This window comes from Mchenga conophoros, linkage group LG10 (assembly GCF_057382185.1).
Source record: "Mchenga conophoros isolate Kocher_MC1m ecotype Shallow Benthic linkage group LG10, M_conophoros_male_GT1.1, whole genome shotgun sequence".
NCBI lineage: Eukaryota > Metazoa > Chordata > Actinopteri > Cichliformes > Cichlidae > Mchenga > Mchenga conophoros.
Genome location: NC_140535.1, coordinates 3501966 through 3642018, shown reverse-complemented (window position 1 = coordinate 3642018; position 140053 = coordinate 3501966). Strand labels below are relative to the sequence as shown.

Below are 140053 nucleotides of genomic sequence, written 5' to 3'. Positions count from 1 at the left end.
TGCTCTCAGTCGTTGAATTTTGCTACTAGGTCACTCAGTGCCCCCCCCCCCCCCCCCCATCCCGTCTCTCTGCCTAACTCTCTTTCCAGTGATCTTCTCAGATCAGTGGAGGAGGAAGAAAAATCAATGGAGTAAAGTAATCACTTGGCGGAAGATACAGCGAAGGCCCGAGGCCCGCCCAGCTACCTGAGTTCCATTTCACGCATCAGCAGCTGCAACACAAACACACAGTACTAGCCTGTACTCCCATCTTAAACAACATGAGCAGCCTGAAGCTCTGTACCCCATGTGACCTATTCCTCCCCAGAGGAAACTCCCAGATTGCACCACAGTGCACTGCCACTGTCTACCCAATAGCTGTGCTATTGATCCGCAGTCCCACGCACTCGGGCCGTGACAGCATTAGCCGTACGGCGTTTCCAAAATGCCAAGTGGCAAAAACACGTTTCCCTGTCCGTGACATCATCGCCCAATGTGTCATGTCAAACCCACACGGCCCCTGCTCGATACTGCAATAGTTTAACAGGTCCATGTCTGCAGTGCTGCAGTGAGCTCTTTAATAAATGAAACAACATGACTCCATGTCATTTGAGTCATTTGCTGTCAAGTTGAGGACTCTGGCAGGTTGGTGATGCTGGATAGCTTCTTCAACTCTTCCCTTATGTTGAGTATTTCTTTCTTTTACCGGTACTCATACAAATTATTCAGCCGCTGACTCCACTCCCTCTGACTAACATTTGGAGCAGCCCTCCCTCATCTCACAGCACCATATGACTGCATTACCTTTGGCCGGCTTGAGAAGAGTGTGGGTGGAGGGTCACAGTGGGTGACAGGGAGAAGGAGCCATGGGTGGGTATTTGTTTAACAACTCTAAAATGCAAATGACTGTATACACTCAAGAGCTGCTGTACTAACAAAGGACCTAAGGGAGAGGTCAGCAGTGTTTCAGAGAGGTCAGGCAAAGGAGGGATGGCCGCCGCATTAAATCCTAACTAGACAGATTTCAGCATGTCCCCAGGTCTCAGCACCCATGTTGTTTATGTATCAGGTCAGTATGGGCCAGTCATTTCTGCTGGGGTTATCCGTTTTAAGCCGCCCTTGTTTGGCTTTAGCAGCTTTATTAGTTTGCATAGGAGCAGAGGGAGGGTACTGCAGAGGTGAACTATGAAGTATATGAGATTATGTTTTGGAAGACAGTCAGCTTTTAATCCATTTATCAGACATTGTGTAAAAAAAAACTTTAAAGAGCAGCATAAATATGCAACAGTTCGAAGAAGTGGGCTAAAAGAGCATTTCAAATAATCAGATGCAACTTCAAATACTGAATTTAAATTAAAAGAGATCTGACAGGGAGAGGTAAGGACTATGGGATGTTCACAATGCAGTGGAAAGGATAGACAGCTGGATGCTTTATAGCTTAAAACAGCATGCCAAGATTCCAGTTTCAATCTTAGATATGCTTCTATTTATAGAAAACAAAATGTCCAATCCAACATCGACTGTATATATAACAGACTTGTGTAGTGACGGAGGGCATGGAACCTAATTAGGATTACGTCATCAGATTAGAAAAATACAAGTAACTATAATCATCATTTACAATCAGGTTAGAGCTGAAAAGACTGTATTTAATAACACCCAGTGGTATTAACTCATGAAAATCACTTATTGGAATGATTTTTTAAAATGTGTGATTTATAGAAGTCTTTTTTTAGTATAATCTTCAATCATTTCAGCTCTTTAAAAACACAGTGGAGGAAATCCAAATGTATCAGGATGAAAGTACATATTTAAAAAATGTTGTCAGTAACTATAGGTGACTGAATGATCGACTGATTTGATTACTGTGCCATGCATAAAACATCACCTTACAAAACATCATTAAAAAGAAACAAGTTTTAAATTATAATACTGAAGAATCCAACCTGAAGTCCTTTAAGCTTTGAAAAACAAAGGCAGCTCATCAAAATCACTAAAACGGTTTGGAATTTTTAAAAGACATTTTAGAAAATATTCTTATTTCATCACAATAAGGAAAATAAAAGAAAATCTGACTATTTTTCTCCTTTTTTTGTTCACATAATTCACACAACCTGATGTCCTTGATGTTTGCAAGTCTGCCTGTTTCCAGGGCATCAGGAAGGGTTTCACATTTATTCAACTCCTCGATACAATTTGGCTCTAACAAGGTTCAAGATTAAAGACTCGATTTGATTATGTGTTCATAATATTGGTTTTATTAAAACATGTTTCAAACACTTTTCTTTGTAATCTTCTTGTAATTCTGTCCATCTTGCATAATGTCGTAGTTCAGCTTCCTCCAGAGCAGCATGAAGGTCTGCACCCCTGAAGAATTTTAGATTTTGCTTTACAGACAAATCATCATATTTAACCTGTTTTCTTACATTAAGCAAATGATTCCAGTCTTGTCATGTCAAATTTTCACCTTCGTCTTTAGGCCATGAATCCATCCCATAACAGCCAAAGTATGTCTTTTTTCTCTGTGTTATAGAGATCCGTCGTGGTCCAAACACAATTCCAGACTTTTTAAATTTTATTTTAATATAGCCATACAGTCTCTCCTTATGTGGTTAATCGTGAAACTAAAGGTAGCACCTATAAAAATGATACAAAATCAAACAAACCACAGCGTTTGCAAAATGGGAAAGGATGAACCCATCATCTGAAACATGTAAACATCACTCAAAGTGAACTCTGAATGTTACTTTAGGCTGAATTTCTTCATAATTTGTTAACACTGCTATTGTGACCATATACAGCTCCCTCCCTGTAGATCTTGGTGAGGTATATTCAACCTGGCAGATAGACTTTATTAAACCTGACACACCTATATACAAGCAAACATTGTTTGCAGTGATGTTGTGTAGGCTTCTTAATCTCCCTGTGCTCTGACACCACCATAGAAATATTAGTTTTGAGATATCGTCAGCCTGTGGTGACTTTAATAACACCCTTATGTATGTGTGTCTAGTCTCTCCTGTCAGGTCACAGAGACGTGACTAAACATTTCTGCCAAAACATGCTTCACTCATGGCAGGAAGAGTTTTGAGAGGAGTGTGGCCCTGTGCTGCTGGGACACTGTCAAGGCCGAATCTCCGGGACACTGACAGTGGAGAGATTACTCGGTGGCAAACGTCGGGCCTCTCCCTTAGCTTATAGGCAGAACATGTTCCTGAGTGGCGCAGGGTCACCCTGATCTCTGATGACTCTCCTCCTCCTCCTCCTGCTCTTGCCTGCGTTCTCCCTCTTCTTGTCTGTATTTTTTTTTTTTTTTGTGATGTTATCTTGTCACTCTCCTCCCACTCACTGCTGTTCCCTGAAGCTGTCTCGGGGATGAACGCCTCATTGTTTTTGTCCTTGCACCGCTTTCCAAAAGTGCGTTCCTGGATGTGAACTTTGAGCAGCTTTGCACTCTGTTTGACCTTTTTGTTTTCAAGGGAGGGGAGGTCGTGTCTAGGCCAATTACACTTTATGCAATTATATATTTGCCTGTAAACATGGATAAATTCACTTACAGTCATGAGGCTTATTACTGGAGACTGGTTGTCCCATGTTCCCAGTTGTTTTTCCTTCTTTTTTTAACCAGCTGTCCAAATGTAATTATACAGAATTTTAAATGGTGTCAAAAACTCACTTTTTTTACTTAAAGTTTAGCTTTACGCAGTGCAGCTGGGGACTGGCTTATCTGTGTTTCCCCCTCAGGGCTTCCTGTAGCTGTACGAGCTGCCTGCTTGTACTGCAAACCCTTACAAACAAGTGTACTTGACTTGACACAGCTGATGCTGATACAAGCTCGTACTACACCAAAACCCACTGCAAATATTAAAAGTAATTTAATTAGTTTTGACTCAGTCATTATATATAACACCCTGGCAGTGCTCAACAAACCTTTTTGCTGTTTTGCCGTCTTTTTGTCTCGATGACATAAAGACTTAAACACGCTTTTGTTCTGATAACTGAACTATCGCTCAGTGGGAGTATCTGGCAGAGAAAAGTTCAACTGTTCAGCTACATCCCTTGCTGACTTTTAAACACACGTATATGCAGCTGTCTCCACACGTATTATATTTTGCAAGTACGAAAGGTCCATATTGCTTTTGACAACTGCCAAGTTGCTAATCAGCCACCATCCAGTTGTTGCAAGCCGTGTAGCACCGGATGTTGGGGTGTATCCATCTGTTTACCTCGGTTGTGCCTGTTTATTCTTCATTCTGATCATGCACGCTTCTGGGATCCACACAAATCAAGTGCACCTTCAGATGTCGTTTCTCCACGGGGGGCTGAGTGATCGAGGAGGAGACGCGGTGCCTCCTCGTGAGGGCTCTAAAATTGATGTGCCCTTTTGGCTTTAGTGAGGGTGACCTTAAAAAATCTGAGACACTCAGCGAGCGGCACAACCACTGTCTCAATGCTGATCAATCTCAGTCCTCCATTCAGCTCTCCTCCAGCCTATTCAGACTCCAGAGCAGTCAAATACCAAGCGCTCATATGCTTAAATTCTTATTATGTTCTGGGGCGGGCAGGTTGAGAGAATGCCACACAGTGTTTTGTTGAATATTGAGTGGGCGTCTTCTGTAAAACTACACTGTGTCAGATAGTGAGACAGCCCTGATGGAAAAGGGAAAGCTATTAGTGGGGATGTATGAATTAGCAGATGGTCTCAGAATTCCAATGTGGCGAGCCATAACAAGCTGCGAGTGTGTGACATCCACGCAGACTTGGTTGAGAAAGAATTTGGGGGGGAAAGTGGGGATACAATAGATCTTTTTCAAGGGTAAACTCGGGAATAATTATCACAATTTGACTGGCTTAGCACTTCGTTATTTGATAATTACAGGCGTCCTTAGAGATTTCTCATTAGGGTGGTGACCTTGGGGAGGTGCACGCACCACTGACATCTTAACTAAAGAGCGGAACATGCTTACACAATGCACACGCAGGGACACTCTGATCGCATTGTCCGCTGAGAGCCAACTGGAGCGGAAAAAGGCAGTGGAAGTTCAGAAAGCGTGGCTAAAAAACTGAATGTGATGAAGTGCTGCAAGGGCAAGACGTCTTCTACGACCCCCTCCACCACCGTCACCACCCATCCGCGCCTAACCTCCGAGTAGAGCTCACGCGCACAGTGGAATTTCAAAACATCAGGACACACATACACACTTCTTATAGCCCATTACCTCAGCCTGCCTCCCTACCTCCTCCTGACCCTGTCATCCCCCCCCCACCCCGACTCATTACTCCCTCACCACCTATCTGCTGCCGCGCTCCGGCCCTCCACCTGTTCTCTCCTCCTCTCATTCTCACTCGCTCCCTGCAGGTCAGCTCTCTGTCGATGTCAAGGTAGGCAGCGTGGTGAGTAATTCTCCCAGTGATACCGGGCTTCTGACCTTTTGTTGCACCTTAAGGAAAGAGGGATTTTTCTCCCTCCTCACGGACATCACTCCTCATCGGTCATGACGGCTCACGGTGCATTCTGGGGGCTGCGGCCTTGCCCTGGACTGCGAGAAGACGGGTGGGGGAGGGATGACGCTTGTGCTGTCATGGTGCAGAGTGTCAGGACTGACCTCCTAGGTGGCCTACAGGCTGACAGCAGACAGACCTGCTATTTGTTGCCTGAAACACCTCTGAGGAAGATGTCAGGTGGCATCACAGTGGCACATCACCTGCCCCTGAGGCCTCTCTATGTAGTTGCTTTTTTATGAACAACCTCTATCCAAAGACTTCCCAAGTGACATACATCACATGCATTGTGTCCATACTGTCTCCACCAGGCTTTGAGCGATGGCCTTATTTGGAGTGTGATCGAACACCTTTTCTAAACCCTGACTGCAGCATCATCACTTTAAAGAAATCAGTTTGTAACTCCTGTACAGAAAGCCAAATCGTGACGCGATCAGAAATCTGTGCATTGCTCTTCAGCAGTTAGCAGCGGGGGAGGTGGGGCTCCAGTTTTCTGTGGTTTGCCAGGAGAGAAAGGTGTTTGATTTCCCCCTTGCCAGCAGCATAACCGCCTAAAAAAAAGAAAAAGAAAAAACACAAAGCCAGCAAACACATTTGATAACAAGCAATCACATGGAACTAGGCGATGACTCGAGACCCGAAACCTGGCGGTGTTTAGGGAGCACAGGACGCTGCAGCACAGCTCACACAGGAGTTAGGGGGACTCGATGGAGCTCGAGTGTAAGCCACAGTAATAATAAAATGAACCAGGATTTAATTTGAGATCCTGTCTATGTCTTCCCCTCCTTCTTCTAGCCTTCAAAGCCTCTTTTCTGGAGCTTTTCCTAATTTACACTGAGCTAGAAGAATGGCTAATTGCTGACCAGAAAACAGGTTTATTTTGCTATCCTATTAAAAACACACATGGTGACAATGTCCTTCCTGTGCCAGTGCACAATCAGAGAAGCAGCACTAATGCTCTCGGCTTCACACTCTTGGATGCACACGTAGGGGTGGGAATCTCAAAATTAGAAGTGGGATCACACTGGTGGTATAATAAGTGACAGTTCTTCTCTTTTATCTTTTTTTATGAGGGGTGTTGGTTGCTGAACAAGCCTCTCGCGCAGGAGTCCTCATTTCCACACAGTCCCACAGTGGCAAACTCTTTGTCTGCTCTGAGGGCTTTGTACATATTTAGGTGCCTGGGGAAGGAAATTTTTTAATTTTTAATTTTTATGATTCCAAACAATGGCGCTCACACAGGGACAGAAATAGGTCACAAATGGATTATCTATTTTGTGTTTGTTTGTTTTTTGACACCACTTTCATTGCGTTCTATATTTAGATGTAAGGATGCATTTCATTATTGCGCCTTTGATAAAGCGCTAGCTGAGCTGAGCGGCCCAGTTGCTTTAAGTGGTGAAACAAAAACACAGACACTCTTATGACATGAATTTTACAGTAAAACGTAAACACCCTTAAGTCACATCGCTCTGCTTGGGGAAAAGTATTGATTGATTATTTTGTGCTACGAAAAGTTATCTGCTCCAGCCGATGCCTTCAATTATGCATTAGTTCTGAAAATTGCATGCATGCATTATTCATCATACATGATACATGAGCCGTTGGCTTTGTTAGGTTAAACTGTCTGTATTTTGGGCTTTAAATCATATTTATACATTTGGTACAGATATCTGCTTACTTAAACTTGCAGCAGGTAACTTTGTTATGAAGCAAAATTAGCATTCTCCAATCGTATTTGTGGTCACATGATCAAGAAAAATCACTCTTTAGAATTGTACTCTTACACTATTTTTTGGTTGAGGGGTCTAAACAACCGCTTGAGGTTGTAGCCAAATAGTTGCATATAATGGTTACCTGCTAATTGCTAACTTTATGCCTTCGTGCTCCTTTGTTCTGATCAGAGCATTGCTAGCTAGCTGCCTGCTAGCAATACAAAGTGTTCTTACCAGCTCTGACAGCCATCACTCTCTCGCACTCTCCCTGGGAGAAAATGAAGACCACCTTGTTATGTTGTGCTAATCGTTGTTGTTTTGTATAGCTTTTGAAATATTTTGTACTGATCCTCATCTTCTTAATCTTTGTATTTTCAGTCTTAAAATGCATTTTCATTTTCTATTTGAAAATTAATTTGACTACGAGAAGTGTGTGATGTCCCACCCAGATTTATTGTGTCAGTCTGCCCTGGTTACTTATTACACAAATTTAACTGCTGACTTCATTAGGGTTACAAGAGTCTTTTAGGATGAGTGAACCACATTTTTAATATTTATATTTATATGACTTAAAGCCTTAATACAGTTTATGTCTATCTATACTATCTATCTATCTAGTTTGTAGTTTTGCGTAGAGTGTGTTTGTGAGCAGACAGCTCTTACTGTTTTAAACATAACAATTTTTCCAGCTTTGATTCAGGCTGTACTGTCACACACTACACAGTGGAAAGAGTGTGGAGCCTGATGATGGCTCTTGTGTTCAAAATCTAAAGAAAACACATTTCCTGTGTGCAAACCTTTACCATACTTCTCTTTCTTAACCATACCCCATATCTTAACCATATCTTTACCTAACCCCAACCCTAATCCAAACCTTTAACACGTTCTCAACATAACATTTCTCATGTCATGGGGATTTTTTGTTTTTGGTCTCATAGGGTGGACATGCCACATTCATGAGGCTACACCTTCATGTGCAGTCTGCTCATTTGTAATATTACAGTTCCTCACACTGTGATCATTCTTATAGGTCCTACATATAGCACATCAATGTGTTCAGGAGTTGCACACTATAAATTCAGTCAAACGTCCTTTCTTTACTAAAAAAAAAAGAAAGAAAAAAAGCCAAGGACAGTGCATATCAAGATCATCATCAAGCATCATTTCTGCAGACAATGAAAATAGGTCCATCAGAGCCCAACAGCCAGCCTGCAGGGTTAAACAATGATACAAGTCACCAAATTCTGTTTTCACGACAGTCGACCTGAACCACATTTACAAAGACAGTTGTACAGAGAGCCTCGTGCTTCTGCATATTGAAAACCATATCTGTTATGAATAACACACACAAATAGCTAGGAAATATCCATCCAATCACAGCCAACTTACAACAGGAGGGAATATTGATAAATTGATCACTGGTGTTATTCAGGAATTGATGCAATGTGAATGTAGGAGCAGCCCTTTGTAGAGGACAAATAAAAGTGTGAATGTGGAACGGACTGCTTAACTAACGTGAAAGCTCATAGTTCTGAATGTTTAGGGATTTACATAATGTTTTACATCTTCTTTTTTAGATTGCCATAACAAGCTGTAAAATAATTATAATTTGATGTATTATCGTGAGCTAGCAAACAGCTGTGTTAAGTTTGATACAGATCAATGTGATGCTCATATAAAACTACATTCTCAAAAATAAGGGGACAGTAAAATTCACTTTCCATGCACACAGCTTCAATCTATATGAATGCACCTCAAAGGGCATATTATTGGACCTAGAGGTAACTTTTCAAGTGTCTATCTAAAAGTATAAAAGGTACTTATACTATATGCTCACACTTAGCGTGCTTTCATGTTTATTATCTTCACATTGGAGTCTTATTTTGGCGAGCTTGTGTAAAGTGTAGGTTTAGTTTAAATCACGTTACCTCCTCATTCTTGACCACGTCTACATGTCTAAATCCATCGAGTTAGAGTGTGTAAAACATCGAACAGCACCACATCCCAAGCCTGGATACATCGCATTGCGTCATCCGGAGTAATCTGTGTGAAATCATAAATGCAAATCCATCTGCTGTGGTGACATCCTGACAAGTTTCACTGTATTTCTGCCCCGTGTGCTGACGGGTGCTGCAAAGTTCTGCACTTTTGTCTGCAAGCAGGAAGGTTCCGGGTTCAAGGTCCTTTGTTCTCTCTGGTGGGTTTTCTCTGCGTGTTCCAGTTCTAAGAGGTGCATGTAAGGATTTTGGGCAGAAAGTGACCATCTGTTACCAAGTACGCCATTACATTAAAGTGAAAAATTGTCACACGAGATTCCACACATATAACCAGAAACATGTAATCATGGACCTTAGAAACATGTAATCAGCTGTTCTTTGCAGTATCACCCATATTAGAAGCTGTCTATTGTTATGGCTACAAGTTTGTGTTATATAACAGTCAACTCTACATGCCAGGAATGTGAGCATATATGAAGAATTTTATTTCTCAATGAATTTAGACGCCTCAAAGTCCTCATGAGATACAGCACATTTAATGAGATGTGCGTAGATTTAAACTACAACTTGGTTTCTTCATAAAAGCATAAACATGTAAAAGGTTCCTGTTTGTCTTCTACTGGTTCTTTAGCTAGGCAGCATGGTGGCACGGTGGTTAGCACTGTTGCCGCACAGCAAGAAGGTCCTGAGTTCAATTCCACCATCAGGCCGGGGTCTTTCTGTGTGGAGTTTGCATGTTCTCCCCGTGTTTGCGTGGGTTCCCTCCCACGCAAACACCTTTGTCATCTTACAGCCATAACTGCTTTTATGGCTCTCACAGACGCACAGTGTAGGTAATTAGCCCTGCTGTCACCATATAAAGGCCCTGCATGACCCCTGGGTCACTCTGGATCAAGGGTCACTTTAGGGCTAACAGTATGAGTGGTGAGCAAACATCAAGTGTCCACCTAATTTCACACTGTATGGATGTCTTAGGTCTGCTGTACCTCATTATATTTTTCTCAGTGTATCTCTCAGTTTACTGTCCTACAGTGACACGATGAATTATGTAAAAGAGCAGTAAACAGCGATCTTAAGAGAGCCGGAGAGGAGTTCTGGCTGCCCTCTCCTCTGCTCGAATACTGTAAGGTTGATGGGTGAACGTGGCCCCAGGGACGCGAGCCAATAGATGGTGATGGGCTTACTGAGAGTGACATTTAAGATAGAAATGACATCAAGTACGGTACTGCTGTGCCCTGCGGCAAGCCACCACATGGAGACAATGTCAGCGTGATCTGACTTAGCCCCAAAATGCTATGGACTCCCACCCCCTGTGATGCCGTGAACACACCCACACACACACACACACATTTCTCTTACACATGTCAGCTGCTTCTCATGTCAAGTGACACTTAACAAGATGTGCCACCTTCCAGATGTGTATGTGCCGCTCTCCCCTTGAGGCGGATTTAGCTGCATGATATTTACATGAAGTATGCTTTTTGGGCTTTTTTCTTATATTTGTTATTTTTTAAATATTTGGAGCATTAAAGTAAAGCTCAGACTGTTGTGTTTAACAGCACATACGCGACCGCTGTATTCAGCTAAACTTAAGCTAAATAGGCTGAGTATGAGCAGAGGTGTTACTGTAACAGCCGTGCTCAGGAAAACAGATTTTATATCATGTGAGATCAAAACGGCAGGAAATGAGTTACAGTTGTCGGGGTGAATAGCTGCATCACCGGGTAAGCTTGGAGTATCAGCAAACCACAAAATCCAATTATCTTATTCATACGTGACACAACGACCTTTGACCTAACATTCAAATGGTCCATTTCTGCAGAACTCGCAGCGCCACGGGAGGCGGGAGAAATTGTTTTGCCTTGTGCCGAAAGCTTATCTTGAACAAGGGTTATATTTTGTAAGAGATCTGTTTTGTGTCCTATATAAGTCATCAGAACTACAACTCCCAAGGAGAATAGAGATCAGATAGGGAGGTCCGGCATCAAGGACAGGGAAGCCATTTAAAGGTGACATTTCAGTCAACCCAGCAGATGCTGCCAATCTGTCATAGCTGGGCTCTATCTCCTGCTCTCATTTTGCATCCCTATCTCGTCCTCTCTGCCTCTCGCTGTCTCTGCATTACTTTTTCTTTTTTTTGCCACTGTTCTTCTGCTTTCCTCCTCTTTCTCATTTTGCTCCCCCTCCACCTCTCCCTCCTTCCGCCATCCCCCGCTCTGCTGATGAGGCAGCAGGGAGGAAGCGGCGTAATAAAAGGAAGCGCTAATGAAAGGTTGAGCGAGGTCAGCAAACTCGCATACCTTTGCCAGGCAAAGGGATGAGAGGTCATTTATTCCAAGGGGAACAGAGTGTTTCGCTTTTTGGCTGTGGGGTGTTGAAAGTTCAAAAGGTCACAATAAAGAGCACAAGGTCGTAGCCTCTGGGCTGCGATTCTATGCGTCCTGGGGTCAGAGGTCGGCACAGGAATGCCGGGAAAACCAGAAGCTGTGAGCCGGGTCAGAGCTGTGGTCTCCATTCCCCGTTTGGATGAACATGTCTGAGTGAGTGAGAACTGAACTCGGTGTTATTCTTGCAAGTGGAGATCAAACTTTACCTACAGCAGCAGGTTTAGGCTGAAGGTGTAACTGGGATTTAATCTTTAATAATTACACACAGTGGAAGGTATATTATGGGAATTGATGGATCACATTATATTTAATCTGTCAAAAGAAGAATTACAGTGTTTAATTAAACCTTTCAGGATTAACTGTTGCTGCATTGGATAAAATTTATGCAGTTAATATAAGATCCCTCGACAGCCATTCTTACAAGATTCTAGTGGGTTGCATAACTTATTGCAAGACCAAGGCTATTCAATAATTCAGAAAACATGTAAAAGGTTTAAGATAGTGGACAATAAAGTAGATAGATACACTCCTCAGATGTTCTCTGAACATCACTTATAACAGCAGAAGGCTGTGAGATCCATCTCGCTGAGACAGGCTCAAAGCTGCAGTGGAATGAGTAGGTGTGATACTGCCACCTGCAGGAGCAACATGAAACAGCCAGGGTGGTGCCAGCTTTGTTACACACTGTACCAGTGAGCTCTACAGAACATTACTTTTCTAGGAGAGTTTAATGTGGTGACACAAAACAAGAAGGCTGCAGCAGAGTGACTGAAAATGTGAATCGCGGTGATTTAACGTGTTAATTAGACCCTGCTTTCAGATGTAGATCTCTCTGTTCTCGCTATAAGAAAACCCAGACACCAAACTGCTCCTTATTCACTCAGCTACAGTCAATAATGGCTAAAATGTTACATTTAACACTTATAACTGCTGATAGATTGTGCTCTAAAACCCAGAGGCTGATCTCAAATCTGTGCTCGAGCCTCATCCGGACAGAAAAAAACAACAAAGGCTATTTTTGTCATTGCTGATTATTAGGTTGGAAGATTCAAGGATTAAAGCTACTGAGGTTGGGAATTTTTGAAGTTGCATTCCCAACTTGTTCCACTAGAGGGCAATACACAAATATTCAACATGAGATGAAAATGGCTAAAAGCTGCATTTTGATGTGTTTAGGCTTTAATATTCATATAAGAGTCCATATAAAACAACATCAAAGCATTACAAATCATAGCTCACACCATTGTGCAAAAATAGTAACACTATACAAGAACAGCTTAAAAAAAGTTGTTGTTTCTCACTCTCTGGGCAGTATTTCTGTTTATGGGAAGAATATTGTATTCAGTAAACTTGATTTTGTTTTCTTTGTTCTTTATAAATGTACTTTAATAAGTTTATAGTGCCGTACAAATCAGATAAGTGTAGCATGACAGATGTTTGCTTTGAATACACAAACTTTATGCAGGAGTAGGTAATGGATAATAGCTTTGTAAATACCTGAACATGAATAACTTCAAGCTCATTATATAATATTATACTACGGTATCTTTCTAACTAACCAGGCAGCTCATTCTCTTTTTCTTGACAATACTTTTTTAAAGACAGAACACATTTTGTGTCAGCTTGAAAAGAAAGGCAGATGAGATCAGAGGTCAAATGTGATATTTAAAATTCCCACATATACCAGCATCATTTTCTAAATGTTGCCAATACAAACAAAAGCAGTAGAATTTTAAACATAGTTTTAAAGATAAAAGACATTTTATGAAAGTTTGACCTTTTTCAACCTCAAAGAAGAGGTCAGAGGTCCAAAGTAAGGCGATATTTAGAATCCCCATATATCATCCCTTATATGTTGTCAATACAAACAATGGCTATAAGAGACATAGTTTTAACATAGCTGTATATAGGATTATTAAATCAGATCAATCTATTGGCCCTGAAGGAGAGGTCAGAGGTCAAATGTTACATGATATTTTAAATCTTTATAAGCTACTATACGCCAGATTTTAATTGATTGTTAACATGATCCCACTCTACACCCTTACGAGGTTTTCTCGGAATTTATTCTAAACTTTTTACGTTATCATTTTTACAGACAGAAAGAATAACATGTGTACAAACATAACCTCCTTTCTGGAGGTAATAAATCTGATATAAAGGTCAAATGAAAAAGTCATGAAGATTAAAAAAATGTTTGTTTGTAAATACAGATTTTTAGCAATCAGATAGAAAATCTCTATTATGCAGTAATATTTGGTTTTGATACGATACAATTTAATTTCAGTTACACCAACAATTCATCAGACATTTGGAGAGGTGCTCATTTACGTCGCTGTACTCAGTAAACTTTGTGATTCTATTTTGTTTACTGACTCAATTCCAAAACTTTGGGACACTGAAAAAACAAACAAACAAAAAGAAAAAAAACAGAATGTAATGATTTGCAAATCTTATAACTTTTTTTTTTTTTGTAATAGAACACAGAAAACACATCCGATGTCAAAACTAGCAAGTTTTAAAACTTTGAATTTGATGGCAGCAGCTCACCTCAGAAAACTGTGTTTACCACTGTGGCCATAAACATCTGGGAACTGGTTAGTTGCTGGAGTTTGGGGACAGTCTTCTCTGATAGAGGATTCTTGCAGTCCTGCGACTTTTATGTCATCTATTTTATTTCATGACACAGCAAATGTTTCACCTGGTCACAGGTCAGAGAGGTAAAGTACAAAGTTCAACACGGCTTATCTGATCTGATCTCAGAGTGCTGAGACTCTGCAACATCACCAAGAGAACTTCAACATTAGATGAGCCCCTTTGAACAAACACTTGGTGACAATGGAGAGGAAGAAATTCCAGACTTCTTTTTAACAGGAGCTCTAGCAGAATCTGAGAGGGGCAGTCATCTGCCTCAGCTGGCTGGTAAGTCAGGAGAAAGAGAAGAGAATAAAAAAGCAAGGCAAGTTTATTTGTATAGCACAATTCAACAACAAGGTGATTCAAAGTGCTTTACAGAGACATTAGAAACAAAAACAAATAAAAGGCATGATTTAAAATTGATTAAAACAAGCAAACAAACAAACAAACAAACAAACAAACAAACATACAAAACAGTTTATAAAATCAAAAATCAAAACAGATAAAATCAGAACAGTAGATAAAATCAGTAGTTAAATGTAAGTTTTGAAATTTAAGCTTAAAGTGTGGATTTGGTGCTTTATTCAAATGCAGCTGAGAACAGGTGAGTCTTCAACCTGGATTTAAATAAACTGAGTGTTTCAGCTGATCTGAGGCTTTCTGGGAGTTTGTTCCAGATATAAGGAGCATAAAAGCTGAATGCAGCAAAATAGATCAGTGACACAGTTTAAATTCAAGACTCTAAACCACGATTTCTACACCAAATGTCCTTCTGCCTGTGGCAGGTGTTCTGTAGCAAGCATCCAAATCCAGGTGCAAGGCACATGTTGTAATCTGCGCATGCTACAGAAACCAGATTGTTGCTGAATGGGTGCTCCCAGGTGTGAGTGTGTTCAACTGGGTGAGTGTGAAGTAGGATGGAAAACAGCTTTCATGCTCACTGAGCTGACCCTTACAACAGCAAGGAAAAAGTGAGGAATATATGTGTGTGTGTGTGTGTGTGTGTGTGTGTGTGTGTGTGTGTGTGTGTGTACATGTTTAGACATCTTTGTGAGGACAGAAAATTGGCATGGTATTATACTTATGGGGACAAAATGCCGTCCCCATAAGTTTGAAGGCTTTTTTGAGGCTCAAAATGTGATTTTAGTTTTAGGGGTATAACTAGGTTATGGTTAGGTTATGGTAGATAATATGGTTAGGATTAGGCATTCATTTTTGATGGTTTCTAACCAGGCTTTCATTAACGTGATCCAGCGAGGAGTACCGTGCTTCTTCCCTTTAAATAGTGGCAGGCAAATGAGGTACAGGTGAACATCATCCTTCTCAGGTGTGTAGGCCAAAGGCAGGAACCCGTAATGAGTTCCGCCCAGGCGACAGGGGGAGAGAGAAAAACACAAACAAACCCTGCTGCCAGTGTGGGCCAGCCAGAGAGACACGGGACCGTGATATTATAAACAGTTTGCGAGAGCCTGAGTGGCAGAATGAGGAAAGAGCACTGAGATTTAAACCATGCAGAATGGATGCTGATTGGCTTGGAGAAGGTGGGCAAGGCAATTATTGCACTAGACTAGAGCAATGAGTGTGGGAAAGTTGAAGTAATGTGAAGAATACACTAACAGAAAAAAATCCAGGAACACCCAGCTTACACATAAGCTTCATTAAAAGCAGGACACAATACAGGTGTGTAAATAAGAGGGAAACAGTTATACAGTTAAACAGCAGTAACAATAAAGATGTAGTGAGGGCAGACGATTTTAACCCTGGTGAAGGAGAAGGTTTGGAGACGGTGGTGCTGACAAAAAAGACAGGACGCTGACCTGAACATGTTCTGCTCTTCATTGAGAGTGACAGAGATGGGCAAGATTAGAAACTAGTACTTCAGAGGGACAGCTCAGGTTGAGCAGTTTGGAGAAAGAGTTAGAGAGGCGAGGCTGAGGTGGTTTGGACATGTGCAGAGAAGAGAAAGTCAATATATTGGAAAAAAGATGCTGAGTATGGAGACACGAGACAGGAGGAAGACAGGAAGACTACAGAGAAGATTCATGGATGTAGTGAAGGAGGACATGCAGAAGCTTGGTGTGAAAGAAGATGATGCTGGGCATCAGGAAAAGCCATTATTGCAGTCTGTGAACTGTAACTAAAAGAATGACACTGATCTGATTTGCGTTACTATCTGTATAAAATAAATGGTTTTAAAATGTAAATGTTCTACAAGATTCTTCAGTATTCTTTCTGAAAAGAGAACAAACTGTGAGTAGCATCGTTGTTTCTTATTAGCAGAGAAATATTGTCCTCATTTTCTGACCTAATTTTCAGCCCAGCCCCGATCACAGCAACATGAAAGCTCTTCTTTATCTCTGGATGAGAGACAAAAAGACAGCAGGGTAGGAGAAGTCGCAGACAACTGTACCGTGGAGCAACGGGGGACGGGGCTTTAAATCCAGACATCAGTAGTAATTGTAACAACGTCATTGTTAGAAGCTGATTCCATGGGACAGCCACCTGCAGAGAATGAGACCAACCTCAAGATCTGAAACGATGTTTATCCTCAGAATAGATGAGAAGGAGTGACAGGAATAAGAGGTTTATATTTAAGGATTTATGGGATTTGTCAGAGTGAAGCATAGTTATTTTGCAAGTGGCACAGTTATGAAAATAGGTTCATGCCAGTGAAGCTCCCCCGTCTCATACAGTATGATAAACTACTGAAATTATGCTTTTTTCCTCCTGATTTTCTTTCTCTTCGACATTTCTAATTCATTCGTTTTCACCTTTTTTGTATTTCTGTTCTGTTAAATGGAGCCCTGTTCCATTCAAAATCACAGAAATATTTTTAGAAAAGTAAAAGTAGTAGTGTTGTAGAAAAAAATACATATTCCTGGCTGGTTGATACAGTCCTGTGAAAAACAAAGTGTATACCCAATGATTCAGTAACACGTAAAACCACCTTTACCAGCAACTTGGAGTAATCCCTTTCTGTATGACTTTATCTATTCATATTAATTTTTTTCTATGTTATTTTCAGGCATTCGTTTATTTACAGCTCTCTTAAGATCCTGCCACAGCATTTTAATTGGATTGAGGTCTGCACTGGGCCAGTGCGACACCTTCTTTCTTTTCTTTTTTTATAGATTCGGTCCTCTGCTTGGGATAATTGTCCCAAACATGAGCCAGTTTGGCTTTAGCTGTCAGACAGATGGCCTTACATTTGACTCTAAAATATTTTGGTATGAAGAGGAATTCATGGTGACTGCAAGATGCCCAGGTCCTGTGTGTCATGTGAGGGCTGTGTGCAGGCAGGAGTGGTAGAAAGGAGGACCCAATGTGCAGACTAGGGATGGGTATCGTTTAGGTTTTATCCGATACTGCTGCCAAATCGGTACTTTTGAAACGGTGCCGGTGCTCAAACGGTGCTTAAACCGGTGCTTAAAGAATGGAGAACACAAAATTGGTCCAAAAACCTCTCATGTTCAGCTGGTTTTTTGTAAAAAGATAACAATGTTAGCCTTTTCTGCAGCTATGGGGCATATATGGCATCACTCTTGGCTGGAAGCAGTGCTTAAACAATGGAAAAAACACAGACTTTGTCCAAAACCTCTCATGTTTAACTGTTTTCCACTTTTTCTTTGGTCATTTTAGCCTTTTTGGCCAGGGTGAAGGGAGTATCTGCCATCAAACAAGAAGACAGCCGCATGTAGCTATGATGATGTTTGCTAGTTCACCTTACATGCATTAATGTAATAACGTGGTTAGCCTACTCAACGTAAATTAGCTACTCACGCAGAGAAGAACGGCTGCTGCCATCATCATCCTCATCATTTCTGCTACACTGGCAGGGCTAGGGGCCAGGACTCTCCTCTTCGTGTTTTTGGGGGATGTTGCATAACAGCCAACCCACCCGCAGTAGATGAGCTGGGTGTGAGGTCTCGCAGCAAGCTATCAAATACGGCGCATTTCTGGGCTTTTAAAAAAACGCTATGCGTCGCCAGGTGTTTCATCGGATTCTTGGTGTTACCTCCTTTGACAGTATCACAGTATCAGCTTAAAGCACTTGTTGCTGCTGAGTTTGCATCTTTTGCTGTGAAGTACAGCCAGACTTTTGACCGCTTCGCCTTGGACATTTTTAATCTGTAGCTCTGCTCTAACAGAACGTACGTACCTGGCCCCGCCTACTATCCTCGGAAACGTAAAATGATTGGCTAGAATCTAAAGTGTATCACAGCTCAGGAAAAAAAAGCACCGAAATGTGCGCTGCTTTTCGGTCTGGTTACTACCGTTTATGTCAGAACCGGTGCCATCATGGCACCGGACACCGGTACCCATCCCTAGTGCAGACACTTGGAGGCAAAAACATGAACTGAAAACAACTTTAATGCTGAACTCAAATATAACCAAACTGAGAATACAAATAAACTTACACAGGCAGACAGAACATACAGCATAGGATGAGGGTAGATCGCAACACGGACAGAGGAAAACACAGGGCTTCAATACACAGAGGGAGCAGTCAGGGAATGAGAGACAGGAGGGAAACAAATGGGACAAATCAGGCCTAACAAGACAAGGGAGGCAAAACCAGATACTTTAACATAGGACACAGACTTTCAAAGTAAAACAGGAAACAGAACACAGAGACGCGGACTTGACAAGGGGATACAGCAGACAGGGGAGACAGAGCAACTAAGGAACACAGACAGAAACCAGAAGGCAGAAAAGAAACCAAAAGACTAGAAATGATAAATAATGGCCAAATCAAAGTTCAACAATAATGACAACTCGAAACTCTGGGGCGACGACCCAGGTTTCCTAACTCTGTGGCTACAAGAACACATTATTATTCCTTTACCGTTATGTTTAATACTGTATATGAGGTGTTTTTTGTTGTTGTTGTTGTTGTTGATTTTTTTTGCCAAATATCCCTCTGTACTTTATGGCCAAACATCTCCACTTTGGTCTGTCCAAAGAACACTGTTCAGAAGACAAATCAAACTTTGCACACCTTAGATATGTAATTAGTTTTACATAGGCCTGTATAGAGTCCTGTGAAAAGTGTCTTTTTCACTTGCCTGTATATGACTGTAAATATGCATCAGCACTGTTGTTTAAGGTGGCACTGTTTTGCGTGAGGCCATTCCTACAGATTTATATCTCCAAGGTCCAGGCAGTAAACACACTCTATACTGGAACAACTCTGTATTCAAACATGCTGCCAGACTGTAGTCTCTCCATCAGTCTCCATTTCTGATTGCTGCCAGCTTGCCCTGCTCCACTCTGTTATGCTGCACTTGTTCAGCATCAGCATCTCTCTCAAACTTCTGCCTTCACATTCTATCTCTGCACACACTTGCCTTTCCCAGTTCTCAGTCATCAGCCAAGTCATCACGTGTGGTTTCCTCTTGTCTGCTGGCAATCCACAGCCCTTTCAGTAGAAATCAATAATAAATCAGTTAGGTCTTTCTCCTCTGTGACGGTGTTTTCATGCACCTGGGTTCACCTGTTTGTGTGTGTAGGTGTAATCCAGGCCTGATGTGTCTGTCTATTCCATTTCTTCCAAATGTATTAAGAAAGTGAAAAAAAAAAATCTTTAATGAACCCTCACTTATATTCTGTATCATAGCTCAATTATCTGGAAAATGACTTAGTCTAGTGTCTAATTTGTGAAGACAGCAGTACCTTTGATTTATCACATACTTGTGTAATATGCTTTGCAGCTATTTAATTTGCAGTGAACAGCATTAGGCCTGTTTGGGTTTTATTGAAGTCCAAGCTGTTTTATTATAGACCGATTTCATTCAGTGACACTGTGAGAAAGAAGAAGAGCTGCAGTGATATTTGTCAGTTTTGGGGGTCTTTGAAAAAAAAGAACTGTTAGCTGAGAGCAGTGAGCGAGTGCCCACCAGATGATAGATTAGCAAAAGAAGACTGAGTGTTTTTTGATATTCAGAGGGGAAGTAGTGCATTTTCCACCAGCCTGGTAAGAAACACCACTTTCACTAATATTTCTTTTCACCACGTCACCAGGTGATGGCACAGACAGAAAGACAAACTGCAAAAGTTATACTAATACTGTTAGTTAAGGACATACAATGAAACAACAAAGTACAAAAGTAACCCGGGAAAAGAAATAAAATAATTTTAAAAAACAATCAAAATTTAAAAATCACTTTAGTGACAGGAAGCAAATGCAAGAGGAAAGAAAAGTGTCAAAGTCTGTGACCCCGTGATTTCAGTTGGTTTTGATCTCTTATGTTATATTTTGAAGATAATGTGGAGTTTGGGATTATTATTCATTGAATTTAAATTTAGTCTGTTTCACCCAGGCCTTCTGTGCTAGTTGTTATGTATTTCTCATCCGCTCGTTTTATGTTGTCAAGCCTGTGTTGTCATGTCTACGTCTCTCCATGTTTCCTGTTTTATTTTGAAAGTCTTGTGCTTCTTTGTTCAAGTTTTACTCCCATCATTTGTTTCATTTGTTTCAGCTGTTTCCCAACGTGTTTCCACTTCCCCTGTGTGTATTGAGTCTGTGTGTTTCATTCAGTCTTAGGCTACGTTCACACTGCAGGTCTTAATGCTCAACTCCGATTTTTTGATCAAATCCGATTTTTTTGTCTGCTCGTTCACACTACAAATAAAATGCGACAGCAAACGCGCTCTAGTGTGAACGCTCAAAGCGGCCGCATGCGCAAAAGAAGACGCCACACACAACGCGCTCTGTTTAGACCCAGAACAAACTATATTGTTTGACTGATGGCCTTAATATAAAGACTTCGAACTTTACGTTTCCCAATTTTTGCTTTAAGTTATTTTGTTATTTACATAATAATGTAAATAACCTAATAATGATCCTTATTGCTGTTTTAGAGGAGCGGTGCTTCAAAGGATAGTTGCAGATTTCTGTCATAATCTGCAGATTATACAGTACAAATAAAATGTTCACATTCTCCAACGTTGCCTTCCCAACATCTACACTGGATGGCCAGGAAGCGTTCACGATGTCTTCTCCGGCTCTGATAATTGGCGTCTGTCTTGTGTCAGTGACGTAAAAGACGGATTTAATGCGACTTGACCATCAAACAGCAGTCGCTTTCTAAAACATCGGATATGTATCGGATTCAGGACCACATACGAAAGTGACCCAGATCGGATTTGAAAATATTGGATTTGTGCCGTTCACACTGTCACACCATGATCGGATAGATGGGTCGCATAGGGTCAAAGAAATCGGATTTGATGCGCTTTCGCCTGCAGTGTGAACGTAGCCATTGTCAGGCTGTCTGTGTTCTTCCCTTCATATCATGTCAAGTTTCAGGTAATTCATGATTCTGTTCAGGTCATGTTCATGTTTATTCTCATAGTTTCCCGCATGCACCTGTTATGAATCATGTTCATGTTTTTGTCACAGTTATCATAGTTGAGTTTTTCCAGTTTAGGTTCTAGTTTAGTTGTCGCCCCGCTCGCCTTTGCTTTGTTTATGTACTCTTGTTATCAGCCACAACAAACGGCTCACTTTTTGTTCTAGTCACGTTTCACGCCCTGTTTTTGGTCTGCATTTGAGTCTAGTATTCTCTCCACAAAGAATCAGCTCCTGCTGATTGTGACAAAAAGCAAAGCTGTTGTTTGGTTTTACCAAAATCTGCTGTATTTATTTGCTTATTTATGTATTGTTACATAAGTAGCATATTAAAAATCTCTGATGGACAAATGACAACAAACTGGACTGAAATTTCACAGACACACACAGCTCCCAGTATTGCACATGTGCGCTTCCATAAAAAATGCCATATTTCTGATGTCTATGAGAGTAAGTAGTTTCTCATTGTCTAATAAACAGAGTACAATAAAATCAAAATAAAATTGTAGCTGCGTACTTGAGTAACACAAGGTTAAAGTATTACCTAAGTGATTATCATCTGTGTAAAGCATGCTTGACTTCAGCATGTGTGCAGACATAAAGACACATTTGATAATGCGATAAATCCTGATATTCTCCCTGAATTACATCCAAAACACTTTTTAACTGAGTAAAAAAGGTCACTGGAAGTTTAACCTCACTCAGCGATTACATAATCTCCATGAAGTCATTATCATAATCATTTTAGACACGAGCAAAACAAAGGCAGCCTGTGTGGTTTATTGTCTTCTTGCTATAGGTGTCCTGATGCTTTCTGAGGCCAGCGTTGGACAGCAACGGCTCACTGCATCTATTGGATTAGGTGAGGGATTTGACTCTAGGAATAGGCCACAGGCTGGAGACAGCACAGGGGCTGCGTGAGCCTTTGCATCACGGGGGTGTGGTAGGGTGCTTGTGTGGGTTTGAGATGGAGGATGGCGCGTGAAAGTGCGCTTACGTGACCCGGAGGCTAAGCCTGTCTCCACTTGGTTTCGTTGTCTTCGACCCAGACCATCAGCCATGAACCTGTTCTGCTTCACACTGGTAAGATTCATCTTTTGAACTGCTCTAAACTTGAGGTTAGCCTGTGAGGAGACACTTAAAGGAACTGGTGAACAGAGGAAAGTCATGGTACTCTTATGGGAGACACTGCTGATGTTATTATTGTTGACAGGTCTCTCTGCGGGATGAGACAATACAGCAAACAACTTTCCTCCAAGATTCGTTCCGATTTCTTTGATGCAGTCTTTTTCTTCTTTACTATCCTTCTATTTCCTGCATTTTGTGCATTTTGTTGGATAAATGATTCCATTATTACAACAGCGTTAGAGAATTGATTATCATATCAACAGATGAGCTTATAGTTGGTCTTGATGTTTCATATAAAATAAATATTAATATTAAGGAGCAGGGAAATCATCATGTGTCAAATTTTATTTGTTGTTGGAAGTGAGACCTTCATGAGTGGGAACATTATATGGTGTAGCTGATCTCACACACCGAGGGGGCAGTAACTCTATCTGTAGATGACTTTTTTCAAATGTTGTATTATCTTATTATAATGAATGATTAGTGCGTATATGTCTGCATATATCCTATTGTTGCCTTAACAGGTGGGTCAGTCTGAACTAAACAGACATCAGCACACAGGGAGCAGCTGTTTGATTTTCCAATATAATATTTTCATTTCATCATCTCTCTGGGAATGTAATGTCGTGTTCCCCATTTATTTATTTTTATTTTTTAAGTGAGCCCGTACATAACTTAACGGCCACCAACATTTGTATCCACGACTGAATTTTGTTTGAATTAATACGAGTGGTTTTTGCATAGCCTGTAGCAAAAATGCTACTGATTATGAACTTGTCCTGATTATTATTAAAGTTCTTAGGTGGGTCAAATACTACAGTACTTAACAACATGCGTGCTGGCTTTCTGTTTAGGAGGGCTCCACAGAAAGCATGTATGAACCAGCAAACAACCAAAAGCTCAAGGAAGTCCTGCCCAAGTACCACTGCAGTCCTGTTCTTCTGAGGCGCAATGCTGACTGGGGCGGCTCAGATCCTTCAATTACTTCCGTAAGTCTGCTGCCTCTGAGCTTTTATAGACGTAATCAAATACTCAAACGTTCACTGTTACATTTAACTTATAAACACACAATGCAAAACACATGGAATAAGTGTGTTCACAATTTTTGTGCACATTTGCTTACTAAAAGTTGTGTTCTTTGTTTTACCAAGAACCGACCCCTGGGAAAGATGAAGTTTAAAAGAGAGAGCAAAAGGTGAGTTTTACATATATTTTTATTATCATCTTGAGTTTATCTCAATTTTCAATTTCATTCAGGCAATAATTATTTACTTGTGATTTTAGATCATGCGTGCCAAAATCAGCCTTGGACAATGAAATGTTAGGTTGGTGCAAAAGGATCACGTCTCAGATGTTCACATTTCTATTTCTAATCGTAGCTGTACCTTTCTATACGGCTACAATGTGACAGCTTCTTCCCTCTCCACCCCGTGTGTTGCAGAAACAGACATTCATCATACCTGCTGGTTGTCATGTGGTGACAAGAAGGACTTGTTTCATCAAATGAAAGTCCAAGAAAAAGGTACAAAAAAAGAAACAGCTGATGCATTACAGGAGAATTTACCACTGGCAGCAATGGCTGGGGTAAAATAGCAAAGTAAGGAGAATCAGCTCCTCTTCGATATGTATGATGAAAAGCAATTTGTTAAACTGCATTACTCACTTGATTGTTGGACTTCATACAAATTAAGGTGAATAAATTATTATGCAATATGTGGATTGATCCTGCAGAGATGTGTGACAGCAGCAAACTGACAACAGAAGACAAAGTGAAGGATGTGAGGTCTGACAGGACACAGACTACTCAGGTACAACCACATCACTTTACAGCACATTTATGATGAGTATAAGACAAAAGCCATGAAAACACAACTCTGTAGTCTCTCTATAATGATTACATTTTGAAATGGAGCCAGAGCACACAGGGCAGTACGTTGTATAATAGGGACTCTCACACTCGTCTTCTGATAAGGAGGCAATCACTTTAGCACCACAAATGATAGTTATTTGCAAAGCCGTGCAGATGGCAGAGTTAAAGGTCTCGTAATCCTGTACCCACATGGATGCGAGTGCCAGACAGGCTTACAAATACCTGGCATTCCTGGATGTTTGTGCACTTGCCATGTGTGCATGTGAGCAAAACGACTGTGCATGTTTATCCTTGCTCACGATCCACGCTCTGCTTATGTAACCAAGGAAAAAGGGGGATTCGATAAAAACAGTGTCAAGTACCAATAAAGATATAAGAATATAATACATCTGTCAGATAATAATTAAATTATAACAAAAGATACGCTTCGTAGGTTCGGATGGAGGTAAGAACTCAACATCTTAAAAAAATCTCTGAGAGGTCAAATGTATGTCAACCAAATCAGATACAGAGTCCACTGTAATCTGCTCTGTAATCTTTAATCTCCTTTATAAGGACCTTTTATATCTTCCCCGAGGTCTTTAGAACACCTGAATTTGATACCGTTTACCGCATTTCATGCCAGCTGCTGATAAAGTAGTGGAGCATGGAACATTGCTAACATCACAGAAAAAACAAATACACAATGAGGCAGCATATGCATCAAAAGAGACCTGTGTACACCACGGCTACACTTTTTGAATGATATAACTGGAACGTAGGCAGGAAATGCTCGGATCTTTTACTTTAGCAGTTGTTCCAGTGGTTACCAACCTATGGAGTTTTTGTCCCTTCAGTGCTTTAAGTGACTGTAACTGCAACATGACAAAGTAGTCTTTAGATTTAATTAATCCAGAAGATTGTAACACCTTATAATAAAGATCCCCACCTATGAGCACGTACCTGGTGACAGAAGGAAGGAAACACTCCCTTTGAACAGGAAGAAACCTCCGGCAGAACCAGGCTCAGGCAGATGACCCCCAACCAGTCATCTTTATAAACCAGTTGTAAATTTACAATATCATCCAAATAATACCTTACATTTTGTGTAATTAGTACCAGTAAAAAATATACACATATTTATAACGGTTATTAAAGAGTGTCACCCCGAGGTTTAATGGGACAAAGTCTAATCGATCGTGGCTCAAGAGTTGGGAGTTCGCCTTGTAATCGGAAGGTTGCCGGTTCGAGCCCCGGCTTGGACAGTCTCGGTCGTTGTGTCCTTGGGCAAGACACTTCACCCGTTGCCTACTGGTGGTGGTCAGAGGGCCCGGTGGCGCCAGTGTCCGGCAGCCTCGCCTCTGTCAGTGCGCCCCAGGGTGGCTGTGGCTACAATGTAGCTGCCATCACCAGTGTGTGAATGTGTGTGTGAATGGGTGGATGACTGGATATGTAAAGCGCTTTGGGGTCCTTAGGGACTAGTAAAGCGCTATATAAATACAGGCCATTTACCATTTAATGAATGAGCCTCAGTTAGATCTCACTTTCACATAAGCAGTAGCGAGTCAAAATATCACATTTTGCAAAAATTGAAAACCTGGAAACGGGACATGCAGTTGGTGCAGTCACACCTGCACACTAGTCTGACCAGCTCTGACTGTTTTTTCCTTGTTTTGGGCAGATGTGAGGAAGCAGCAGTTTGGCTGCGGTATAAAATGAGCATACCAAGATCACTGGAATGATCTCAAGCCCTGTAGTTGTTTGTGGGAATGAGATGTAGCCTCAAACTGAATGTCAGGTGTACCAGCAATTCAATGCAAAAAAGGTGCTTTATGATGTCGCTTTCATTTGGAGGAACAGTAGTGGTTTATGGTACAGTAGGTTTCTAGACATATTCCACGATGCAGCTGGTAGTGTTTCTACAAACTAGAAACACTACCAGCCACGCTGTCATGTCTTATAATCATAGTGCTGGGGAACAGCTGAGAAAATCCTGAGGCTGTCAGGAAAGCCAGGCAGGTGGGATCCATTGATCCAGTGTAGAGATATGATATATATTACCTATATGTGCTATAAATATAGTTGACTAAACTGTATATAGTGGATTCAAATCAAAGCTGTACTGAAACAAATTACAATGTGGGCCACAGATTTTAATCTTCTTAGTATGATTCGAAAATTAACATGAATAGGTTCGGCAGCAGTCGTTTAGCATGAAGTAAATCATTGTTAAACATCCATCCATCCATCCATCCATCCATCTTCATCCGCTTTATCCGGGGCCGGGTCGCGGGGGCAGCAGCCTAAGCAAAGAGGCCCAGACCTCCCTCTCCCCAGCCACCTCCTCCAGCTTATCCGGGGGAATACCAAGGCGTTCCCAGGCCAGCCGAGAGATATAATCTCTCCAGCGTGTCCTGGGTCTGCCCCGGGGCCTCCTCCCGGTGGGACATGCCTGGAACACCTCACCCAGGAGGCGCCCAGGGGGCATCCTTGTCAGATGCCCGAACCACCTCAGCTGGCTCCTTTCGATGTGGAGCAGCAGCTGCTCTACTCTGAGCCCCTCCCGGATGGCCGAACTTCTCACCCTATCTCTAAGGGAGAGGCCAGCCACCCTTCGGAGGAAGCTCATTTCTGCCGCTTGTATCCGCGATCTCGTTCTTTCGGTCACTACCCACAGCTCGTGGCCATAGGTGAGGGTAGGGACGTAGATCGACCGGTAAATTGAGAGCTTCGCTTTTACACTCAGCTCCCTCTTCACCACGACGGACCGGTGCAGCGTCCGCATTACTGCAGCTGCAGCCCCAATCCGTCTGTCGATCTCCGGCTCCCTTCTCCCATCACTCGAGAACAAGACCCCGAGATACTTGAACTCCTCCACTTGGGGCAGGAACTCATCCCCGACCCGGAGTGGGCACTCCACCCTTTTCCGGCTGAGAACCATGGCCTCAGATTTGGAGGTGCTGATCCTCATTCCCGCTGCTTCACACTCGGCTGCGAACCGCTCCAGTGCGAGCTGGAGGCCCTCACCCGATGAAGCCAACAGAACCACATCGTCTGCAAAAATCAGAGATGAGATTCTGAGGCCACCAAAGCGAAAGCCCTCCGCCACTTGGCTGCACCTAGAAATCCTGTCCATAAAAATTATGAACAGAACCGGAGACAAAGGGCAGCCCTGGCGGAGCCCATCACCCACCGGGAACGAGTCCGACTTATTGCCGGCAATGCGAACCAAGCTCTTGCAACGGTTATATAGGGATCGAATGGCCCGTAGCAATGGGCCAGACACCCCATATTCCCGCAACACCTCCCACAGGACACCCCGAGGGACACGGTCGAATGCCTTCTCCAAGTCCACAAAACACATGTAGACTGGTTGGGCAAACTCCCATGCACCCTCAAGTATCCTGGAGAGGATAAAGAGCTGGTCCAGTGTTCCGCGACCAGGACGAAAACCGCATTGTTCCTCCTGTATCCGAGGTTCGACCAACGGACGAACTCTCCTTTCCAGCACCCTGGCATAGACTTTATGTTAAACATAGAAAGTATTATACTTTACTGGCAGTAAGGTGGAAGACCTCATAAAACTAAAAACCCTATTACTCTAGTATTTAGTGTTGTTCTATCTGTTCTGGAGACATGGTTGGTGTTGAATATTTGTACACTGCACTGAATGTATGCATTTGTTTTTATTTGCTTTAATCTAGGAGAGTAAGACATCAGCTGATGCATTGGAATCAATAAAAACTACAGCAAGACTAAGGAAATTACAAAATTTTGTGCAAGCAAGAAGTGGAAAGGGAAAGAGCACATCTAAGAGTAACGGTGAGCTACTCGTGAGGATGCTTTCCAGTTTTTCAATGAATCTGTTTATAATACATGCAATATCTGGTGATCTCATGTAGCAGATGCAGAAATTGTGAGCAACAACAACTCAGTCCTAACCTGCATCGGCCGGAGGAGGAAGACTGAGAGGAGGCTCTCCAAAACTGCTCCGCTGCCACAGCAGCTGTTACAGCAACACGCCAGGAATCTCCATAAAGATCCAGAGGAGGATGAAGCTTGGAGCACAAGGGTTGGAAATTACCTGTGGAGCCCTTTTGACTATCCACAGACTTTCTTCTCTCAGACTTGCTACCAACCTCGACATGGACTTTGTGAGCTGCCACAGACCACAGAATGGGATCGTTTTGAGACCCTCGTACACTGGACAGAGCTGGATAGAAAACAGTCGGGTCTGTCTCCTCCCCAAATGATCCGCTCCATCACAGATTTGCATCTCTACCAAAACACTGTAAGTTATAACCTTGTCATTATTACCATCCATCAGTGAAGCTTCTAAGCAAATGAGAGAAAACAAAGCTGTAAATCAGGAACTAACAACATTTGATTGGGAGTATCTGTGATATGGGCCAGGATATTACGGCTCGTAGTCAAATGTCATGTCCTAAATTATATACTATCATATCCAGACCATAATTTACACAATGAACATCAACTTGCATTTAATAAGACTTGAAACTTGACCAAAAGCTCTTTAGGAAAGTCTAGAGTAATTTATCCAATTCAATGCAACACTTTAGAAGGTCGGCTTATTTACCTCCTGGCAACTCGTTAGCTGAGAACATTGGTGCATCATTAACTTTATTAATAATTTGTAATAATTGTTAACTTAAAGCATAATGTTTTTTTTTTTAAATTAAATCCATAAAAATAACAACAAGTTGTGTTTTAAAGTCCTTATACCAGATTATTTGGGAGCATATGGTATAAGTCAAAGTCAAAGTCAACTTTATTTGTCGATTCTTCCACATGTACAGGACATACGGAGAATAGAAATTGCGTTACTCTTCAATCCCTAGATAAATAACAAATGAACATTTAAATATATTTAAATATAAAAGTGATTTAAAAAATGCAAGTAAAATAATTAAAAAGTAAAAATTTAAATAAATACAATTTTACATATAACAAGAAAGCTATACAATATACAATATAATGGGTAAGTGACATTGAGTGTAAACCAGGCAGAGTAGTGCAAATAGGCAAATAGTGCAAATGGAGATTTAGTAGTGTACGGTAAGAGAAAGTGTAACAACAAAGTCTTATGAGGTAATGGCAGTCCAATGCTCCACAAAGTGACTGGTAACTGGTGCAGGCCAGTGGGTGAGTCAGAGAGTGTGTGTGTTTGTGTGTGTGTGACAGAGTTCAGTGAGACCGTGGAGGAGAGAGGGGAGAGGGGGCAGAATCGGGAGGGAGTTAAGCTTCCTGACAGCCTGATGATAACAAAGCAGTTTCCCTGTTCCATTACTTTATGCTAAACTAACTAGTAGCTTACAGTGGTACAAGTATTTACCAGACTGGCAGAATTTTTTTTATCAAATGTAATTTTCCCCAAATGATTATGAATTTAAATCTCTTTTTCTTTTTTATATTTTTGGAAACCCCCCAAATCCCCATAATTGTGATGTCCTTACCTGGATGATTGAGCATGCATCAAGATACACTGATGGAGTTATGTCTTCCTGTCAGCCAATGAAGCTTTCTGTTTGAATGAGCAAACCAATCCAAGATACCTACTTCCTCCTCCCAGCTCTCCTAAGTATCATTATTCTGTGCTTTGCAGGGCTCGCCATCAGTGTTGCCAACTTAGCGACTTTGTCGCTATATTTAGCGAGTTTTCAGACCCCTTAGCGACTTTTTTTCTAAAGAAAGTCGCTAAAAAAAGACATGAAAGCTCGTATCGCTTTTACTCTCAACAAGCAGCGGGTGCTGTAACGCAGTCAGTTCTTCTTTTACTCTTATGCTGTTTTGTGGATCACAAGGTTTAAAACTACTTATAAACACACACACAAAGTAACTCCACCAGAGTGTCTATTTCGGGTCACTTGCCGGTCCAAGCCCGGGTAAAGGAGCAGGGTTGGAATTGTGACATTAAAAAAAACAATAATTGCTAAAAGAAATTTAATTTGTAGTTCTAAATAAACTCTAAATGCATTTAGGACGTTTTTTACTCACTTTATGTCTCTTCCACGATGTTATTTCTCTCTCCAAAAACAAAGGTTACAATTAGATTAGCATGATCAATTATGCAAATTAGGCGATGACGTCATTTGGCAACTTCTAGCGACTTTTAGGACAACCAATAGCGATTTTCCTTACTGAGGAGTTGGCAACACTGCTCACCGTTCTAAATGTGCTTCAGGGCTCTTTTGGGAACATTTAAGCTAACTGAACTGTAACTGAAATTAGCGCTTAGCACTTGTGTTTCATCATTGTTTTAATGAAATCAGGAGGTTTTTAAGTACTGGTTTTAATTTCCAGCCTCAGTTATCATTAATGTTTCGTTAGCTCTTCAAAACATCATAATCATAATTTTTTAAAATAAATCAATAATGGACTGTTTCTATGAAGGGATTCCACACAGTGTTGAAAGTGGCTGGTTCAGAATGTAATGTTTACACATTTAGGCTACGTCCACACGTACCCGGGTATTTTTGAAAACGCAGATTTTTCTATGCGTTTGCACCTTTCGTCCACACGTAAACGGCGTTTTTGGTCACTGAAAACTGAGATTTTTAAAAACTCCAGCCAGGGTGGATTTTTTTTTAAAACTCCGTTTTTGCATTTACGTGTGGATGAGAAAAATGCAGAATACGCAGCGTCAAAGGTGTGCGCCTTTTTTGACGTCACACAGTGCGCCACGTTATTGTTTCGGTGAAATGAATTTCTACAATACTGTTACTGTTAATTCTACTCTCTGCAGTGTTTAAATGCTTACATATACACACAGTTACTGTCCCTCCACACATACGACTCGGTTCTGCTTCTATGCCCCAGCTTTGTTTACTTTTTCCCACCGAGGCTTCTAGACTTCTGATTGGCCAACATTTCTGCACGGTTAGGAATATATCGCCACCTGTTGCTTTGGCATGTTCCTAGCAGTGTTTTCCTTCATTTCTGCCTTTATGTGTGGACGGGATTATTTTTTAAAACGAAAACAGAAAATCTCTGTTTTCAAAAATACCCGTGTACGTGTGGACATAGCCTAAGTTTGTAATCAGGAAAAAGCTGCACTGCATTGTGGGTAGGGTAGATTTGCCATTTGACTCCCACTGAAGCCTAAACCTGCAAATCTTGCTGCTATTTTGATTTCCACAATTCATTTTTGTTGTTGTTAATGTGCATGTTGTGATTGATGTGATAGTAGCATTACATACAATTTTATCAGTAGTGTACACTGAAACGCTTAATTTCACAATATCAAAGTAATATTATCACTCTGCAGTTTATACAGTCTGTTGTCATTTAAGTAAACCTAATCTATTCTAATACTGCAAGATATTAGCCTGTGCTCGTTTTAGACATCGACTATGTAGACTTAATTTGTCCGTATAATTTGGCAACTTAGTGGAGTTTTTTGAACAGCTTCAACTTGCATCCAGACTTACAAACACTCTCAGATATCTTTCAGTTCCCTCTGTGCCAACACCAAAAATCTATAATGGTAAATGACACATTCATTGAAGACTCGAGATCGTGATGCAATCAAGTAACTAGTAATGAATTATTTTTAAAGTCTACCACACAGCACGTCAGGCTGTGACAGTAACCACAAATCTTGTTCAGTGGCTTCAGCCTACATTTAAATTATCAAGTGGTTCTTTAGAATTGAGTTAGAGTGACTCTCGAGACTACAGCAATATAATTTTGCCAATGTGGCCAAATTACTGACTGAAATCAGACTCAACATCATACATCAGAGCACATAGTTCAGAGAGCAGTACTGATGAAGCAGCAGGACGGTCAGGAGAGGCAGATATTTACTTTTCAGAAACATCTGCCTTATTATACTTGTTTCCTGTATGTGGTATTAAGAGGTGCTTATCCAACCACTCAGTGCATGACAGCGAGGGCTCAGTTTACGTCCTTGTTGGGAAATTAGCCAACACACACTGTAACAGATTTCTGAGAGCAGCACCGAATTACTGCTAAGCTGATGCTAATGGGCAACCTGTATAAGAAAGGATGCTTTGCTTCATGCTTCACCAGCTTCAGTGACACTTTAGAAAATATATGCAGCTGATCAAAAATAAGCACATGTAATTAATAACTTGTAAAATGTATATTTAAGAAACTCCAACCACAACAAAAATAGCATTTCTGCAAGCTGTGTAGCTTCCAGGGTTTAGCCTAATTCAGAACACAGGTTTTATATTGTTGGTGTTCATGTTGCCCACCAGAAAACACACATTTTAATCTGTCTTTTATTCAAACAGTTGACCAGATTTGAGAGATTTGAAGCCTTAAGACAGCACTCGCCTTTAATGAAACCACAGGATAATGAAAGTTGTCTGGTAAGAGAGCCCAGCCTCCTCGTCCTGCCAGCTCGTTCGTCTACGGATTCAAACTTTCTTTCTTAAATGTTTATTTTCAGGAGCTGTGTTGGATCCTTCTGTTTACAGTGTGCTTTGTTATTCAAGCGAACGTGGGAGCAGAACGGTGAGCTGACCACATCGAGAGTGCGGAGGACAGAGCTGGAACATCTATCTCAGAGTGACAGGAAACACATCGAGGACTCACCAGAGGGAACACAAACTATCATCTCTGTAAGTCATGCATCTGCAAATGTTGTGTTAATGCAGAAATTTTTTCATGGCTTCATGTAATGAAATAACAAACAATAGTAGGAGAGGGACCAAAATGATCTAGTTATCCAGGCTCAGCTGTGAAACACATCTTCACACTCCAATATGAAAAAAATTTTTCTGTTTAAATGCATTAAATGACATCCTATCATCAGCTAGCATTACTAACATTTTCAGCTCAGTATGATTGGACAATGCTGGGCCAGGTTAGCCTTCTGAGGGAACTTAAATTCTTGTTAGCGCCCCAGAATTTTTCTTTGCATTGATCATAGACACACGATGAATGCATAGTGATCAGTACTTATAGGTAGTTTCTTTAGGATTACCTTCACAGCACTTATTTAACTGACCAAAACTCAGAACAGTGTGAAAGAGAATTGTAGATTTGCACATGTTGGGAGCCAGATACTTATAAGACGTATATTTGGAGGTGTAAAGATGAGGCTTTGTCCCCACTGTCAAGCATTATGCTGTGTTTGGCTGCCAGTAGTACAGGTATAATGCACAAAGTAAATGAAATAATAAAGGACAAGGAGTACCTCAAAATTTTTCAACTTCACCACAAATTGCAGCTACATGGTTGAAACTTGACACAACTGGGTTTTCTAACAGACAGTGATCCCAAACTCACATCAGAACTGGTTAAAGGCTAAAGTTAAGCTTCTGCAATGACTTTCCCCAAGCCCCGACCACAACCTCAAATATCCAGCCAAATTATTTCAGACGCTTGTTGAGGGCTACCAAAAGCATCTGGTGGAACTTGCTAAAGGTTACTAACTGACTATTAGTGGGGTTGTATGGATATGTATTTTTGACCATGTGTATTAAGATAAAATCCCCCAAAATGTACACTTGTGTACCCAATTCTTGTTGTTTTTTTAATCATTTTGACATGTATGCAGTACAACCATTGCACCCTGTAAAAAGTGCAGTTTAAAGAAATCACTTAAAGATGATGTGCAGTATACAGTTTAGCCAAACTCATTTAGATTTCAGACTAAGAGAAGCAGGATGTTAAAAGCTGAGCACAGGAAGTTGGGGATTAAGCTCACCGCACAGCTCCTGGACTTCTGCTATAAAAAGCAAAGCAGTGTTTGCAGGATTAGGTATTTTGCTTGCCAGAGGAGCTGACGTGTCTGGGATACTGAGCTGTTCAGTCACATGAGGAATCAAACACAGCAGCCTAGGGCCCTGACTCAGCTTTCTGCTTGGTTAGCTTTGTCTTTTATTTATCCTAAAATTCCTGTGGCACAAAATCGACAGAGAACATGACAGAGAACCAAAAGCATATACTGCATTGGAGATAACAACACGAATGAATGTTTTTACTGTGCAGAGCAGAGACATGCAGAAAGGTGAAGCAGAGAAGATGGATGCTGACCATGGGAGACCAATTACTAAAGCGCACCATAGGTCCAGTGTCTCTCTGGAAAGCTCCTCAAGTAAGCACCTCTGGGCACAGACCCAAGCACATCCTTCACACCACAACCCAATGAATTATGCAATCCTTGTGTTCTGAGTATCCTATTACCCCTCTTCTGATGCACTAATTTGTCCAGCTACACTGACCGCTGACATATCAAAAACAGAATCCCCATCTCACACTTGTGCTGCTGTGTTACTGAAATGTGGATGAGCATTTTAATTCTGCTGCCCTTTGCTGAAGCCTCTTGTGTTCTGTTTCCCAGGTGGAGTCACCAGTGGGTCAGACTATTCCAGTAACAGAAACAGTCTGAAGCTAGAGGACGATCTGCTATGCACAAGACAGTTTTGTGGCAGAGCCAGAGTCCATACAGAGTATGTGCCAAGTCCATACGACACCGAGTCCCTCAAACTCAAGGTAAACAAGTACGGCAAGCAAATGGAAAATTATTATATTACTATATTATCTTTGATATTTGTGGATTTAAGTTATGACTGATATTCAGATGCTAATTTTAGGGCAATCTCTGCTGGATTTTGAGCCATGCTGGCTACAGTTTTATCACCTTGGTCCTTTCTGAAATATCTCAACAATGATTGGCCCAAAACGTGTACTTGCTCCCTTATCTTTGAGATTAAAGTTTGAATCTTTATCAATGTTCTATACGTACTATTATCTATTAAGAAATGTAATAAAATGGAATGATTTTACTCAGGTGGGAGATGTCATTGACATCATAACCAAGCCTTCCATGGGAATATGGACAGGCATGCTGAATGGGAGAATAGGAAATTTCAAGTTCATCTACGTGGACATACTGAGGAAGGAGAACTTGGAAACACAAATCCACAGAGTGAGACACAAATCAACTGTCCAGGAAGTGCTGAAGCGTCTCAGTCTTGAGGTATTTTGCTCTTATTTGAACTGATTTCAGTGGTAACCCAACCATCCTTCCAACAGGAAGCTGTTCCTTCAGCTTTCTTCTGAACGGTACCATTTTTTCTTTTTCAGGAATATTACACATGTTTGCAGCTGGGTGGTTACCAAACTGTAGACGACTTGATGAGGCTGAGGGAGAATCATCTGATGGAGCTGAATGTGACTGATCCAGAGCACAGGCAGCGTCTGCTCGCTGCTGTCAACTCCCTGCAGCAACTGCGCTGTGAGTAATGAACCCCAGACAAGGTCATTGAAGGACAGATGTGCTATAATAGAACCACAAAGAAATATGCTGGGATGTTTGGATCCAGAAAAGAAAAAGAACAAGACACATTAATCCTTTCCTAGACGAGACTGGAAAGGTACCAAAGTTAAAGAGATTAAAGACAACAGGTCTTTGAGTAGTATCTCTAAGAATAAAGGAGACAGATAACCTGTTCGATCCTAATTCACAGAAATAAAAGTGACTGAATGATTACCGACTGCTCGTCAATTGAGCTCTGCAGCAGTACGTGCGACCAAGCAGTCTTCTCTACTTTGCAGCTGATTGTCAGTTGGAGAATGAAGCTGATCAAAAGGCCGAGAGCTCCACTGAGAACATGAAGGCAGATGTGAGTAACTGCCCCAGAGACTCTGGCTGCCCCATGCCATCTGACAGCCCTGACAGCATCACAGAGGAAGCAGACCTTCATTTTCTCTCTGACCATGCTTTACCAGCCAACGTGACGGCTTAATAAGAGAAAACTATTCCTTGACATGCTTGTTTTATTTCTTCTGTTGCTGTTGACTTGTTTTTCCCACAGCTGTGAAACATGGAAACATACAATAAAAGGCACACTCTGACCCAATACCTCCGCTATGTGTTGGCTTGATTTCTAAAGTAAGACATTTTATAAACCATTTAATTTTTTTCACCATAGTTACCATTTTTATGGAAATGACTCAGAATCAGAGAGAAACACTCCATGAAATGTGCAAATGGCAAAAACGAACAAACTGAGCGGCTATTGATCTGTGAATCAAGGTAAACAACTATGTGAAATTTAGCCTGGTAAGTGTATATATGCATGTAAAATGTGCCTTCCTCCTATACTGGTAACTCTAACCAGTAGGCAGCAGAAAACAAATCCAGAATTATCACACGATATTAACGTAATGACTATCATATAAAAATAAAAGTTGCAGTCAAGCACCCAAAACACACGAATGGAAGTTTGTTGTCTCACTCAAGAAGAATCCACAAAACAGATCATTTTTCAAGAATTTCTCACTTTTATTGAACAGTCAACTCACCTGTAGCTAAATCTGTAGTTGTCACGTCAACATTTTGCCCTATTATAAAACTAAGATGAAAATATTCTAACAAAAAGGCAGCCATGTGAAAGTTATAATACTTGATACGTCTAGAAAAAAAACCAATCATGGCGTAACAGAAGAGGCAGAGGCAGATTGGATTAGCAAGGAAACAGGTTTCCACATGTGCCTTATTCTGTCTGTCACACAAGGATAAAATATACAATTTCAAATAAGTCCGAGTCCTCTCAGAGGGGGAATTACAATAGAAACATGTAAAGACCACTCTCCAGTCTGTGTCCTCTTATAAAACCAGAGTAAGGTAAGTGTCGTGGAACAATCCAGCTGTACAGCTTTATAAGTATGAGTGAGACTAATCAGGGATTTTTTTTTCAAATCTTTTCTTTTTTTTAAAAACCAATTTTGACATAACTGGCTAAAATGAAACAAATAAATAAAATAAGAATTCCTTTCTAACTCTGGTACCATAATGTTTTGAGAGCTTTTGCCCATTAATTAACCCCACAGGCACATATCAGCCAATGATAAACTCGTGTTCTATTTTAACTTTTGTAAACAGATTTTAAATACCGTATTTTCTGCACAATAAGGCGCACTTAAAATCCTTTAATTTTCACAAAAATCCACAGTGATCTGGTGCACCTTATGTATGAATTCTGGTTGTGCTTACTAACCCTCGAACTGATTTTATGTGCTGCACAGCGCTCAAAAATCTGTCAAAAAATGTTTTAGTACGACTTTGCTAAGCTACGAAGCCGCACCGCTTGATGGATTGTTGGAACATTACAGCTACCGTAGTCAGGAGCCTCGCGGAGTAATCTGGGTCCTAAACTCCGTCCATTTCAGGTCTCAAAGTCAAATGATCACTGAGAGTTAAAAACTGTCTAAATTCTTTCATCTTTAATAAAATGATCAGCGTTGCTGCTTTACCAGGTGTAACAATTAAGTTTAACATCCAGGCAGTTAGCTTGCTAGTTTCCACCTAAACATGATATAGCATGTTCTGACTGAGAGATTTCTGAAAATTAAACGTACAGCTCTGCTATCACTTCCAACATAAATGAAGACAGAAAACTAAACAGCAGTGACGTTTGTAGGGTTACTGACGTTGGGCTAGCTTGTTTAACGAATCAATGGTACGGAAGTGGAGGAAGCAAGAAGAATGAGTAAAGTTTGACTTATCTGACTGTTTTGTTTCGCTTAATGCGCCTTATAATCCGGTGCGCCGTATGGTCCGAAAAATACGGTAATTTAAGCCAAACAAATATCTTCTTAGAACATAAATGTTAATGGCTAACCATATCAGAAGAATTTGGCTGAAACTGGTAATAGTACATAGAACAACTGAGAAAACCCCCAAATGCATGATATTAAAACACTCCCAAGTTTGTCATCATGGAGAAATCACTACCCAGTGGACAATTATGATGGAAGATTAAGAAAAGTAAGCAACAGGCCATAAATGGAAAACTTTTAATTGTCAGGACTTAAACGTGATATGTGCTCAGCAGATCAGTACCCTGATGAAAGAAGACGTGTCAGATCTCTGACGTCAAACTCAAGTTTGCAGCTGTGGCTGTTCTGGTCAGCGACTGAGGCCTCCATGAGAATATCTGACGTAGCCATTCTCGGGATACAGAGAAAGTTCCTCTGTACTGCTGAGCCCATTGTTAAGCTCTGGAAATAACAACAACAAACAGGATTCATACACACTGCAAAGTCACCTTCAGTCAGGCCACAGCATGAACACGCATTGGCAAAGCGTGTTAGCTGGATTTGTACTTAATAGGTGTACTAGGGGTGGCAAACTCCAGGCCTCAAAGGCCGCTGTCCTGCAGGTTTTAGATCTCACCCTGGGTCAACACACCTGAATCAAATGAGTAGTTCATTACCAGGCCTCTGGAGAACTTCAAGACTTGTTGAGGAGGTCATTTAGCCATTTAAATCAGCTGTGTTGGATCAAAGACACATCTAAAACCTGCAGGACACCGGCTCTTGAGGCCTGGAGTTCCTCACCCCTGGTCTAGAATTAAGTTTAGGTCATCACATATCCAAAGACTTTTGGTCAATATGGGCCAAATTAATACCAACAACAGTATCCACAAACAAAAAGTGTTTTTTTTTTAATCCACCAGGTTCAAAGGCTACGATACAAAAACTCTGAAGTTCATTCTTGGGCTTCTATGAAAATTAAACGAACAGCTTACAAAAACATAGCCCACTTAAACCCAGACAAACAGAGTTACAGCTCATTCTTTTGCTGCTGCTCTTGCCTTGCTATTGAAGGTGTGTTTTCGCATTATAAACAAATCTCTACAGGCTATAATAAAAACAGTGTGTGCCTCCCACAGGAGCTGACTCGATAAGTTGTGATGATGTGCGACTGCTATCTAAGCTTCACCTGAGAATATGAGCTTCTCCTTCATGATGTTGACGTCACGACTGGACCTTCGTGCTACAGCGCTCAGCATGATGTGTTCTGGGTTATAGTTTTGCATCCCGCTCATCCTCCACCTGTTACAGCACACACACAGATAGATTCTTACATCGCATGAAAGGCAGCAACTGCAGCTGTTATCAAGACCAGAGATGGGCAGTAACGCGTTACTGTAATCCGATTACTTTTTTCAAGTAACGAGTAAAGTATGGGATTACTATTGTAGAAACGGTAATTAGATTACCGAAAGAGTGAGTGTAAACACAAAAAAAATATTTTATTTTATGTGCTGGAATGTGCAGAAAATAAGTTAAAAGGTTAAAACTAATAAAACAAGTTTTAAAAAGAGACTTTTCCATTTGATTACATTTTCTATGATGGATTACGCAGAAAAAGTAGAATTGGGCTGAAAGATCTATCGCTTTATTACCTATTCAGGTTGTAAATCGTGTTAGTAACTAAGTAATTAATTACTTTTGAAAATAAGTAATCAGTAAAGTAACGGGATTACTTTTTTGGGGAAGTAATCAGTAATTAGTTACTGATTACTTTTTTCAAGTAACTTGACCAACACTGATCAAGACATCCTTTAATTCAGTAATATTTTTACACATAATATATACACTTAGAATAATTACTGAAGCCCTGCTGAATTTGTAAGTTCGCTCAGTTACAAAGAAATGCACTTGTGTTGGTCTGTGCTCGATCATCCAGGTAAAGAAATCCCACTCTCATCCGAATGTCTTCTTCAGTCAGTCACTCGCACGAGTGATAAGCGTTTCTCTCACTGAAAGCTCCACATCCAGATGAACAGAATCAACTTTTAAAGAAATGAACAGTTTCTAATTTTTATGGCAGTTTTTTTTTAATTGAGAGAGACAGAATATCAAACAACAATCAAGAAAAAAAAAACACATAAAAGTCATAAATTGACCTGCATGTCACTTAAGTATTTTATCCCCAAGCAAAACAACACTTAGTATTTGGCTGAGAAACCCTTGTTGGCAAGCAAAAGCAGTAAGTTTGTTGTAGTTGGAGACTGAAGCCACCCCATGACCGTAATGCGCTTCTTCTTTAGTCACTTGCCTTGGACTTGTTTTTGATGCTGGAAAGACTCATCATCATGACCCATCTTAGTGTTGTGGCTGAGGGAAGGACGTGTGCACACATGTGCACACAGCCAGTCAGTGCGAGCCAAAGCTCCAGATGCGTTGTAGGATGTTTCACTCAGTGATATGTAAATCCATTTATAACTTTCTGTTTTTGATTGCTATTCTCTCTCTCTCTGTTAAAATGAAACTACTACAAAATTAAAGACTGTATTTCTTTGCAAGTGAGCAAATGTACAAATCTAGCAGGGGATCAGTGTAAAAGGCAAGGCAGTGCAGTGAAAGATAGGAAGGGGACCAGCTTTGGGGTGTTGGGCGCAAAAAGCACAAGGAGGACAGACAAGGAGGCAGAAACAAAGGCCAAGGCAGACATAGCAGTTACCTGATCATATGATAGCTGACAGATGCCAGAAGGCAGCAGAGGAAGGTTGCATGCAGATCAGGTAGAGCACAGGACAAAGAAAGAATGTCAGAGGAGAAAGAGAGGACAGTAAGACAGGGAGAGGTTGTAGAAAGGAGAAGAAACATGGAAATACCCAGAGGACAAGGAGAAAAAAGAAAGAAAAGAAAGAGTAGAATGAACAGTCAGTGTCGAAGCAGCAGACCAGACAAAGCCACAGCTCAACTCAAACTCAACCCGGCTGATGTTAACACGGTGAATGCATTCACAACACCGACAAACATTTAGACACACCGAATCGTTCAGAGGTTTGAATTTTACATTTCAAAACTGCAAAGTAAATGAAGTGATTATTATGAACAACTATACTCCCACACACAACACTGATCTAATGATGTCACATATCCAGTTTACCCAAATGTATGTTTTCTCAGGGCCCTCTACTAATGCCTCTTTAGTTTCATTTCAAACTCTGCACTGCAAATAAAATTGTATTAATCTCCATTTTGGGGGCAGAAAAACCAAAAAAAGCTGTATAATTTTTAACAACCATGAGTCATTTTAGATAGTGACCTTAAAATAAAATAATACTATTATTAAAATAATTCAGTACAGCGGTCCCTCATTTATCGCGGGAGTTACATCCTAAAAATAACCTGCTATAGGTGAAATCCGCGAAGTAGTCAACTTTATTTTTTACAATTATTATAGATGCTTTAAGGCTGGAAAACCTCTCACTACACACTTTATACACTTTTCTCTTTTGTTTAAACTCTCAAAGTTCAAACCTTGTAGAAACATAAGTCCAGTATTATAGAATGAAACCAAAGGCAGGAGCCTCTGACGGTGCAAAACGTTTCATCGGCGTCGTTGTGTTTGATGGGAGAAAACGTACAACATACAGTACAGCACAGAGTCACACTGCTAGCGATTGCAGATGTATGTAAATTTGACAAGCTGACATTCTGTACTGTACAGGAGACACGGCACGAGATTGATTGACAATGGTCTACAGCCAATCAGGATGCAGAACACAATGCGCTGTAAGAAAAAAAAAAAAACATGGAAAATTGCACAAAAAAAATATCCGTGAAACAGCAAGGCCACGAAAGGTGAACCGCGTTATAGCGAGGGACCGCTGTATTGGGAATTCTGTACTCCTTTCCCACCCAGTTGTTTCAATCATTCATTTATAGGACTGACAGAATAGCAGTAATATTTCTTGTCCCGTAAATCATCTGCTGTCATCACCCAGACATCTATGTCTTTGTAAAGAACCATTCTTAGGCTGGTATGTCATGTATTATGGAGCATGCATGAGTCACTTGGCTGGTATTCATTAAATTATTATTGCGTTATACTGTGTTTAAAGTCCCTGTTCATTACATGTATGTGTTGTACTTACTTCTGAAAAAAGAAAACCCCTATGACTATGGCGACGGACACTAGATCTGAAGTCATCCAGATGAAGTTGTAAGCGCTCTGGCTCTGCAAGACAGGAGAAGAAGAGTAGTTTCTGCTCATTGCCATCAGAGGTCCCCATAAACACTGATGTCTTCTAGAGCAGTGAGTAAGGCTGCAGTTTTCTTCAGATCTGTGCCCTTGTCTTAGATTTTCTCAGACTTTTTTGCCAGGGTCCTTTTGTTCTATAATGTCACAGTGCACCTAAAGCCCGCTGCTGGGCTCATATTTCTCTGCGCCTTAGCCCTCAAGTCTTGCTGGGCCATCGTCAGTCTCTGTCCGCTCTCCTGCTGTCCTTTCATCTCGATGTGTGACCTTGTTTGCTTGTGCACTGTGCGTGTGTGTGTTGCATCTATTGAAAGAACGGAGAGCTGTTTACCATGAGCCAGATGGGATAAGGCACCTTTCGGAGGACATGGGGGGCATCAGAAGACACAGAAGGCACCCCACTACACCACAGAATAGAGTAGAGCCAGGGCTCATTCACCGGGTAGACAGTCACACTCACATTATTGGCCAGGTACTCCCTGGGGGAAAGAAAAATACAAGTCAGCACTGAAAAGAGAGAAAGAGAGGTCCACTTCATTTCACCTCTTTACTCCCTTGTCAACATTCACCTCTTATCATTCTGCAGCCACTGGAAAATATTGTGTGCATCGTGAAGCTGACTTTGTTTCATCTAAAGCTGCAACAGAGGTCCCAGAGGAGGGTAGAGCTTGTGTTCAAGGACCATAACAGTGTAATTCTGCAATTAGAAGTGTGCTGGGCTTACTTGGGTATTGTAGCTCATTGACCAGACTGTCCTGTTTTTATAAAACAAGTTTTTGCTAATTCAAAGAAAACTGTCTTTTTTTTCTTAGGTGCTGTGTAGAATCCATCCTCCAAGTTTAACATTGTAGAGCAAATGTAATGCGAAGTAACCAGTGTCTTGGTAGTTGGCAGTTTAACTCTCCTGTTTAATGTGTAGAAGACACAGCACCCAGTAGACTGCAACACTGCTACAGCTGTCAATGAACGGGGCACTAACTCTACCACTTTTTAATGATGACATGAGAGTCTCTGAGGACTGACTCACCTTTGGAGCCAGCTTAACGTTAACCACTAGAGGAAGTTCAGATTTTAGCACTTTTAGGTCATTCTTGGTGTAATTCTTCAGCCCTGGAGCCCTGAGCTTGGTACTGATAAATGTCACTTGAAGCAGCTAACCTGGAGCAGAAATAGTGAGCTTTTTAAATCCAAAACCAGTCAGAAGATATTCCCTTTAGTGTTAACTATATTTAACTGTTTCAGGGATTAGTTCCCCTTTTAAATACACTTTATCAAGCTACAGAACAAGTTAAGCAAACAATTAGGTTTGTAAATTGTTGTTGTTTTTTTTATTTTGCTTAAAATAACACAAAACGCCTCCTGTGACATTTCTTTAGGGTTCTTCTGAGCCTTTTTTCCTTTGCTTAGTAGCAGCTGCTTGCTCTTACTGTAGCTCTTTGTGGCTAGCCTTGCTGTAGTGGAGGGTCAGACTTGTAATTCCTCTCTGCCTTATCGCTTCCACTGACAGCTTCTCACTTGTGGTCTGGTGAAGCCCTCGCACCCTCCCCCTGTCTGTGTCGGGGGTCCACGTCACCTGGGACAAACACATATCACATGGAAAGACTCAGATCAGATAAAATGTAGTTTTAATTGCTTTGCGAGAAGGTGCTTATTATAATATCATAAGCTGTCATACACTGGTATACAGTATTTAAGGAAAACAATTAAAATATTTGTCACACTTGCTAAGGACGAAAGATTTGTCACAACAATTCACAGAATCAATTCCTCATTGGAATATTTATAATATTTAATATTTAGTGTGTTTAAAGGGGGAACACTACTACAGGCAACAGCTAAATTCATTTAAGGATTATTGTGGAGGGACCTACAGTCCTCACCCTCTTCAGGGGAATCCCCGCTTTCTGCACAGCCCGCAGCGTGTCCATGAACCAGCTGCGGTAGCGTGGGTGCTCTGGTGGAGGTTTGTGAATGTTGAGCAGCGCGGAGCTGTTGGCCTTGGCTGCCAGACGAAGCATTTCCACCAGACTGCAAACCGTCTGGTTGCCTATTCTGCTCCGCTCCTTCGCTGTCAGTGATGCTGCTGTCCAGTAGGGGTCACTCTACAAGCAGAGGAAAGAAACAAGAGCGAGGTAGACACTGAGGTGGAGCATATTTGTTTATCTTTCCACATTATATGCAGCTTATTGTAGCAGTTTGAAATCGGCATTAAATTATGTTTGATAAAATGTTCTAGAAAATTTTTAAAGCGTCTGCAGATTTTAGATCTCAATCCCTTAAATTCTAAAAGGAAAATGAGACACACAGTTTTGCTATTTGAGGGCAAAATTTATTTTAGAGCTGATGGACTTGAGGTGGCTTTAGATGAAGTGGATTTTAGTACCTCCAAAAACCACTGGCCTGCATTGAGAGAGCGTATCTCTGTCCAGTTGAAAAAGGAGGCATCTTCATACTGTCTGGCTGGAAACACCTTAGTGACATCTGTGGTCCGCCTCAGAGTGTGGTCTCGCATGAGGAAGGGAACCCCATCGACACTGGAAGAAGTAAAGCACTTTAAAATTTATAGGAAAACTAAACATAACATAGTTTAAATGAAAAAGCAGCAGCGAAATGTGTTAATAATCACCAAACACTGAAGGGCAACAGATCTGAATCACACATTTCTCTCGTAATTTCCCATTAACTGTAATTATTTCTACCACACAACCTGCGTGTCAAATGGGATCCATTTGACACGCTTCAGCTACATGCATTAAATGCAAACAAAAGTGAATGTGTGATTTATAACCTTATGGTGACATCAGCCTCCAAGGAGCTGGCACCATGCTGCAGGGCTCTGTTAAAGGACACCACGGTGTTCTCTGGAGCCAGCTAGAGCAAAGAGATCACAGAAAGACTACTGTCAGTCACTTGATGTCAGTCACTGTCAGTCACAAAACACACACCAAGAGGAAATAATAGAATTATAAGAACATTATGTTCGACTTGTGCAAAAGGCTTCCTTCCCTTCAAATTAAAAAAAAACAAAAAAAAACAAAACAAATTTCCCACGTGTGGGACTAATAAAGGTTATCTTATCTTATCTTAATGAGCCAAGCAGCTCATTATTTTCACAATCCTATGTTTAAATGTTAATATCACAACTTTCTCACATTCTTCTCATATGTAGAGATAATACTTTTTCTTCACAGGATAAAAACCACAAAGTGCTTCACAATAATATAAAACATAAACATAAAACAGCACAAATCTAATTAAAAGCTAGTCTAAATAAATAAGTCTTAAGATGATGCTTAAAAGAATAAATACAATCCAGGCAACGTAAAGATGGAGGGAGAGAATTCCACAACCTGGGGGCCACTGCTCTAAAAGATCTGTTACCTCTGGTTTTAAAACATGTTCGGGGGACGACCAACAGCCTTTGATTAGATGATCTTAGGCTGCGAGAGGGAGCGTGAGGTTCTAAAACATCAGAAATATAGACAGGAGCGTCACGATTCAAAGCTTTAAAGGTCTGTGTTAAGTGAAAATGAATTCTAAAATGTACTGGAAGCCAGTGTAATGAGCGTAACACTGGTGTAATGTGCTCTCTTTTTCGTGTCTTTATTAAAAGCCTTGCAGGAGCATTCTGGACTGACTGGCAAAGAAAAAGACTGTTACAATAATCTAAACGAGAAGAAATAAAAGCATGAATAATCATTTCTAACTCAGATTTAGACAAAAAAGTTTCCAGTTTGGAGATATTTCTAAGCTGAAAAAGGCAGTTCCTAATTAACTGTTGAGAGTATTGCTCTAGAGACATGGCAGAATCAAAAACAACACCGAGATACCTGAGGCTCATGTGAACAGATGATCCAAGAGAACCAAGATGCTGTTTGATTATAGATATCTGGCTGTCAGGGGCAATAATTAATGTTTCTGACTTCTCAGAGTTCAACTGCAAGTAGTTGTCTCCAAGCCACTGTTTAATGGAAGCTAAACATTTTATTCAAGAAGACAGTTTATGGACTTCCATCGGCTTAAAAGAGCAGTAAAGCTGAATATCAACAGCATAGAAGTGATAAGACACATTAGGGCAGGGGTGGGCAACTCCAGGCCTCGAGGGCTGGTGTCCCTGCAGGTTTTAGATGTGTCCTTGAACCAACACAGCTGATTTAAATGGCTAAATTAGCTCCTGCAGTTCTCCAGAGGCCTGGTAACGAACTAATCATGTGATTCAGGTGTGTTGACCCAAGGTGAGATCTAAAACCTGCAGGACACCGGCCCTCGGGGCCTGGAGTTGCCCACCCCTGCATTAGGGAATTGCCTAATGGTAAGTCCTAGGGGTAACATGTACAGGAGAAAAAGGTCCCAGAACTGAACTGCTGGGTCTGCGCTTCCACAGGCTCCGCTAGTTTAGAGACTTATTCTCGTGAAGGACAAAAACAAGACAGAACATCTTCAACCGGTCTTTTACTTGCTAGCGATGGAAGACTGGTCGGAACCAGGCTCTTGGGGCTCAACGCTCCTCACCTGTCTTTAAACCAGCTTCTTCAAAGAGCAGCCCTCCTCGTAGCCTTTTATTCCCATGACAGTTACAGTTTGCACAACACAAGCACCTCCCCTCATAAAACCCCCCTATGGTTCTAAAAGATAAGGCAGTATGTGTGTGTATGTGTAAGCACCTGTATGCATGTGCAAGAACGTGTGTGTGTGTATGTGAGAATGTGTGTGTCATAGGTGTGACCTCCTGCTCACCAAAAGGATCATAACAACAGGAAGCTTACAACACAAGAAACAGATCTTTCATATAGGATGTGCCTAAAATGAAGCCTCTTCAGCCTCCCCCAGCTCCAGAGTAGCTGGAGAGGTGGTCAGAGACAAAGGAATGTCTTTGATCCTGCTGCTCGCACTAAGACTTTACAAATTTAAGAAACACAATGACAACATTCAACAAATTGACTCCAACATGAACCCTGTGGGACCCCCCTCAGGTCCTTAGAGTGCGACATAAACTCATTTGCAAAAACACTAAAAGATTTAAGTATGAAATACAAATAACATAACAAATTATAGCGCTCCATGAGCACAAACCGAATCATAGTTTAATAATAGTTCTAAGGCTTTTTGTAAATTTTTGACCAATAAATCATCAAGTAGACATTGAAGACCTTGGAGGATCTAAGCCAAGTTTGAATGGATTGTTACCATGACCCAACTCAAAGTTTTACCAGTATTCATTCAAAGCTTTTCAAGCTATCATGTTTACAGACAGAATGACACGCACACACACAAACGTGATGGAGATAATAACACTGAGATGTACAGTACAGTATGTGGTGTAGTTGAGCTAAACCTGAATCACACACTAATGTTTTTACTGTATTTTGTTTCTATATAAATGATGACAGGCTCAGACATACACCTTGCAAAACTGATACATTATTTAGTCTGTAAACAGTCCTGTGAATTATGAATTGTTAAGGCTGTTTCAAACAGATGTGTGCAAATGGTATGTCAGCAACATTGCCTTGGTTTTACTATGACACCTACACAACACATCATAGTTTAGTTCCATAAATTACATTACAATTGGAGCAAGGGACAGGCAGAAGAAATATAAGAGTTCTTCATTATCATATCAACGCATGCTGTTCGTTACATACGAGGGTTATGTGCAGCAGCACGATCAATGTGAGCGTCCACTTACAGAGAGAGAGATGCATTTTATATTAGTCTGTGTTGATTTATCTAAAACCTACGTGCAGTTTTGGTACACTGCACTGAGGTGAAAGCAAGGCATATCTGTGAATATCACTGTTTGTAGAGCGCGTGTGCCTCGAGAAGGAAAGCAAACACAGCTCTGAACGTCTCTGTGCATCTCTTATCTACCTGCCCAGCTGTGAAATGACAGTATGTTGCTGACGCACTCTCACACTGAGCCTGACACTATCACTTGTGTTCTGTAGCTATACACCGCATTTGTTGTACAGAGTGTACAGAAAAATTCTTGCATCTTCTTCTTTCTGTTTTTTCCTTTCTTTGTTATTACCCAAACAGCTTTGTGGAACCCAGCAAAAACCGAACACTTGGTACTCCTGGCAGCCACGCCTCTCCACAAAGAGCCGATTTGAACAATTAAGTGGATCAGGTAGTAAAGTCTGGCAAAGCCCCAACTTACCATAGGAGCTCCTCTTCGGCCAATGACGCTTGGTCGCGGTTTGAGGCTATGACGGTCCATGATGCAGGGGCAGGTGAATGTGAGCGGTGCCAAACAGAGAGCAAGGAGGACTACAATGTAGATAAACAACACCATCACCTGGATATCTAAGAGAGTGCAAAAAGGGTTGTTAGTGTCATAATGCAACTTTAGCTCATTCCATCTACTCCTAATAACAAACAGTAGTTAGCTTTGTGTGCTTTGATGGGTGGTAAGAGTGCAGGCAGCTGCTTGAATAAGGAAAAACAATCCACTAAAGCAGGGTAAATTAGACAATGACATACGTGTACAGACAAATAATACTGAATGCAACTTTACGTTTCAAATAGGAACATCAAAAGCAATCCCCAACATGATATTTACTTGAAACACAAGGCAGCACTTACTGGATTTCTCTCTGCGGACAACATATCCAGCTACCAGCCAGCTGATAGCTGTCACTGTTACCAGGGCGCCAAGATGCAGGAAAGGTGCTGTGTACTGATAACAAAGCGTAAATGTGAAATGCTGGCCTTAAAAGATGGTTAGTCATTACACAGCATCAGAGCAAAGCTTTGCCACATTGTTATGATAAATACACACACAGTATAATGATTGAACAGGAGAATATATCAAATGTTACGTTCCATAGAACAAATAACTTTGCATTGTAAGGTGAAGGCCCTACAATAACAGAGAGAAAACACCAACAATCAAATGAACACTTACGAGCAAACACTTGGCAACAGTGGGAAGGAAAAACTCCCTTTTAACAGGAAAGAAACCTCCGACAGAACCAGGCTCAGGGGGACTAACTAAATAACAAATAGTAGGGGAGGAGTTGATATGGATTCTAAACACTTGGACAGGACATCTGTAACACACTTGACATCATATCAATGCCTCAAAGTCACCGATCAGAGAACAATTGAGAAGATGTTTATGAAACCTACATGTTTATATTTTTGTAATGAAAGTTATCTGATCCAGAAAACTGCATAGAATTAATTGAGCATATTTGCATATTTGGCCATATTTGACCCACCTCACCCTAACACCACTTGCCTGTAGACCTGGCAGAGCTTGAAACATGAATCCAGTGCAGAGATTTTTTATTTGGAAATTCTTTTTTTGCAATAATGTTTTTGAAAATGCAGACCTCACCATCCCAGTATAAATTCCAAATAATATATGCTGAAGCAGTTCAACTCAGTTTATTGTTTATTTACAATTGAATTATTTTCATGGAGCATTAAATATATAATTTTAGCCAATTGGATCGGAAAAGTAGAGAATATAATCAACTTTTAGTACAGTGTTGTTAACTGTAGACGAACCTGCAGTGACGCAAGCAGAATGTCCCACTCGTCTCCCCATAAGTCATCGACAAAAATGACACCAGAGATAGTGGTGAGGAGTGTAGCCAGCACCCCCATCTGTGGAGAACAGACACCTCGATGAACCTGACTTTGCTTTGAAAGCATCAGAGGAGCAAATCAATGGCAGGATTGTTTTTTCACACCGTACCTTGTGAACCCAATAGAGATTCAGCTGCTGGCCCAAAGATATGTGGAAAAGTGCTAAGATCTGCAAAAAGAGTAAGATTCGTTAAGTTGTATGTCTTAACTGATCAATGAACAAGTCTGCTAACATTTGCGAGTTTTACCAATAAGAATGTGACGTAGCAGAATCCCACGGTGGTGGAAGCGAGGATGGGCATTGTCTCATCTCTCCATTCTCCAGAACGGTTGTACACCAGCCTGGAATGAACAGAACGAATGTTGGTGGTATGACTAATTCAGTTTTGTCAAATAGAGTAATTTGCCTTAATTGCACATGACATCGTGACACTCATGGTGCTCCCTGTCCAGGATGTGTACATCCTCATCCTTGAAAGTGTCCACGTGGACACTCCTCATCACTGAAAGACTGTGGGATTTACTTACCTGCATGCATCAACCTATTTGTCCGTGGTATTTATTTAAAATACACATGCTGAAGGGGCTTGCTGCCACCCCACTGTGGTAAGGTCACCACTCTGCTGTCCTTGATCAACCATTACCAAACATGCAAGTCTTAAACAGCTTTTCAGCGAAAGTAATATAATGAAAAATACGACTCACCAATTGAAGTCATTAAAATCATTTCGAGCCATCAACCAGAAGTAACCCCAAAAGAGAAGCAGAAGAAAGGAGCTGCACAGGATGACGAACCACGTACACTCCCACTGGAAGAGGACACAAACAGCTGATTGTGGACTATGTGGACATAATTTCTCTTCAATTTGTTCTTTTATTCATTGTTTCTGGGAAACATTTGTAACATTGGTTTTGAAAAGTGCTACACAAATAAATCTGAAGAGTTAAAATTGACAGATGTTTTTCTTTCTAACTATCAAAGTCTTGCTTAGACGAAATCATGTTCATCCAGTTGCCATATATGCAACTCCAAAAGATACTTCTTTTTTATTATTATTAATTTTCAATCTTTTGCATTTTTTGCACACCTTTTTGTGAACCTGAATAGATCTTAAACTAACTAATGGCCCATTTGGAAACTGCAGTGGTTAAAGACATAAGTAGACCCAAATATTTCAGGGTTTCCACAGTAGTAGGAAAAACCCCCCTTTAACAGGAAGAACATCTGGCAGAACCAAGCTCAGCATGGGGCAGCCATCTGCCGTGACCGATTGAGGGTGAGGGGAGGGAGACAGGACAAAGACACACCGTGGACGAGAGCCAGAGATTAAATGCAAATGGTTTATGAGCACATAAAGAGTAAAAAGAGGTGAATGAAGAAGACACACTCATCATGGGAAGCCCCCAGCAGACAAGGCATATTGCAGTGTAACTAAGTGAGGGTTCAGGGTCACCTGATCCAGCACTAACTGTAAGCTTTATCAGAAAGGAACGTTTTAAGCCTAATCTTAATCTACATGCTTGCTGGGGCATGTGGGGCAAAAACAGAGAGGAGAGCCTGAGCAGCCAGTCAAGGACTCTTCCCTTCACTAGTTAACAGGCTAAGGAGCTAATTCCATATAAGGGGAGGTGTAGAGTATGATAGGCCAGTCAACAGATCCTATTGAGCACTGATCAGCTTTGCATCACACCGTGCCTGGACTCACCATTTCCAGTGGCTTATGTAAGAGGTTCAGAGATTATTACATGGGCGTGCAGGTAGAGACCAAATGGCCGCACTAATGAATGTGTTGAGCCATCAGTGAAAAGCCTGTGAAAGGTTTTAGCCAGGGGAAGAGAGGCCATCCATCAGTGAAAATCTTCTTGGCCACAAAAACATGACAGCAAGGCGGAAATATCACAACAGCCAGAGGATCTTTTTAGTTTGTGTAGCAGCTACCGGGATCTTAAAGTAGTGAGCATATAATAAAGAACTATGTGACACTGAGCCAACGTCACATTTACCTCGTGCTCCCGTGGAAACGCAGTCCAAGCTATGAGTCATTGTTATGGAGTCAAAATGATCTCTTTACAAAAATACAGCATCCAAAGCAATATCCAGTCCTCACCTCTATAAAAAACAACCATATATTTGCTGGACAAGGGTTCTAGTTCCTTAATCTACCACCCGCTGTTGGTAGGATTAAGGGGTCACTCATGGGGTCAGAAAAGGGTTGTGACCAGCAGCTGAAGTAATCTCCGGCTGAGAAAAGTCCTTGGTAATGAAAATGGTAATAGAGACAAGCATGGCAAAATTGCCCTAGGTAAGGGCCTAAGCCAAGTGTACCATCAGTGTACAACAGACAACATATAACAGTATTTTATGTAAAGTTAATGGACAAAGTAATGAAGATGATGGAATTTGTTTTATTTATATGTAAACAAAACTGAACTGAACTGAATAAATAAAATAGAGAGACCTTCTTTGTTATATAGCTTCTATTAAACATATTTCTTTTCATCCACTCTTCCAAAGCCTGGTTGTTGTTTTCACTTTGTAACCTTTAACAAGTCATTCTCATTGTGCAGTTTCAATTTACTTTGAAGTCTAGCTGTCCAGCACAGATTTAGAGCAGAAGTTTTTTTGCACTGAATTTTAAAATGAAAACATATTGCATTTATTTACAATTAAAGACACAGAGCAGAAAGTGTGTTACTGTTTTACATCCACAGACACACAAGAAAAGAAGCAGGCAACATGAGGTCAAGTTATGGCAATTTTATTTTTGTATTTCAGTACATGTAGATTAGAGTTTTTAAAAAACAAACAAATGTCACAAGAAGAAGGATGGGGAGAAAGAAAAGTGGAGAGAGGAGGAAGAAACTATTGATCTCCTCAAACTTGATGCTGCTGGGTCAGTTCTTTCTCAGCAGTCTGCTCCAGAATCCCCTCCTGTCCTCGGCTTTCTTTTCTTTTTCTTTTGCCTTCAGTTCATTTAAGGTTTTGTTGAGCTGCTCCTCGGCATCTTTAAATTTGTCTTTCAGCTGCTGTTTGGCCAGTTTCACTTTGTGTTTGAGGAGCTCTTTAGCTTCCTTTTTGTGCTTTCGCATTTCTTTCAGTGCGTCTTTGCAGTCTTTCTTGGTCACCGTCATTTCTTTCTTGAATACCTTCACCTCAATTTTCTCTTCTGCAAGTTCTTCTTGCACTTTCATCAGTTCCTTCTTCATGTTTTCAGTGTGACTCTTTGTATCTTCCATTTCTTTCTTTGCTTCCTGTATTTTAATTTTCTCTTCCTCCAACACTTTTTGAGCTTCCAACAATTCCTTCTTCAAATTTTCAATCTCATTTTCTGCCTCGTGTTTACGTTTTTTCTCCTCTTCAAGTTGTTGCTTCACATGCAGTAATTCCTTCCTTAGTGTTTCAGCTTCAGCCGTTACATTTGCAGCTTCTTGTGTTGCCAACTGCATTTTCTTTTTTCCCTCTCCAAAAGCTTCCTGCACCTCCTGTAATTCCTGAATCACATTTCCTGCCTCCTTCTTTGCAGTTTGATATTTATTTTTGGCTTCTTGTGCTGTGCTTTTCTCTTCCTCCAATGCTTTTTGAGCTTCCAACAGTTCTTTCTTCATCTTTTCATTCTCATTTTCTGCCTGTTGTTTTCTTATCTTCTCTCCTTTAAGTTTGAGACCCACATGCAGTAATTCCTGCAATACTACATCAGTTTCAAACTTTGAATCTTTAGCTTCTCCTCTTGATTTTTCTGCCTCTTCTTTTAATTTGAAATTTTCAGCCTGTATCATTTGAAGTTCTTCTTGCAGGTTAATCAGCTGTACTGAATTGTGAGGTGAAGCACTCGCCGATCCTCTTCTTGTTCTCCCTCGATTCATTTTGGCCTTTTAAACAAAGGAGCCAACGTTTTGTAGAGGAGTGAAGTGAAGTTTTCGATGTTTTCTTCGTCAACTGTCGTTTGTCCTGCACAGAGATGCTGCTGTAGATGTGTCTCTAGCTGTGTCTGGATACAATGAAACATGCTGGAACTAAGTGCTTGTGTTGCACAGTTCTACTGAACATTCCATTTCATGCATGCTCCGCCCACATGGTCAGGAATGTCAGGTGCTGCATCACCAAATGCTGCTCCCGTTGCCTAGCAATAACAGCTGTTTACTTTTGGGGTCTGGTTCATTATTTAATAAAGAAAACATGTCCAAGTACTGGGTGCTGAGGCTCAGCGCATATTCTAGCCTGCTGTGTGGGTGGGCAGCTAGAAATCACTGGTGGGCAACATGAGTGAGGAGAAAACTGGAGCAGCCAAGCAGGGAGCTGCAGGTTGCTGGTTTGAGTCTCTGTTCAGATGCTGGTGTCTCCTCTCTCTGAGATGTCTGCAAACTGTCCCAGATAAAACAATAAGGATAATAAACAAACACGTGACTAAAATAACAATTATGACTCTGATGTGTTTCATGTGTAGCAGGATGGCCTCTATACAGCAGTCGCTGCAAGCATCCACATCGCCACACTCACTTTTCTTTAAGCAGGCGTGCTGGGCTCCTCCTAAGGAAAGTTTGAAACTTCATTTCCTTCATGCTGGTGAACTTTTTACCAAATATTTTCATCAAAGCTTCTCCATCACTGACAGGGATTGTTTGGATCTTCACACTCATCTCCACCAACCCTAAAAAATGAGTCTCACTTTGCTCATATAATGCCAGGAGTGTCTCCATATTTCACAAAAGTCTGTGCAAACATGTAACAGTATCCCATATTCATATGAATATTATTGATATTATAACAAAAGCTGTCACCAACACAATTGTCCCAAGTGCTTTTTTTATTAGTTATTGCAAATGCTTGATTGCAGTTCTTGCTAGATGACAAAACCACTTATTAGGTTTAGAAGGAAATGACTTTTTCTACATGAGGTAAAGTTGGAGCTGTTTCCCCAAACTAAATGAAATCATCATTTAAAAAAACTACAATCTGTATTTACTCTGAACATCTGTGTTAACATTTGAAATTGGAAACATGTAAGTGTAACAAACATGTTAAAACATAAGAAATCAGGAAGGGGCATGTATAGGAATTTCTTTTACTTATGTATTAATCACATTATTTTATTGTATGATGCCTTGGTGCCACTGGATTTTAACATGTCTCGCACTCATACAGTAAGACAAATGGTGGGGGTCTAGTAGGGAACTTTAAGATCCCGGTAGCTGCTACACAAACTAAAAAGATCCTCTGGCTGTTGTGATATTTCCGCCTTGCTGTCATGTTTTTGTGGCCAAGAAGATTTTCACTGATGGATGGCCTCTCTTCCCCTGGCTAAAACCTTTCACAGGCTTTTCACTGATGGCTCAACACATTCATTAGTGCGGCCATTTGGTCTTTACCTGCACGCCCATGTAATAATCTCTGAACCTCTTACAGTTGGAAGTTGGAGAAGGTATTTATATACACTACAGACTGGTCTATATCAGACCAGTATGAGCTGAACATAGTCACTGACAATGCAAGGACACATATACCCTCAAAAAAAATTTAAAAAAAAGGAAAACTGAACAATTTGTATACAAATAAAGAACAGGTTTTATTTTTTTCCCCTCAATTTAAAGCAGTTGTTTCATTCTGAGGAGTCAACGATTTTTGGTAAAATGTGAAAAAGTGAGCAAACAAAAAGAAACAGTAAGCAAATTATATAAACTATTATAATTTATTATTCTGATCAAAAGTCAAGAACTCTTTTGGCCAAAGACAGTATAGCAAACTGTAAACATACCACTGACCTTGCTCAATTAAAAGCTACCATTCAATATCAGCTTTTCAGCCAAGTCCAGACACCATCCGGTGTGCATGATTTTGGTAGATTGTTCCAGCTCTGATCACTTACTCTGCGTGCTCTGTAATTTCACCATGAACCTTAAATTTGTACAATTCTTCTCTTACAAACTGACACAAATTTCACGTGGACATCCATTCAGCTACCAAACAGTCTTTAGCCTAAACGTCCCGTTTCCGACATCAAAGGCAACATTAAATCAAACTGAAGGATAAACCGTGGAGGAGTTTCAGCGTCCGCTATAGAGGCAGAAGTGCAAGAGGACATAATGAGACTTCCACAGATGGAGCTTAAAATAGCTAACAGGCTGAAAAATGATCCTTAATGGGATGTCAGCCAGATTAACTCAGATAAGGTTTTTGATTTTTATCATCCAGCACCATCATTTTCAGCTACCAGATACATAGCTATGTTTATTTGTATGTGACTGTCTGGGCAGGGTAGACCTAATATTTATTCTCATATTAGATGTGGTTTGGTCTCAGGTTCATTAGCTAAATGTTCGGGCGATCGTGGCTCAAGAGTTGGGTGTTCGTCTTGTAATCAGAAGGTTGCCGGTTCGAGCCCCGGCTCAGACAGTCTCGGTCGTTGTGTCCTTGGGCAACACAATTCACCTACCGCCTACTGATGATGGCCAGAGGGGCCGATGGCGCGATATGGCAGCCTCGCCTCTGTCAGTCTGCCCCAGGGCAGCTGTGGCTACAACTGTAGCTGCCTCCACCAGTGTGTGAATTAATAGTGGTATTGTAAAGCGCTTTGAGGGGTCCCAAAAAGCGCTATATAAATGCAATCCACTATTATTAATATGTTAACTGTTCTACTTTTTAACAAACCTTGCTGTATGTTAATGGGCAGGTATGAGAGCTTTTACACTGAAACACAGGCCTTCTGAGGCTAATGAGAACAGAAAGACTCCACCAATATGATTTAATACCTACTATTACATTTTTCCTTCACACACCTTTAACCATGTCAAATTGTAAAACTCAGAGAGCCCATAGTAAAAAAACTAAACAAAACAGAAGTTCATGAATCGAAAGACTGTCTACCAACAAAATACAATCAAAGCGTGTGTAGCAGACTAAGCAGACAGCCTTAAACTTAATAAATTCAAACTTCTCTAGTTATATTCAAGCACAGTGTGTGTCACTACATGAAGCTTTGTAAATGAGACAGAGCGGGGAGAGAGGCAGCTGTGGGCTTGTTTTTTATCCTCTTGCTCAGCACATCATCAGTGCCCGGCTCACACATTCAGTAAATAGACTAATTTATGGGTGAGCCACTGGCTCTTTGTGATAAAGACGACATCCAGCAGCAGGAGCTGTGGCTGCCCAGTGGGTATCCAATACAGCTGGGTGTCTGACTCTGCTCTTCACATTCCAACACTGCACTGATTCTATCACTTGCTTTGCAGTGAAGATTGTTTTCCCCAGTTACTAGGGCTTGGTCTAGAAGTCTCTTAGGAATTCAACTGAAAAGAGTGGAATGACTAATAGATTTATCTTCAACCTTTAGGAATAAAAAACTGTAATTGTAATTGAATTGTAAAGCTGTTACAATATTAGATGGAAATTCCAACAATCACACAACTCCCTGTGAGCAAGCACTTGGTCACAGCTGGGAGAAAAAACTGCTTTCTAACAGAAAGAAACCTCTGGCAAAATCAGGCTCAGAGAGGTGCACCCATCTGAGATGACCTTTTCGAGGTGAGGGGACCAAGATGAGAGCAAATGAAAGGCAAACTATGGGAGAGACAGCCACAGTTTAATCATTGCTAATGATTCAACACAGTCCTGTTGAATAAATATAGAAAGTTAAAAGAGATGAGTGAATGAGAAATACTCAGTGGATCATGGAAAACCCCACAAAAGCCTGTTGCAGTTTAACAAGTAAGCCTGTCATGGCGCTGGATCTTAGTTTAGGGGCGATCGTGGCTCAAGAGTTGGGAGTTCGCTTTGTAATCGGAAGGTTGCCGGTTTGAGCCCCGGCTTGGACAGTCTCAGTCGTTGTGTCCTTGGGCAAGACACTTCACCCGTTGCCTACTGGTGGAGGTCAGGGGCCGATGGTGCCAGTGTCCGGCAGCCTCGCCTCTGTCAGTGCGCCCCAGGGTGGCTGTGGCTACAACGTAGCTGCCATCACCAGTGTGTGAATGTGTGTGTGAATGGGTGGATGACTTGATGTGTAAAGTGCTTTGGGGTCCTTAGGGACTAGTAAAGCGCTATACAAATACAGGCCATTTACCATTTATCTGTGACCCCATGTTTTCTAGTTTTTGGACATTTTAGGTTCTCTTAGGTTCTTGTTTCTGTTCCCTGGATTCAGTCAATGTCTCATGAATGTGTGTCTCATGTTTCCTGTTTAATTTTGATCGTTTCTTGTCCTGTGTTCAGCGTATCCAGTGTTGCTTCCTCACCGTCTCGTTACATCGGATTCGTTTCAGCTGTGTTTCCCTCCTGTTTCCCATCCCCTCGTTATGTGTATTTAGTCCACTGTCTTGTCTTGCTTGTTCTCAAGTCCTCGACATTAGCTGTGTGTTAAAGGGAGTGGTTCATGGTCTCTCGTTTACATCAAGTCATAAGCTCCTTAGTTGGAAGAGTCTTTGTTTCTATTTTATCTTTTGTTTGCTTCTTTTAGTGTTTCTTTGTACTTTGTAGTTCGTTTACACCAGCGGTCCCCAACCCCCGGGCCTCGGACCAGTACCGGTCCGTGAGTCGTTTGGTACCGGGCCGCGAGAGTTGAGGCTCAGGTGTTAAATGTCTGGTTTTCAGGGGTTTTATCGGTTTTCAGCGTTATTTTGTTATCGTTTTTATCGTTAACTCGGTTTCCCTGGGTCTTTTCACGTGTGTTATGAATAAATCTTCTTTTTTTCGGTACCGGTACTAGTTTTATTTTGTTGTATTTATCCGCGACACCTTAAAGGCCGGTCCGTGAAAATATTGTCGGGCATAAACCGGTCCGTGGCACAAAAAAGGTTGGGGACCGCTGGTTTACACAACAAATAAAGCTGCTGCTTTGGGTTCATTTCTTCCCTTTATGAGTTCTGCATTTGGGTCCTACTCTTGCCTGCCACACAGCCAAACCTGACAAAACTGAGTGGAAATGTAAACGATTCCATGAAATACGCCTCCTCACTCTGGACGACACTCTGAGGGACAGCTAACGGGTACAAAGCTACTGGTTTTGGCTACAATGGCTACTGGGGTCAGGCTAGTTACAGGATTATTTGCAGCGGTGTAGACCTGGGTCTTGTGGGGATAAACAAAAAGTATTTTACCAGCATAATATAATCTGCAGTATGATCATTGCTTTAACAATGTAACAGATAGCTTTAAGATGGCCTTAAGATGTTTATGATGATGTTAACTTTGTATTTCAGGTGCAGTTATAACTATTTTATACATATTGCATATCTGTGCTTATTTGAGTTGATGTTCAGGTTCTTTAAAGGTCGTAAGCCTCACTGACGTGACTGTTCAGGTGATACATGCTGAGGGAAAACTAGAACATAGAAGGAATTGCAATACATGCTTACAAAACACTTATATCAGTTTATTTTATTATCTTTTATATGTTCATATTCTTATATTAAGGTTTTAGTAGAGGTTCTTGGTTAAAACATTTATTTAGTAGAAGACATACACATAGTCTCAGTGAGCTTCTGGTCTGGTAAAAGGTCAGAAGTGCAACAGGTGAATTGAGAAAGAGCATTTGAGGACGAGACACAGACAGTAGGTGAAGAGGTGACACAAAGAGCATGTGAGGTCAACACACACACACACACACACACTTTAAATTAGATTTATTTAGAGGAGAGGTTAGTTATGTTTGGCTGTAACTGTAAAATTGTCTTGGTAAAAGAGGAACCGTTTCTTGGTGTCTCGGCAAGAAAGAGGAACAAGACAAGAACTGAAAGGTAGACAGGAAGGGCTAGCCATGAAAATAGAAGATGATTTTCTAGGTGAAAAGTCATGATGATGTTGATCTGATCTATGTATAAAATGTATCTGTGACGCATGAAGGGGCGTCAGTAAACAAACCCTGATGTTATAAAATAATTGTTTGTGCTTTAGTAAGTTGAAGATCAATTGCTGTGTTCAGTGATCTTCCCACATGTGAATTAAAATCTTCGTTTGACTTCACCCGGCCGGACCAGTGTGGTTATTTTTCGATCACCTCTTGTACCCTTTCTCAATTCTTGAATCTTAACATTTGGGGGCTTCGTCCGGTGGTTGAGTAAGGGAGAAAAGTGGAGGTGTGAGCGGTGGTCCGAGGTGGTCAGACGGGCAGACATGAATTCCAGTGGTTGAAGTGAGTGGGCATAAGCCGGCTTATCCAAAAGGTAAGGCACTACCTGTTGAATTATTTCCAAAGTGTGCCAAATTGGACATGATAAAATTTAAGTCTACTCACTGAAATTACTGGTGCATGTCTGTTTTGATTTTGATAAGAATCTGAGGATTTAAAGCAGTTGGACTGCTGGTAATGATTGAATGCGGTTGGACCGTTTAGTAGGTTAGGGAATTTGGTTATTTTTTGGTTATAAGGTTGGACCTGCTTCAGTCTTACACTTGGTTGGGTGTTTTACTGTTGTTCCAAAGTATTATAAATTACTCAAGAACGCCAGTTGGACTGGTAGGAAGCGCAGAGCCCGGAGGTTACGCTCCCTCCTTGTCGTGGACGCGCGACATTGACCTCTCGGCGAAGAGGGTTAGTTCAGTGTGGTTTAGCTGTGGGGTACAGGGCATCCCGGAATTAAGCTAGGAGATAGAGTCTCCTTACCGTTTGGAACGGTATCTGCGCTTTTTTGGGCAGCAAAGGTTGGACCTTGGGTGTTGGACACTTTTAAATTGAGTTAGGGAGTTTAGAGATGAGGCCAGAAACTGTTGGACAGATACTGGTTAATTGATCGTAAAAAACTCAGGGAGTTTATCGGTTAAACTGTTATGTTAAATTTGTCGAAATTCGATAGGTGTTAAAAGGTTTAAAATCTGTGCAGTTGTAAATATAAGACGTCTCTGTAATAAAAAAGATTTCTGTGGGTCGAGTCAGCAATGCACTGACTGCCTGCTGCTATTCTTAGATGAAGAGTGTGTGTGCATGCAAATGAGGCAGCTGATGCAGAGCGCATGAGAGGACTATGCTTTCGGTTTTGTGTGTCATTCAGCTCTATAACTATTGTTTGCAAATGTGGATAAATGTCTGCGATTAAAATGCTGGCTTAGTAAATAATAACATTGTAAATATATGAATGGTGACAGCGTTTCAAAATAGAATATAAGAATTGTTTGTGTTTAAAACCAACGTTTAGGTAAAGAAGATTTAAGGTGGATTTGAAGGCATAAACAAAAAATAAAAGGGTTACAGTCTGCAAGTGTTGTTAATTCATGAGCTGACTGGATGCAGAGTAAGTGGAGTGGTCATCCTGGGAGGATTGAATGATGCTCTAACTCTGTGGTCAAGTCAGACATAGGCTTTAAGCAACCATGAGCCACTAATAAGCGTGACAAATTAATGAGTATGTGTAAATTGAACTTGTTAAATAGTTTTGATAGGAGTAACTCAATGAGCACGCAATAAAGTGGACTTTTTAGGGGCAGTTTATCACTGACACCATAAAAAGCAACTTAATTAGTAGTTCAATAACAAATTGTAAAGATAACCTTTGTTATTTGATAAGAGAGAGAAAATTCAGGTTACATATAGTGAATAAATAAGGAAATGTTAATCTCTGCGTCATTCCACACTGAAATTTCAATTGTAGGGGATCATTTGGAGGTGAATTGTGTAGGACACGGGGAGACAGAAGAATCTCCCCATGAGTTTTCAGTGTGCATAGAAATTGAGGAGGCTGAACTGGAAGCCTGCCTGGGTCGTTGTTTTTGTTTATTTGAGGGTCTGCTGGAAGTTTGTGAAAACGACCACCTTGATATGTGGGACCCTTCTCGGGCAGCGATTTTTTTGTTAAACCTGTGGCAGGCTGTGCAACATGGAGAAAGCTTTGACATAATGTCATAAAGGTGATTTCTTGGTTTTAGACTTATTAGTACGGGACAAGTTGAGGGACCCTTGGGGGTGTGTTGCTGTAAAGTATATAAGGGACGCGCAGCGCCGTTAATGGGTTTAAAATAAATGAAAAAACACTAATCCGAGGAACTATTGGAGAGGTAAGTATACGGAGGTGAGCGCGTTGCGCATAAGGGTTGCTGGTGTCATATATTAACACTTTGAGGGCGAATAATTTTGATTGAGTGTCAACGCTTGAGAACGCGAGGACAGCGTCTAAAGTGCTGGGTTAAACTTTGTGTATCACCGAGCAGGGGAAGAGGAGCCAGTGGTTGCGAGAACAGCGAGACGAAGACTGAAACCGAAAGTTAAGCGTGTCTGGGTGACCTAGACCAAGAAGGTAGAGTCGACAAACGCCATTGGAAGAGGTAAGTCTGTGTTTCAGAGAATGGCTGACAGCTCGGGTGCGACACCTAGTGGGAAAAGGGGATGCAAACCTCTGAAGGATCAGCTTGAACAGCTTAAGAAAGCTATTCGTTTGGCTTCACCTGGAGCATTAAAAGCAGCAGAGAAAGAGTGCCAAGCGATGGAGGTTGAGGTAAGTAAACTTATTACATCCCAACAGAAAGGGCTGGGTGATAAAATACCTCTGAGCTTGGTGTTAAAAACTGAAGGAGAAGTGTATGGACAAATGCATGAGCCCCCACGTGCGTTAATAGAGGCATTAACGGTATTGGAGGTTATAAAGCAGAGAGTAATGCAGGGAGGGCCAGAAGAGGAGAATGAAGACCGTGCGACGTCATCAGAAGAAGAGGACGATGAGGAGGACGAAGATGGAGGACCTGAGCCCCAACCAAGTACAAGCCTAATTTTGAGGAAAAGAAGTGTGAAGAGAGACCAAGCACAGAGACAGCCCATATTTAGGAGCTCAAAGGGAAAAGGAAAGTCGAGGAAGAGTAGAAAAGTGAGTTTTGAACAAGGAGCTCCTGACCCTGGTTTAAATCTGCCTCTAATAGCAGGTCCAAAGAACGAACCAGTTTATCGCGCCTATAAGGTGAGAGATTTGGAAGCATTGGTTAAACAACTTCCACCAATAACCAAGGGAGAACATTGGGAAGGAGAAGAATTAGCGCTGGGCGACTTTCGCGCTTTGGCCGGACGTTGTATGCTGGGTGGTGGGTTAGCAGATGTAGAGCAGATAGCTCAAACAACCAGATATGCAAATGACCTGAAATATCATGAGGTGCAGAATGACTTAGCAGATGCAGTCCGGGAGAAGGACCCAACTCCTAACTCTGGAGCCATTCCAAAAATTATTTGGGATCCCAAAAACACACCCAGAGAGTGTTTAGCTAAAGCAAAGGAACAATGGTTGTTAGGAACAGGAATACATCCGGGGAAGGAGGGTGAAAGTAGAGCGTGCTTTCGTTCGGCAGTGCTGGCAGGGCTGCCCAACCAGGTTGCAGTTGACTTGGAAAAGAACCCAGATTTTGCCGTTGCAGACTCGGTGCAGTGGGAGAGACATGTGACCCACAGACTTCAGCAGGAACAGGATTTGACGAACAAACAAAAGAAAGAGTTAGATGAAGTACAGGCGCAGCTGCTTAGGCTGCAGCTGGGTGAGGCTCGCAAAAAATATAATGCGAAGAAAAAAGAACTGAAAGAACTAAATAAGACTATAATGGTGGCAAGGCCTCAGCCCGATCCTGTGCCTGACTGGCCAGATCAGGATCCGGGTCTCTACCCTGATGACCGTTGGCCCGCCAATGCACCAAGGCAGCGTCAACCCGTAGGGAATTGGGGGACCGGTGGACCGCAGAGAGGGCGTGGTGGATCCGTGAGGGGAGGACAAAGGGCTCGGAATCCAGGGAATCCTAATAATGTGTCTTGGACTGGCTGTTACAGCTGTGGAGCAGAAGGACACTGGTCCCGAGAATGCCCTGAATCGCAGCGAAATTATCAGAGGCGAGGCTATCAGCCCCAGGCACGAGGAGCCCCAAGACAAAGAGTTGCTTACAGGGGAGCACATCAAGCTCCAAACCCGAATGCAGCACCAGCCCCCCAGTACCCAGTAGCCGACTGGGGCTGGGAGGGGGAGCAATACTGACGGAGCCCGGAGAAACTGAACAGCGTGGGAACGGCAGAACCCATGCTGTCGATGACCGTGGAAGGCACTGAATTGCCCTTCCTGGTGGATACTGGAGCAACATACTTAACATTGAAAGACACACCAGACAGTGCAACACTCTCCTGTCACACAGTTAATGTGGTAGGCTTTTCCGGGATTCCAATGACACTGCCATTGACGGATCCAGCATTGACAAAGCTGGGAAAACAGACTTTGAAACACCAATATGTGGAGTCCTCACAGGTGCCTGCAAATCTCATGGGCAGGGACCTGCTTGTGAAACTGGGAGCCACAATCATGTGCTCACCAGATGGACTGATTGTTACTCTGCCTGGAGGAAAAGAATTCCCGTGTCTGGGATCACCTTCAAAGACTCAATATCTAGTCCAGAACTCTGAACAACCCACTGCCGAAATCTACTGGGGGAGGCTGGTGGAAGAAGCCATTCTGAGACATTATCAGCTATGGAAACCCTGGATAATGAGCCTGGCCGTCTACTCCCCTCCGCGAGATCCTTTCCACGTTACACTCTTTTATGATAGGGAAGATAACGATATCTATCGGGAACAGTTCCAGTCTGATCTTGAGGGACAGACGTGGAATGTGCAAACACATAACATTTATGTTGGACCAGAAGGTGTGGCCGCGGCTGTGAAATTTACTGATGAACAACTGCCTTGGTACAATGTGGGAGAGGATTCAGCCCCTCACATTACATTGGCGGTCCACGAGGGTCGTGGGCCAAGAGATCTGGGACCAATGGTCAAGCGGGCGCTGGACAACGCATGCTGGCAAAGCACCCAAATTCCAAATGTCTGGTATGCACCAAAATGTAAAATATATCGCATAACTTGTTTGTCCAACGATGCAGTGATCTTAGAACATAAAGAAATCTCCAGAATACATGGCAGGGAAAGAATGGATCATCCTGATGCAGTAGCGGAGCTCTCAAAATTGCCTGGTACTTTGTGGTCCGCAGGGCCCACAGATGTAGGTCTAGCTAACTGTTCGCCTGTCCTGTTCCAGCTGAAGTCTGACATACCAATTAACAGACCATAATAGAAGCACAAAACTGAAGACCAAGAGTGGTTCACATGTATTGACCTAGCGAATGCATTCTTTTGTCTCCCACTGCACGAGTCACTCAGAGACATTTTCTCATTCACATACAGAGGCCGCAAATTTAGGTACACACGCCTACCACAAGGCTTTGCACTCTCACCAGGAATTTTTAATCAGGTGTTGAAAGAGGCATTGTCCCCATGTCAACTGCCAGGGGGCTGTACATTAATACAGTATGTTGATGATCTTCTTATTGCAGCCCCGTCAGCAGCGGCCTGTACGGCAGCATCGCTCGTGGTGTTGAACAGATTGGCGGAGTGTGGCTTCAAAGTGAGCAAAGAAAAACTGCAGTTGGTCCGGCCAGAGGTAACATTCCTGGGCCGGGTGATCGCACACAGATCAGTGGGGTTAATGAACACACACAGAGACCAAATTCTGACACATCCAAAACCGAGAACTGTGAAGGAGTTGCTTTCCTTTCTTGGCTTGACAGGTTACAGCAGGCAGTTCATTCCGAACTATGCGGGTAAAACGGCCCCTTTAAGGGACCTGATCAAGAAAGTTGGTGTTCGAAATCTGAAGGCTGAATTGCCTTGGACGCCGGACACAGAGACAGCGTTCATTTCGCTAAAACAGGATTTGTCAAGAGCCACAGATCTGGCCACACCTAACTATGATGAGGCATTTTATCTTGATGTTTCAGAAACAAAGGGAGTTGTGAATGGTGTGTTGTTTCAGAAAAAAGGGGGAGGTAGGGATGTACTTATGTATGTCAGCATAAGATTAAATTCAACAGAAGCAAGGCATCCCACATGCACACAACACGCAGCAGGAGTAGCAAAGATAATTCAGAAAACAGCACATATAGTGAGGGAACACCCACTGAAAGTGCTCACCACACACAGTGTAGTGGCCTATGTGAACTCACAGGTATTCACAATGACTCCACTGACGCAACAAAGGTTGAGCAAAATTTTAGAGGCGCCAAATTTGATATTCACACATGAAGGAATAAATATGGCAGACCTAATGGGGTCAGGAGAACCACATGACTGTATTAAGAAAGCCCAGCTTGAAGGAAAAATCAGGGAAGACCTGAAGGCAGAGCCCATATACGGAGCTGAGGATTGGTTCACAGATGGATGCTGCCACAGAGATGAAGAAGGATGATACTGGAAAAGGCCAGAACGTGCCTAATTTGTGGGGCACACAACCCAAAGCCAGCAGTAAAACCTGAAGCTGGTAAGTTTCTCATGCCAGAAAGGCCAGGAGAAGAGGTCGTGATTGATTATACCGACATGATTGATACAGGCCCAGGTGGGGTGAGGTATTTGTTGGTGTGTGTGGATGTTCTGACTGGATGGCCCGAAGCATGGGCGACCAAATGTGAAGATGCGAAAAGTGTGATTAAGTGCTTAATCAATCATTACATTCCAAGGCATGGGTTTCCCAAGAGAATTAGATCAGACAATGGTACTCACTTCAAGAATAAAGATTTGCAAGAGGTAGAGAGGATGTTGGGAGTGCAACATAAGTTCGGGACGGTCTATCATCCTCAATTTCAAGGAAAGGTAGAGAGGATGAACCTAAATTTGAAAAACAAGTTGGCTAAAATTTGTGCGCAGACAGGGCTAAATTGGGTCGCAGCCCTGCCCATTGCTTTGATGACCATAAGATGTTCTGTTAACCAATCCACAGGTTTCACCCCTTATGAGCTGCTGACTGGGAGACAGTTTCCAGCACCCTGGACAGTGGTCCCGGTGGAGCAGCCCAGGACAAGCAACAGGTCTCATGCAGAATATTTTAATGAGTTGAAGGCTCTTGTGTCCAGCTTTACAAAACAGGTCACTTGTGAGAGACCCACGGGGAACGGAGAGGTCCCGGACGCAAAGGCAGTGTGGCTGAAGGTCATTAAGCGAAAGTGGAAGGAGCCCCGCTGGACTGGTCCGTATGAGGTGACCGCCCGGACGGCTACAGCAGTCCAGCTGAAAGGGAAAGGCGACACCTGGTACCACTGGTCGCAGTGTGCACCCGCACACGAGAGCTTGGTGGAGGAAAATTCGTCTTTAAAGAACGCAGGTGTCAAGAGACAGAGGCAGAATAAACCTCTTCACCTGTGTAACGGGCCGACCAGTAGTCTACCTGGAAGGCCGAAGAAAGAAGAGCAGCCTAGGAGGAGATCGCCGCGCCTACAGAAAGGAGTGGTAACAAATTGAGAGTTTGAAAAGGGGTGGTTTAAATAAAAAGAGTAAAAAAGGGAAAGTGGAAGGGGCTTGTTCTGTCAATTATGTTGTCTCTATCTGTATTGGTGGGTATTTTGGTGACTTGTGGTTGTTGTCTCATTCCTTGTGCCCGAAGGTTGGTAGAGAAAGTGATTGTAAAGGCAGTGGACCCTGGGGCGGTGGCCCCTATGTCCATGATGCCGATGATGGATCTGGAGGTAGCCGAGTGGACTGAGGAGTGAACAACAACCTGTGTATCGACCTCTGGTGTGCCAGAGGTCGTAAGGGGGAATTGTGGGGATAAACAAAAAGTATTTTACCAGCATAATATAATCTGCAGTATGATCATTGCTTTAACAATGTAACAGATAGCTTTAAGATGGCCTTAAGATGTTTATGATGATGTTAACTTTGTATTTCAGGTGCAGTTATAACTATTTTATACATATTGCATATCTGTGCTTATTTGAGTTGATGTTCAGGTTCTTTAAAGGTCGTAAGCCTCACTGACGTGACTGTTCAGGTGATACATGCTGAGGGAAAACTAGAACATAGAAGGAATTGCAATACATGCTTACAAAACACTTATATCAGTTTATTTTATTATCTTTTATATGTTCATATTCTTATATTAAGGTTTTAGTAGAGGTTCTTGGTTAAAACATTTATTTAGTAGAAGACATACACATAGTCTCAGTGAGCTTCTGGTCTGGTAAAAGGTCAGAAGTGCAACAGGTGAATTGAGAAAGAGCATTTGAGGACGAGACACAGACAGTAGGTGAAGAGGTGACACAAAGAGCATGTGAGGTCAACACACACACACACACACACACTTTAAATTAGATTTATTTAGAGGAGAGGTTAGTTATGTTTGGCTGTAACTGTAAAATTGTCTTGGTAAAAGAGGAACCGTTTCTTGGTGTCTCGGCAAGAAAGAGGAACAAGACAAGAACTGAAAGGTAGACAGGAAGGGCTAGCCATGAAAATAGAAGATGATTTTCTAGGTGAAAAGTCATGATGATGTTGATCTGATCTATGTATAAAATGTATCTGTGACGCATGAAGGGGCGTCAGTAAACAAACCCTGATGTTATAAAATAATTGTTTGTGCTTTAGTAAGTTGAAGATCAATTGCTGTGTTCAGTGATCTTCCCACATGTGAATTAAAATCTTCGTTTGACTTCACCCGGCCGGACCAGTGTGGTTATTTTTCGATCACCTCTTGTACCCTTTCTCAATTCTTGAATCTTAACAGTCTCTAATTCACTGAGCCTGGTGTCCAAAGGTACAAACAAACTCCCGTTTGACACACTGAGCAGCAAGATGCCAGTGAGACAAATAAGAATACATGCTAGTTTAAGATTGTGTTAGTTTTTAGTAATATATAACAATGAATAATTATTATCATTTTAAGTGGCAACTAATTCGACATACACCATACTTTGGATGAGAGTGTATGGATTGTACAGTATAATGCACTTGATAATTCATCCATACAAGATATAAGAGTCACTGAGCCTGAAAGATCTTCAGCAGATGCTATTCAGTCTGCATAAAAACTCTATACTGCTTCCATCAGTGTGCTTTTGCACATTTATAGAAAATACACATTATGTATTTGTACGCATGTGGTTTGTATGTACAAACCATGATTTGAACTTCATATTCAAAGAACTTCCTGGAATTTCAAAAAAGAATTACATTGCCTGTAAAGTTGTCAAAAATTATATTGTTTTTTAACAATGACTAATGCCTAAAGATAAAGGGTGATAAGGGTATAAATACAACAGGACCCTAGATGAACATTACATATTAGGCTCCCGTTGTGTAGTCACCTTTTTGACAGCCTGATCTACTTATCTGGCCTTAGAAACCACAACATTGAAAATAGTTCATTTATGCCTGAGGTGTGCTCAGTGTCAGTGCAGCCTAGGCAGGACTGTGTTATGTGATTACCAGTCTGTTATGTGATAATTGGCATATTAGAATAAGGTTACATAAAGGTTTGCACACAGTGTTGCCAACTCCTCAGTAAGGAAAATCGCTATCGGCTGTCCTAAAAGTCGCTAGAAGTCGCCAAATGACGTCATCGCCTAATTTGCATAATTGGTCATGCTAATGGAATTGTAACCTACGCTGTTGGAGAGAGAAATAACATCGTGGAAGAGACATAAAGTGAGTAAAAAACGTCCTAAATGCAGTTTGAATTTATTTAGAACTACAAATTAAATTTCTTTTCGCAATTATTGTTTTTTAATGTCACAATTCCAACCCTGTTCCTTTATCCAGGCCTGGACCGGCAAAAGTGACCCGAAATTGGCACTCTGGTGGAGTTACTTTGTGTGTGTGTGTTTATAAGTAGTTTTAAACCTTGTGATCCACAAAACAGCATAACAGTAAAGGAAGACCTGACTGCTGGGGGAGGACTGTCCTCCGCCTGTGAGCGCTTTGGCACGGGTGAGGTGCCCACGGTAGCACCGCTGCTTGTTGAGAGTAAGAGCGATACGCGTTTTCACGTCAAAAAGTCGTCATAAATAAGTCTCCAATAATACCAGAAAAAGTCGCCAGATTTTTCGCTAGTCGCTTTATAGAAAAAAAGTCGCTAAGGGGTCTGAAAACTCGCTAAATATTGCGACAAAGTCGCTAAGTTGGCAACACTGTTTGCACAAAGGTCATGTTGTTGATAGCACACTTCGAAGACAGCATTTGCAATGTTCTAACTATTATTATAGCATCCATACTTTATGGTTAGAGCTATATTCTTACCCTGGAACTTTCATCCTGGGAACGCTGGTATCGCTTCCAGCGGCAACCATAGATCCCAGTGACAAAGGAGACAAAGACTTGCTTCTCATAGACCTGTAAGGGTTGGTGCTTCACCATGCTCCTTCAGCCTTAACGTGACACCAGTCTGTTAACATCCCACACAGGACTGGGAACCTGAAGAAGAATAAGAACTGTTACTAAACAAAACAAGCCTTCGAACATTAGCTCAGACTTCACATATGTAATTACCCTTTTCAGCAACATGCCGTGTCATGTCATGTCGCTGAGGTATATTTTCACAAAACAACAAGAAGATGTTGACAGCCCTGCACCCTGTTTGGAGTCACAACACCTGTGAGAGACCGTCAATACACCAGTCAATAGTAAGCCTTGTCTCAAACAGCCATAATAATATGGTGCATGAATTACAGTTGCTGAGTCAGTCTTTACACATGTGAGGATTTATGGTTGTTTAAGAGTGGCAAATAGAACTGAGAAGGCTGGTACCACATGTCTGTGTGGTATAGTCTGAGCCCTTGAACATCTGTAAAAAAAAGAGTCAGAAGGAGACAGCGTGTTGCACTCAACTCACGTCTGGTTCAGAGAACATCTTTCTGCTTTGGTGCTAGCTAAAAATGCTGCCATAGAAAGCACTGTTTTTTAAGGCTCTCGAGGAGTTGGTCTCTTTGTCGCATTTTTCCGGGATTTTTTAATTAGATTTTTCAGATGGTTTCTCCATGGAATAACCTCCATTTACTATAATGAATCAGGTAACCTAAGGTGTGTCAATTCTATCTATAATTAAACCTGGTTCCTGGGAATAGGTTTATGTTCTAAGCATGTGATCTTAGGCCCTTTAGGTTTATAAAACACCTAACATTGGTGCTCTAGAGAATGAAATGTCTTCAGATGGTTTGTCACAGCAGAGAGAAAGAAAAATATAAATTTTCCCAGGAGAGCAATAAGTGGTTGTGAAGCAGTACCGGTAAGTCTTTTTTGTAACGATAAAGAGGTAAGTGCTTAAATCTAATAACAAAGTCTCCAAGTGAGCAACTATAAAGTGAATATCTGACGCCCAAACCTTCAAACCAAATACTCACTAAATATCCAAATAATACAGGATTTGGGTCCTAAATGACCCCATTCTTCAAAAGGTGTACAGCCCAATGGATAGGGTCATTCTCCTGCTTTATAAAACAACGAATTCAGTCATTTCAGTCTTAGAAAAGATTCCTAGAAAGTGCGACTGTAGAGCAGAGCCCTCTGCATTCATCAGCTTTATCAGTGGCCTCGCAAAAGACTTACAAGATTCTGACACTGACTATAAATCTCAAGCCAGATGTCCCACTGATAACTGATTAACGATAACAAGGGGCTAATGTGGCTAACTGGTAATTGCTAATAGTGGAACAGCTAATGGTGACATGTGCGCTGGTCAGGTCAAAATATATAATTTAACTCCTTAATACTTCGATGTATCTGAATATGGAGCTTCACAGACCTTTTTGTAGTCCTCCTAAGTGTTGCTCAGTGTTATGAATGCAGTTTTATGCTGTTTTTGTCACGGTCCGGGGCAGCGGCCGTGTGGAGAGTGGAAGGAGAACTCAAAACGCAGCACTTATTCAGGTGTGAGGGTGATTTATTGATAATATCAAATATAAAGTGGGGATGGTAAAACAGAACTAAGGATGAACTAACTGGGAGAAACTACACAAAGAAATAGCAAACCTGAGCATGAAGGGAGAACAGCAGGGAGAGCACGCAGGGGATTACACCAGGTATGAACACAGACGACGCGACGAGGAACAGAGGCAAACACACACTATAAGTACACAGAGAGACACTGGGAAATCACACACAGGTGGGAGACACAGCTGGACCTGATTAACCTGACGAGACAGGGGAACACTAACACCAGGGACCAATAGAGGGAGCACAAACCCAAAACCCAGTATCTAAAATCCCAAAACACAAACCATCCCAAAACAGCCCATGAATAATAAAGAGAATAATAACAATAAGGGACACAAACACAAAGTCACTCAGTCATGGGAAGGCAACGGCGGCCGCTCAGGCGAAGGCGGTCCGGGGGCCGGCCGTGCGGAAGGCAACGGCGGCCGCTCAGGCGATGGCGGTCCGGGGGCCGGCCGTGCGGAAGGCAACGGCGGCCGCTCAGGCGATGATGCAGACACGAAGGCCAGTCAGGCGATGATGCAGACACGAAGGCTGGACCAGACGAAGATGCAGACACGAAGGCTGGACCAGACGAGGATGCAGACACGAAGGCTGGACCAGACGAGGGTGAAGCCGGGCCGGGCGAGGCTGAAGCAGAAGCTGAAGCTGGGCCAGGCGAGGATGAAGCTGAAGCTGGACCAGGCGAGGATGAAGTTGGACCAGGCGAGGCTGAAGCCGGGCCGGGCGAGGCTGAAGCAGAAGCTGAAGCTGGGCCAGGCGAGGATGAAGCTGAAGCTGGACCAGGCGAAGCTGAAGAGGACGCTGAAGCGGAGGCTGGACCAGGCGCTGCGGGTGAAGATGAGGATGCTGTGGCCGAGGATGCGGGCACGAAGGCTGGACCAGACGAGGATGAAGCCGGACCAGGCAGGGACGAAGCCGGACCAGGACCGGGCGAGACTGAAGCTGGACCAGACGAGGATGCAGACACGAAGGCTGGACCAGACGAGGCTGAAGCCGGACCGGGCGAGGATGAAGCTGTAGCTGAAGCTGGGCCGGGCGAAGCTGTAGCTGAAGCTGGGCCAGAATCAGGCGAGGATGAAGCTGAGGATGAAACCGGGCCAGGCGTGGATGAGGCCGGGTCAGGCGTGGATGAGGCCGGGCCAGGCGTGGATGAGGCCGGGCCAGGCGAGGATGAAGCCGGGCCAGGCGAGGATGAAGCTGCAGCTGGACCAGGCGAGGATGAAGCCGGGCCAGGCGAGGATGAAACTGAAGCTGGACCAGGCGAGGATGAAGCCGGGCCAGGTGAGGATGAAACTGAAGCTGGACCAGGCGAGGATGAAGCCGGGCCAGGTGAGGATGCGTCCTCAGGCTGAGGTGTGGCCGTAGCAGGCGGTAGCACTGCCGGTGGTGGTACTGCAGGAGGCGGGGCTGCAGTCACAGGTGGAGAAGCAGCCACAGGTGGAGAAGCAGCCACAGGTGGAGAAGCAGGAGGCTGGACGGGCTCCTCGGGCCCCCCAGCAGGCGAAGCAGGAGGCTGGACGGGCTCCTCGGGCCCCCCAGCAGGCGAAACAGGAGGCTGGACAGGCTCCTCGGGCCCCCCAGCAGGCGAAACAGGAGGCTGGACAGGCTCCTCGGGCCCCCCAGCAGGCGAAACAGGAGGCTGGACGGGCTCCTCGGGCCCCCCAGCAGGCAAAGCAGGAGGCTGGACGGGCTCCTCGGGCCCCCCAGCAGGCAAAGCAGGAAGCTGGACGGGCTCCTCGGGCCCCCCAGCAGGCGAAACAGGAGGCTGGACAGGCTCCTCGGGCCCCCCAGCAGGCAAAGCAGGAGGCTGGACGGGCTCCTCGGGCCCCCCAGCAGGCGAAGCAGGAGGCCGGACCGGGTCCTTGGGCCCCCCAGCGAAAACAGCCGCAGAACCAGCGGGCACGTGGGCCTCCGGCACACACGAAACAAAACCAGTAGGCACGTGGGCCTCCGGCACACACGAAACAAAACCAGTAGGCACGTGGGCCTCTGGCGCACGTACGGAGGGCTGCAGCTGCGCAGAGCACTGACCCTGCTCAGGCAGTGACAGCCCGGTGCAGTTCACAGCCGGCATCTTGGCCTCCAGGGGTCCAGAGTAAGCTGAGGGCAGTAACCCAGCCTCTGGGGAAGCCCCGGAGTGAGTAACAGTCACTAATGTTGCCAGCTGTTGAGGAACAGGTCCGTAGCGAAACAGTTTGTCTCCCTGCCCAGAAACAGCGGTGGAAAAACAGTGCGAAAATTGTGGCTCAGCCATTACCGGAACTGTGGGCTGTAGCGATGCTAGCGGTGGTGGTGGCTGAGTGGCTAACCGGAGCGGCGGCAGAACGGGTAATTGAGCCCTTAGGGAGGCTAACGGTTGAGCCACAGACCTGAGAGCTTGTGGCCGGACACAGAACTGAGCCGGAGAATGGTGATAAAGTCCTGGCTCAGAAGGAGCGGCAGAGAAAAAGTCTCTCGGTTTTACAGAGGGTTTGTAGACGCCCACTTGCGAAGGATCCGTTACCACGAAGGTAGGCAAGCTATCTACACTGTCTCTCATCCCGCTCTGAATAGCCCCAGAAAACAGAGTCCAGGAATCTGGGGAAGCCAGAACATGTCGCTCGCTCACCGCCTCAGGCTGCTCGAAAGTAAAAGCAGACGGGGGGTGAAGTCCGAGGTCCAAAAGGAGGAACTCCCGCTCCCACGAACAAAGCGAGCCCAGAAGCCATGGGAGACCGGTCACCAGACGCTGTAGCCGCCTCTCTATAGCGCGCTGGGACGTGCCACCCGGGTTTTCCAGCCACCGGTCGATGAGCTCCTGTGTGGCATCGATGAGATTTTCCCGTAGCTCCCTGGACGGGTTAAGCGCTGCTGGGTCCATGTTGTGGTCGCGTCGTACTGTCACGGTCCGGGGCAGCGGCCGTGTGGAGAGTGGAAGGAGGACTCAAAACGCAGCACTTATTCAGGTGTGAGGGTGATTTATTGATAATATCAAATATAAAGTGGGGATGGTAAAACAGAACTAAGGATGAACTAACTGGGAGAAACTACACAAAGAAATAGCAAACCTGAGCATGAAGGGAGAACAGCAGGGAGAGCACGCAGGGGATTACACCAGGTATGAACACAGACGACGCGACGAGGAACAGAGGCAAACACACACTATAAGTACACAGAGAGACACTGGGAAATCACACACAGGTGGGAGACACAGCTGGACCTGATTAACCTGACGAGACAGGGGAACACTAACACCAGGGACCAATAGAGGGAGCACAAACCCAAAACCCAGTATCTAAAATCCCAAAACACAAACCATCCCAAAACAGCCCATGAATAATAAAGAGAATAATAACAATAAGGGACACAAACACAAAGTCACTCAGTCATGGCCGCAGGACCATGACAGTTTTAGTAATCAGTTGATTTCAACATAGATTTTTTTAGAAGACTACTTTCAAACAAGTCATACTTTTTTATTGTACTTTTGACAGCCACCAAAAAGCTTTGGGCATAATTCTGCCAGGTTAATTAACCAGTCTTCTTGGCAGAATTGGTAGAGTTCATTTAACTGGGGTTCCTGGGATGGAACTAAGTTTTAAACACAGTCCTCTTTTTAACAGAGTTTAAGTGGCTTTAGGAAGAATCCAGAATCTTAATGTTAGCCGTCTTTATCTATTTCAAAACTAGTTTTGAAGTGTGTTTGGGATCATTGTCCCAAACGCAGTTGTGTCTAAGTGTGTGCATTTTGTCTGTCTCCTCTGTAGAAAGCACCAGTACCACTAGCAAGAAAACAGTCCCAGATTATACTGATGCTTCTTTCGTGGTTGGCACACATAGCAACGTAAAACTCAGAGTTCACAGTGGACAGTTACACTGGTGTTCAGACAGTTTCCGGTCCATTGCATGCATAAACTAATTGCTTCTCATCTGAGGAGATGGTTTGGGTCTTTTTCCAGGCCTTAGCAAAGCTATGGCACATCTGAATGTCTTGCACTTATGTATAATTGTCTGTCTGATGGAGCCATTATTTAGAAATGGCTCTGTCAGACCTTCCAAACTTGTGTAGATCTTCACTGAGTTTCTTGGACTTTCCCTTTGCTCTGAGTATTGGTCAGTTCAATAAGTTCAAAAGACCAAAACCAATTCTTTTTATGATGACAAAGAGCATTAACTACTATTAACCAGTAGGTTAATAGGCGTTGTGGAGAAATTAAGAGATTAGATTAGAGATTATATTATAGATTCATGCTTTACAGTCATTCCAGGAAAGAGCTGTTCAACAAAGCCGCAAATTACCATGACATTCATGTCCATGATGAGTCTGTGTAAACTTCTCAGCAACTGTATGTGGAGCTGGAGCCAGCATAATACCCCCCCCCCCCCCCCCCATTAAACTATACTTGTTGAGTAATGAAAGTGTCTTACGCTAAGGACTGTGAGCTGTGTATTCAGGGCTTCTCAGTGTTTAAGTGTGAATATTTGTCTACCATTTACTGCTAATTTAAAACTATAAACAGTATTTAAAGAGGAAATTGTTCACATATCTCTGTCCTTTTATTGCTGCCTGGCTATTACATGGAAACTCCCAGGCCTGAAGAAGGCTTGCGCTGGCAGATTTCCAGCATTCATAATCTCACCCTGTCCTCAGACAAGGGCCAACTGGAGCTGAAATCACAGTGGGCTTATTCCAGCCAGGTTAGCCTATTGTCTGTCTGCGTCACCGTGGTGCTATCATCACAGAGCTGTGGTCATTATGAAGTAAACTAAGGACGGCCTACATCGGTCAGATTCTGGGTGCAGTTTCTCAGTGAGTTCACCCTCCTTTAGAGAGAAAATATTTCCTCATAGTTTTGGACACCATTCAGACACCTCTCACAGTTATCAGGAATATGGGGGAAAATTATATAATAATTTGTAACTGACGTTCAAAAATTTTCCATAACTCCTTGCATTTTATTTATGGTTTAGGGTTTCCACCCATGATGGCTTGGACCTCTGAGGGTTGAAGGACAGAATTACTATACTTTCTCTTCTCATATTCACCCACATACTGTATGTGACATAGGTATAAACGGGGCATAAGGAAATAAAACTTTGCTGGCAAGAAGTGGTGCCTCAGTACGTGCGCTAAAAGGGAAAACTGTTTCTGACACAAGCAGCAGTGATGTGGGAACAGAAAACTAAGCCACGGTGAAAGCAACAAAAACTGCACATCTTCTAATGTCCACTTACAGCTCAGTTATTCAATACTGCTTTTTTTTTTTTTCTTTTTTACAGCTGTCTCCACTAATTCAAGTCACCGCGCTGGGCCTCTCTACTTAGTTTGTGGTGTTGGTGCCATTTGGAACATTTTTAATGTAATTATATAACAAATAATATATCAAAGGGGTTCACTTTGGAAAAGTTAAGTAACCAAAAGTAGTGATTAGTCTGTTACTTATCACTAATTAGCAGGTACCTTCATCTTATGAATTCAGGTCACGAGCCGTTTGTGATAACTCAGCCCTCCAACATCTTTTTTTTTAAATTATCAAATAAAAAGAAAAAGAAAAGCTGATAACACCGAGGCTTCAAAATCTGTAATAAAAAAACGTCCCATGTCACAGTCCAACGTTTATAAAGAGTCTATGGGCTGATGTCTGGCTTAAAGCACTGTGGTCTGATATTTCTGACCAAGCTAATCATTGCAAAGAACAAATGCCATGCTCAGCAGAACAAAAGATATCCTAACAGAGCTCCAACAAAAGGTAGAGTCGGTGCAACCAAAGTAAAGTAGCCTGATGACAGACAGAATTGTGAGCATATCACATGCAGTTCACTCTGACACTGCATACGTGGAAACACATTTTCACTCGATTTAAAACAGAGACCAACACTGATGAGCAGCCTCACCTGAATTCTGCTATTACTCTGTTTTCAGGGGTGTTTCACCGTTTGCTTTGACACTTATTGGACAGACTTTTTATTTTATATTTTATGTATTTATCTATTCATCTATTTTTTTTAAACCTAAAAATTGCTGTTTTGTGACACGACACAAGATAAAAGCAGTAATCTCAATAGATATGAAACGTTCAAAGGTCTGGAGCCAGGCAACAGGTAACGTAGTCCCGCAATAATGACTTTAACCATCGTTCAAGGGGAAACAAAAGACAGCTTTGAATACTCCTTCAGTTAAATGTTTGCAGTGAAAGTTTGACTAAAGTTTGAGTAAAAACAGTGTGAACAAGCACACAACAACAGTCCTGACTAGTAAATGTAAATTCTGATGAAACTGCATTGACTCACTACTAGTTATTTTCACTAGTTAAATGATAATTAGGAGTGCAGTGTGGTTTATGACATTGTCTATAGAAAATGGGCTGTAATGAGTCATCAGTATTAGCTCATTACAGCAGCTGCATCCTGCTGATACTTACAGCAGCAGGTGCTGTGCTGCTGGACTCGCTGGTCTAATATGTTATTAAATATTAATGAAACTTCTCTTGTTTCTTTTAACTTCTGTTACATATTACTGTGTGTCACAGTGTGTCCATTGTTTCAGGACAGCACAAGCCTGGAAACGTCTCATTTTAAATCTGTAATGCACCCGGGTCCTTCTATCATCAGCTCTCCTTCTCGCCAGCCTTTCAGATGGCTTTGGGCGAATTTTCTCCCATGCACATTCCCTTCACCTGAGAGGACTTTACTCCTCTCTTTGCTTTGTTGCCAGCTTCTAGAAGTAGCTTGGTTACTTTCTGGAAGCCTGTGAGGCCACAGGTTGTCTGTTGAGTTGGACACATGCGCTCATTGAATAACAATACAATAATCCACTAAATCTCAATCCACCAACTGCCACAGAGCCACTACCATATCTGCCTATTATTAGCCCTTTATCTCGGTCACTGTTTCCTTTTTTTAAGCTTCCATTCTTCACTCCTTCATGAAATTTATATATGCATTCATTAATAATACTCTAATCTTTCAGTGGGTTTTGCCCAAAATAGAATTTCCATTAGTGTCACATACATGTTATGCACTCAAAAGGAGGAGGAGTGGGGCAAGGGCTAGAAACAAAGCCTCTCTGGTAACCAGTGAGCTCTGATCATCAGGTGATCAGAAAAAACATCTTTTAGAGTGAGATCTAGTTCTCCTATCCAAGCAGCACCTGCTAGTCTCACGAGGCAGTCTTTAATTTGTTAAATGTGATTTAAATGTGACAAATAACAGAGGTAATGCTGCAGGATGGCCAGGATACACCGACAGATAAAAACTGATGGTCAGATATGTCTTCCACTCACATTTGGAAGCACAAAGAGAAAGAAACAGGTGCAATTAAAGTTTATGAAGTTCGATAGATGATGATGTTGTAACTTTAAAGCTTCACTTGGGAAAAATTAGCTTAACAGTTTTGTAATTTACAGTCTCACAACATTTACTAAACCTGGTCCAATGGCTTTCAAGAATTCAATTCAATTCAGTATGTAGCCCCAAATCACAACAACAGTCGCCTCACATTCTAAAGTCGCCTTATATTCGAAGGTAAAGACAGCACAACAACACAATTCAATGTTTCATACCTAATTCAATGTCAGTTAGACATGAATCTATTATTTTCACTGTTTATTAATCTGACATTCAGATCATTTAATCATTTTGTCCATGAAAGTCTTTAAAAGGCTATAATACTTCCAGTTCTATTAAAGTAATGCGCCATAACTGGGACGCTGGGCTCAGCATTCAAAGAAAGAAAGTAATTATTCAGTTATCCAAATAGTTTGAAAGTATTCACCTGTGGACTTCTGGCTCTAGCCTGTCAATTCATTACAGTTTACTCGATTAATATCACGCACAGACTGTATGTTCATCTTTAGCTGCCTCATCTGCCATTTATCTGTGCCTATGTCGAAATTACACGAAATTAACATAAGCATGTATTGGAAAAATAGATTATTTGTGGGGGGCAAACGGGACAGATCACTCAATTTAGTGTCACCAACTGATCGCACAACAGAAACAAAGCGATGCAAGTGACAGTTCTGAGGAGCAGTCACTTGGCTTACACGACAATAATCCCATAAAGCGCACAAACACTCACCTCGTCTTCACTACAGGCTGTTTTTCACTGGCACTGCTGGAAAAGTCTCAGTCCCTCTGTTAGTTAGTCAGTATTTCCATGGATGCTGACATAACGCCGTCTCTTCGCAGTTTATGGATCCACACAAGACTTTCAGGTTACTTTGAGTGGCAGTGTGAGAGACGCAGCGGCATCAGTGTGTTTTATATCCGGACAAGAGAGCTAATGGAGAAAGGAGAGGGGAAAAAACAACCCTTGTAATAAATGGAAGGCTTGCCTCTGCTTGGATACAGATGCACCTACATTAGCGTTCATAGCAGAGTGAATACTAACTGTAATCCCTGTGACACTCGTGGGCGGAACTGTGGCCCACACTGCAAGAAACATCCTGTCTCCGCAGTTTTTACACCTGACCAATGCACGGCAGCACCTGTTGAAATGTGGGGTATTTCTTGCAGTGGGGTAACTTCTCTCTCTCTGTCGGGTAAGTGGACCTGAGCAGCACTTTCACTCTGAGTGGGTCTGGAGATCCCGGTCAGTGGATCCCAGTGAGAAATTTGCTGCACATTTTTGGGCAACTGATAGCCCAAAATGCTAATGCTAAAAGCCAAATGTGCTGGATATAAAAATCCTCTTATCTGAACAACAATTAGGTCCATAATCTGTTGGACAAAGTTTTACAGTGTCTGTAGTTTTCCCTCTGTGGATTTTAAATGAAACAATCAAGATGCGAATAAAGTTCAGGTTTTCGGTTTTAATTCAAGGGGGTTTACTGAAATAATACCTTATATGTAATATAAATATATAGTGTATGTCTTATATATAAAACACCTTTGGAATTTACATTTTACAAATGAAATAAATCTGAGATTTTTAAATCCACAGTAATGAATTTAATTTTTTATTTCTCTCAAAATTTAAACTGAAAACTATCCAAATAGTCCTTCGTTCCAAGCTGAGAAGGCTTCAGATTGAGTTTTCTTTTAGTGCAGACTTTCCATAAATATGACAAGAAATACTTTGTAATGATGCAAAAATCAAACTATGTAAAAATATTCTCTTCAATAATTTCAGAGGACTTTAAGACTACAAGCTTTAGGATTATTGTTCACAATGTGTGGCTACAAATGTGCATCTTTACTTCTTCTCTGCACACAAAAACAAAGCAAAATGTAACACATTAGAATTTGCTGAGGGCAGAGGGAGATGCAGAAGGGGACGACAAGGTATCTTGAATCAACCAAGATGCACACATTTGGTTACTGGGAGAGATCATCGGACAAAGAGGAAAAATGTGACAGGAATTATCTCACATTTCTCAGGGAGTTGAGGGACATTTGCACATTTAAAGTGTGGGTGGAGATCTCAGGAAAGGAGGCTCAAGATAAGAGCTCATAGTGAGAGAAATGACTTAATTAAACCTCTGCAGGGGAGGGTTCTGAGGTTGCCAAGGAGGGAAGCGTGACATCAGGCTCATGGAAATGTCCACGTTTCCTGGAATTTACCAGACAACAGGGTCAGGGTCGGGCGGCCGCCAGATCTCAGGCTCAAAGGATGACATGCAGGTGCAGAAGTAGGGAGTCATAATCATTCTTGTAATTGTACCATTTTTCCCCATCCCTGCTATTTTACCATTTGTAAAATTCCTGCTAAGACTGACTGTAAAACACACTGATAAAATGAGTTATCAGCAAAAACTAGAAAGTAACACGACATTTGCATCTGCATTACATTTCTCACATCATTCAGTTCCTTTTAAAGCCTTTTGTAAGTTTAAGTGTTCAGAAAAAGCTCTCAGCATAAAGAGACGCATGGAATGAAACACACCAGTACTCCTCTCTCCATTCTCCTTTCAGACTGTTCAAGCAATTGAAACGATTGTTGTAATATGAACATAATTATGTACACGGCCACAGAGGACTATGGCAGCAGTGCCTTACCTAAACACCTGGCAAAGCGGGAGAGGAGATGAGTAAAGTCTTGTAAGAGATCTGGCTATTCCAGGCCCAGCAGTCAGAGATTAACCCTTGGCTTTGGATAATTACATAAGATCCCTTTAATCCTTGGCAATTTAGCAGTGGCAATGAAGGTACCTCAGCTAGAACTTCTTTGCACATGAAATGCACGCTCAGGTGCAGCGTTTTTAACCAAATGTTGAGGACGACAAGAACTTTATTGGAATGTGAACAAATGCCATGAGAGGGATTTTGTAAAGCCTGATATTTGTGATGCTTAAAACACACACATGAACACACACAAAAGAAAACCTACTACACGTTTTTGTGTATAGAAATGAATTAACAAAACTGTGCTGAGTAAGTGGTTGTAGTGGCAGTGACAGCAGGAACGCTTAATAAGAGGATTTATTTTCATCTCCTATCTATAACTAGCTCTTTGTTGGCCTCTAGTGGCCATGGAAAGTACAAGGACTGTCAATTTGAAATCTTTCTGCCGCCATTAGTCGTAACACATTCAATCCACAAGCGGAAGGTCACTGGTTTGATTCAAGCCAGAGACACAAATCCCCTTTAGGTTTGCATCAGTAACAGCATCTGGTGTACAACTCTGCCAACTCAGAGTTTTGTCGTTATTATTATTATTATTACATTATTATTTCAACAGCTGTAACAAGAGAGTCTCTCAAACACGAGAAAGATACAGTTACTGTTATCCTGTCTTATTTGAATGGTAATAAAAATGATAGTTGCAAGGACTTTCTCAGCTTATGTATTTAAAATAGCAATGTTTTAATGAGAGTGATCTACCTATTGATATGACCGCGTCTCTCTGCAAACCATTCATATCGAAAAACGCTGCCAAGAAAGAACAGCGTGCTGTAAAAGCACAAGGAGAGTGTTATACCGGACGTGCTTCCACTGCTTCTGTAACTTCCTGCTGTCTGATCCACTTCTAAACACAGAAGTGGGAGTGTGAGAGTGCACATGACACGAGGAAGAAGGAAGGATTCATGGGGGAAAAAGCTACTCAGACAGTATGGGGCCTAAATACTGTTTTGACTACTGACACAGCTATCAGAAAGAATCAGATATGGTATTTAGTGAAGCTTGTTCTGAAAATCAGACCATCTCTGCAGATTTAATCTGACGGTATTGTGTACAGAGTTCACCACTTACAGCAATACTAAAGTGCAAACGCCTGCCAAACTACTTTCTGGACAGTCAGTCTTCTTATTGTGTAATATGTACCCGGCAGTTATATCTAGTTAATGTTGATTTTAGTTGCAGTTGTACTGCTTCACAGAACTTCCTGTTGTATTCAGTGGTGTTCTCCACATTCCGCTGCCCAGTGGTCTGTGCGGCTTTCAAATCATGCAACAGAGGAGGAAAGAACAGGATGAGGAAGAGAGAGAAAAAAAGTTGAGGGGGGGCAAATACTGAGATAATTATAAAGACAGTTAATTGCCACTATGGCAAAAACACCTGCGCTGGCAGGCATGTCGTTTTATCGTGAAGAAGAACAGTAATGAAGCTACCACATAAACAGGACTATATTTATGCATACTGGTTTCTTCAGCCAGACGCCTCTCTGTTACTGAAAGTACAACATACATTATGCAGATTTTGTTAATGATTGGGAGGTCTTATACAGTTAGTCACGGGGAGTAACTTTAGTAGAGGTCATGAGATGGTAAGTTGAGTATTTAAGTGTTAACTGTTTGATTACTCTCCGTGAAATAAAGTTTTAGGCTTTAGGACCTGGGAGGGTGAGGATTCTTCACCCACTCATCCACATGGGCGGGACTGGCCTGGAAATCTGATTCCAGGGCAGAGATTTTCATGCTCTGGGGCCTGGGAAATCGTCTCATACACTTCTGTCTTTGCCATCAGATACTTTCACTTAATACCGGTCAGGTCAGTGCTGGGGGGATCTTTTTGTAAGCAGCTTGACGATAAACCTGCCGAGTTATTCAAAGGACCCAATAAGGTAAGATGAATGTGCTCGGAGCACGGGAAGCATGGAGAGGGAGGGAGAGAGTAGAGGGCGTCCATCAACTGGTGGGAAATGTCCAGGCATGTGAAAAGAGGCCAAAAAGTCTGTCTATCTTTAACATGGTTAAAGATTCCTTTACAGCCATGTAGTTCCTCCAAGTAGTGCGAAAGCAAAGCAACTGCTGCACATAACTAGAACTGCATGACAGTCCAGACTTTCAGGGAGTTGGCTACACCTTTTGACCTGATTTAATCTGTAACAAGGGACGCTTCTCCTTCTTTTATCTACATGTTTTAAATGCCAGTGTCATTCATACTAAGTCACATGTCCAGAAAAATGAACTGCTTGTGACCTGCTCAATTAGACTGATGTAAACATCTCTGAACTACATCTCTAAGTGGTGATATGCATAAAGCCTGTCCTCCCTAAAGTACACGTTCGCTCTATGTACATGAACTGCTCTAAAAAACGCGTCTTTTGCTGTAGGGGTGTGTCATGCGTCAGTGAGTGGCCACTTTTCCCTCACCACAAGTAACCAATGAGCATCAACCAGACTTAGTCCTCCATTAGAGAATGTTATGTATGTTAAGTGTTTTTCCCACTCCCAAGTCATGAACAACTCAAATCTTGCTGACCAATGTTTTGGCTTAGACACAGTGCACCCTGAAGCTGCCTACGTGGCTGTTATACAAGTCATTGCTTGAGGTTTGCACAGAGAGCTGCTTTAAATGGCATGGGCTAAACCACACTTACTAGCCTACCACAGCTTGCATCTTCTAAATCTCAAGAGTAAACCCTAAGTATGTACTGTTTGTCTTCATGTCTTCTCTTAGGTTTTGTCTTTTAGTAACATTACACCATGTGGGCAACAAACCTCGTATCTCTCGTCCTTCTGACAACTGCAGCCTCGGCAGCAACCTCCACATCAAAAGACAAAGTGTTGAGTAACCATGCCACCATCCTGGCTGACAGCACTGCCAATTTGGCTTTCAGTGTCTACCAGAGCATGGTAAAAGACAAAAATGTAGAGAACATTATCATTTCCCCTGTCGTCGTGGCCTCCTCTCTGGGTCTTGTGGCTCTTGGGGGAAAGGCCTCCACTGCCTCTCAGGTAAAAACCATCCTGAATGTAGCTAAAGTTAAAGATGAGCATCTCCACCCCAGTTTGGCTGAGCTGCTCATAGAGTTGAGCGACCCAAAGACTCGCAACATCACCTGGAAGATTAGCAACCGCCTGTATGGACCCAGCTCTGTCACTTTTGTGGAAGACTTTGTCAAAAGCAGCAAAAAGCACTATAATTGTGAGCACTCAAAGATCAATTTCCGAGACAAGAAGAATGCTGTGAACTCCATCAACGAATGGGCAGCCAAGTCTACTGATGGCAAACTGCCTGAGGTGACCAAGAATGTAGAAAAGACTGATGGGGCGATGATCATCAGTGCCATGTTTTTCAAATGTGAGTGGATAAGGCTGTGTATACATGTAGTATTCTATACTGTTCCCTAAAAGACACCTAAAATTAACTGAATGTTTTTTCTCTCAGGTCACTGGGATGAGCAGTTCCATCATAAGATGGTGGATAACCGTGGATTCATGGTGTCACGTAGCTACACTGTTTCAGTACAGATGATGCATCGCACAGGTAGCTGGAGACATTCCTATCAGCTTGTTCAGAAACACAGTTTGAGACTAGGAATGGTAGAACATTTTGGGAAAATCGAAAAGTTACTGCTCCAGAGGATCACAGGGCTTGAAAAAGTAGCACCCGCAAACCCACAAACAATATAACTCCACTCTTTACATGTGCATGTTTCACTAGTGAATGAGGGAGTGACTAGGGACTCATTGCCTTGAATAGAGACATCAAGTCTCTGCCACAAAACTTCCGGTAGAAGGATTTTTAGCTAGCATAGCTAAGCTAGCTTTCTGTTTAGTCTTTATGCCAAATTCAGCTAAAACATAAGTGCAGTGACCTATAAAATCAGTCTTTTTCGAAAAATGTGAAAGTATTTATAGGTACTACCATTACTGATACTACTACAACTTTAAGATCACAACACATGTTAATTAAACATAGATATTGATGAGTAAATCTGATATTTCTCACTACTGTTTACTGGGGAGATGAGTCCAAATAACTGCAATAATGTCTGGGGAAATATTATTATCATACTGTATCTGTAGGTAGGAACTTGATTCACAAAAAAAAAAAAAGATCATAACTCGCTGAATTTTCAACTCACTAGTAAATGGTTTGAGTAGTTACAAATGCCGGGCACAGTAAGATTATTTCTTCCCATTTATACAGAAACAATTTCCAGTATATACTATCTAGGGAGTTTGTAAAAACTGTGGTTAACAGCTGTGCATTTACCGGTTCAATATCCAACATTATGCAAAACTAAATATGAGTAATAAATGTAACACTTTCTTTTTTTGAAAACTGTAACCAGCAGAAATTTTAAGAGACTCTCATGGACAGATTGATGATATTTGTAATTAATTTGTTTCATCAGGTCTCTTTGGCTTCTATGATGACAAAGACAATAAGTTATCTATCCTGAGCATGCCTCTATCTCATAAGAAGTCCACTGTGGTATTCATCATGCCCTACCATGTGGAACCTTTGGATAGACTGGAAAAGATGCTGACCAAGAAGCAGGTGGATAAATGGATTGGTTTGCTACAGGAGACAGCTATAGCTGTGTCTCTGCCCAAAGTCAGCATGGAAGTCAGTCATGATCTGCAGGTAAACAATTTAAGAGTTTGTGCCTTACCACAGAACACTCTTTTACATTGTCACTATAAACATTTCATGTTACTCCTCAGAAACACCTCCAGGAGCTGGGCCTGACCGAGGCTGTGGACAAATCTAAAGCTGACTTTTCCAACATCTCTGGGAAGAAGGACCTCTACTTGTCAAGTGTGTTCCACGCCTCTGCTTTGGAATGGGACACTGATGGAAATGAAATTGATACCAGTATCTTTGGCACAGACAAGCTGAAAAACCCTAAACTGTTCTACGCTGACCACCCCTTTATTTTCCTAGTAAAGGACCAGAAAACAAGCTCCATCTTGTTCATTGGCAGGATGGTCCGACCAAAGGGTGAAAAGATGAGAGATGAACTGTAACCATGTGTGTAAGTTAGATGTTTGGCTGTTATCATGAGTGTAGATTTTATACTGCAGCATGTTGAGAAATGAAGAGTACATCTGATACTATGTAAGAGCACTCTTTTATGTCACATGGCAACAACATTCCATAATACACAACTTAAACATTTGTCTTGTAATTACTGTATGAGGCGATGTGCACATCTTTGAATTTGGGACAGTTGTTAATATTTCAGTGTGTGTGTGTTTGTTTGTATGTTGGCATGTCACATTATAGAATAGAATAGAATAGAATAGCCTTTATTGTCATTGTACAGAGTACAACGAAATTGGAGTGCCACTCCCTTGGTGCAAGTTTCAATAATAAATATAAATGTAAAATATAAAAAGTACAAAAAAAACAATCGTAAGTACTCAAACAATAGTATGACTGAATGGACTGAATACTTACATTAAGTATGACATATTAAAGTTTTTGTTAAAGCACACTTTGTTTTAATAAAGTAGCAGTAACATCAGAATTTGTGCACGAAAAAGGTTTCTGGTGTCATTAAGTCTTAAAAAATTATGTAAAATGTGCACATCCTACAAGCTTCCTTACCTTTTTGTGTCCACTTGTCTTTGTTTGGAGTCACCCTGAATGCAGTTCGATTTGTGCGCACATGGTTTAGCAAAGCAAAATATGATTGAGCTATTGTAAATGTCCGGTTTTTGCAATAAAAGTATAAAAAAAAGAACTAGCAGGTTTTATCCTTATTTTAGGATGCTGCCCTTTACTTTGTGACCTAAATAACATCTGGTTTGCTTGTCAAGAGTAGGAATTTGGCCTTAGGCGAGCAGAGTTTTAGTAGGATATAACAACTGGAAAAATCCATTGGAGGTGATCATATAGCGTTTTGGACAGCTCTACCTTCAAAGGGGACGAGACCTGGCTTCTGAATGCACAAACTTAGGATATTTAGACCTCAACTAAATATTTGACAAAATATTCTGGTATAAACACGTGGCTGCTGCTCCAGGACATGGTTATCGTCACATCAGCAATTTCCTAATAACAACTGCTCCAAAACATAAAATTAATGGATGATCCATCATTTGATTGGCTAGAAAACCGGTTAGGTAAGTAAGTAGGGCCTAAGAAAGCATGCAAGAATCAATACTAAAGATAAACACTGTCATTGTCAACAGCACAGCACAGCTCAACACACCACCTAAAGGCCATCTGTATTTATGACACATGCACAAAGAAAAATAACAATTAGACAAAAGACATGTGTTTCCTTTCTGTTGCAGTGTGTGCATGCCATTTTTAATATATTGAACACAGTTCTTTAACATGGATTGGACTGTAGCTTACTTAAAGTCAATGGTGAACGGGTGGTTAATTGCTCTGCCTTTCATATAGAAACACACAGCTATGTAGAGATTTATATAACAGTGGAAGTATCAGTCCCCGCCCCGCCTATTGTTTTATCGTCACTGTACACACTGTTTACATTGTGTTACTGATTTGTTCAGACTGTGTCGTTCAGTGGTTCCTCTTTGCTTGAGCTGTGTGACACATTTCTGTCTAATTGTTGCTGACGTAGTAATAACGTCTTGATACTGTTTATTGTTGCTATGACTTAACATAGTCCACACTTTAATGTGTACGGGAAGAGAACAGCCCACCATGCCAACCCTAACCTTGTTTTGGTAGTAGAATGGTGGGATTGTGTATATTTATGGAGTGAACCAGCAATAGCATTTTGCCATTGCAATCTTTTTTAGGTTACAAGTCTAAAAAGTACTATGATGTTTACATATTTACAAAGAAAATATATAAAATATACACGAAATGTGCACTTATACGTTACATGAAACCTTCGTTTTTAATACCTTCAGGGTGTGCTTTCACTTTTGTGTATTTGTAGTGTGTATTTTCGTGTGTTTTTTTTTTAGCAGCAGCTCAACTGGCTCTCGCTATCGCCCTCTCCATCGCGCGTGGAGGAGGGCTCGCGGAGCGCTCGTGCACTGTGATGGGACTACAAATCCGTTAGCGCCTACAGCCTCCTCCTCTTTCATCATGGCTCCCTCGATAGACAGGCAAGGATACTGGGGGCGGCCGACCTCAACACTGGACTGGTGTGAGGAAAATTATGTCGTGTCCTTTTACATCGCGGAATTCTGTAAGTAAAAATCTGCCCGCACCATCATTTACTCTAAAAACGGTGAATTTGGGGGTTCGTTTAATGAGGCTTTAGACTGGGAGAGTCGTAGTACTTCGCCCCTCTAAGGTAAACATAGGAAGAACTGGTGTAACTGTAATGTAGTGCATATCTATTATTGTGTTATCTCGGCTAATAACATGATTTTCTCCGTGTAGTGTAAACGTTAATCTGTACGGCTACCGGAGCTGTAAGTAAATGAGGAAAAAGATACGCTGTTTACAGCGGATATATTGTCAACCTGTTCTGTGCATCGTAACGCTAGCCAGCACTCGCTACACGTATCGAACAACCTTTAAACCTGTATGCAAAGCAGCTCAGCACAAACGGCTCACTTCATATTATTTCACGTTGCCAGCCATTTGTGTTACAAGTCCGCTGTTGAACGTGTTCTTCCTGTAAGACAGTACGTTAGTCAGTCACGGGCACCACTGGAAACTTGATAAAACATTCCCTTCACATTATCAGGGCGCCTCTCTGCCTTGTCCACCGATAAAAAAAACCTGTTCCTCTGGAACCGTAATCTTAGATTAAACCGCTGTTTCCATCAGTCTTATCAAAAAGCTGTTGTATCAGCAGAAATGACAGGACAAAGGCTTGAACATTAGGGAGACAGTAAAACTCTTCGAAATAATTTACTCTAGCCAAACAAGCGAACAGAAGAATGACCCATTCCTGTGCAGCAAACAAAAATGTTTACCCAGCCTGTTCATGGCGACAGTTCGTAACATAAAGTGATACAAATGACTGTCGTCATGTGTGACACAGTGCAAAATCCATGTGTCCAGCAAGTTCATTGTAATACATTGTAACTGTTACAGTACTTCTCCTTTGAAGGGAAAAGGTTCACTTGCTGTTGTCAGCGGTGTTCAGAGTTACTGTATGGTGCAACAGTTGATCCAAAGTTGGCTCAAAGTGATCTTAAGCGTTGCAGTTTGGACTCCTTTGTCATCTGTCTTCCTCTGTCTGACACACATCTGCCTAGCTGCAGGTTTTCTGCTATAGTTTCGTGTGTCCTTTATAGTAGACTGCACTTCTGGTATGGGTAATTTTTATCAGTAACCAAAATCTGCATATTTTGGTGGCTTTAATCAGGAATCTGCAGATAAAGGCATGCTGGTTTCTGGAGATTCTAGTAAGTTAGTTTTCAAACAATGCAATGTCCTGGTAAGTCTGATTGTTTTCCACGCCTCAGTGCATACATAGCCACACCCACAAAGTGCAAGGTTGTGTTCAGAGTTGAGCTCTGTTTTGTCAGGTTCCCTGTGGACTAGATGATGTGCAAGCAGTGCTCCATGCACACGTTAATGACCTATGGGGGGAGGGAGGTTCTCTGCCTGAACAGTGACACCGGTTCAGTCAGAGGACACATTTGTATATCAAGCGTAGTTTTGCTCGGCGTAATTGGTTGAATCATTTGAATCAGAACTGACCACTACAACCCTACTACAGGTCGCCCTCATCTGTCTGTGCCACACTGTAAAACATAGTGGGGAAAACACAGCCTATAAAATTAGGATCTAAAACACAAGATTGTAACATGCTGTGTGAAAAATGTGATTTCAGGTTTGAGTGTATAGGTGTCATATTAATTTGTCAGTAAAGGGGTCGGGTAGTTTTAGTTTTGACTAGCTAAGAAGCAAAAACCCAGATCAGTCTAAATTCAAACTATTTGCATATTTGAACAGTTTAAATAAACGAAACCTAGTGCTATTGCTTCTATATCGTATAATAGAGATTTTATAGCTGTGCACCCTTTGAATTTTATGCTGCAACCGTGGTAATGCGATACCATGCATAACACTCGTTATGCATGTCACGTTTTCTCTGAGCTTTTCAGAGATGTGCAGTTATCTTAAAGGTCATGTCACCCGACTTTCATTTATCTATGCTGTCTTTGCTGACAGGGAACACTGTCAGCAACCTGATCATGATTCTCCCTCCCATTTACGGGGCCATCCAGACATTCCGTGACGGCCTCGAGTCCCGCTACATCTGCTCTTTTCTCGGACTGGCAGGTTGGTGCACTGGCTCTGCATTAATGCTGTGATTGTTGCGAGAACGTGCTTGTGACAGTTATTGAGAGTAGTGGCTCAGTATTTACAGCAAACGCCTCCGGCCGAATGTCCTAACTTTGAATTTTTGTGTCTTGTGTGTACTCTTCCCCCACACCCAAGCTGTTGGTGTTGGTTCCTGGTGCTTCCACATGACGCTGCTGTATGAGATGCAGGTGGGCTGCAAATCTGAACATGTCAGCAAAAGCGGGCATAAACTGAACTCATGAGCATTTGCTACTTGACCAAATGCTTGCTTGTACAGTGATGTAGTAATGCGTGTTTCTTTTCTTTTCTGTCTCGTCATTTGCAGTTACTGGATGAGTTGCCTATGATTTACAGTACCTGCGTTTTTGTCTACTGTATGTAAGTGCCTTCATCTTTTTGGATCAATTGTTGCAGCACTCACCTGAGAACAAATCCAGTATCACTGTAAAATGAACCAGTGAATCCTTTACTGATAACTTGATGCCTTAAAAAAAACCAGCCTGTTTTTGAAGATTTGTTTCTAGATTTCACTTTCATTTTAGCTCAGCTTATATTTGCCCTTTGCCCTTTGGTTCTCTTCTTATCAAGATCAATATAAAAGATAAATATTATTTTGTTTTTCAGATATGAGTGTTTCAAGCAGGAGAAAGGTGTCAGTTTATTTCCTATTGCAATATTATTTATCTTCAGTGTCTCAGTCACTGTGGTGAGTATACATGTTTTCATTACCAGTTTACTCTGAAACTGAACTCAGGAAGAAAGCATTAACGATCGTCCTGTCCCTGTTGACTGTTACTTGTGTAGGTATATTTGCAGTGGAAGGAGCCAGTGTTTCACCAGGTAAGGGAGTGTTTTGCATTATGTTCACCTGACTCATGTTGCTCATTGTTTGCAATTAGGGTGCCTTAGGTCTACTTTGGCTTGTGTAAACACTGAGCTTGCCAATGCGGCATGCAAACTCAGCTTGGTGCATTGTGGGTGTTAAATGTATGGCAGCATTTCACACCAAAGCAGAGGAATTTCAAGTGTACCATTAAGAAAAATGATCCAGAGCCCTGAAAAAGAAACAAACCTTTAACTGTGGCATTAAACACGTCAAACACTTGTTGCCAGGAAAGAGATAAATCTAATACGCCTAACCCTAAAAACCATTAAAGATAAGCATAGCCAAGTATGTAGGGCTGCTGTTAGTGTTTGTCTGTACCTGTTATAGTCTCAGGTAATGTGCTGTGTTACAGCAATAAAGACAATGTGACAAAGTGGCCTTTGTTTAGTCCTTGGAGCTGTATTTGTTTACTAATCACACTGGTCTGTAGTGGTTGTGATAACACTCCCTCTGTTCTAGCATGGTGAGCCAACACATCCATAAACATGCACAGAAACATGATGTCAGTTTAGTTAACAGTTGTGTGCTGCTTAGCTGAAGAATGTTTGCTTTATTTTTAAATCTTACTCAAAAATCTGACAGTGATATGCTATTGCTACAACTACCGCTATTGCTAGTAATAGTAATAATAATAAATGGTAATTAACCCAGGCCTGCTACTGGCCCAGTTCCACTGGCAGCCATACACAGCCTCCACCAAATGTAACAGATGATGTAGTATGCTGTGGACTATGAGCTTTTCCTATCTGTCTGGTTTATTTAGTATTTCCAGCCTGATGCTGGCCTCTTTCACTTGCATCAGCATTTCTTTTGACCTCATATTAACCATTCCAGTGAAAACACTTGAACACTTTAAATCAACTTAATTCTTTACCTGTATCTTTACCTGATACAGCTTGCTAGCCAGTTGTCAATATATTTTTGAGCCTTAGAGTTAAAGTTAAATTTTTGCATCTGAATCACATTAGGCTGTTTTGTTTTTAAATTCCACTGTGGAGGGTAAACAGAGCTCTGTATAACCTCCAACTAGAAAAAATAGAATTAGAATTGTCCAAATACTTATGGACCTAGCTGTATATACTGGTTCCTTTCTTTAGTTATATTCTAATTTGCTACCATATTGTTCCTTTTTATCTGTTGTTAAAAAAGAGCCAAGTCAATAATGCTACAGGTCAAACACAACACAGTCTAACAGGGATTAGTGAGTCCTGAATTATGGGCCTCAATTACCTGTTAGTTACAGTTCTGTCTAAAAGTCTTGAGCCACCCTTAATTTCTTTATATTTTGCTTTCAAGGAACCAGACGTATAACTTTTTGAACTGTTCTTCAGTAATTGTTCTCCAGGCTTTGTGAAGGTCTTTCAAATGTTTAACTTTGTCACCGACTTGTTGTCCCTGACCATTTTCAGGGAAATGTTTCTTTATCAGCTTAACAAAAAATGACCTATGATCATTCAAGTATAAAAAGACACCTGACACCTAAAGAACCTGTTTTAAATTGTATCTTTAGGCACTGTGTTACTAGCAGACTGTTGGAAAAACACAGAAGATGTTCCCATTTGTTTTTCAGTTAAATTAATGAAAAATGCTAAAATTACCTTTTTATGATTGGGTGTGTGACACATTTACAGACTTCTGTTTCCAACAGGCTTTTTCTGCCTTCTGGTGAGCAGCTGTTGCTCAGAGTTAGAGCGGAGGGTCGATCCCTGCACAAAGCTAGTGCAGTGTTAGACCTTTTAATAAATGTGTCCATGCTTTTCACAGCTCAGCTAAAGCCAACATGAAACAGAACTTGAATATGATTATTGGGCTTGGCTAGATTTAGTATTAGAAATCTTTCTGGCTGCATGTTCTTTTTCGATTATAAGGAACTTCTCAGATATGCCACTTCCTGAGCAGAAATAAAACTGCTGACAATTCTGATTAGAAAGCTCAAATGATTTATATCACAAAAGGTTAGCAGTTGGCTACAATGTGCATGAAACACCAGAAAACAAAAATGTTAGATGAAAGGAGATTTTACATGACCAACATCATATGCTAATAAGCTGTGCTATTATTTGTTGTGCACAAGCTCGGGCTGTTTCCATCGGAGGAATTTCCTGTCAGTTGAACTCTGCTGACTCAGTGGAAATGTATAATTACTGAAAGATTGTATCTGTATCCATATCATGCATGATCCAACTCTGTTTCAAATCCAAACACCTGCCCTTGTTTCCAGGTCATGTATGGTGCTCTAGTAGCTTGCCTAGTATTGCGTTCTATCTTCATTGTTACATGGTAAGTTTGCCACAAGGTCCATTAAATAAGAAACATTAACATATCAAAAGACGTGTTATTCATTAATATTCAGTAAGGCAACAACATGCTGAAGGGTGTTTTTTGTTGTTGTTGTTTGATTTTCTTTCAGGGTGTACCCATGGCACAAGCCACTGTTCTACACCTCTTTAGCTATCTTTTTGTTGGGTTTCCTTCTTTGGAACATCGACAATATCTTCTGTGACTCTTTAAGGTGAGTAGTGGAAGTTAAGGTTAATTGTGAAATTCTGAGAACCAAGTTAATTATTCTCCACCTAACAGTTGCAATGGTAAAAGTGTTCACTTCAAAGTCATAAACTCTAACTCCGATGTTACTGCAATCAAACCAACCGACACTGTTTCTCTAAAAAAAAAAAATGCATGTTTAGGTTTAAATGTCCATGCAGGTGTTAAATCACGATCTTTGGGTCAATTTCTTATCATTTTTTGTTGTAGTTGATAAAAATGTTTCACTTTGTTAATGTCTCGAGTTGTTGGGTAAACACTTACTTTTGAATCCCAGAGCCAGTAGACAAACACTGCCCCCTGGTGTTGGAGTGGTAACACAGTTCCATGCGTGGTGGCACATATTTACAGGTCTGGGGTCTTACCTACACATACTTTTCAGGTAAGCTTCAGTCACAGGAGATTACAGCTGCAGTGCGGTTTATTGTCCACATGGATTCAAATCAATTGTTCTTGTTTTTTAGTTTGCAGATCAGATCAACCTACCTCAAGTACAGGCCAAAAGTAAAGGTACACCCAACTCTTTGTCTGCAGGATATTGTGTATGTTATGTAGTGTCACGTGTTTGTTTGAATATTTGTTATCTCACTGGTGACCTGTGGCTGTATCTTAACATTGTACAGTTTCTATGTGGAGTGTGGCCCACATTGCACATTGAACCACAGAGGACAAGCTGAATGAAGGAAAGGGGACCAACCGAAGGATTGTGACTGCCAAAGGCAGACATCCTCGGCACCGGGACCTGCCAATGTCACCCTGCAGCTGCTGGGGGGACCCAGCCAGGGGGAGGGTGGGCCCCAAGACACCACCCCAGGGACCCTTCAGCTCTGCACAGTGGGGATTAAGTACAGTATAGCACTGAGATCAGTTCTAAGAAATTATTATTTTTTAATCACCATAATTTATTAGACTAGTTTTTCTGTAATTTTATTGGAGTGTAGTATTTTATTTGGTTATTAATTTTGGATGCAATGAAGTGATCTGTTGAAGTGACTAATGCTGAAAGGGTTTTGGACTTTAGCTTGGGTAGGGTTTGGGAATGGGGTAATGAGTGTCATTAATGCAAAAGTCACATGACATTGCCTTTGTATGTTCAGTCCTGTGAATGTTTAAATCCCCTTCAAATGCATCCCTGTTAGTAGCAAGTATAGATCAGAGTACTTTGCTTATCGGTAGCTGAGAGAACACTACTTACAGCACATCCTGTCCCTAATGTAGTTTCGGGATATGCTTACTACAAATGGAGTAAATGCCAGCTAGAAATCTGATGCGGTGTAGCTCAGATGTCTCAACTCATCATAGTTGTTCACTCATTTGCTTGTTTGTTTTTTAATATTCTAACGTTTTAAGTTACACTGGGAATCAAAACACACGTGTGATGTGTGAGGTATTTTAATAGTTCAGTGCTCGTACAAAACAAAAAAATTATTGACGAAGTTAAGATTTTTCTTGGTGCAAGGCGCAAGACAAATCACTTTCTACATCTCCAGTTTCTCTGAACAGACAGAAAGCTTCCTCTTCCTGCTAAAGCGATACTCTGAACTAATTTGTGCTTTATGAAGAACTACAGCCACCACGGGGGTAGGTGTAGTGGAACCATAATGAGACTACCTCAGGGTTGTTATACAGTACAGGACAGTCATACTTGAAACGTTGATAGTGAAACTAGTTAAAAGTCTGTCAGTAGAACTTTAGTTGTTGAAAGTGAATCAAAGGACCAAGTGAATGACTGGAACATGTCTGAGTTGTTACATCTTTATGAGCTGCGGTGAATGAAGAACTGGACTTGTCCACTTCTGGCTTGCTAAATATCTCCTTCTGCATTAGCTATCCGGTCTTTAAGCTTGAGTCTGAGTCATTAGCCGTGCCTGGGCCCAAACTCCACTGCAGGTCTCAAAGTCACAAGATCACTGCGGCATCAGTGAGAGTTAAAACTGTCTAAATTCTTTCATCTTTAATAAAATAATCAGTGTTGCTGCTTTACCAGGTGTAACAAATAAGTTTAACATCCAGGCATCCATGAAAACAGAATTTATGAAATTTAACAGTTAGAAGTTAGCAGGAAGTTAGCTCGCTAGCTTCCATCTAAATATAATATAGCATGTTCTGAGTGAGGGATTTCAGAAACAAATTAAGACGTACAGCTCTGCTATCACTTTCAACATAAATGAAGACAAAACTAAACAGCAGTGACGTTTGTAGGGTTACTGAAGTTTGGCTAGCTGGTATATAATGATGTGCTACTTGATCGCTAGAGACACAGCTATGTTAGCATAACATAAACAGTAAAGCTAGAGGATAAATCAACTTTTTTCCACTCAATAAAAGTTAACGTGAGGGTTCCCGAAGGTTAGGGACAAATGCAATCTTTTGGCAGGATGCTGTAAACGGACTGAACTTCAGTCAGGAGAACAACTGAGATAAGCTTGTTGAGATTAAATAGAACAAGATACAAAGCATTAAAACATGTAAAAAGCACAAAAGCCTTATTAAACGCAGAGTAGTTTGGGCCCAGAAGCAGGATTCATCAGGCCATCACTTAAAGACCGGATAATCCCCTCAATGTTCATTGATCATTATGTTAAAGAACAGTAATATGGCTAAGTGTCCATAGTAATTCTGAGAAAACTTTCAAAGTCCCATCTTTTAAATTATAGCCAAACAATACATTTTATTTAAAAAACAACAACATGACTTTATAATGACGAGGCAAAGTGTGCAAATGCACATCTACAGACGCCTTGTGATACAGTTTCTCATGCAACCACTAGGTGGCTGTAAATTTCCAGCATATTTCAGACATTGCCAAGCTTGTCATTAAGTGTATGAAGAACTACCTATCTGCTCTAGATCTGGCTGTTAGGATCCATGCTTACATTTGTGTGGTGAAATGAAGGGCTTTTTTCTTTCCAATGTTTTTGTTCGGTTACTGTGAAACCATGGAGATGTATGTAAAACTGGAAGATGCACAACACTACAGTAGTGAGAGATTCTTTGGCATTTGCTGTGGCCTCAACTGCTGTGCACTGGATCTTGAGACAACATGTAGTATTTTCATTTTTTTGGTGTTGTTGTCATAATTAAACGCTGTGTCACCAACTCATGCTTGGGTCTAATAAGTACACAGACCCAGTCTCGGAAAAACATTCGCAAGCACAATGTACAAAAGAAAAGTATTACCGTTGTCCACATGCGTGTTTGGAAACATCACTGTATGATATAGCTTGAAAACGTTGCTCATCAGTATGGGTGATCAGGTGTCAAAGAAGGTGCCTTATCGTTTTCCTAGCAGTGTAATCCGAGTTGCCTTGATGTTTGTGATAAACCATTCAGTTTGTGTTCTGCAGTGTGCCCTTCCCCTGATTATTTGCAGTGAAGAAGAGCAAATTCTGCCATGGTTTTTGTTGTACTTTGATCATGTGCCAGTCTTTTACGGTGTCATGTATTGTCAAATAAAAGAAATGTCAAACTTCCATCACCATATACCATGTGGATCGTGAGTATTGTGTGTTATTGGCATGTTGTTAGTCAGTCGGTTGGAGTCATTCAAACCTAGAGTAAAGCAGTAATTTACTGTGACGCATATACACTGGAAAATGTGGTAAATACATCCTCAGGTGAAGAATGCACAGCATATTAAACACTGTCATTAGGACAAAACACAATATGGAAGTACACCCCATTATTCAGTAGCTTGCACCACAACCACCTTTTGCAGCAATTTATTAACATATTTCAGTGAGGCTGAGTTTTGGACTTTGTCATTGCTACATTTAGGTTTTTTTGTGTTTTGGCTAAGCTTCGCTTGTCACTGTTTGACAACCTTTTTTGACTCTAGAATACTTTGTTATATAGCAGAGATCATGGTGGACTAAAAGACTGCAAGTTGCCCAAATCATGCCCACCCCATGTTTTTCTGTGCTATGCGGTCAGACATCTGATGTAACTTTGCAAACCTAGGCTGTGCCAAAAAGAGGCTTTCTGCTGGCAGCCTTTTCAAACAAGTTATTTTTGATCAGTCTTAGTGTGACATTCTAAACTTTAACATGTCGCTCATGTATTTTTTGACATTCAGTTTCACTTTGTCTGACTTTGGGATAATTTTTTTTCTGTAAAATGAAAGACTTAAAATGAAAACAATTTCCAAAAAAATGTTTGGAAATGACCCTTTCCAGATTAATGAGCACTGAGGGATTTGTTCTCTAAGATCATCACTGGTGTCTTTCCTGCTTGGCATTGTGGTAACACACAGCTGAATGCTTCAGACCAGCAAACTGCCAAAACGTTTGCTTTTGTAGTGCTTGTGATGAGAACCACCTGGCTGGAAGCAGTGCTTAAACAATGGAAAAAACACAAACTTTGTCCAAAAACCTCTCATGTTCAGCTGTTTTCCACTTTTTCTTTGGTCATTTTAGCCTTTTTGGCCAGGGTGAAGGGAGTATCTGCCATCAAACAAGAAGACAGCCGCATGTAGCTATGATGATGTTTGCTAGTTCACCTTACATGCATTAATGTAATAACGTGGTTAGCCTACTCAACGTAAATTACACACAAACAACATTAAGCTAACAACAACAACAACAATCTTTATTTATAGAGCACATTTAAAAGCCTTGGGCATACCAAAGTGCTTTACATAAAACAATAAAAGGTTCAAACATTGATAACGGATAAATAAAAATAACGAGTTATGTTCATAGATAAAAGCTACCAATAAGAATGACTACAGCACATTCCATAATAAAAGACACCAATAGAAAGATAGGAGGGAATTAATACAAGAGGTCAATAGGTCACAGCAACCAAACAAACAAACAAACAAACAAACAAACCAGCAATTAAAAGGTGGAGAAGGCAAGTTTAAAAAGATATGTTTTAAGCTGTGATCTAAAAGAATGAATAGAATCAGATGCCCGGATGCCAATCGGGAGATTGTTCCACAGCACAGGTGCGACAAGAGCAAACGATCGATCACCTCTAGTCTTAAGTCGAGATCTGGGCTGAGCCAGCAGTAACTGTGACGATGACCTTAAAGCCCTAGCAGGAGCATAAGGGTTTAAAAGGTCCTTAAGGTAGCTGGGCGCAGTGTTGTTAGTAATTTTAAAAGTAAACAACAAAATTTTAAATTGAATACGATATTTGACAGGCAACCAGTGCAGATCGGCAAGGACAGGAGTAATGTGGGCAAACTTGCTGGTTTTAGTTAGAATGCGAGCTGCAGCATTCTGAACTGTCTGTAATCTCTGTAAAAGGGAAGAGTGGAGACCACAATGAAGTGAATTACAATAGTCTAGCCTCGACGTTACAAAGGCGTGGATGAGCTTTTCGAGGTCTTTATGCGGGATATAGCGCCTAGCCTTAGAGATAAGACGAAGCTGGTAAAAACTAGATCTGACAACAGCAGACACTTGTTTGTCAAGTGAAAAGGAGCTGTCAAATAAGACACCCAGATTCCTGACAGTATCAGAGAGAAAACAACTAAGAAAACCAAAGGCATCCCGGAGTTTGGCACGAAGGGCGTTACTACCAAAAATCATAATCTCGGTTTTCTTCTCATTAAGGATAAGAGAATTCGACAACAACCACTTCTTGGCCTCAGACATGCATTCTCGGAGGCTATTCAGAGACAGAGCAAGATCGTCGTTTAGCTCAAAATAGAGCTGGATATCATCTGCATAATAGTGATAAGCAATATGGTATTTCTCAAAGATGGCACTTAAAGGAAGCAAATATAATGAGAAAAGGGTAGGGCCCAGCACAGATCCCTGGGGGACACCACAGCAAACAGGTACAGCCGAGGAAGAGGATGTAGCCAGATGTACCGTAGAGAGCTGATTGGAGAGATAGGATTTAAACCAATCCAGGGCAGCGCCCTTGATGCCTACAGTGTGCTCAAGTCTCGCTAATAAGATATTATGGTCAACCATGTCAAATGCCGATGATAGATCCAAAAGCACTAAGACTGAGGGGCGTCCGTTGTCAGCCATTAGTAGGAGATCATTGAAAACACGAAGCAATGCTGATTCTGTGCTGTGATGTTGTTTGAAGGCCGATTGAAATTTATCATTTATATTATTCTCATCAAGGTAGGTCTGCAGTTGGAGCAGAACCACCTTCTCAAGTATTTTAGCCAGAAAGGGAAGCTTAGAAATTGGCCTAAAATTGGCAAAATCACTAAGCTCAAGGTTCCTTTTTTTTTAGAACAGGTTGGATTATGGCATGCTTGAGAGCTGAAGGTACATAGCCAGAAAGCAAGGAGAAGTTCAATATGGACAATAAACAAGGTCCAATTACACTGAAACAATCCTTAACAATACGGGATGGGAGAGCATCATGTACACAGTTAGTATTGTTCAATTTATCAATTAGACGCTTCAGAGTGGAGAGAGAAACGGGTTCAAATTGATAAAAAGTGGCCGAACAATCAGGAGTAGACATACAATCAGTCACCAGAGGAAGAGTAGATCTAAGGGATAAAACTTTATCTAAAAAATAGTTTGAGAATTTTCCACAAAGACCCGGGGAAGACAGCAGTGGCATAGAGGGACGGGGGTTCACCACAGAGTTAAAAATTTTAAATAGAATTCGTGGATTATCACCATTAGTGGTAATAATTTTAGAGAGAAAAGCTACTCACGCAGAGAAGAACGGCTGCTGCTGCTGCCATCATCATCCGTCATCATTTCTGCTACACTGGCAGGGCTAGGGGCCAGGACGTGTTTTTGGGGGATGTTGCTAACTCCGGGTCCGATAACAGGCAACCCACCCGCAGTAGATGTGCACGGTGTGAGGTCTTGCAGCAAACTATCAAATACGGCGCATTTCTCGGCTTTTAAAAAAACGCTATGTGTCGCCAGGTGTTTCATCAGATTTGAGGTGTTACCTCCTTTGACAGTATCTGGCTGCAAGTGAAGTTAGTTTTTTACACACTTCTTCTGCATTTTGGCTTATTTTTTGTTAAATAATAACTGCATAGTGTAATAGGTCATGTGTTGTTGTACATCTGGAGTTGCACTGAGCTAATGTTAATACTTGGAAAGGACCTGATTATTTTTTTCAAATCATTTTTTGATACGTAAAACATGGCATATAAAAAATGGAACCTCGTAAAATAAAAGACATGTAATAGCTGACACAGCATAACCAAATGTTGACAGTCCAAACTATGCAGAAGCTGAGAAACCTTTCAGTACATTGAGGAAGAATGTTTGCTATTGTACCTCTGTGTAAGGCATAATAGTAAAAGAAGGCTTGGTCTGGGTTAAAGAAGGTGACAAATCTCAAAACGCGTCACCACTTTTCTGCGCTGATTGAGGTCACTGATTTGCTCCATTAGTCAACGAGTCCTTTGTTAGTCACTTGAGCCTGTTTCAGTGAAGTGCCAACAGGTTCCAGAAATCTAATAAAGGTGTGTGTCTGTGTTTGTATGTGGCAGAGCATGCGCCAAAAAAAAGCAGTTCAGCCACATGTCATAAAAATTTGGCATAGTTATAGTAATATAAATGTAAAACTGCATCTCTGAATAAAGTGTCTGAACTTAGTGTAAAGCTGGTTTCACCTTTTCTTTACTGCTCTGTACGCGCTAAGTGCTTGATCAGTAACACACAGCCCAAATGTGTCCATAAAAAACAAACAGCAACAACAAAACAAAACAGATACTTGTCTTTCTTCTCAGCGTAGTTTACACGGAGGAATTTGACTCTCAGTATCAATCAATCAATCTTTGATTGCTATAGCACATTTAAAAAGGACAGTGTCCATCAAAGTGCTTCACACAAGGTAGCAAAGCAGATTACAACAAAGGCAACAAGAACAGTTAAAAACATTTAAAAACAGTTATAGTTACAGTTACATAGCACATCTGCAGACCAGGTGGATGTCCAAACTAATTTGCTTCAAAGTCTAGATTCCAATTGAATGGAATCTGACATGCGGACATCGATAGGAAGATTATTCCAGAGTTTGGGTGCAGCAATTGCAAAAGCTCGGTCCCCTCTAGTCTTTCGTCGGGGCCTTTGTTGCACTAAGAGCAGTTGGTTAGAGGATCTGAGCGCTCTCTTGGGGCTCTACACGTTGAGAAGGCCTGTTAGGTAACTGGGTGCCAGGTTATTTAAAATTTTAAAGTATACAAAAGGATTTTAATATGGTATTTAACAGGGAGCCAGTGTAGATTGGCTAGAAGTGGGGGGATGGGATCATGCCTTCTGGTGCCAGTTAAGAGGCGTGCTGCGGCATTTTGAACTAATTGCAAACGTTGGAGGGGAGAGAATTGGAGGCCCGTGTACAGAGAATTGCAATAGTCTAGTCTCAAAGTAATGAAGGCATGGATAAGCTTTTCAAGGTCTTTATGTGGAATACAGGGCTTTGCTTTGGAGATTTGACGTAGCTGGTAAAAACTCGTTTTCACAACTGAGGCAACTTGTTTGTCTAACTTGAGTGAGCTGCCCAGGACCACGCCAAGATTTCTAACAGTATAAGAGAGATGGCTGGCATAGGACCCCAGTGTATTAGTTAGCTGGTCCAGGGGAATGGGACTGTCAAAAACAATAATTATCATTTAGAGTTAGAGAGTTTTGTAATAGCCAAGCTTTAACTTCCCGCAGATAGTTGAACAAAGGCACTAATGAGGACTGGACATCCTGATTCTGGGGGGAGTCAATTTGGATGTAGCAGTGAAACGAGATATTATGCTTTCTGAAAATGAGTCTCAAGGGTAGCATGTACAAAGAACATAATGTAGGACTTAGCACCGAGCCCTGGGGGACACCGCAACGGAAAGGGGCAGAAGAGGAAGAGTATTTCCTCATTGTGACGGAGAAAGACCTCTCAGATAAGTATGATTTAAACCATGAAAGGACATTACCTTTAAGTCCAGCTACATGTTCTAGCCTTGCCAGGAGAATATTGTGATCAACCGTTTCGAAAGCCGACGTTAAGTCTAATAAAACTAGGACCACTGAGCGCCCTGAATCAGCAGTTAAAAGCAGTTCATTAAAAACTCTTAATAGCGCTGTATCGGTACTGTGGCGCGGTTTAAACCCAGAATTTCTCACTGATTCCATTAGTCTCTAAAAAGGTCAGCAATTAATGAAGGACTATTTAGGATAGTACAGGATGTGTGATGTGGTGTTGCCATATATAATCATGTCCAAGGTGACAGTGACACAATTATTATAATTTTGACTGTGTAGCACACCACAATACATGGACTACTGCTCTATTGGCAGCTGTGTTGCAGATGAGTAATTGGAAAACTTTGGAAAACTTGTATGGGCAGTGTGATGATGTGATATCCTTTCCAATGGAACTGGCTCACAGGAGTTTATTTATGCTGTGTCTGCCATAGGAAGTAACACACTCAGTTTGGAAGTTTATGTTTTGCTCAAATTCAGGTTCAGAAAACACTTTACACTACAGATGGACAATAACCTAGAAACATACCTCAAAAGCAACCTTCTAGTTTTTGTGTTTACAGGTTGCCTCAGTCAGTCATCTGCCTTTATTTCAACCAATCCCTAGCATCTTCTGCATATCCTCCTTCACTACATCCATGAACCTCCTGTGAGGTCTATTTTTCAGCTGCCTGGCAGCTCCATAATCACCATCCTTTGTTCAGTGTATCCACTATCCCTCCTTTGCACATGTCCAAGTCATCTCAGCCTTGTCTGCTCACTCCCAGTGAAAATCTTATCTTATGCTTTGTGTAGATCCAAAAAGACAGTGCAACTACTCCTGACTTTCTCTATAGTCCATCAATGCTCATAAGGCAAACATCACATCTGTAGTGCTCTTTCTTGGCATTAGGCCGTGCTGCTGCTTGCTGATTGTCACCTCTCTCCTTAACCTAGATTCAACAAGTCTTTCACATAGCTTCAGGATATGACTCATTAACTTTATATCTGTAGTTAATAAAGCTCCGCACATTCCCCTTGATCTTTGATATCGGGACACTTTTACAACCCATCCAGATATAAGCACAAACTGAGTGAGGATGTAGTTAAGGCCTGGCACAAAGTCTCCCTTTTTCTTTGATTTATAAACACACTAATGAGGAAACTCCAAAAATGTCCTTGTCCAAATACCGAGCCAGAAGAGTGTCTTCTTTGATGTTGTCTTTTGCCCAATATTTTAACTGTCTAAGACCTCTTACTGTTAAACTGGGTACATCTAATTCCGTTTTCTTTAAATTACTTTTGCAAGGAAGATGAGTTAAATCCTGATATTTAACAGCACGTAAGTAGGTCAGTGTGCCCACATTTATTTGACTGCATTGTACTTGGAATGGACTGTTATATTCTATATTACAACATAACTATAACCTCAGCTTCATAATTACAACCTCAGCTTCACTGAATAAGTGTCAGGGTCCCTGTGCCTACCCGGTTGGCTCAGTATGGCTACATATGTTTTTATTTTCATTTTTGTTCCTGCTCTCTCCCTTCCTCTCTCTCCCTCCTCCCTCTGCCTGGGCGGAGCTCACCTGTGGGCTCCTGCCCTTGGCCCACGCACCTGGTCGCAATCACGCACCTGTGGCTCATCACCTGAGAGTGTTCCAGCTCCTTTTTAAGATGGCAGCTCTGTGTTTCTCGTCGCTGGACCGTTGCCGACCCTCGTCAGTGTAACCCCAGCTCAGTTCACTCTGCAAATATACTGTTTCTCAGCGATCTTCCTTTGTATTCCCTTCATGTCTCTGTGTCCAGATTCCCTGGACCAACCCTTGTGTTTCCCGAGCGATCGAGTGTGCGTGGAGTGTGAAGAGGAGCGTGAAGCGTGGATGGAGTGTGTGTGGACTTTCAGCATCTTTCCCCATTTGTGTGTGGACCCTCGGAGCCTAGCTTTCCCCTCACCTTTGTAAATAGATCACCTGGTGTTGCTGTAATAAAGACTCTTGTGTTTTCAAAACTTAGAGCCTGCGCGTGAGTCCGTGCAGTCCCGTTGTGACAATAAGTGTTTGGGTATCATCCACAAACACTGTGGTATTGAGGTATCCTTCTAGAGTCAGCTCATTTTCAGTAGGGTTGTGGTATGTGGGATGTTACTGAAGAAACTGTCATATTATCCTCATCATAAGCTGTAAAAAGACCCATAGGGGAATTCCACTAAGTTTTATGGATACATCTGGCACCACTAGTGTGGTGACAGAGAGGCGAAAACACCACTCAGCTGAAGTGAGCAGTCTGTAAAAATTCCCACTCTTATCCTGTTGGCTGGGATGTATAATTTCTCTGTTTCTTTCAAGTTTCAAAGACTCTTTTTGATATTAATAGCTGACGTTAAATAAATACAGATAGTTCTAAATAGCTGGAGGAGGTGGCTGGGGAGAGGGAGGTCTGGGCCTCTTTGCTTAGGCTGCTGCCCCCGCGACCCAGCCTCGGATAAAGCGGATGAAGATGGATGGATGGATGGATAGTTCTAAATAGTCTCTGTTATACTGTCAGAAAGAAAGAACTATAAATTATTTCCATATGTTCATCTTTCTCAAAGTCATGCGCAACATAATGTGCACCATGCATTCGTAACACACGTTATATACTATCAGTTAGACAAAGGGCTAACTTTAAATCAGGATCAATCACCAGATATTTCCAAAGAACAACAAGAAGAGGTTTAAGCCTGTGCATGGGGACAGCAAGAAGATATCTGAGCCAGTATCATGATGCGTAATCGAGCCCTAATGAGCGTGATTTACAACTTTTCCCAAGTTTCCCATTCCCTCTGACTCAGTAATTGCTCCTCAAAAGCTGGCTGGCATGGTGGCTGTGGTGCCGGTTCAGGTGGGCGTCCCACAGATTACTTCTGGGTGAGGCATTGTCAAGCCAAGATGACTCATGTTGGGAATGCCTGAGTTGCTGTAAATGCCCAACAGCTAAAAAGAGCTGAGAGCACCTCCAGCATGTCTGCTGGCTTTGACGTCATCCAGGAACCTGACACACTTTTTATTACTGAATACATGTGCAGTTGTTCTTTGTCTGTTCATGAATAATATTTTAACTTTTCCTACTGGGCTTAAATAAAAAATAATGAGAAAAGAAGAAACACCGATAGTACTATTATTGTTATTTTTTTAGTTGTGGTTTCCAGTGTCCCTGTGTTAGGGTTTAACTGGTATTGTGCAAACATAGCCAAGATTACTGTAGTGATGAATCACATCCGGGCTGTGTTCACATTCAGCGTAGCTGTTAAAATGAATACAGCGGCAGTAGTATAATTATGGGATGCACATAGTGAAGCAGTTATGACAAAGCTGGTATGTTGTTACAGTTTAAAAAAACAAAGCAAGAACACTACAGTGACAACAATCAGCTGACAGTATCATACTGTGACACTTTACACTAGATACACTGTAAAATAACAACATTGTCAGTAATGTATTGTAAGTGCTGCTGCAGTCTTTCATTGTAATAACAGCACTATATCACTGCACATTAATTGCTTGCAAAATGTATTTAAATGATCAAAAGTAATAATCATAGCCCTACAATTATTGATTTTGTTGTTAGTATCGTATGGACTCTTTGAAGTACTTTGATGATTGTTGCTTTGTGTTTATACTGTGTTGCGTGGTTTCCAGTGTTTATGGGGCCAAGAACAATATTTAGCTGCTGTCAACAGTGGCAGTTTTAAAAATGAGTCGTGTGTGATGCAAGCAGTGACTGACTCATGCCAAACTCGCACACTCAAGAAAGCAAGAAACCTGAAATTGGGGATAAGACATGCAGTTATAATAAACTCTTGCTGGAGACTCCACTTTGAACACTGAAATAAAGTCAAATGAAAAGCAAATCGCTAAAAGCATTGTAACATAAAGTTACAATAAGGAACTATTGGATTGCAGTCACAGACACTGTGAAATAACACTTTAATGTGAGCAAATGGAGCTGCCAGGAAATTTTCGAATATTACAGGGGAACAGTTACGTATTTTTGTTGATGAAACTCAATTAAGTAAAAATTTGAGAAATGAACAAGTAAGTATAATAACTGAATTAGACGACTAATTTATTTCTGCTCTGTCTTGCCCTTTGAATGCTTACCTGAAGCAAAACATTTTTCATCCCTTCTCTCCTGTGAATCTCTGCCAGTTCAAGATTCAAGATTTTTATTTGCCATTGGCGCCTAGGACCAACAGTCCATGCACATTGGAATTCTTGTGCAACGCTCTCCAGGTCAAGTTACACTTGGCGCCCATTTCAGACTACACTACACTAATTTCTCAAGAAAGCAATTACTCTAAACGTATCCACATAGCCAGCGTTATCTTGTGGCAACACAATAACATCAGCAGATAACAGCAATCAAAATCAACCAAATACTGAGTCACTGTTGAAACATTTGTGCTGTCAGGGGCTGGGTCTGACCCAGCATTTTGAGTGTGTTTTGTAAATTGTGTTTTCTTATAAATATATGTGTAGTTCTGGTGTTGCATTATTAGTTAGGTTTTAGATGAGTCTATTCTAGTTTAGGTCCATCTATGTCCTCTACTGTAAGTCTGTTCTGGTCTTCTCTGGGTGGTCTGTCATGTATTTCGTGCCTGTGTGTTTAATGTTGTCTCGTTTGTGCTCCCATGCCTACGTCTCTGTGTTTTTTGTTTTATTTTGAAAGTCTAGCGTTCCCTTCTTGAATGTGCTTACTTTTACACTTCCCCTGTGGTGTCATTATGTTCATTTGTGTCAGCTGTTTCCTCTTGTGTTTCCACTTGCCCTGATCGCCCCTTGTGTGTATTTAGTCTGTGTTCTATTCTGTCTTTGTCACAACGTCTGTGTTACCACGTCGAGTCATTGTTATCACAGTTATGATGTTTAGTCACAGTTATCTTATTTATGTTTCCCAGTACTGGTTACAGGTTAGCTGTCGCTCCTGTGTTCACCTTTTTTCATGTTTACCGGCCTAAATAAAACAGTTTGCTTTTGGTCCAAGTCTGCTCCGCCTCCTTCTGTGTCCACACCTCTGTTTCACGCTCTCGCACAGTCGGCGCCCATTGACAGTGACATGTGCATTTAAATTTGACTTTATTTTGGAATTGTTAATCCTTTTAACATGTCAGCTTGATGTTCCAACAACATTAGCCAAAAATTTGAATATGACACATAATCTATACATGTCCTTACATTCACATCATTTTTTTTCCACTTCAGCTGATTTATTGTCTTATTTGTGACATCATTATCATTTTCTTTATTTAAAGGAGACATGCGCACAAAAATAAAAGCAATGCAGGATAACAGCATAGCTGTTTTTTCTTAACTGGCAGACATTTCAGTAAAGGTAAGTACTATCATTAATGCATGCCTCTGGGCTAGCTGTCGTAGTTGTTGACTCTCGGTTAACCGCGATGATTAAATGGATGTTCCATAGCGCTTCAAATATGCAAATTCATGGATAATGGGTTAAGTAAACAAATAGAAAACACACAAATGATATTATAATATGTGTAAGGTTTTATGGACAAGAAAAACTGGATAATAATTTGCATTGTCCAATCATGATGCTTTGGTTCTCTGGCAAGTCAAGTAAAACCTATTCAGTGTGGTGATATCAGAATCAGAAAGACTTTATTTATCCCCAAGGGGCAGTTAACATACAACAGAGCAGCATGACGTTGAAGATAAGGACAGGGCATAAACAGGCAATAAGAGTGAGATAATAAATACACAGAATATACAGTATATACGCAAATTACACAGATATGAGATATGATATGAGAGTAGTAGCGTCTCAAATTTGAACAGCTTTAACTGGAACTTTATCCAACTCAGGAACTGAAAGGAGTTCTTCTTCGTAGCATGGACAGTGTTATTCAGATACCATAGCAAGATTATGCTTAATGTCCCATGCTTAATGGAGTCATTCTAAAGAACTTTGAATTTAATCTTTGTAGCATCCGTTGTGATTTTAATTTTGCAGGATGTGATAGGAGTAGCTACTATGGCAGGAATGTTGATAAAAAAGCAGAATGAATACATAAGAATTTTGGGCCAGTTAGGACTGTTTTCCTACACTTTCCTGAGAAGCTTTATAAATAAGGGCTCTGGTGTTTCTTTGAAGAAACTTTCTGGAATACCATGCTGTGTACTGAAACACCTTCCTGTTCTTGTTGGGACAAGAGCACATAATTAACATGTGACCCATGCCACAGCTTTGCATACAGCACTGTATATCAGCAGCTGTGCATCTCAAACACATACTGACTTGCTGGGATACTTGACAGTTAAAGAAGATGCTCTGGTTTTATTTCCTGCCTCTTGTGATGTCCAGCCAAACTCTAATGATGGCTTTGCCTCTCTGGATAGCAGATCTGCCAAAGAAACCTCCTCCTGGACCATCTGCAGCTGACCAAGAGTTTGCAGAGGTATTGTGCATTTTTGGAAGGATATGATCCCTGTAACAAAAAAGAAAAAACAAAAGAGAAAAGAAGGCATGCTGCTATATTTGTAGGTCTTTGCACTGCGATATTGTTGTTTTATTCATAGAGGGGTTTAATCTGGAACCCCACTTTATTGTCTACTTCAAGTGCAATATTGACTGCTGCTTGTAGGAATTTGCTGTATGTGGGGCCTGGTCACTGTGTATTTCAAGGAGTAAAACATTATCAAACTGACATTTTGTGAAGAAAGTCAATAACCTAATTTCAGTGTGTATGGGTAGGACATGCAGTTATACCTGACTGACAATTTGTGCAGATTACACTATCAACACTTTTTTCAAGTAATACTATACTGTACATCTGTGCTCTACTATATATTTTTTAATATATTTTTTTCGTTAAGAAACTGTCGTTTTAGGTTGGAATTACAGACACTGGAAAATAAGAGTTAATATTGATAAATGGTCCTGCCTGGACTTGAATTTAAGTTTTTTTTTTTATAAACTGCATAGAGTCGGCTTCATAAATATAATTAGATTATACTTTTAGATTATTGCACACAGTTAATTATTTTAATGACTTAAACCAACCAACTCTTCTCTCTCTCTTTTAATAAATAATAAGTTGTTAGAAATCTCTTTGATATAGTGACTTGATTGGATAACTAATTCATTTTTGGTTTGTCTTCTTCACCTTTGATGCCTCGCCTGAGGAAAAATGTGGTGCACTGATAATGATTCTTTATGAGGGTGCCCTGTGAATGCCTGTGAACCACTTCTGAAGAAAACATTGACTGCAAGATAACACAGCAGTCAGGAGACAGCAGCAGTGAATAAATAACACTGTTAGAACTCTTGTCATGTTCATGCTGAAGCTGATTTCAATAACAGAATTTTTACTATTTGATGAAGTGCATTTGAAAGTTTTACGCTTTATTTCAAACAAGCTTTAAAAGACATCTTTATCAAATCCTTTATGAACCATTTACTTACTACCAATTTTAAAGATAAATTTGATGTGTGCTCCTGGTGTCCTTCTATGGAGTTTTAATAATATTAATAACAATGATTCTACTGAGGGAGAGTATGAAACACAGCTACTTGTACACAGGTAAGTCTGAGTGTGTCTGATGTTGACACCTGCAGTTACATGAGTGCTAAAGTGTTTCTGCACGGTGCTATCATTAAAGGTCTGAGGACATTTCTGGAATTCTTACTGTAAAGTTACTTCAGGCCTGGTTGCGCATTTGTGTTCCTCCACAGCAACAATGGCAATGTGTGAACATTTGTACTTTATACAGTGCTATGGAAAAAAAGCATTTTCCCAGCCATCATTCCTTATTTTTTGTGTATTTGTCATATTTACATGTTTCAGATCATCAAATGAATTTTGATGTTAGACAAAAAAAATAACTGAATACAAAATGTAGTTTTTTAATGATAAACTCAGTTGTTAAAAATACAATACAGGTTGTTATACTCATAAATATTCATTGACTAGTGTGTAACTACCAGCAATACATTCTGAATTAACTCCTCCAGGAGTGGGCACCAGTTTGTGGAAGCCACCATGTTGCCCCACCATCTTGAATACAGTGGCAATGATTGACATCGTCATTCTTCCTAATCACATCCTATATATCTGGTTAGAGACTAGCCACATACTCCACATACAGTAATACCCCAAAGGTGGAGGAGAACAGAACTTCAACATATGAAGTGTATGGTTTATCAACTGAGAAGGGTCTGCTTCACCAAGTGACGCCACATTCTCACATCATATGAGAGTATATTTGCAAAGTTTCAGAGCACCGCAGTGTCAGATCCACTTCATAGAAAGTTTTGCTAACACTGGCTAGCAGCAGCTAAGGCGTGATGGGCAGGTGTGTTATAACTTTAAGTGTGTCAAAAATGCAAAAAAGGTAATGATGAAGAGGGGAAACACTTTTTCACAGCAAAGTAAAGATGTTTATTTCAACTGATTTACTTTAGCAATACCGGTTATTTTTCTTCAGGAATATCTGCGGCATTTCTATGGCTACCAGCCCAAGGCAGAAAGACAGAAGAGGACCACCGACATAAGTAAAGATGATGATTTGACAACCGGATCCTGTGATAAGAAGACAAAGGTGCAGGAGATGCAACGGTATTTTGGTTTGCTTCCAAGTGGAGAGCTCACAGAAGAGACTCTAGCAGTGATGAAGAAGCCACGCTGTGGACTGTCAGATGTGGAGCAAGTTGGAGAAACAGTTCGCTGGACGAAGAAGAGGATCAGCTACAGGTTAGAAACAATAAAACTGATTTCTGTAGTCAATATGGTAAATGCTACTTCACAAGATTAGCGTTCACAGCGTTAACTAGCTTAGCTGTTAACAAAGTACAGCTGAGGCTGATCAGAATGTTAGCCTCAAACATGAGTCTGATGCTGTTTTGGTTATAAATCTCAGTACTGGTTAAAAAATAGAGCAGGGTAATAAATGATCTACCAGGTTTCAGCTATGTTATGGCAGGAGACAGCAGATTGAAGTAGGGCTGAATGAATACCATGAATGACTGTTCAGAATTTTAAGGGTGTCAGTCTCTCAAAATAACATAAAAAGCATTCAAATTCAATGTGTCACATCAGTAAAGGTGAATCCATTTAATGGTGATTTTTATCATTAGAACAGTTAGCAAGAAACTCCCCATCCCAGCACTGAAGGCTCAGAAAGTCTTTAGAAGAGCATGGAAGCTTTGGTCCAACGTCACACCTCTGAAATTTCGCAACCGGATCATGACCGTGGCTGACATTGACATCTTTTTCTATAGTGGAGGTAAGCTTTAAAGACTGTTCTCCTCATCCATGTATAATAATGAAGCAGATGGTAAAGCGAGGCGTAAAGGATTTACTAAATAATAAAATAATAGCACCCTGTGTTGTTGCAGATCATAATGATAGTTCACCTTTTGATGGCAGAGGAGGAGTCCTGGCTCACGCCTTTATGCCTGGGCTTCACATTGGTGGAGATGTCCACTTTGATTCTGATGAAGACTGGAGTTTTAATTCTACCGGTATTACCAGGGCAAACCCCCCCAAAAAGCAACAATTTAAAAACATGTGTCACAAATTTTTCTCTGAACATGAAGCTAGACAGAATCAACGTGGTACCTGCATTCTTATGAACTTTTTGTAAGAAAGCAGCAGCAGGTGTGTTTTGTGTGTCATAATTGTTTGCTTATTGTCAAGATGCTGTATGACTGAAATACAGTGCACTTTACAGAAGTTACATATTTGGTGGACTGAATGAGAACATTAATTTGACCTAACCTGGAGTGATTTAGTGAAACATGGGTGGGACTTTTGTGTTACAGCCTTCCTGCATCACACGAGTACTAACATGATGTGCGCTCCTGCTCCAGGTATCAACCTGTTTGCTGTGGCAATCCATGAATTTGGCCATGCGCTTGGCTTGTCCCACTCATCTGATCCTGGAGCTATCATGTACCCAGCATATAACTTTGACCCCAACTATGAGCCCCAGCTCTCCTTTGATGATGTCAAAAACATCCAAAAACTGTATGGTGAGTTGCTGCTGGATACTTTCGATGCTTGAGCTCAGAAATGTTGCTTACCATTACAAGATATTAAGCAAAGCCCGCTAGCCTCAGAATAACTTTGAAGTTTTAAAATGGAAAGTTTGTACATAAAATAATAATAATACTGACAAAAGAACAGCCACAAGAATTTTGGCTGGTTTTGCATTAAACATCCAATCCAGCAATAATTCAATAACAAGAGGTCATTTAGAAGAATTGAACATAATTTATTGAAATAGAGAAATGAATATATTTGGCGATTAGACTAGATGTTAGGACAGGACCCCCCCGGCTTGAATGGAGGTCTGAGTAATGTGTCTGTGATGGAGATGGGGAGGAGGTGGGTTGTAAGAAAGAGGGTCTAAAAGCAGAGGTTGATTGGCTCGAAGGAGGCAGGCAAGAAGATGATTGGATTAGATTAAGAACATGAATATTGAGATTGACAGTGTGGGAAAGCTGTAGACATGTAAACAACAGAAAAGAAGCTCATCACCCAGTAAAGCAGCCAGATCAGTGATTACAGATCTTCCTTAGTGAAATCACACATAAGCTTAATTTTGTTATGTGTAACAAAAACTTGCAGTGATATTGATTTGCTCAAAACCATTATAAACTGGCCACCATCAGTTATTTAATATCCGTTCATATCTTATATTTCAGATTATTCTGTTTCTTTTCAATAGTTTAAGTATTTTTTAATCCTCATTATTATTATTATTGTTATTAGTTTTAGACATTATTAGACAATTACAACAATTGTTTTATTTTGTTTTCTTATAAGATTAAATACAATTTGGTTAAAGAACAACGGATTGAAATCATTATGGCAAAATGACATCATGGTGTAAAACATATGACAGAAACAGTAAAACAAACATTTCAAGTAATTTTCTTTTTATTCTTGTTTCCTTTTTCTTTGTTTTCTTTCTTCCTTTAAAAAAAGATATTTACAATATTTTATTTTCAGGGGTAATCAAGTGTCCTTTTCTATTCCTCTCTGCTGTGTACAGGAGTCAATCCCAATTTTACTTCACTGACCTCAAAAAGGCCTCCTCCAAAAACACCTACAAAATGTGATCCGTATTTGTCCTTTGATGCAGTAACAGAACTACAACAGGAAGTTTTGTTTTTCAAAGACAGGTATGTAAATCTGTGCAGTCTTGGACATAATTCTCTCAGTGTGTCTCTTTGGTCCGAGGATTACAGGAAAACTGAACTGAAAAACTGAATATTCATTTGAGATAGCCTTCCTGCTTTTCAGGTTTATGTGGCGCAAACATCCTGAATTTGAGGAAACGCGTGTCTCCTTGATTAGCAGTCTTTGGCCAGACACTGTACCGGCCAACTTGGATGCCGTTTACGAGAATACGTGGGAAAATGTTGTTGTGTTTTTTAAAGGTAAAGACACAAAAAGGGGTAAAAAAAAATCTACAAACCCATCGGTTTAGTGTCTGGCAGTAGATTAAAATACATGTGTACATGTGTTATTATAGTGTTTTTGTTTCAGGTAATCAGTACTGGATGCTGAGGCAGTTAAAGCTTGAGGAAGGATTCCCTAGAAGCATCTCAACCTTGGGCTTCCCTTCCAGAATAAAATCTGTAGATGCTGCTCTTCACTTCAGAGATGAGGGCTATACTGTGTTCTTCACTGGTGATGAGTGTTGGAGGTATGTAAGATCATAAAGCTCTTTAGTCCGGTTTTCAGTCTTTATGCTGACCACCTACCTACTTCAAAACGTGAAAGATCACCATACATAAAATAGTTAAAAACAATATACAGCCACGATCAAAAGTTTAAGACCACTTGTAAAATGGCAAAAAATCATATTTTGCACAGTTGGATCTTAATAAGGCTCCTAGTGGAGCTTCAGCATGCAGCAAGAAGAAATGGGAGTGAGACAAAACATTTTTTGAGCGTGTAATTTATTGAAAACAACGCTTAAACTGAAATATGCAAAGTATGATTTTTTTTGTCATTTCACAAGTGGTCTTAAACTTTTGATCGTGGCTGTAGCAAGACTTGTCTGATCTTTAACCATTTCATTTAATCTTTACTGACTGATGTAGATGGAGAGGTGTGAGACATGTTTATGTACTGGAATCACCTTTATGCAATGAGATGACAGGAAACTATTTCCACTGTTGGCATCTTACATAGATGGGTGTTCCTGATAGTAGATGAAAGAGCAATCAGATATATGAGATCCAGACTGTCCTCTTCTGTTGAAAACTTTAAAAAAAATAAGTAAAATTTACTTTAAAGAATTTTGTATGGCTATGTGTGAGTGCTGTTATTATTTCACACATAGAAACAGAACATCATTGCGTGAGAACCAGTCTAAACCAGACAGGCTTCCTGCTTACGCTTTGATGTAATACAAAATTACACATCTCTAGTACAAGTGGTTGCAGAATCAACTGTTGTCACCAACTTGACTATTTGTCATCAAAACGGTGCTTTAAGTAAAGTAGTCATGTAGTTTATCACACTTCCCATGGAAATGTTGTCATCCATAAACAAGAAAATACTGACATTAATCTCTGCTTTTCTAAAATAACTATTATATTTTATTATTATATGTGATAATGTAGATACAACGAGGAACAAAGGTTGATGGAGGGATCACCAATGTCTGTTGAGGAGCAGTGGCCAGAGATCCCAACGCCTATAGATGCTGCTGTCTTCTATGATGGTACTTACATCACTTTTCTTTTAGAGCCCTTTAAAATGTCAATTTCTCATAAAAAGAAATTCAATCCAACAAAATTTACAGTACATTTACACTAACACTTCATAGTTTTCTGCTCCTTTGCTGTTTGACTCTCAGATTAATAGAATATCTTCACTAACTGTGATTGGAAAATACTTGCATATAGACATAGAGTAAAAAAAAAAGATGTAAGGTATAAAGGTTTATAACCAAGGCAGTACTATCCAAGGTACTTAAACCTTTTCATTATGAATACTTTTGAATGCACTGTACACAGACAGTCCTTGCCCCATACAGCAAACACAGTTTGCCACAATACATTTTAAGTTTCAAATTCTAAATGAATATTGATTTCCCCACAGGATCTGTGCACTTCTTCAAAGGAAACTTGGACTACAAATACGACTCCAACTTCAAACGTGTGCACTCCATCAGTCGTGTTAATGAGCTGCTGGAATGTGAAGTGAAGGAAGGCAATGAAACAGTGACAGAGAGGAGATAAGTGAAGTAATGCTTTCCCTGGAGCTTGACGGTGCTGTGCATGCATACACAAACTTTTACGTCCAGTAATAACCACAATGTATTGAACAGAAAATAGAGAAGTGGTTAGTGTGTGGTTAGTCTTACCTCAGTGTGTAATACAGTGATGTAACATTGGAATTTGTACAGTTTTCATGATTTGAAATGTGTGTTTTAATCTAATTTTGCTGCTAATTTTAATTTTTAAATCTCTCTATACAAACATCAACATGTGATATAGAGCTATTCAGCCAAACGTAACATTTATTTTAAGCTCGTGTCGTTCCATCAGAGGGATTTATTTTTTACTTAGCAAAGAAAATTTGATATTTTCCTGATTAAAAAACATCTTTGCTTTTATGTTGAAACATATTCACTGTGTGTGTGTGTGTGCGTGCGTGTGTGTGTGTGTGTGTGTGTGTGTGTGTGTGTGTGTGTGTGTGTCTTTTTACTGCTGTTGCCTAATTTACCTGAGGCTGAACATTACTTTATAAAGTCAAAACTCTTCATCCCTGTGTCCAGTATTGTGTAACACTGACAGAAATGTAGTTTTCCTATAACACTGACACAAAGTGTTTGGGGATAATTACAGGTAAGGTGGAAAACACCCACCTGCAGTCGACTCACAGAAAAAAAAAGTTTCAGTTTCCAAAACTTTGTGCGGTTGGGCACTATTGAATGTGTAGAATAAACTGACTTGAATTTTTTTATAATAGAAATGTTGACAATGTCATGACCAATTCCTGGCAAAATACTTCTTTTCATTTGGAATCATGTTGGATCGTGCAAAAACCAAAGTGTTCATAGTAAAAAAAAACACTTTCAATTCCTCTATTGAGTCTTTGACAGAATATTAAATTTATGTTAACACATCCATTACAAGAAAACACAGGTGAAAGTGTTTAATGTGACAAGAACATCTAACTGTGATAACTGTTCTGAGCTTATTAAGTCCAGATACCAAATACCATGTGTGAATGTGTGTGTGTGTGAATGGGTGAATGACTGAATGTAGTGTAAAGGGCTTTGGGGTCCTTAGGGACTAAGTAAAGCGCTATACAAATACAGGCCATTTACCACTGAGAAAATAATTTTTAAATAATTACAGCTAAGAAGGAAACTAGCTCTGGAAACTAAATTACAATAAAGTGATAAAAATAGTAATAATTCTGGAACAAATACACACAAAGAAAATCCTCAAATATGTTTAAATCTGCTTTAAATCAGCTATAAAGTCAATTCTGCACAAGAGCTTGAAAATAGGAATAGTTTTAATTTTATTTCTAGAACTTTCATAAAGTTGAAAGCTGAGCTTCTGTGAGCTTCATAAAATCATTAAATCAATTTGATTTTCTTCACACTGTGGGATATGGAAGTCAGATCTGAATAAAAATCAAATGAACTAAAATCTGATAATTACAGATGTTGGGGCTGTTCTAATTATCTCATGACCAATTTCCTCTGCAAACTGCAACAATGATTCAACATCAGTGTTTTGGGGTTTTTTGTACATGTAACACCGTCATGAGCAATCAAAGCCAGAGTTCCCCTCTTCACCATAAAAGGAGCATTTCGTTAGTCACTGACGGCAGGTAGTTACTCAACACATCCAAACTCCAGCCTATATAACAGCTTCTCACAGCACTGAGACACAAGTTGCACACAACGAGGAAGCATGAAGACTTTGACTCTGAGCATTCTGCTTGGCCTGGCAGTGGCAGTTTACTGCATGCCAGTATCTCAGATTACTGGGCAAGATGAAAGTTTTGCAAAGGTATGTGTACTTGGCTGTTTTTTATTTTTTGGCATAGGCTAGAGTGGACAAACGTTGTGATTATTTTAATTGTCCGTCCCATGTTGTTATTTGTCTTGTTTCTTGAGCTTAAACATGCTGACAGATATTTGAGTGTAAAGCTCTGAATATTTCTCTCTTCCAGAACTACCTGAAGAAATTCTTCAACCTCACAGAGGAGGAGGGTCCAGCTGTCAGAAGGGGCATCAGCCCGCTGAACAAGAAGCTGGCTGAGATGCAGAGATTCTTTGGTCTCCAGATCACCGGGTCTCTGGATGCTGACACTTTGGCCATGATGAAGAAGCCCCGCTGTGGGGTTCCCGATGAACAGGTCGCTCGTTTCTCCACTTTTGATAACAACGCTAAATGGAAGAAAAACAGCCTCACATACAGGTGAATGATCTAAAGACACAACATAACACACAACGTGAGAAAATGTGACCACACTAATGATTTTCTTGGATATTGTTGTGCTCTGCAGGATAGAGAACTACACACCTGACATGTCTGTGGCAGAGGTGGATGACTCCATAGACAAAGCTCTGCAGGTGTGGGCCAAAGTCACTCCACTGAGGTTCACAAGGATCTACAGCGGCATTGCTGATATTATGATCTCCTTTGGTCGCCGGGGTGAGTCTAAAAACACACTAAGTAATATAATCACTGAACGTTTTTATTGTATTATTGCACAAGACAGGATCATCCCACCTATCAGTCAGGAACACTAAGCTTTTTTAGTGTCTGTGTTTTGTTTGGCCAACCCTGAAACTACTATCTTCTAACAGCACATGGTGATTATTACCCCTTTGATGGCCCTGATGGCACTCTCGCCCACGCATTTGCTCCCGGTGATGGCATTGGAGGGGATGCCCATTTTGATGAAGATGAAACGTTCACGTTCCGCTCAAACACGGGTAAGTTTGTTTACTTTTATGAACTGTGGTGTCCAAATTATTACTGTGTAGTGTGCGACCTGAGTTATCCTTAGCTGTAACCAATTGTCATTCTGTGTTTTCTACTTCAGGCTACGTCCTCTTTATGGTTGCTGCCCATGAATTTGGTCACTCTCTGGGCTTGTCTCACTCCAATGACCCCGGTGCTCTCATGTACCCAGTGTACTCATACAGTAACCCTGACACCTATATTCTTCCCCGGGATGACGTTAATGGCATCCAGTCCCTCTATGGTGAGTGCTAAATTCTTTTTTTGGTTTTATTCAATTAAAAATATTTGAGTTGACCAAAATCTTAGAAGAGCCTGTGCATAAATAATTTTACAACTTACAACAGTGTGATATTTATTAAATTACTTCCAGGTCCAAATGAGGATATCATTGTACCTGGACCTACAGCCCCCACTACTCCTGATGCCTGTGATTCAACGATGGTTTTGGATGCTGTTGCCACACTGCGAGGAGAGATGCTCTTCTTCAAGGACAGGTATCACAAAATAAATGCATGAATACCTGAGCTACTGAGATTTGCTGACTGATCATTTACATTAATGTACATTTTCTGTGTGTCTTCACAGATTCTTCTGGCGCAACCACCCTCAGAGCAACACACCTCAGCAAACTCTCATCACAAATTTCTGGCCCGATGCCCCTGTTGACATTGATGCTGCTTATGAGAGCCAACAATCAGACCGTGTCTTACTTTTTAAAGGTATGCTTTCTCAGTGTCCACCTAATGCAGCACTCCTTTGAAGTCAGCATTTTTGTGCCTTTACATAGCTTTACTATAAAGTCTACTTCTTATTTGTTCACAGATCAGCAGGTGTGGGCTTTCAGCGGCTATGATCTTGTAAGTGGCTATCCTAAACCAATATCCAGCTTTGGTCTGCCTAAAAAAGTGAAGAAAGTTGATGCGGCCCTCTATGACGAACAAAGTGGGAAGACTCTGTTCTTTGTAGGCAGTGAATACTACAGGTGTGTTCCACTAAGACCTGAGAAAATTAGGCAACTGATTTTCATACAGCAGCTTACAAGTTGTATTACAAATGTTAGATGAATCTAAATACATTTTTCTTTTCCCAGTTATAATGAGGCCACAAAGAAGATGGATAAGGGATTCCCCAAACAGGTGGATGAGACCTTCTTGGGAATGACCTCCAAAGTGACTGCAGCTCTGCAGCAAGGAGGTGAGCAGCAATTCAGGCTTGAAGACCACTGAAACGAGACAATGATATCTGTTTTTGATATTTCTGTTTTTATCTTTTGAGTTTACATGTAATGAATGATTGCTATTTTAACATGTTTAAAAATCCCTCTGGTCTGTTATGCAGCACTAACATGTAGCATCTCTGTTCTGCAGGGTACACCTACCTCTACAGTGGACCACAAATGTTTGAGTACGCCATGTGGAGCGGGAGGCTGTACCGTGTGCTGAGGAACAGCTACTTCTTGCCCTGCACCAAATACTAGAAAAGATTTTGAATGCTAAGGCACAGTAAAAAAAAAGAAAAGAAAGAAGAGTAACTGTGTCAATATATTTTTGGATATTTAATTTTATTGTTAAAAAGTTAACAGCAGCGTATGTACTTAATACTGTTATTGTTATGTTAACTTTATTAAGCTTTACCATAACTTTTTATTTTGTTTTATTTATGTCACACTCATTATTTAATTTTTCCGTTCGCTAATTGTTGTTGTTGTGTTTTGACCTATTTATGTACACAAAAGGTCAAATGGAGTACAGTAAAAATAAATTGACATCATCAATAAGCACATTTTAAATGTGTTACTGTTGTGTTACAATGTTACAACCATAGGTGGATAAAGTACACACACTGGTAACTCAAGTATAAGTACAGATCTTCCTGCAAAAGTTGAAGAACTGCTTCTTTACTCAAGTAATAGTATCGTATTTTTCGGACCATAAAGCGCACCGGATTATAAGGCGCATTAAGCAAACAAAGCAGTCATATAAGTCAAACTTTACTCAACTCATTCTTCTTGCTTCCTCCACTTCCGTACCATTGAATCATTAATACTGAATTCTGTCGCAGCTGCTCTATTCCCGTGTTGTTGCAGTATATTAATGACTAACCTCGTATTGTGGATGGATTATCTCAGTTGTTCTCCTGACTGAAGTTTGGTCCGTTTACAGCATTCTGCCATGCCATTGCATTTGTCCCTAACCATCAGGAACCCTCACGTTAACTTTTATCGAGTGGAAAAAAGTTAGCGTTCATCCTCCAGCTTCACTGTGTTTATGTTATGCTAACATAGCTGTGTCGCTAGCGATCATGTTGCACATCATTATATACCAGCTAGCCCAACTTCAGTAACCCTACAAACGCCACTGCTGTTTAGTTTTCTGTCTTCATTTATGTTTGAAGTGATAGCAGAGCTGTACGTTTGAATTTTTTCAGAAATCTCTCATTCAGAACATGCTATATCATGTTTAGGTGGAAGCTAGCGAGCTAACTTCCTGCTAACTTCTAACTCCATTAAATTTACTAAATTCTGTTTTCATGGATGCCTGGATGTTAAACTTAATTGTTACACCTGGTAAAGCAGCAACACTGATCATTTTATTAAAGATGAAAGAATTTAGACAGTTTTTAACTCTCACTGATGCCGCAGTGTTTGTTTGACTTTGGGACCTGAAATGGACGGAGTTTAGGACCCAGATTACTCTGCGAGGCTCCTGACTACAGTAGTCATAATGCTCCGACAATCCATTAAGCCTGTGGCTTCGTAGTTTAGCAAAGTCGTACTAAAATGTTTTTTGACAGATTTTTGAGCGCTTTGTACCACATAAAATCGGTTTGAGGTCAGTAAGCACAACCAGAATTCATACATAAGGTGCACCGGATTATACGGAGCCCCGCAGGGGACATGGGAGAAAAAAAAAAATTAAGACGGACTTTTGTGAGATCTCGCAAAACAAACTCAGGATCTCGCAAAAGTTTTGCGAGATCTCGCCAAAGTTTTAGCCGCATTCTTCGGAGGCCGCCAGCTCGAAGCCAACCAACTACATTCACGCCTCAAAATATCTTAAAAGTGTATTTTGTGACCCAGAAAGAGTAATATTACAACTAAGTAGCTGCCGCCATTGTTGGAATTCAACTTTTGTGAGATCTCGCAAAAGTTTTGCGAGATCCCGAGTTTGTTTTGCGAGATCTCGCAAAAATTTTGCGAGATCCCGAGTTTGTTTTGCGAGATCTCGCAAAAGTCCGTCTTAATCTTTTTTTTCTCCCATGTCCCCTGCGGGGCTCCGTAGGATTATATGGTGCACTGTCGATTTAAAAAAATAAAAAATAAAAAATTAAAGGACTTTAAATGGTAAATGGACTGGTTCTTATATAGCGCTTTTCTACTCTCACTGAGTACTCAAAGTGCTTTCTACATCTGGTGCATTCACCCGATCATACCCATTCACACAAGCACATTATCTAAGGTTTTTAGTGCTTCTATCTGACATTCACTCGAATTCACACTCCAATGGATGCATCAGGGGGCAACATGGGGTTAGTATCTTGCCCAAAGATATTTGGCATGTAGACTGGAGGAGCCTGGGATCAAACCACCAACCCTCTGGTGAGTAAATGACCCGTGATTTTTAGCTAACTGAAACACAGTTGGTCATATTATAATAAAATTCCACAACAGAAAAGAATACAATTTGTATTTTAACTTGGAATTAAATTCTTAGGAATGTAGGGTAGCAGAACAAGTAGAATAAAAGTAAAATACAAGAGATAAATGATTCTAAAAAAAGCCTGCACTAGAGTGCCTCTTTTGTTCAAGCAGCCTTTGAATAACACAACGTTAGCATACTTTGTTTTGTTTTAAATGTTGCTTCACAATATGCAAAAACAGAACTTCAGCAGTGACAGCACAGTGATATAGTGGTTAGAGCTATTGCCTCACAGCAAGAAGGTTATATTTTTAAATCCATCCTGGGATCTTTTCCCTTTGTAGGTACTTCAGATTTCTCCCAACAGCCCAAAGACATGCATGTAGTTGGGTTAATTGGTGATGCTAAATAGGTATGAATGACTCTGGTGAAGCCTGACACTGGACTAGATAAGTAGACAAAATACAGCAGCTGCACCTTCGACTTACAGATATATGTAGCAAACTACACTGAAAGAGTTGGTGTTTATAGATGCACAGTGACAGGAAACAACTCACCTCAAATATCTTAAACCTAAAGTAATGAGCTGTTTTGATAATGCAGTTATACAAATAGAGATATTTCTGTAAAAATGTAGGAAGTGATAGTCAGAAAATAAAGAAAAATGGTAATAGTAAAACTATCTGCGAGTTTTACACCTGAAACTATTACAGCTTTGTGCTAATGGATAATGGTGACTTTAGCATATTCTTATGCTTAATATTTAGCGTATATAAAAAATAAAATAATTATCACATTTAACCCTATAGCTTTAGCTAGTACACAAGCATGCTAACGCTTGCTAATTTGCACAAAACACAAATGATATGTCAGCATTTTGATGTGATGAGGGAAGGTCACAGGATCACCAAAAATATTACAAGTCATTCTGAGTACTTTTATTCGAATTAAGTTCTAATTATTTCATAATGGAAGTGGCTGAACTACAGTAAAATCATATAAAAAATATCATATTAACTATTGAGAGAAAAATTCAGAAAATATCAGCTTTGATTTTGAATACCGTGATCATTAGTTCATTGGTCTCAGCTTACATAGTTCACAAGTAAAAACAAAGATTTATCAAAGATTTCTAGTTCTTAGGTTTTGTTCCTGTGCCCCTGATGTTAAGTGTAGGTTTAATTCTGTCATGTTTATTTTCTTGCTCCCTAGTTGTGTCTCATGTCGCAGTTTGTTACTCCTGTCCCTGTGCGCCGTGTTTGTCCTATTCAGTGTCAAGAGCGTGCCTCTGCGCCTGTCGTGTGTTTCCTCTTTTATTTTGATAGTTCCTGTCCTGTGTGCAGTGTGTCTGATTTTGCTTCCCTTGTCTCATTAGGTCTTATTTGTCCCAGCTGTGTTGCCACCTGTTCCCAATCGTCTCATTGTCCTGCTTGTGTATTTAAGTCCTTTGTTTCTCTGTTAGTTGTTCCATTGTACCCTTACTGTGCTGTGTTTTTTCCTCTGAGCTCCCTGTGATCCTCGTCCTTAGTCTCTAGTTTTCAGGTTTCTAGTTTTCTAGCTTCCTAGTGTTAGTGATGGCCAAATGAAGCTTTCTGAATCATTGAAGCTTGTGTTCATTACTCAAAGCTTTTCAACACAGTCGTCTTTGGTGACATCTGGTGGCCAAAAATATGAAGAGCAGCTTGAATCCACAAAATAAAATGAACTGCTTCATTATGACTGCCCATGCTACAGAGTGGAGTTCACAGTTGTTAGGTTTATGTTGGCACAAACCTGTTGCTGACTGAGACGAGCGCTGTTCCTGCCGCTCGAACCCCAGTCACTCTCAGTCAGCTCCCCTGTAGCACTGCCTTTTATTGTGGTTACATGAATATGCATAGGTTCCTTAACATATGACATCTTACACATTGTGAACAAAGAGTACCTCGTCTGTGTGTAGTGTAGGTATGTGTGTGTGTGTGTGTCAAGATGTGACCCTGTGAATGATCTGCTGGCGCCCGTGAGTCCAACAGTTCACCTAAACAGACACAGAGTAGGTGTCCTCCTATACTATAAATCAGAAAAAGAAGGTACGACCTCTCTCATGACCTTAGGATGTGTGTGTATGCCAGAGTGCTCTGGAACGCACACAGAGTCTTTGTAGACTACTAAGGATCAGACATCCTGTCATTATACAATCGATTAAATACCTCTAAGCATATATGATTATATGTTTCTAAGCAAAAATAACAATCCAACAATATAACTCTGACAGCAGATCTATCTGATGTTGGGCCACCGTTGTGTTGCTTTGAACATGTATTTTTGGGGGTGAAGAAATTGTTATGTTTATTTGTTTAATAAATAATTTTCATCAATAAACTTTCCTTGTGCCACGGTGTGGTCTTCCTTTGCTTGTGACTTCTTGATGTTGGTAAATACAATAGATTAAAATTGCATATAATATACATATAAAAATGCACAACTCATTATGGAGTATGCTTCTGTTGTGACCAAAATCAACTCAAAATACTCAGACAGAACCTCCTTCCACCCTGGCTGGCTGCATATCTCTCAACAGAATAATCACTGGTTTGCTGTCTCTCACCATCAAAAAACTCCACAAATCCCGCAAATGATTCACTTCCTTATAAACCACCGAATCAAGAACCAAAGCATTTAATGAAGCTTTTTAATGACGTCACTGATCACGTGACTCTGGCCAAATGAATCAACTGCATGGTCTTCGTCCAAGTCTCCGGTGATCAGAATGGGAGGCTCCCTGTCAACATTCACTACTCCTCCAATCTCCAGCTCACCACCTTCTCTGCTGTTTGAATCCCAGGCCTGCAGCGGCGGCTCGCGACGAACGAAGAAGGATGGTGAAGTGAACAATACAATACAACTTCATTTCTATAACACATTAGAAATCTTGCCTTTCCCTCTAGTTAATATTTCTTTTATGACTTTATATCATGCACTTTTATGCTCATTTAAATTCTTGTTTGCTCTGTACCTGTTGCTTTCCTATGTATCAGTGACAGTTATCTTCTTGCATACGTAGTACTTGCTTTGGTCCTATTTCTATTATCCTCCTCCTATACTCTCTTACTTGTTAAGCAACTTGGCATACCCTTGGTTTTTAAGTGTGCTTTATAAATAAAGTTTATTGTTGTTATTATTATTATTATTATTATTATTATTATTATTATTATTATTTAAAGACCAGAGGTACACCAAAGTGCTTCTAAATACAATAGTGGGAAATAAAAATAAAATTACATAAAATTAAAGGATAAATCAGCAGTCTAATGTAATGCAAATCAGTTTAACAAATGCAATAGTTATCAGCTTCTTCTAATTCAGGAGAATAATGCAAACTAAAACTACATAATAATTCACAATCTTTAGTTAGGGGTATAACATGGCATAAAATAATATTATAATCTAACAGATGCAATAGTAAAGTGCAAAAAACACTACCAGATGAAACAAAGCACTAATTAATCGGCAATGCTAAGTTAAATAAATAAGTTATTGATCGTAATTTAAAAGATCAAATAATTCAGACACGGGAATATCAACTGGAAGATTATTCCGGTAATATAATAATATAAGTTAAGATTGCATATAGGTGCAATTGCAAAGTACAATGAATACTACCTAATAAAAACTCTAACTAGCCAGGAATGCTAGCCTTTGGAGATCCCTAAAAAAGACATCCACCTTGGTCCCTAATGGACATAAATGTCCATTCCCCAAAAAGTGCAATAAAAATATTATATATTAATATTTTTTCCACTTTAAATTGGTCAGTCTTTTAAAACTACTTCTCCCTGAAATATTCATATAAAGTTTTAATTATATTTTCGTTGTTTTAACCCTTTAAATCCCAGTTTTACTTCATGAGCGCCCTGTTTTTTTAGCCCCCAAAAACAAAAAAATTCAATATTTAAAAAAAATAACATTTGAAGTAATATTTGATTGTTATTATAATTAGGCCTTTAGATGGGTCAAAGATTGGCACCAAAATTCATTTTGACCTGCCATTATTTTTTTTGCAGGAGCACATTAAAAAATGCATGCCTAAGGACAATTCCCCAAAAAGTGCAATAAAAATATTAAATATTAATTTTTTTTTTCACTTTAAATTGGTCAGTCTTTTAAAACTACTTCTCCCTGAAATATTCATATAAAGTTTTAATTATATTTTCGTTGTTTTAACCCTTTAAATTACAAAAAAACTAAAAAAAAAACTAAAAAACTAAATATTTTCCCAAAAAAACATTTGAAGTAATATTTGATTGTTATTATAATTAGGCCTTTAGATGGACTAAAGATTGGCACCAACAGTCATTTCGATCGCCTTTTTTTTTTTTTTTCAGGACCAGAAAATGGTCTCCAGGCGGCAAATGCTCCTCCTCTAGGCCGAAATAAGTGCATGTTGCCGGGGTAAGTCGCGACGATCACCGGGGCACGATCACCGGGGACTGCTTTTTCCAGCCCACACGTCCGATACCACGTGACAACAAATACGTCATTTCCTGTTGACTAAAAAAAAAAATGCACCCTCTCATGGTCCTAGGGACCAAAAAATGGTCCCGCCCGATCAGCGGGCGAAGCCACTGCTGCACGCCGGAAATGAGGCTTCATTTCCGGCAGGTCTGTCCAAGCAGCCCGCTGTTTTCCAGCAGAGGTCAAATGTGAAGCAAGGGCGCCACCCGGTGGACAAATAAAAAAATTACAACTCTAAGGCCTGTAGTCCAAAACGAAACCTAAGCTGGAAACCTGACGATCCCTTTGACCGTAATTTTTCTGGCGTGAAAAATAGCGTTTATAATGGGTTTCAATGTGGACATTTTTGTCCAAAGGGACTAAGGTGGATGGATTTCTGTAACTTAGCCATTTTAGGCTGATTTAATGAATTGACACCACAATTAAAAAAAATAAGTAAAAAAAACATTCTTTGACAAATTTGGCTATATTCCACTCAACACAGTGAAGATGGTTTAAAATTAAAAATGCAAAAGACAATAAATGTCCCTAAGGACATCTGAGGGCTAGATTAACCCTTTAAGACCTACCATAGAACCAAGTCCGCCAGAGCTTATATTATATTTTTACATGCTGTGGAGCCATTTTTGGGAGCATTTCAAGTTGCTGTACATCAATACAACCATTATAGCCCAAATTTTAATAATATGTCTGCATTAAGTGCATAGTAAACTACATAAACAGAAAAGTGCAATAAACTACAAAAAGATTGAAAATCGTTTTTGTTTTTTTAACATATATTTCTAGTTAGAGAAATTTAAGAGGCTTATCTCTCAAAACTGTAAATACAAAAAAGTTGCACAAAATAGTTTCCCACCACAGGAAATTTATTTTGAGTGTCTTAATAGGTTTATTTTTGAAATACACCAATTTTTATACACTGCAGGAAAAATGAATATAAATATAAAAACTACAGGCAGACGTTGTTTTATTACAAGAGACAAACAGACCTGTCACAGCTATAAATGAACTTAAAGTACCTGAGTTTCCCACTGTGTTCTTCGCCTCCTACAGCTTTAGACAAAGGGGAGAAGCAATTTTAATACATAAAGATATTAATTTCTCAGTACTCACATTTATAGATCCAGAGGGTAGATTCCTAATCATTAAATTATCTATACTTAACAAAAAGCTATGTAAGTACATAGCTTCTTCCACTTTTTTTTAGTGCACTCTCTGAACACCCAGATTGCGCACTTCTTGGGGCAACCTCAACTTTGGACTACATGAAGAAATGGATAGGCTCAATACAGCAGGAACTCAGCACAATTTGCGGTCCACAAATATAATAATCAGACAGTAGATGAGCGACTTTGGTCTTGGCGACGCATGGCGCTCCCTTCACCCCAACTATAAGGAATATACTTTCTTCTCATATGTCCATCACTCCTACTCTCATCACGATTATTTTGTAGTCAGCAGCTCACTGTTGAGTGACATTTCAGACACTGAGATACACCCTATAGCTGTCAGCGATCATGCTCCTCTGTCGTTAACACTAATACATCAGAAGAACATTCCACCAAGTAAAAACTGGAGATTAATACATCATTGCTCAAAGATGAAGAATTTATTCAACATTTTATAAAAGGAGTGGACTTTATATTTAGACTATAATGACGTTGGAACATCAACATCTGTTCTCTGGGAAGCAGGGAAAGCTGTGATGAGATGTAAAATAATTTCTTTCTCATCACATAAAAAGAAAAAAAAAAAAGAATATTCAGGAATTAGAAAAAAACCCCAAAATCTTTAGAAGAAGACTACGTGTCCCATCGGGAACAGGAAATGCTGAACAAAATACACAAAACAAAACTAGAATTAAATGAAATTATGAATAACAAAACCCTCAATTCTTAGTACAGAGACTTCGCTTGCAAAATTTTGAACACCAGGGCCGTGCAGAGATGTTGAAAGGGGTGGGTGCTCAAAGTTAAAAAGGGGCACATAGAACCAGGGTGAAGAACAACAACACACATTCATCAAGAATCTAATATGGAATCTCATCACACTATATCACTGTCATCAGGGCTGCCACGATTAGTCGACTATCAAAATCGTCGACGACTAATTTAATAGTCGACGCGTCGTTTGAAGCTTTGTAAGATCCCAAGAGACGCAGGAATAAGTAGCAGGATTTAAGAGTGTAATAACGGACTGAAACAGAAGATGGCAGCACTGCATGTACAAGGATGCCAGCTGCCGTTAAACCCCGAAGAAGAAGAAGCTGTGTCCCACAATTCATAGCGCAGCCCAGCTCAGTTTCCAACAATGGCAGCAGCTAGTTAGTTTTAATATTACTCTTATTATTCTTTCTGGGTCACAAAATAAACGTTTAACATATTTTCATAAACTTCACCGAAACTATCTGCAGATTTCATTAAAATTTAGTGAAATATCATCTTGTCTTTATTTTTAGTTAGCACAGACCTTAAACACTTAAAGATGTAAGCTAATGATAGTTATATAAGAGCAGATGCTGCTGGTGCAATAAGCTGTACGTTTTACGTCCATTTGATGCATGATCTGATTAGTCAACTAATCAAAAATAATCAGTGACTAGTCGACTATCAAAATAATCGTTTGTGGCAGCCCTAGGTACAATGTTGCTGTTGAGGGGTTGCTGCTGCTCCTGCTGCTGATAGTGCTGAAGGGCAGGGCTGTTTTGATCTGAGACTGTAGACATTAAAGAATCCATAGGAGAGATGGTAGCTGATTACAGTTTTTCTTGATTGCTTAAACACATTTCTTGAAACTATGCCTCGTATTCCCAAAACAGTAAACACAAATCCATAACGTCTCACCCAATTTCCCAAACACCGTATTGTTAGGTCAAAATGAAGCTCTATACTCAAAACCAATCACTCTTGCTGAAAAACCAAACTTTGCCACAGACAGCATTCACAAGGCCCCAAACACACACATGACAACATAATCTTACACATTGGTGCAATAAATGTAAAACAATATTCCCCAAACTGCCAAGTTATGTTCCTTGTGGTTCTTCCCCTCAAAAACCTTTTCAAATCATGAACAAAAAAGATGAAACCAATGTAGATACAGTGGCACATTTTTATTCATGTACCATACAGTATAACACACACCAAAAACATTAGTCCACCTCAGCATCCTGTCTGTGGTCTGGGTCAGGCCAGAGAATCTCATCCACATCACAGGCTATATTGGCCCTAGCCAGGCAGCGGGGTTAAAATCCTCATGCATGCCTGATCCACACTGGCATGCATATACTGATATGTCAAGGTAGGCATCTTCCATGGCCTGGAGGAGGTGCACATGGACATATGGTTCTTTGTCGTACACTTTCCACCGCCATGCCCAAAATACTCCTCTATCAGGTTTAGAAACGGAGAGTATGAAGGCAGAAAGATGTTAGAACACCAGTCATCAACCATAGCAATGCGATGGAAGCTAATGTAATCCCAAACAACAACGCAGTGGGACTGCTCTGATTTGTGCTGGTTCCCTGCAGTCCCGCTGGAACATATGTTATCTCAGACTATCAAGAAAAGCAATGAGAAGCATAGCGTTATAGGGTCCTAGAATGGCATGGCAGTGGAGTAACCCTCGTTGGCTGATGGCTGCGCACAGAGTGACATTCCCTCCTTGCTGACCAGGGACATTTACAATAAGCCAATGGGCAATTATGTTCCTTTACCTCCACCTCCTCCTCATTCCCTGGTGTCCTAGACCTCCTCGTCCTCCTCAAACTCTTGCTTTGCATGTCTTTGGATCCATTGTTTCAAACCTGAATGAGCTGACTTTTGTCTATCCATCAAAGTTTCTGATTGGTGTGTGATACATTTTGACTCCTAGTGTTTCCACTTTGTTACAGTTTTTCTCGAAAACTCTATTGTTTGAACCAAAGTCTCAGTTGCCTGAACCCACTTATTGAATCAGTCACTCTTTTGGCAAAACCATAAGCACTTTTCACCTGTTTAGACACATCTTGTCAACATATTATCATTGTGATGCACCTGTGTTGCATAATGGTGAGCACTGGTGGCAAAAGTCAAACACAATTAACGCTCAGGTGTCACCGGTTGAACACAACTCAAAATTTATCACACTTGTGGCTAATGATGTAAGGATACATATAAGCCAGATCACTGGTTTGTGAGGCACTACAATGGTTAGAAATCCAAGAAGAGGAGTTCGTATGAGAGGAGGTCAAGGTGGTCAGCGAGGACAAAGAACAGTAATATCAGATGAAATCAGAGCTACTGTGATTGTCCATGTTCTTGTCCATAGTATGACAATGAAGGAGGCCAGACTAAGGGTACAACCAAACAGTAGATTCACTGTGTCTACCATGATCCGAAGAGCACAGGTAGTTACCTTTTTCGACATCATAGTATGTAAATGTTGACAACAATTACATATGTACAATGACTGTACTACATACTTTACCACAGTAAACATGTTTCAGTACATCACTGTGCCAGTGTACTGTAGTTTTGTAATGGATGGTTAGTCTGACTGTTTGCAGGCCTATTCCATGTATGTATTTTTGTAAGTGCATGCTCTGTTTTTGTAGAGTTGAAAGCTGATTAACCACCCTTTAATTTTTAATTTGTCACGTCTTGAACCTTTTCATTTAAATTTTACTGATGTACCTGGAGAGGTGTGAGACATGTTTATGTACTGGCATCACCTTTATGCAATGAGATGACAGGAAAAGTGATGTAACTACCATCACAGAAGACAGATGCATCTATAGGCGTTGGGATCCCTGGCCACTGCTCCCCAATCTAGTATAAGCAGTTGCACACTGCTGAGATCTTACATAGATGGGTGTTCCTGATAGTAGGTAGATGAAAGAGCAATCAGATATAAGAGATCCAGACTGTCCTCTTCTGTTAAAACCAGCAAAAATATGTTAAAGAGTAATAATAAAACAACAACAAGCTGCAGCCAACATAAAGTGGAAAAGACTGCTTACACCTTCATATGGGTTTGGGAGAATATATTTACTTTTTAAAGATTGTGTCCAAAGATGTTTTACACAAGGTTTATGTAAAGCGGCCTACTTGGGTTTGAAGCACAGTTCGTCAGTTCTAAATAGGAACTTGAATTAGAAGTTTAGTTCCCCGTTTGGACTTTGGTCATTATTTTCACGTTGTAGAATACAACAAGGTTGGTGATAAGTTGGTAAGGTGGTCAGTGAAGACGTGGTTGCATTAGTAAATGGGTCAAACAGAGAGCTCTCTAAACAGGATTGTGACCCATTTATCTATTTTAAACCTTCAGATTAAGAACATTGTGATGGAAATGAAAAAACACTAGCAGGTATGGATTAATTCAAATACATTTCATCTATGTAGCGGTGCACTGACAGCAGCCATCATTCCGCAGTTTTAAAATTTACTTTAAAGAATTTTGTATGGCTATGTGTGAGTGCTGTTATTATTTCACACATAGAAACAGAACATCATTGCGTGAGAACCAGTCTAAACCAGACAGGCTTCCTGCTTACGCTTTGATGTAATACAAAATTACACATCTCTAGTACAAGTGGTTGCAGAATCAACTGTTGTCACCAACTTGACTATTTGTCATCAAAACGGTGCTTTAAGTAAAGTAGTCATGTAGTTTATCACACTTCCCATGGAAATGTTGTCATCCATAAACAAGAAAATACTGACATTAATCTCTGCTTTTCTAAAATAACTATTATATTTTATTATTATATGTGATAATGTAGATACAACGAGGAACAAAGGTTGATGGAGGGATCACCAATGTCTGTTGAGGAGCAGTGGCCAGAGATCCCAACGCCTATAGATGCTGCTGTCTTCTATGATGGTACTTACATCACTTTTCTTTTAGAGCCCTTTAAAATGTCAATTTCTCATAAAAAGAAATTCAATCCAACAAAATTTACAGTACATTTACACTAACACTTCATAGTTTTCTGCTCCTTTGCTGTTTGACTCTCAGATTAATAGAATATCTTCACTAACTGTGATTGGAAAATACTTGCATATAGACATAGAGTAAAAAAAAAAGATGTAAGGTATAAAGGTTTATAACCAAGGCAGTACTATCCAAGGTACTTAAACCTTTTCATTATGAATACTTTTGAATGCACTGTACACAGACAGTCCTTGCCCCATACAGCAAACACAGTTTGCCACAATACATTTTAAGTTTCAAATTCTAAATGAATATTGATTTCCCCACAGGATCTGTGCACTTCTTCAAAGGAAACTTGGACTACAAATACGACTCCAACTTCAAACGTGTGCACTCCATCAGTCGTGTTAATGAGCTGTTGGAATGTGAAGTGAAGGAAGGCAATGAAACAGTGACAGAGAGGAGATAAGTGAAGTAATGCTTTCCCTGGAGCTTGACGGTGCTGTGCATGCATACACAAACTTTTACGTCCAGTAATAACCACAATTTACAGAAAATAGAGAAGTGGTTAGTGTGTGGTTAGTCTTACCTCAGTGTGTAATACAGTGATGTAACATTGGAATTTGTACAGTTTTCATGATTTGAAATGTGTGTTTTAATCTATTTTTGCTGCTAATTTTAATTTTTAAATCTCTCTATACAAACATCAACATGTGATATAGAGCTATTCAGCCAAACGTAACATTTATTTTAAGCTCGTGTCGTTCCATCAGAGGGATTTATTTTTTACTTAGCAAAGAAAATTTGATATTTTCCTGATTAAAAAACATCTTTGCTTTTATGTTGAAACATATTCACTGTGTGTGTGTGCGTGCGTGCGTGCGTGTGTGCGTGCGTGTGTGCGTGCGTGCGTGCGTGCGTGCGTGCGTGCGTGTGTGCGTGCGTGCGTGTGTGTGTGTGTGTGTGTGTGTTTGTGTGTGTCTTTTTACTGCTGTTGCCTAATTTACCTGAGGCTGAACGTTACTTTATGAAGTCAAAACTCTTCATCCCTGTGTCCAGTATTGTGTAACACTGACACAAAGTGTTTTGGGATAATTACAGGTAAGGTGGAAAACACCCACCTGCAGTTGACTCACAGAAAAAAAACAACTTTCCAGTTTCCAACACGTTATGCGGTTGGGCACGATTGAATGTGTAGAATAAACTGACTTTAATGTTTCTGGTAAATGGACTGATTCTTATATAGCGCTTTTCTACTCTCCTGGAGTACTCAAAGTGCTCTATACAACATGCCTCATTCACACCCACTCATACAAGCACTTCTAAACACAAGTGCAAACTAATCTGCATTCACACACATTCACACTCCGATGAATGCATCAGAGGACAATTTGGGGTTAGTATCTCAAGGATGCTTGGCACGCAGACTGGGGAAGCCAAGAATCAAACCACCAACCTTCTGATCAGTAACTGATCTGCTCTGCCATCTGAGCCACCCCACTGATAACATTAACACTTCACTGTAGCAATTTCAAGACTTCAGGTAGTAAAGTGAATCTGATCTTGTCTTGGCTCTGTGTGAGGCACACGTTTAAAGTACATGTTGTGCATTAAGGACAGGGTTTTCAAGAACTTCAGCTAATAGACTTCAGCTTGGTCCACGGGTTTGTTCCACGCACCTCAAAAGGTGGCTCATTGTAGAAGATGTGGTTGCACAATTGTAACAGAAATGGTGGCAATGTCAACATTAATCATCCTTTCCTGTATGTGATGTGCAGCACTTGAAACCCTCCATGACCAATTCCTGGCAAAATACTTCTTTTCATTTGGAATCATGTTGGATCGTGCAAAAACCAAAGTGTTCATAGTGAAAAAAAACCTTCCAATTCCTCAATGCAGTGTTTGACAGAATATTAAATTTATGTTAACACATCCATTACAAGAAAACACAGGTGAAAGTGTTTAATGAGACAAGAACTGTTCTGAGATTATTAAGTCCAGATACCAAATACCACTGAGAAAATATGAAAGAAAACTAGAAACTAAGTTTTAAATAATAACAGCTAAGCTAAAAGAAGGAAACCAGCTTTGAACCCTATATTAAAATGAAGTGAATCAACAACAACAACAATAATAATAATTGTGGAAAAAACACACAAAGAAAATCTTCAAATATGTGATTAAATCTGCTTTAAATCAGCTATGAGGTCAATTCTGGAAAAGGAAAAATGGACGCTTGTTTTCTTTGTTTGAGAGCTTGAAAATAGGAATAGTTTTACATTTTATTTCTAGAACTTTCATAAAGAGGGAAAACAACTTTAACCTGAGTTCACTGAGCTATATAAATCCAATCCATTATTATTATTATTATTATTATTATTATTATTATTATTATTATTATTATTATTATTATTAAAATCTGATAATTACATATTTGGGGCTGTTCTAATTATCTCATGAACAATTTCCTCTGCAAACTGCAACAATGATTCAACATCAGTGTTTTGGGGTTTTTTGTACATGTAACACCGTCATGAGCAATCAAAGCCAGAGTTCCCTTCTTCACCATAAAAGGAGCATTTCGTTAGTCACTGACGGCAGGTAGTTACTCAACACATCCAAACTCCAGCCTATATAACAGCTTCTCACAGCACTGAGACACAAGTTGCACACAACGAGGAAGCATGAAGACTTTGACTCTGAGCATTCTGCTTGGCCTGGCAGTGGCAGTTTACTGCATGCCAGTATCTCAGATTACTGGGCAAGATGAAAGTTTTGCAAAGGTATGTGTACTTGGCTGTTTTTTATTTTTTGGCATAGGCTAGAGTGGACAAACGTTGTGATTATTTTAATTGTCCATCCCATGTTGTTATTTGTCTTGTTTCTTGAGCTTAAACATGCTGACAGATATTTGAGTGTAAAGCTCTGAATATTTCTCTCTTCCAGAACTACCTGAAGAAATTCTTCAACCTCACAGAGGAGGAGGGTCCAGCTGTCAGAAGGGGCATCAGCCCGCTGAACAAGAAGCTGGCTGAGATGCAGAGATTCTTTGGTCTCCAGATCACCGGGTCTCTGGATGCTGACACTTTGGCCATGATGAAGAAGCCCCGCTGTGGGGTTCCCGATGAACAGGTCGCTCGTTTCTCCACTTTTGAAAACAACCTCAAATGGAAGAAAAACAGCCTCACATACAGGTGAATGATCTAAAGACACAACATAACACACAACGTGAGAAAATGTGACCACACTAATGATTTTCTTGGATATTGTTGTGCTCTGCAGGATAGAGAACTACACACCTGACATGTCTGTGGCAGAGGTGGATGACTCCATAGACAAAGCTCTGCAGGTGTGGGCCAAAGTCACTCCACTGAGGTTCACAAGGATCTACAGCGGCATTGCTGATATTATGATCTCCTTTGGTCGCTGGGGTGAGTCTAAAAACACACTAAGTAATATAATCACTGAACGTTTTTATTGTATTATTGCACAAGACATGACCATCCCACCTATCTCACCATCTCACCTATATTTTTTAGTGTTTTTTTTGTTTTGTTTGGCCAAGTCTAATACCACTATCTTCTAACAGCACATGGTGATGGTTACCCCTTTGATGGCCCTGATGGCACTCTCGCCCACGCATTTGCTCCCGGTGATGGCATTGGAGGGGATGCCCATTTTGATGAAGATGAAACGTTCACGTTCCGCTCAAACACGGGTAAGTTTGTTTACTTTTATGAACTGTGGTGTCCAAATTATTACTCTGTAGTGTGCGACCTGAGTTATCCTTAGCTGTAACCAATTGTCATTCTGTGTTTTCTACTTCAGGCTACGTCCTCTTTATGGTTGCTGCCCATGAATTTGGTCACTCTCTGGGCTTGTCTCACTCCAATGACCCCGGTGCTCTCATGTACTCAGTGTACTCATACAGTAACCCTGACACCTATGTTCTTCCCCGGGATGACGTTAATGGCATCCAGTCCCTCTATGGTGAGTGCTAAATTCTTTTTTTGGTTTTATTCAATTAAAAATATTTGAGTTGACCAAAATCTTAGAAGAGCCTGTGCATAAATAATTTTACAACTTACAACAGTGTGATATTTATTAAATTACTTCCAGGTCCAAATCCAGATCCCGTTAAGCCTGGACCTACAGCGCCCACTACTCCTGATGCCTGTGATTCAACGATGGTTTTGGATGCTGTTGCCACAATGCGAGGAGAGATGCTCTTCTTCAAGGACAGGTATCACAAAATAAATGCTTGAATACCTGAGTGAGAAATCTCTCATAGCAGAGCTGGCTTCTGACATTGGCTGATTGGTCATTTACATTAATTTACATTTTGTGCATGTGTTCACAGATTAGTCTGGCGCAAACACCCTCAGATCAGCACACCTATACAAACTCTCATCTCAGCTAACTGGCCCGATGCCCCTGTTAATATTGATGCTGCTTATGAGAGCCAAAAATTAGACCGTGTCTTACTTTTTAAAGGTATGCTTTCTCAGTGTCCACCTAATGCAGCACTCCTTTGAAGTCAGCATTTTTGTGCCTTTACATAGCTTTACTATAAAGTCTACTTCTTATTTGTTCACAGATCAGCAGGTGTGGGCTTTCAGCGGCTATGATCTTGTAAGTGGCTATCCTAAACCAATATCCAGCTTTGGTCTGCCCAAAACAGTGAAGAAAGTTGATGCGGCCCTCTATGACGAACAAAGTGGGAAGACTCTGTTCTTTGTAGGCAGTGAATACTACAGGTGTGTTCCACTAAGACCTGAGAAAATTAGGCAACTGATTTTCATACAGCAGCTTACAAGTTGTATTACAAATGTTAGATGAATCTAAATACATTTTTCTTTTCCCAGTTATAATGAGGCCACAAAGACGATGGATAAGGGATTCCCCAAACAGGTGGATGAGACCTTCTTGGGAATGACCTCCAAAGTGACTGCAGCTCTGCAGCAAGGAGGTGAGCAGCAATTCAGGCTTGAAGACCACTGAAACGAGACAATGATATCTGTTTTTGATATTTCTGTTTTTATCTTTTGAGTTTACATGTAATGAATGATTGCTATTTTAACATGTTTAAAAATCCCTCTGGTCTGTTATGCAGCACTAACATGTAGCATCTCTGTTCTGCAGGGTACACCTACCTCTACAGTGGACCACAAATGTTTGAGTATGCCATGTGGAGCGGGAGGCTGTACCGTGTGCTGAGGAACAGCTACTTCTTGCCCTGCTACTATAAGCCAGTTTTCTAACTTGTTTACAGAAGATTTTGAATGTTAAATAAGGCACAGTAAAAAAAATAAAGAGAAACTGTATCAATATAATTTTGGATATCTAATATTATTGTTGAACAATTACCAGCAGCTTATGTACTTAATTTTGTTTTTGTTATGTTAATCATTGCTTCATTGAGGTTCACCTTTTTATTTTGTTTTATTTATGGCACAGTCATTATGTAATTCTTTCACTCGCTAATTGTTTTTGTTGTGTTTTCAACTTTAATTACTGTGACTTTATGTATACAAAAGATCAAATGGAGTGCAGTAAAATTAAATTGACATCATCAATAAGCACATTTTAAGTATGTTACTGTTGTGTTACAATGTTACAACCAAAGGTGGATAAAGTACACACACTGGTAATGTAAGAATAAGTACAGATCTTTTATTTACAAAATACTGATGCAAAAGTTGAAGAAGTGCTTCCTTACCTCTCATATATAATCCAAGTATAAAAGAAAAAGTATCTCTTTGGAGTTATTTTTAGCTAACTTAAACTCAGTCATATTATAATAAAAATATACAATAGAAAGTTCTTACGAATGTAGAGTCGGTAGAATAAAAGTGATATAGAGATAAATGACTACTAAAATATTAGGGGTGCAACGATACACAAAATTCACGGTTCGGTTCGGTTCGATACTTTGGTGTCACGGTTCGATATTTTTTCGATACAAAAAAAATGTTCATGCCTTTTTAATTTGTCATTTATTAAAATTATAACTATATATTTTAACTCAAAAGTACAGTTTTTAAATTTAATGTTGCTGAAACAACAAAGTAATAAAATATATATATATATATATATCTGATTGAGGAATCACTCATCTTTGGAAAAGAGAGTTTATTACAGAGAAATGGCTCTTACCAAAATAAAAGCTATACGCTTCTTCTGGGCTATATTCTCAGCAGCATATTAAACATATCAGTTCCCCATGAGGAGAATCATGTGCTAACGGCTGTCTAAATGACTCGGGTAAAGTTTGTAGCATGCGTGCTTGATGTTTTTGTCTGCTTCCACTTGTCTTTGCACGAGGATGATGTTGGAGTAAATGTGCAGTCATATTCGTTGTGTTCCCACTAGTGCTGTCAGCGTTAATCTCGTTGAAATGACGTTAACGCCACAACACGGCAAGTTTACGAGCTACCGCGGATCGCCCCGTGCCTGGGGCTGGACAGCCAACACGTTAACGAGCTAACTGCGCTAACGCAGTAGTTCCCACCAATGTAATTGAGCATTGCACATCCGACATACTGTTTTACTTTAGTCCATGACGCGCTTACCTTCAGGGTCATATTTCACATGAAAACCAAAATAGTTCCAAACGCCAGATCTGAATGAGGGTGGGGGAGGTTCAATTTGCCATGTTGCAAGGAGAGCTAAACTTCTGTCTCGCTAGCTTGCCCTGCGCTCAGTGAATCTGCG

At 40.8% G+C, this 140053-nt stretch overlaps 7 protein-coding genes and 1 long non-coding RNA gene across 14 annotated transcripts; 6 read left to right on the top strand and 2 right to left on the bottom strand.

Annotated features, from left to right (window-relative positions):
• Nucleotides 1–12832: 12832 nt before the first annotated feature.
• LOC146565232 (uncharacterized) lies at nt 12833–18167 on the bottom strand. The gene is made up of 3 exons (XR_014893993.1): nt 17998–18167; nt 14131–14499; nt 12833–13978 (listed from the first exon to the last, which is right to left on the bottom strand). It is a non-coding gene; the product is annotated as an uncharacterized LOC146565232 (long non-coding RNA).
• A 4347-nt stretch (nt 18168–22514) lies between these two features.
• On the top strand, nt 22515–36400 carry samsn1b (SAM domain, SH3 domain and nuclear localisation signals 1b). Of its 4 annotated transcripts, none has more exons than XM_085288221.1 (15): nt 22515–22651; nt 23551–23685; nt 23848–23891; nt 23981–24021; nt 24138–24218; nt 24428–24504; nt 28250–28367; nt 28451–28836; nt 32822–32899; nt 33026–33151; nt 34527–34632; nt 34879–35030; nt 35329–35517; nt 35625–35775; nt 36096–36400. In XM_085288221.1, exons 1-15 carry the CDS (start codon nt 22628–22630, stop codon nt 36284–36286), a joined length of 1899 nt encoding a protein of 632 aa, XP_085144347.1. In that variant the 5' UTR covers nt 22515–22627; the 3' UTR covers nt 36287–36400. The 4 variants fall into 4 exon arrangements, with proteins under 4 accessions (XP_085144347.1, XP_085144345.1, XP_085144346.1 ...); XM_085288219.1 differs by having other exon boundaries at nt 33008–33151; XM_085288220.1 differs by having other exon boundaries at nt 28448–28836.
• Nucleotides 36401–36804: 404 nt separating this feature from the next.
• gdpd5a (glycerophosphodiester phosphodiesterase domain containing 5a) lies at nt 36805–79984 on the bottom strand. 4 transcript variants are annotated; one of them, XM_085288222.1, is made up of 17 exons: nt 79666–79984; nt 69912–70085; nt 50623–50726; nt 50166–50259; nt 50027–50086; nt 49837–49935; nt 48907–49000; nt 48482–48627; nt 45110–45192; nt 44705–44855; nt 44193–44423; nt 43749–43894; nt 42653–42800; nt 42218–42300; nt 40795–40809; nt 39268–39380; nt 36805–38543 (listed from the first exon to the last, which is right to left on the bottom strand). In XM_085288222.1, exons 2-17 carry the CDS (start codon nt 70026–70028, stop codon nt 38452–38454), a joined length of 1776 nt encoding a protein of 591 aa, XP_085144348.1. In that variant the 5' UTR covers nt 70029–70085; nt 79666–79984; the 3' UTR covers nt 36805–38451. The 4 variants fall into 4 exon arrangements, with proteins under 4 accessions (XP_085144348.1, XP_085144349.1, XP_085144350.1 ...); XM_085288223.1 differs by having other exon boundaries at nt 44202–44423; XM_085288224.1 differs by lacking the exon at nt 40795–40809.
• Nucleotides 79985–83405: 3421 nt separating this feature from the next.
• serpinh1a (serpin peptidase inhibitor, clade H (heat shock protein 47), member 1a) lies at nt 83406–87447 on the top strand. Its single transcript, XM_085288217.1, has 5 exons — nt 83406–83589; nt 84429–85052; nt 85140–85238; nt 86113–86345; nt 86426–87447. Exons 2-5 carry the CDS (start codon nt 84455–84457, stop codon nt 86726–86728), a joined length of 1233 nt encoding a protein of 410 aa, XP_085144343.1. The 5' UTR covers nt 83406–83589; nt 84429–84454; the 3' UTR covers nt 86729–87447.
• Nucleotides 87448–88656: 1209 nt separating this feature from the next.
• On the top strand, nt 88657–97872 carry acer3 (alkaline ceramidase 3). Its single transcript, XM_085288216.1, has 11 exons — nt 88657–88878; nt 90825–90935; nt 91095–91147; nt 91285–91337; nt 91584–91665; nt 91764–91799; nt 94067–94125; nt 94256–94357; nt 94667–94771; nt 94854–94899; nt 95013–97872. The coding sequence occupies exons 1-11, from the start codon at nt 88776–88778 to the stop codon at nt 95064–95066; spliced, it is 804 nt and encodes a 267-aa protein (XP_085144342.1). The 5' UTR covers nt 88657–88775; the 3' UTR covers nt 95067–97872.
• A 14002-nt stretch (nt 97873–111874) lies between these two features.
• LOC146565227 (matrix metalloproteinase-18) lies at nt 111875–116540 on the top strand. The gene is made up of 9 exons (XM_085288215.1): nt 111875–112032; nt 112416–112564; nt 112677–112802; nt 113151–113312; nt 114338–114467; nt 114589–114725; nt 114835–114994; nt 115920–116020; nt 116401–116540. The coding sequence occupies exons 1-9, from the start codon at nt 111890–111892 to the stop codon at nt 116538–116540; spliced, it is 1248 nt and encodes a 415-aa protein (XP_085144341.1). The 5' UTR covers nt 111875–111889.
• A 1657-nt stretch (nt 116541–118197) lies between these two features.
• LOC146565226 (collagenase 3-like) lies at nt 118198–121074 on the top strand. The gene is made up of 10 exons (XM_085288211.1): nt 118198–118331; nt 118495–118742; nt 118831–118979; nt 119135–119263; nt 119374–119535; nt 119665–119788; nt 119880–120013; nt 120117–120276; nt 120385–120488; nt 120662–121074. Exons 1-10 carry the CDS (start codon nt 118233–118235, stop codon nt 120769–120771), a joined length of 1419 nt encoding a protein of 472 aa, XP_085144337.1. The 5' UTR covers nt 118198–118232; the 3' UTR covers nt 120772–121074.
• A 14903-nt stretch (nt 121075–135977) lies between these two features.
• On the top strand, nt 135978–138993 carry LOC146565225 (collagenase 3-like). The gene is made up of 10 exons (XM_085288210.1): nt 135978–136122; nt 136286–136533; nt 136622–136770; nt 136929–137057; nt 137168–137329; nt 137459–137582; nt 137700–137833; nt 137937–138096; nt 138205–138308; nt 138482–138993. Exons 1-10 carry the CDS (start codon nt 136024–136026, stop codon nt 138598–138600), a joined length of 1428 nt encoding a protein of 475 aa, XP_085144336.1. The 5' UTR covers nt 135978–136023; the 3' UTR covers nt 138601–138993.
• The last annotated feature ends 1060 nt before the right edge of the window (nt 138994–140053 follow it).

Coding starts and splice junctions, on each gene's coding strand:
- samsn1b (XM_085288218.1), top strand. CDS start 22,628: ATGAACCTGTTCTGCTTCACACTG. Junction 23,892..23,980: donor TTTAAAAGAGAGAGCAAAAG/GTGAGTTTTACA, acceptor TTGTGATTTTAG/ATCATGCGTGCCAAAATCAG. Junction 32,900..33,007: donor AGGATAATGAAAGTTGTCTG/GTAAGAGAGCCC, acceptor TTCTGTTTACAG/TGTGCTTTGTTATTCAAGCG.
- LOC146565225 (XM_085288210.1), top strand. CDS start 136,024: ATGAAGACTTTGACTCTGAGCATTCTGCTTGGCCTGGCAGTGGCAGTT. Junction 136,771..136,928: donor GATCTCCTTTGGTCGCTGGG/GTGAGTCTAAAA, acceptor ATCTTCTAACAG/CACATGGTGATGGTTACCCC. Junction 138,097..138,204: donor GTAGGCAGTGAATACTACAG/GTGTGTTCCACT, acceptor TTCTTTTCCCAG/TTATAATGAGGCCACAAAGA.
- LOC146565227 (XM_085288215.1), top strand. CDS start 111,890: ATGCAACGGTATTTTGGTTTGCTTCCAAGTGGAGAGCTCACAGAAGAG. Junction 112,033..112,415: donor AAGAAGAGGATCAGCTACAG/GTTAGAAACAAT, acceptor TTTTATCATTAG/AACAGTTAGCAAGAAACTCC. Junction 114,726..114,834: donor TGTTGTTGTGTTTTTTAAAG/GTAAAGACACAA, acceptor TTTTTGTTTCAG/GTAATCAGTACTGGATGCTG.
- acer3 (XM_085288216.1), top strand. CDS start 88,776: ATGGCTCCCTCGATAGACAGGCAAGGATACTGGGGGCGGCCGACCTCA. Junction 91,666..91,763: donor TCAGTGTCTCAGTCACTGTG/GTGAGTATACAT, acceptor TTACTTGTGTAG/GTATATTTGCAGTGGAAGGA. Junction 91,800..94,066: donor AGGAGCCAGTGTTTCACCAG/GTAAGGGAGTGT, acceptor CCTTGTTTCCAG/GTCATGTATGGTGCTCTAGT.
- gdpd5a (XM_085288222.1), bottom strand. CDS start 70,028: ATGGTGAAGCACCAACCCTTACAGGTCTATGAGAAGCAAGTCTTTGTC. Junction 44,424..44,704: donor CAGGCCAGTGGTTTTTGGAG/GTACTAAAATCC, acceptor CTCTGCTTGTAG/AGTGACCCCTACTGGACAGC. Junction 42,801..43,748: donor GCTAGCCACAAAGAGCTACA/GTAAGAGCAAGC, acceptor TCTTTCCCCCAG/GGAGTACCTGGCCAATAATG.
- LOC146565226 (XM_085288211.1), top strand. CDS start 118,233: ATGAAGACTTTGACTCTGAGCATTCTGCTTGGCCTGGCAGTGGCAGTT. Junction 118,332..118,494: donor AAGATGAAAGTTTTGCAAAG/GTATGTGTACTT, acceptor TCTCTCTTCCAG/AACTACCTGAAGAAATTCTT. Junction 118,980..119,134: donor GATCTCCTTTGGTCGCCGGG/GTGAGTCTAAAA, acceptor ATCTTCTAACAG/CACATGGTGATTATTACCCC.
- serpinh1a (XM_085288217.1), top strand. CDS start 84,455: ATGTGGGCAACAAACCTCGTATCTCTCGTCCTTCTGACAACTGCAGCC. Junction 85,239..86,112: donor ACAGATGATGCATCGCACAG/GTAGCTGGAGAC, acceptor TTGTTTCATCAG/GTCTCTTTGGCTTCTATGAT. Junction 86,346..86,425: donor AAGTCAGTCATGATCTGCAG/GTAAACAATTTA, acceptor GTTACTCCTCAG/AAACACCTCCAGGAGCTGGG.